Genomic DNA, 144,179 nt, shown 5'->3' on the forward strand with positions numbered 1-144,179 from the left:
GGCTGCTGGCTGATATTGTTAGGCTGGGGGGCTCCCCATAACGTCGGGATCCCCATCCTGAGAATACCAGCCTTGAGCCGTATGGCTTTATCTTGGCTGGTTTAAAAATGGGGGGGACCGCACACCGGTTTTTTTTAAATTATTTAATTATTTATTTTACTGCACAGTATATACCCGCCCACTGGCTACTGTGATTGGTTGCAGTGAGACAGCTGTCACTCAACGTGGGTGCGTGTCTCACTGCAACCAATCATAGGCGCCGGTGGGCAGGGAACGCAGGGAATACGAGATTGAATAATGAGCGGCCGGCTTTTTCAAAAGTGGAGAAGCCGCCAGATCAGTGTGAACGCCGTGCAGCGCCGCGCCGGTGATCGGGGATCGGTGAGTATGAGAGGGGGCGAGAGGGATAGACCGACATGGACAGAGAGAGAGAGACAGAGAGAGAGACCGACCGACCGACAGACCGGCAGAGAGATACCGACCGACAGAGAGAGAATAGAGCCTTTTAAAAAAAAAAAAAGATAGCTAATACAATAGTTAGCTAATGAAGAGATACATAGCTATATAGATCGATAGAGAGATAAATATAGATAGATAGATGCATAGAAATATATATATATATATATATATATATATTTAGAAAGTAAGCAAGATTATGGAAAGACATATATATGGATCGATAGCTAGATAGATCGATAGGTTGATTTTTAATTTAAATAATTAAAAAATAAAAAAAGGAAGTTTGATAGATTGCTATAGATAGATAAAGATAGATGAATATTGATAGATATAATGTAAAATATAAATATATTTAATTTACCTTTAAATTTCTATTTTGAAATATATATTTTTATTAATAAATATATAAATGTATATTATAGATTTTTTTGTATAAAGAATTTGAAGAATTTATAAAGATAACTATGTGCTTCAGACCATGTTTTCCACGGGAAAAAGGATCATTCCTGCCGCATACAACCGAAAGTGAGAAACCAGAATCCGGCGCCCATTGAAATACATTGCAGCTACTGCTGCAATGTACAGGATCTGGTGAGCTGCAGTTTTTGGCCGGAGGCAAAAAACGCTACATGTTGCGTTTTTGAAACAGGATAAAAAACTGCAACTCAGGATCCAGACACTGCCGCATGCAAACGGATGCAAACGCATGTTGCCGCTAGTCCATTGACTGCCGACCGGCAGAAAAACGCTGAATAAATTTTTTTTTGCAGTGTTTGTGTTTATTTACTTTCACTTACAGATTAATGATGGGGGTGTCATAGACGCCTGCCATCAGTAATCTAGGACAAAGTGGCAGCTATGGGCTGCTCTGAACTCCTTATTACCCCGATTACCACCACACCAGGAAATCGGGAAGGCAATCTAAAGGGCTATTTACACGCTGCGACATCGCTAACGGTATATCGTTGGGGTCACGTCATTAGTGACGCACATTCGGTGCCGTTAGCGACATCGCAGCGTGTTACACCAACGAGCGATGATCAACGATCGCAAAAACGTGAAAAATTGTTGATCGTTGAGACGTCGCTCCTTTACCAAATATCGGTGGTGGAACATGCCGCAGGTTGTTCCTCGTTTCTGCGGCATCACACATTGCTATGTGTGACACCGCAGGAACGACGGCCATCTCCTTACCTGCGTCCACCGGCAATGAGGAAGGAAGGAGGTGGGCGGCATGTTCCGGCCGCTCATCTCCGCTCCTCCTCTGCTATTAGTGACGCCGCAGTGACGTCGCTGTGACGCCGAACGCACCTCCCCCTTGAAGGAGGGATTGTTCGGCAGTCACAGCGACATCGCTGCACAGGTATGTGCATGTGACGCTGCCGTAGCGACAATGTTCGCTACGGCAGCAATCACCAAATGTCGTACGTATAGCGATGTTGCAGCGTGTAAAGCACCCTTAATGGATGCAGCAATTCCAGGCGGCTGCTGGCTGATATTTTCAGGCTGAGCGGCTCCCAATAACCATAGGCTTCCGTCGTCTGAGAATACCAGCACCCAGCTGTGGGGCTTTATCTTGGTTGGGTATCAAAATTGAAGGGACCGCATGCCGTTTTTTTTTTTAAATTATTTTTTTATTTTACTGTATGATAGCGCTTGCTCCTACCCCTTTGTATCGGATTCTGGTCCCCATGGACTTTATATGGGGACATGCAACAGGCCAGATAGTGTGAATCAATCCCCCGCACACCCCAAGTCAGCCGGGGATTGATCTGTCAGTCCTCCAAAACGCGGGAAAACACAGGTAAAAGGCGATAAAACGCGAAGAATTAGCTACCTACATTTTTTCATGACTTTATTGACGTCAATGGGTGATAAACGCAGGAATAATTGACATGCTGGTTATTTTTTCTGCACCCAAAACTGCAGGCAAAAAAGAAGCAACGTGTGCACAGCCTTTCTGAATTCTCATAGACTTTGCTGGGGAGGAAATGCATGCAGTTTAGGACAAGAAACTGCACCTAAAAACGAGGAAAAAATGCGGTAAAAAGCGCAGAGTACGCACAAGGCCTAAAAGACCAGGTTGTGAGGTAGCAACACATGAAAAATGGCAAGGGGGTGAATACTTTTGCAAGGCACTGTAGCTCAAATGGATTATTGAGAAACAGTGGAATAGCCGCAGAAAATCCATATAACTCTATACATGTGCAGACTCCTATAAACACACGGTCTTTAGCTGCGTTTTTGCACAAATACCGCTGCAGGCAGTTGTTTGCTGGGAGTCGCCCCGCGTTTATGACCCGCAACACACATCCGTTTAATTTGTACGTGTGCGGTACGTATTTGCACGTACCGGAGACACGTACACACGGAGACCCATGTTATTCCATGGTAGATGGCACACACACGTAAAATCGCACGGAACGTGTGTCCGTGAAGTAAGTACGTGTGTGCGCTTTTCTACATGGACAACATGTCCGTTTTTGGCCAGCAGCACCCAGGCACGGACCCGCTTTAGTCTATGGGTCCTTGCCTGCACGTTCCGCACACGGATTATGTCCGTGTTCAGCACGTTTCGTGCGTGTGCGTTTTTACACTAGCGATCTTATTTTTAATTTTTTTTAAATTAAATTCAGTATACTTAGCTTTTTTTCTGCTGTTCTCAGTCATACTTACATTGGGGCTCGGTTTTTTTCTTCCCCCGGCTCATACCGCTCCCCGATCACCAGCGCGGCGAGGAACAGCTGTGCAGAGAATACGCGGCAACAATTACTTTGAATTTGCCGGCCGCTCATTAAACAATCTCGTATTCCCTGCTTTCCCCACCCACAGACGCCTGTGATTGGTTGCAGTCAGACACGCCCCCCACCCTGAGTGACAGGTGTGTCACTGCACCCAATCACAGCAGCCGGTGGGCGTGTCTATACTGTGCAGTAAAATAAATAAATAAATTAAAAAAAACGGCGTTCGGTTCCCCCCAATTTTAATACCAGCCAGATAAAGCCATGTGGCTGAAGGCTGGTATTCTCAGGATGGGAAGCTCCACGTTATGGGGAGCCCCCCAGCCTAACAATATCAGTCAGCAGCCGCCCAGAATTGCCGCACACATTATATGCGACAGTTCTGGGACTCTACCCGGGTCTTCCCGATTTGCCCTGGTGCATTGGCATTCGGAGTAATAAGGAGTTATTGGCAGCCCATAAGTCCTAGATTAATCATGTCAGGCGTCTCTCCGAGATTCCTTCCATGATTAATCTGTAAATTACAGTAAATAAACACACACACCCGAACAATCCTTTATTGGAAAAAAAACACTAACAAATTGCCTTGTTCACCAATTTTATAAGCCCGAAAAAGCCCTCCATGTCCGGCGTACTCCAGGATGGTCCAGCGTCGCTTCCAGCTCTGCTGCATGAAGGTGAACGCAGCTGCAGAAGACACATCCGCTCCTGTCACCTCCACGCAGCTAATGAAGGGAATAGCGCGATCAGCTGAGCTGTCACTGAGGATACTCGCGGCCAGCATGACAATGAAGTCGGGTGAAGTTCACCCGAGTTCATTCTCATTGCGCAACTCTGTCTGCTGTCAGCCGACATCTATCAACGACATTGTGCAACACACAAACGGACATTCCACACGGACATTCCACGTACACATACACGGTCATTTTACACGTACACATGGCTCGCATACGCCATCACACGGGTGCCATACGTACCGGAGAAACGCCCCAAAAAAAGGGAACACGGACCCGAAAAACGGACCGTGCCACATGGACGTTTTTTATGCGGAAGTGTGTTTTAGGCCTATAATGGTGCTGCGCTATACGTATGGCGCTTTGCTCCACACGGACGGTCGTTGTTTTTACGGTCTGTAAAACCCATGTGTACGTGTATGGCATTTCTGGTTGTATCATTTTGTGGTGTATGTGAAATTATAAATCATGGAATAGTAATGAGAGTCCAGGGCTTCACCCGTCTATAGAAGATGCCACATATAATGGCTCTGAGCCTTGGTGCCAGTATAGTGGAGCCCAGCAGCACTTCCTGCAGCGAGCTACAGAAAAGGGGCAACAGCAGAAACTAGTGTCCTCTCCTGACACCACCATAATGGGCGGGGATTGATATCGAACCAATCACAGAACGTGATACACAACTGCTGAGTGACGATTCATCCTGTGTCCAATCAGAAGCCTCGGTACAGCTGTGACGGTGACGCTATGCCTGGTGTAAGTAGAAGCGGCAGGCAGCGGAGTCATGTGACTGAGAGCGCCCCGCATACAGCGAGGAGATGAGCGGTCACTCTCCGGCCAGACCGGCCGCTGCTGCCCCGCAGACACCGAGCCCCAAGCGGGACAGCGGCTACTCCGTGGGGCCCGCCACCCAGCTTATCGGCAGGGGTATGGCCGCTTGGTTTTTTTTGCTACAGAGATGGCGTTGCTGCATGTTAATAATTAGAAGTAGGGGCGCCGTTATTTCCAGACATAGCGCCTCTCCTGTCCTCGGGCTGTGCCGGGTATTACAGGCCGGCCCCATCACTGACTGCTGAGATCTGATTGTGTAGTGTCATTAGAAATCTCTCATTGTGGAAAGTCAGCCCCTGCACCTTCACAGCGCCCGACTGACCCCCGTGTACATACGGCCGCCCGACTGACCCCCGTGTACATACTGACCCCCGTGTACATACTGACCCCCGTGTACATACTGACCCCCGTGTACATACGGCCGCCCGACTGACCCCCGTGTACATACGGCCGCCCGACTGACCCCCGTGTACATACTGACCCCCGTGTACATACTGACCCCCGTGTACATACGGCCGCCCGACTGACCCCCGTGTACATACTGACCCCCGTGTACATACGGCCGCCCAACTGACCCCCGTGTACATACGGCCGCCCGACTGACCCCCGTGTACATACGGCCGCCCGACTGACCCCCGTGTACATACGGCCGCCCGACTGACCCCCGTGTACATACTGACCCCCGTGTACATACTGACCCCCGTGTACATACTGACCCCCGTGTACATACGGCCGCCCGACTGACCCCCGTGTACATACGGCCGCCCGACTGACCCCCGTGTACATACGGCCGCCCGACTGACCCCCGTGTACATACGGCCGCCCGACTGACCCCCGTGTACATACGGCCGCCCGACTGACCCCCGTGTACATACGGCGGCCGATGGACCCCCCCCCCTCCCCCGTATACATCCGGCCGCCCGATGGACCCCCCCGTATACATACATATATATTATTCTAATACTTTTGCTTTACAGCACTTACCATACTGGTTAATAATTGTTATCCATTGATAGATCAGAGTTTTACTGATGTAACAATCTTCATTTAGTCTTCCCAGGGGACTTTGGCCTGCAGAGGGTTCCCAATTGGACGCACCCCTGGGATCATGCTGCTGTCCAATATTGAACGCGTCATTTAAGTGGTTAAAACCCATTGATCAGAGCTGTCAGGATAAGGCTACTTTCACACTTGAGCTGGACGGCTTCCGTTGCTATCCGCAGCCTTGAGGAATTACGGTAACCGTTGCAGGAAACCGTTATATTCCTCATGGACTTCTATTAGCTACGGATAGCAACGGATGGTCTTACGTTGCATCCGCTCCACGACGCAGTGTCGTTATTTGACGCTGCGTCGGTCGGAGGGAACGCTGCATGTAACTTTTTTTGAGCAGCGCAATCCGTAGGATTTCGCTGTGCATGCTTTCTCTGGCTCCCTGCACACGTAACCAGGGTAAACATCGGGTTACTAAGCAATGCACTTTCCCAAGTTACCCAATATTTACCCTGGCTAGGGGTGCAAGGAGCCAGCGCTAAGCGGTGTACGCTGGTAACCAAGGTAAATATCGGGTAACCAAGCAAAGTGCTTTGCCTAGTTACCTGATATTTACCCTGGCTACGTGTGCAGGGAGCCCGACACTTTCCCAGTCTGCTCCGCCCCCTCCCGCACTTCACTCCACATGTACACACGCATGCACACACACACACTCACCTGTCCCCAGCCTTGCATTCCTCGCTGCACTGACGTCCTCAGTGCCATGGTCCTGCTCGGCTCCACAAACCCCGCACTCCGCCCGCCACACATTCTCGGCGGCCGAACGATCAGCTGATCACCCGGCGACCGGCTGCTGTGAGCGATCAGCTGATCGTTCACAATAGTCTGCCGCCAGTAAAACGAAAGAAGAAAAAAAAAAAAAGATTCCATTGTTTTGTACGATCCGTTGCATCTGTTGTGCCACTAAATGCAACACATCCATTGCATCCGTCACACAACGCAATGCAGCAGATACCGTTCAACACAAGTGTGAAACTAGCCTAAGGCCACGTGCACACGTTGAGTATTTGGTCAATTTTTACCTTGGTATTTGTAGCCAAAACCAGGAGTGGAACAATCAGAGGAACAGTATAATGGAAACACGGGCATCACTTCTCTATTATTTACTCACTCCTGGTTTTGGCTACAAACACTGAGGTAAAAAACTGACCAAATACTGAACGTGTGAACATGGTCTAAGACTTAAGGGGAACCAAACATCCGGATTTTCGTGTATAAGGTGCAGTCAGTGCAGTACTGGCACTATCAGGCACAGTGTGCACATACCATTAGGGGGCAGCTCGGGTGCTTAGTCAGTGAAATCTAACTTTATAAAGTTTGAAAATTCGTGCAATTTTTGATTGACGTGTGCACCTTTCTCCTAATGTCTGGGCGTGTTATGGACGTTTATCCCCGCCCCCCGCCGCCTGTTCCTCCCTTTCACTGGCCGTATGTAAATTTCTCTCTTCAGAAACATGGCGCCGGAGTTGGCACCTGCGCATAGCGCTTATCTCCGGCGCCATGTTTCTGAAGCCCGCTGTACTTAGTATTTTGCAGGAGAGGGCGGCGCATGTGCCCTCGCTTCTTCAGATCCCGTTGTGACCGCATAACAGCTGATGGGAGGACGCGATTAGCTGCAGGTAATCGCGTCCTCCCATCAGCTGTTCTGCAGTCCTGTTGTGACCACGCGCGCTCCCGCGGTCACAACGGGATCTGAAGAAGCTAGGCCGCATGCGCCGCCCTCTCCTGCAAAATACTAAGTACAACGGGCTTCAGAAACATAGTGCCGGAGATAAGCGCAATGCGCAGGTGCCAACTCCGGCGCTATGTTTCTGAAGAGAGAAATTTACATACGGCCAGTGAAAGGGAGGAACAGGTGGCGGGGGGGCGGGGATACACGTCCATAACACGCCCAGACATTAGGAGAGAAGTGCACGAATTTTCAAACTTTGTAAAGTTGGATTTCACTGACTAAGCACCCGTGCTGCCCCCTAATGGTATGTACAGTCTGTGCCTAATAGTGCCAGTACTGCACTGGCTGCAGCTTATACACGAAAATCCTGATGTTTGGTTCCCTTTAACTCTGACATAGTGGAGACCGGACTGTACTTAGATCCAGTCGTGGCTTATATGTAGTGCTGGGCGGACCGGGACTGTAAAAGTCTGGATTAGTGCGGTTTCAAAGATCCCGATCCGGCACTAAAGAAATTAAGGAAAAATAAAGAAAATAAGAAAGAAGCGAGCACTTCATACTTACCGAGGCTCCGTCGCAGCTGTACACAACACCTGTGGCCGCCCATTCACTTCCTAGGCCACTCATTATGATCATCCATATTAACTGCTTTCCCTGCCAGCCTGGCGTCTGTGATTGGTTGCAGTTAAACACGCCCCCAGCTTGTGTGACAGCGTCTGCCTGCAACCAATCACAAACGCTGTCTGCGGGTCAGTATCAGTTGTATAAAAATAAATAAAATACGGTATTTAGCGTAGGGTCCCCCAATATTATGATACCCAGCACAGATAAAGCCCACGGCTGCAGCCCCCAGTCATGCGCTTATCTTGGCTGTGTATGAAAATAAGAGGAACCGTATGCGGCTTTTTTCTTTTTTTAATTATTTAAATAAATAATTTAAATAACGGCGTGCGTCCCCCCCCAATTTTGATACCCAGCCAAGATAAAGCCCGACAGCTGGGGGCTGGTATTCTCAGAGTGGGAAGGTCTATGCTTATTGGACCACACACCCCTAGCCTAAAAATAGCGGCGTGCAGCCGCCCCGGTTTTGTTGCATCCGTTTAGATCTGACAGACCTGACTCTTTACCCGTCTCTTACAGATTGCCCTGGTGCAGTGGCAATCAAGGTGATAAGGGGTTAATAACAGCCCACAGCTGCCACTAAGCCCTAAATTAGCAATGGCAGGTGTCTGACATTACTAATCTGTAGGTGAAAATAAATAAATACAAACACCTAAAAAACCCCAAACCTTTATTTGAAATAAAATACAAAAACAATATACTTATTCACCACTTTTTTAACCCCCCAAAACTTCCCTGCAAGTCCGACGTAATCCACACGATGGTCTACGACGATTCAGGTCTGCTACGGCCATAAAGCATGACTGCTTGCTGTAACTGCAGGCAGAGAATGAGCCGCAATCAGGGGTGACGTCACGCAGGTAATTTGCGGTCACAGCTGGAGGTTCCCACCTGTGACTGCATGGCTGAAATGTACTAGAGTTCAGCACCAAATTTGCACCTACTAACAAACTTTTTTTTTTTTTTTTTGCATTTTTGGGCCAAAAGATGCATATTTTGTGATGCCATTTGTACACCACATTTATGCACCCAATCCTCACCTCCTGGCAAAAAACACGTTTTTTTTCCCGCAATTTTGATGCATTTTTTTGCTAGGTGTAAATTTGGTACATGAATATAGTGTGAAAATTTCAGCACTAAGGGCTCTTTTCCACTTTCGTACCGCTTCCCATGCGAGAGCATCGGAAGTAATATGCTAATAACTCTCTGCTGCGTGCGTCAGCCGAGAGTCATGCGACTGTGAAGCAATCTTGTGATCGTATCACAGCCTCAGAGAAGAGGGAGGGAGCGCTTTCTCCCCATCTCCTCCGCTGTCTATCTCTGCGTATATCGCACTGCAGTCGCATAACATGCGAGTGCAGTGCGATGTTTCACACACTCCCATAGGCTTGTATGGGGGTGCGTGAGCCGAGACTGGCTGCAAAACACAGCCTGCTGCGATTGCACCGAGAGCACAATTCGTGTCAAGAAATAAAAGGAAAGAGGACACTGCCTCATTGACTAACACTGTTTTATCGGATCGCACTCGCAGATGAAAATCGCAAATGGGAAAAAAAACCTATACTGAATTTCTTGGCAAAAAAAACATGGTTTTCTGCCAGGAGATGCAGGTCAGATCATCTGAGGTCAGGTTACCTGAAGTCAAAGATGGAGGACTGTGGGAACGTCCAGCTGTGACTGAAAATAACTTGAGTGATCACGGCTCAGTCATTCTCTGTCCTTAGTCACAACGAGCTATCATGGTGTATGGCTGTTCACTATGACTCAGATGTAGCAGAGCTGAATCGTCGTGGTACCTCTTGTGGATTGCGTCGGACTTGCAGAGGAGATTTGGGGATTAATAAAGTGGTGAAAGAGGGTGGTGTTTTGTTTTTTTTTATGTCAAATAAAGGTTTTTTTAGGTGTTTGTGATTTATTTACTTTCACTTACAGATTAGTGATTGGGGGTCTCATAGATACCTGCCATTACTAATCTACGGCTTAGTGGCAGCTGTGGACTGTCATTACCTCGGTTGCCACCACACCAGGGCAATCGGGAAGAGCCAGGTAAAGTGCCGGGTTTGTCACATCTAATGGGTGCAAGAATCCCGGGCGACTGCAGATTGCTATTTTTAGGCTGGGGAGGTCCAGTCTGAGAATACCAGCCCCCAGCTGTCGGGCCTTATCTTGGCTGGGTATCAAAATTGGGGGGACTGCATGCCGATTTTTTTTTTTACCGTATTTAAATAATTTAAAAAAAAAAATAAAGCCGCATGCATTCCTCTAATTTTGATACACAGCCAAGATAAGCACACGGCTGGGGGCTGCAGCTGTAACCGAAAGTTTTATCCGTGCTGGGTATCAGAATATGATGGGACCGCGCAAGAATTTTTGTATTTATTTACTATACTCTATATACCCGACGACCGATTCTTTGATTGGTCAGACACGCTGTCACACAGGCTGGGGGCACGTCTGACTGCAACCATCACAGAGGCCGGGGTGGGGAAAGCAGTGAATATACAATGAAGGTTACTTAACGCCTCTGGAAGTGAATGTGTGACCTGGAAGCAGTGTTCCGCCATGACATGAGGCTCGGTAAGTATAGTGCGCCCGCTCCTATCCCCCTATCTCTTCTACCAACATTTTTAATCTCCATATTCTGATCCCCATAGACTTAGGCGGGCTTTGCACGTTGCGACATCGCAAGCCGATGCAGCGATGTCGCACACGATAGTCCCCGCCCCCGTCGCATGTACGATATCTTGTGATAGCTGGCGTAGCGATAATTATCGCTACGCCAGCTTCACATGCACTCACCTGCCCTGCGACCGTCGCTCTGGCCGGTGACCCGCCTCCTTCCTAAGGGGGCGGGTCGTGCGGCGTCATAGCGACGTCACACGGCAGGCGGCCAATAGCGGCGGAGGGGCGGAGATGAGCAGGATGTAAACATCCTGCCCACCTCCTTCCTTCCGTATAGCCGCCGGCGGCAGGTAAGGAGATGTTCCTCGCTCCTGCGGCTTTACACTCAGCAATGTGTGCTGCCGCAGGAACGAGGAACAGCATCGTACCTGTCGCGGCAGCGTAATTATGAAAAAGTCGGAGCCTGCACCGATGATACGATAACGACACTTTTGCGCTCGTTAATCGTATCCTCTAGGATTTACACACAACGATGTCGAAAGTGACGCTGGATGTGCGTCACTTTCGATTTGACCCCACCGACATCGCACGTGCGATGTTGCAACTTGCAAAGCCGCCCTTACAGTACAGACCAAAAGTTTGGACACACCTCATTGAAAGAGTTTTCTTTATTTTCATGACTCTAAAAATTGTAGATTCACATTGAAGACATCAAAACTATGAATGAAAACATGTGGAATGAAATACTTAAATAAGTGTGAAACAACTGAAAATATGTCTTATATTCTAGTTTCTTCAAAGTAGCCACCTTTTGCTTAGATTACTGCTTTGCACACTCTTGGCATTCTCTTGATGAGCTTCAAGAGGTAGTCACCGGATATGGTCTTCCAACAGTCTTGAAGGAGTTCCCAGAGATGCTTAGCACTTGTTGGCCCTTTTGCCTTCACTCTGCGGTCCAGCTCACCCCAAACCATCTCAATTGGGTTCAGGTCTAGTGACTGGAGGCCAGATCATCTGGGGTAGCACCCCATCACTCTCCTTCTTAGTCAAATAGCCCTTACACAGCCTGGAGGTGTGTTTGGGGTCATTGTCCTATTGAAAAATAAATGATGGTCCAACTAAACGCAAATCGGATGGAATAGCACGCCGCTGCAAGATGCTGTAGTAGCCATGCTGGTTTAGTATGCCTTCAAATTTGAATAAATCCCCAACAGTGTCACCAGCAAAGCACCCCCACACCATCACACCTCCTCCTCCATGCTTCACGGTGGGAACCATGCATATAGAGTGCATCCGTTCACCTTTTTCTACAAAGACACGGTGGTTGGCTCCAAAGATCTCAAATTTGGACTCATCAGACCAAAGCACAGATTTCCACTGGTCTAATGTCCATTCCTTGTGTTCTTTAGCCCAAACAATTCTCTTCTGCCTGTTGCCTGTCCTTAGCAGTGGTTTCTTAGAAGCTATTTTACCATGAAGGCCCGCTGCACAAAGTCTCCTCTTGCTAGTTGTTCTACAGATGAGAAGGTGTGTCCAAACTTTTGGTCTGTACTGTATATGGGGACTGGATTCCGGACCAGAACCAGATTTTTTAAAAAAAAAAAAAAATATATAGAACAGACCCCCTCTGGTCCCGGTTATCTGCAAGTCTGCCCATCACTAATTATGTGTTAGTGATAGTTGCTAGTAAAAAAATGGCAGCATGTCCTGGTTCAATCCATTTTACAGATTAGACTGTCATGTGTAATAGCAGGGGGTTCCTCGTCTTATCTGCTATGAGGATGTGCACATGGAGGCAGTCAGGTATGTAAGCTGTATCTCGTAGAGGTGGGACTTTGCTCCATCACCCAGGTCAGTAGTCTCTGATGTTAGACGAGAGGCTTGAAAATCTTACCTTCTGGCATTCCCAACACGGCCATTGATTAGCAGAGGTGGCGCTAAGTTGTCTTTGCATCACGCCGCAATGATAATGTCACACCTGCCCTCGCTAGTCAAGAGCGTTGCCAGGCACACAGGAAAGTTACAAATTGGCAAGGCTGCCTTTAGTGGTCAGAGACTAATGATCTAACCGATGGGCTGGAGTCTGAGAATCAGTCTGTGTATCTCTAGTGACTGGTCATTACACAGGCTGGGAACACGTGTATATGATCTTACAACTGCTGACTGGTGTAAAAGACACTTATTATATTTCAAATAACTTTTCAGATATCGGAGAAATTCATTCTAGATTGTTGGATCATCGACCGATCATTCAGGGAGAAACCCGCTACTTCATCAAAGAGTTTGAGGTCAGTCACTCCACTTCTATTTTGTGAATGGTACAATCATACTTCTGTTATTAAGCTCTGTATGTTGCCCCTTTTAAAGGAGTTATTTCACAAATATTAAAATAAATGTATGATCGCTGGGTGTCTAACCCCTGTGATCTCTAGTACTGAGGTTGTATGGGTGGCCAACGTGATTTATAATGGGAACGATGAGTGCACACATGCATCCCTCTCCATTTACCACCCACGTTCTTGTCAACAATGAGAACTCCTTTAACACTAGAAGTCCCAGAGAGGGGTCATTTAACATTTCTGCCATTGAAACCCTATGGAGCTCGAAATTTCTGGGACTTCTGGTGTTAACAACGTGTGACATACTCCTCAGTATTTTATCACTTTCTATACAAATGTACCCATCATAACTATCTTACGGGCACTGCCACTGTACCCACAATGTCAGTAACAAAATTATAGCTGTTATAAGTCAGTAATCATAGCGAAACAAAACACAACCTCACACGTTTGTATACAATATGTTATAAAATTATACTTAGTTTAAAGGGAACCCGTCGTGAAAAACTTTATTAACCTGGATATATGGGGTTAATCTGCAATAGTGTTTTGAACCGCCACAGCAACTGCACTTAGAACCCCGCTGCCGGGAGAAAATGAATTCCTCCCGGCAGTGATCGGCTTTCAGTCATCAGGGTGGCACCGACACGGGTTCTGTCACTGCTCTGTGTATAGTGGGGGCAGCTGTAACCACGCCCCCTGCATGGACTGACAGCCGCCTCTAATGCAGATTAATCTCATATCTGCTGGTTAACAGCTTTTTTTTCCCCCTGATAGGTTCCTTTTAAGTCTGTGTCAACCCAACTGGGGTTAAAACAAAGTCAGAATTAACTTTCTATTCTTTTGTCCCAAGACAATGTTTAAAAGTCAATGTGTATGTAGCCTTAAAAAGAAGCTTGCACTAAATTTTTCATTTCAAACCGGATACAGGATGTAATGGCTGCAGAGCGGAATAAAAGTCCATGTGTATGTAGCCTTAAAAAGAAGCTTGCACTAAATTTTTCATTTCAAACCGGATACAGGATGTAATGGCTGCAGAGCGGAATAAAACTTCTTTTTTTTATTTGCTAATTTCTCCGCAAGCGAGAAGTGAAATTAAAATTAAAGTATTGATGCTCAACCCCTTCATGACATTGCCACCACCATGTTTCACTTGAGGTGTGAGGTATCTTACATAATTACGTTTTCCAGTTGAGCAGTATATATAGCTTGCCATCAGTACCTCTCTACCAAACAGATTGAACTTGAATTCATCTGAGAACAACACTTTACACTAATCTATCTCTTTCCATTGGTTATGTTCTTGGCAAAGTCGGACCTTCTGGTTCTTTGCAGAGATGAAAGCCTTCTTCTTGACTGGAACTTGTGCATTGAAGCCTCCAGCTCTTAGTTGTCGCACCAGTTTGGTGACTCACTTTCACACCATGTTCTTCATTCATTTCATGTGAAATTTGCCCAGCTCTTTTATGGACATCAGATACAGACTTTTACTTAAAAATGTGATGAACTTTGGAGGAAGTTTTCCGTGGTCGTCCATTTCTAGGTTTGTCCGCTTCCATAACCTTTTCCTTTCTTTATTATACGTGACACTTGACTCTGAGAACAGGGGAATTCCATAGTTACCTCTTTTTGGCTTTTGCCTGACCTCACTTTTAGAATAATAAGCTTCCTGACATCTGGTGATAAATTTTGATTTTGTCTTTGCCATGTTTAATCTGAAAAGCACAAAAAAAAATAATAATTAGGCAAAATTAGACTACCCACGACAAAATATGGAAAACATTTGGCCCAGCAAATGTGGAAAACTAACACATAAAACAATGTAAAACACAATTTTCATTCTTAAAGCTGACAACCATTCAACCATTTGCTTCTGGTTTACTAAAATCACCAGGAAAATGACATCACAACAACCAGACAGAAATAATCACACTTTAAAAAAAAAATTAAAAAAAATGCTAAACTTTTGGTCTCCACCGTATATATGCACCCTGAGCTTACTTTTTTTTTTCCCCAGATATAATTTTGGGGTAGATGCAATCTTTTCAGCACCTTTCAATGCAATGTTGCGGCAGCCATAGAAATATAATCTGGCGTTTTGATTTTTTTTTCTTTCTCGCTACACAGTTATCTAATTGGATTAATTTATTTTTTGATAGCTTGGACTTTTACGAACGCAGCGCTACCAAATGTGTAGAATTTTTTTTTTCTTATTCTTAATGTGGCAAAAGGTGTGTGATTTAAACTTGTGTTTTTATTTTGCTCATTTTTTTTTTTCACTCCTTACTGTATTTACTAGTCTTCTTAGGGGACTTAAAGCTACGATCATCCAAATGCTGTGGTACACAGTTAACAGTTAAAACCACATGTTTACATACACTATCTAAAAAAGACACATATGCATGTTTTTCTCACTATCTGACATTAAATCAGAGTAAACCTTTCCCGTTTTAGGTCAATTAGGAACCCAATTATTTATATTTACCAATTGCCAGAATAATGAGAGAGAGAATGTTTTAAAGGGAACCTGTCAGGTGCAATATGCACCTGGAACCACGAGCAGTTCTGGGTGCATATTGCTAATCCCTTCCGAACAGTCCCAGCCTATAGGAGCATACATAAAGAGATCTTTAGAAAAAGTATTTCTCAAGATCCTTTATGATATGCTAATGAGCGCAGGGACTAGTCACAAGGGCATTAGTTTCTGCGCTCATTCCGCCCTCTTAGCATGTTAGCATGTCCACTGCCAGCGTCCTCACCAGCTGTGACGCATGTACCTGTCCGTTACTACAGCCTCAGACGCCGGGCAGTGCGCATGATCAGAACATCCCCAGACTTCCGGTCATGTGCACTAGACCTCTCTGAAGCCGGGATGCATACGCCCGGCTTTATAGTATGCATGACCGGAAGTGTGGTCACCTGATCATGCGCAGTGCTTGGCGTCTGAGGCTGTAGCAACGGACAGGTACATGCGTCACAGTCAGTGAGGATGCTCGCAGTGGGCATGCTAACATGCTGGGAGGGCAGAATAAGCGCAGGAACTAACACTTTTGCGACTTGCGCATATCATATAGGATCTTGAGAAATGCTTTTTCTAAAGATACCTTTATATGTATGCTCCTCATGGCTGGGACAGTTATGCAGTGATTAGCAATATGTACCCAGAACTGCTTGTGGTTCTGGGTGATTATTGCACCTGACAGGTTCACTTTAAGGCATTTTTATTACTTTCTCCAAAGTGAAAAGTTAACATACATTTCATTAGTATTTGGTACCACTGCCCTTAAGCTGTATGACAGAACTGGTGTAACTGAGTCATGTTTGTAGGTCACCTTGCTCGCACCGGCCTTTTCAGCTTTTGCCCTTTAAAAATTTTCAGTAGGATTGAGATCAGGGTTTTGTGATGGCCACTCCAAAACATTGAGTTCATCATTAAGCCACTTTTTAATCAGTTTGGCAGTATGCTTCGGGTCATTGTCCATTTTGAAGACCCCATTCCGGGCCAACTTTAAGTTCCTGGCTGATGTCTTGAGATGTTGCTTCAGTATTGCCACATAATCTTCTTTCCTCATGATGCCATCTATTTTGTGACATGCACCAGTCCCTCCTGCAGCAAAACAACCGCACAACATGATGATACCACCCCAGTCTTTCACAGTTGGGATGATGTTCTTAGGCTTTAAAAGTTCTCAATTTTTCTACCAAATGTAACAACGACATTATGGCCAAACAGTTCAATTTTAGTTTTTTCGGACTACAGGACATGTCTCCAAAAATGAAGGTCTTTGTTCTTGTGTGCATTTGCAAACATTAATCTGGCTTGATACAGTACTCGTTTCACTGTGGATAATGACACAACCTTACAACCTTCCGCCAGCATCTTCACAAGGTCTTTACTTTTGTTCTTGGGTTGATATGTACATGTCTGACAAAAGCATGCTCATCTCTGGTGCACAGAACCCATCTCCTTCCTGAGCGTTATGATGGCTGGACATTTCCATCTTGTTTCCACTTGCATATATTTGTTTTTACAGATGAACGAGGCACCTTCAGTGAGAAAAACATGCAAGTGTCTTTTTAGACAGAGTATGTCAGCTTCTGGTTTCTGGCATGTGACAGGTTTAGGCTGCAGGCGGAGCTATGCTTCACCCATGGCTTTTAGGCCAAGTTCACATGTTCAGTAATTTGTCAGTATTTTACCCCAGTATTTGTTCCAGTACTGGTTTTAGTTTACAGTTAGGCTTTGGCAAACAAACACTGATGAAAAATACTGGCTTGTGAATGAGGCCTTACATCATGTGTCCAGCTCAACATGAAACATTTTGTGAAAGTTCTTCTGTGATGTTACATGCAAAATAATACAAATATAAGACCCTTTTACACCCTAATAGAAGAAAAATTGAGAAAGTTACCCATTCACTGGATGATCACGGCTACATTCTTTGCCTATAGGCCTGGTGAAGTTAGAGATAAAACAAAAAAAAATTGGTTTTGTCCTTAATCCCTTTCTGATGTGACCAATTTCCGTTCTGCGTTTTTGCCTCCTTTTTTTAGGGGGTGTGTGTCTATGTATATGTGTGCATGTATATGTATTTTCTTTTTATGTATAGAGATCGGACTTCTCACAGCAGAGAGGTTTTTTTTTTAGGGGTGTGTGTGTGGGGTTTTTTTTTTTAGCTATAATATCGTTAATGTTTTATCGTCGGGGTTACGTCGTTAGTGACGCACATCCGGCGTCATTAACGATATCACAGCGTGTAACACTTATGTGCAACCTAAAACTATCGCAAAAGCGGCCAAAATCGTTTGCCGCGGAGAGGTCGTCCTGAAACAAAAAGTAATTTACCTCTCATTAGCGATGTAGTTCGTTGTTCCTGCGGCATCGCACATCGCTATGTGTGATGCCGCAGGAGCGAGGAACATCTCCTTACCTGCCTCCATCAGCAATGAGGAAAGAAGAGGTGGGCGGGATGTTTACGTCCCGCTCATCTCCGCCCCTCCGCTTCTATTGGACGCCTGCCGTGTGACGCCGCACAATCTGCCTCCTTAGAAAGGAGGCGGATCGCCGGCCAGAGCGACGTTCGAGGGCAGGTAAGTCCGTGTGATGGGGAGCGCGATTTTGTGCGCGACGGGCAGCGATATGCTCGTGTCGCACAAACGATGGGGGCGGGTACGCAAGATAGCGATATTGGTACCGTGTAAAGCCCCCTTAAGAGTAGAGGGTTTGTTTTATTTTATTTTTGTTTGTTTTCCACTTTCCAGTATAATATCCCCTTTAGGGGACTTAGGCGGGCTTTGTACACTATGACATCGCAGGTGCGATGTCGGTGGGGCATCGCATGCGACATCGTAGTGTGTAAAGGCTCGATGATACGATTAACAAGCGCAAAATCGTCGTAATCGTATCATCGGTGCAGCGTCGGCGTAATCCATAATTACGCTGACGCGACGGTCCGATGTTGTTTCTCGTTCCTGCGGCAGCACACATCGCTGTGTGTGAAGTCGCAGGAGCGAGGAACATCTCCTTCCGGCGTCACTGCGGCTTCCGTAGGATATGCGGAAGGAAGGAGGTGGGCAGGATGTTTACATCCTGCTCATCTCCGCCCCTCCGCCGCTATTGGCCGCCTGCCGTGTGACGTCGCTATGACGCCGCACGACCCGCCCCCTTAGGAAGGAGGCGGTCTCGCCGGTCAGAGCGACGGTCGCAGGGCAGGTGAGTGCATGTGAAGCTGGCGTAGCAATAATTTTCGCTACGCCAGCTATCGCACGATATCGTACCTGCGACGGGGGCGGGGACTATCGCGTGCGACATCGCAGCATCGGCTTGCGATGTCGCAACGTGCAAAGCCGCCCTTACACCTGTGATTGTCCGATTGCTTGTGCTCCATACAGCAGTTCCACAGTATGAAAATCACGGTCCCATTTGAAGCCTCACTACATCCAGGGTTTTAAGGGAGTACTGTAATGACAAGTATGGGGGTCTTCAGGAGACCCCTGGCTATCATATCAACCCATGGGCACCTTGAGATCACGTCATGGGTGCGCTGATCAGCGCATAGAATGATACGCTGTGAGTGCCATTGTCAGAGTTTGACAGTGGCATTTAATAGGATAACAATCGCGAGCAGATCTGGGTGCCACCTGCAATTGTTAGAAGTGGGTACTGGGTCCTGCCGTGTCTGGGGTGAGCTCATCCTGGGACCCCACTCTATACACCCACTACAGACTTGCACCGTACTTGTACGTTAGATGTCAGTAAGGGGTTAAGGTAACCATGATGGATATATGTATGATGCTGATCAGCGGGTGTTGCGGTACAGCGTTTGCTCTAGGAGTCAGCGCTGTCCATCACAAGCTAGGACAGTCCTCTCCCCAAGATGCAGATTGAGGGGTGTTACTGTGCAGCCTGCTCATGTCCACACCATGGGTGCACCAAAGCCCCCTCATTTGCATATGTATTAAGTTATTTGTACAAACACTGTGTACGCAACAGGTAGTATGATTTTAATAGGGGATAAGTCCACAGTATCAGCTGTATTTAGTTTGAATGGCATTTGGCTTTGACAGGCTCCTTTTTAAGTAATGTAAGAGTAATAAAAAAAAAACAAAAAAAAAAAACGGTCTTCAAGGCACCTAATAGATGTCGTCATTTAAGGCCCGTTTCACACGTCAGTGAAAAACACAGACGTTTTTCACTGGCGTGTAAAACACGCACATGTCCCTGCGTGTGCCGTGAATCACTGCACACGTGGGTTGTCTAAGTGCATTCCGGGCTCCGTTCTCCATGGCCCGTGATTGCACTTAGAGATTAACTCACCTGTGCCCGCTCCCGCTCTCCATGGTGCTGATCGCTCCCGCGGTGCAGCATCCGTCCGGCGGTGACCCCTGCAGGAGCTGCTTCCGGGTCGGCTGTGTCGTGCATCATTAAGATGCGCGACAGTAATCAGCCGGCTTAGAAGCAGCAGGGAGGACGGGCTGCAGAGAGCGCGGCTGGTGCCGGGTGAGTTAAAATGTTTATTATTTTAAAAGCACGTTTTTTTTCTGGCACGTGTTTCACGGACCACACCACTGCGTGGTCCGTGGAACATCAGTGATGCCAGAAAAAAATGGACATGTCTCAGTGCGGCAATCACGCACACGCGGGTACGCTGCACGGAGACACGTGCAGTGACAAATCACTGATGTGTGAGCAGACCCATTCATTATAATGGGTCTGCGTATGTCAGTGATTCTGGTACGTTTAAAAAAAGCACAAACGTACCAGAATCACTGACGTGTGAAAGGGGCTTAAAGGGGAGGATATTTTGGAAAGAGAAGCAGGAATTTGTGTAAATAAATAAAATAAAAAAAATAATAATTGTATTCAAATGGCTGCATTCTTCCTGCCTTTGTTTCACTACCAGCTGTGTACATTAGGTGGCAGTAGAGCTCTACTGTAGTGCAGTACTGTAAGTATGCACCATTTCAATTGCAAGGGGCACAACAGTTACGCTTTATTTCATAAATGAATAGTACACATGAAAATAAGCAACTCTGTGATGCATCTTATCAGAAATCTGCTCCTTTCTCTGCCAGAACTGATCAGTCATTATCAAAAGTCTCAACTCTGCGGTAAAATCTGTATTCAGTGAAGACTTTCCCATTACTGAGATAGGAGATGGCAGCTGTTACTGATGAGAATATGATAATGACTAATCAATTCTGGCAAAAAATGAAGCCGATTTCTCTGATAAGATGTATTACAGAGTTATTTTCCTGTGTACTATTGATTTAAGAAATAAAAATGAGGATCATTCTTTTAAAGAGGTTGTCCAACATAAACTCAAACATTTTTTAAGCTAATCTGTTCTGTATTGTCATATAAAACACCCCTACGTTTTTGTTTGTTTTTGTTTTCTAACTTTTGTTCCTTTTGAATTATCCCTTTATTCTCTGCAGAAACTTTATTTACCTGCAGCTCAACTAAACATGAACTTCCTGTGCCAAACCTCACAGTCAGAGCTGACGGCCTCACTGTCCACTCATAGGCTGTCAGTATTCTGCCCAGCACTGACCTCTCATCACTACAGAATTGCAAGTAACAGCCACATAGGGCTCTTCACCCCCCCCCCAAACACACGGCACTCTGCACCCCCCTCAGCAACACGGCGCTCTGCACCCCCCTCAGCAACACGGCGCTCTGCACCCCCCTTAAACACACGGAGCTCTGCACTCCACACACACACACACACACACACACACACACACACACCGCTCTGCCCTCCCCCGACACACACGGCGCTCTGCACCCGCACCCCACACACGGCGCTCTGCACCCCCCCACACACACACACTGCACTCTGCACACACCCCCCCCCCCCCCCACACGCGGCACTCTGCACCCACCCCCCCACACGCGGCGCTCTGCACACACCCCACCCACACACGGCGCTCTGCACACACCCCACCCACACACGGCACTCTGCATCCCCACATGCAAGGCTCTACACCCCCCCACACACAGGCTCTGCAGCCCATTATAGCAATATACGCCCCCACCGTGTAGGGTATGAATACATACTCCCCTTTCCTCTGTGTCGGCCACTGCTCCTCGTTCGCTCGCTGTCCATATCAGCACAGTAGTGACGTCACCGCTGTACTGAACTGTCAGAGAGCACAGACGGCGGGACAATGCTGAGAAGCAGCGCAGCTCTGCCTGTCATCAATGCTTTGAAATGTATTGGCATCTGTGATGCCAATACATATGAACGAGCGATCCTGAGCAGGGGGCCCGGTGCTGGAGCTGACACCGCAAGCAGCTGCCAAGCCCCTCACCTCATCCCACGGGTCCCACAGCAGTGGCGTGGGAAGGTGCAGGGGAAGAGGGGCGGGGACTCCGGCGCACTGTACATGCCCAGCATGCTCCTGCCCCTGTTGACGTGACATCACAGGAAGCAGCAAAATCCCGGCAGGAGTGGTCACATGACCGCTCTGAGCCAGGTGAGAGGGGCTGACAGCAGGGTAGGTAGGTAGTTACTATCTACTTACCTGCCCCAATGTAGCCTAATAGTGCAATAAACAAAATAAGCCGGATAACCCCTTTAAAGACCGACCCACGGATCTCTGCAGTTTAATGTGCCTCAGATCCACGAATAGACTAGACCAGCTCAGTGGGGCTAATCCACGTACGACTTTATCACGCTTTTTTCACGTGGAATCTGTGTCAGTAAGTTAAATAATTGAGAGGCAAAGTCCATGTGAATTTTGGCACAGCATGAATTTTGTCAAATATTACTTTGTATTGCAGGGTTCAGGACTAGAGATGGGCGAGAACTAAAATGATCCACTGCTCATTCCTCGATTCGAGCTGGTCAGACGCTGGGATGAGAGTAAAGAGCATTATGGATGTCAATCATTACCCGAGCACCCCGATGCTCGAGCAAGTGCCTAGCACACTCGCCCATTACTATTCAGGACTTTTTTATTTACAAAGTACATTCACACAAACTATATGTGACATTTGCCAACTGTGTCCACAAAGCCTAGTGTAAGAAAGCCCATCTTGTGCTGATGTACTAGCATACATAGATTCCCGTTTCATAATTTCCATGCAATTGAGCTGGAATAGCTAGACTTATATACTCCATCATAAAAATCTGAATGAAAGATTAGAAAAGATTGTTACGTTTTGTTATCAAGACTCAAGTGTGATGTTCACATCTGAATTTGTGAGGTTTGTCAGTATTTTTTCTATCAGATTGGCAAAACATGACTCACCCCATTATAAGTCAGTGTGGTCTGTTGGGAGAAATTGATATGTTATGTAATATTTTTTTTAAAGTGTTGGCAGAGCTGATCTGGAATAGCTATGCTGGCAGACACCCGGCAATCATGTAGTCACTCAGCTAGAAGCTTCAGCAGTGTTGATGCATCTATTCACTGCATAGCTCTTACTGAGCTTTATGTAGCCAGAAAAGGAGAAGACAGAAGCGGTAGTAACCCACTTCTGTCTTCTCCCTAGGGTGTCTGACCTGCTCCTGCTAGATTGCAGGATCTTTAACCCCACTCTGTAAATTTACAGTTGCACGGTTAAAAGAAGTCCTGGTCCAAGAGCAGCATGGTTGTCATTGGGTTAATGTGCATTGTGACGATCACACTTTTTGTGAGTCACACAGATAGGAATTAGGAGCTGTACTGTGTATGTCTCATGGCCACTTATCTCTGTATTTAACATCCATGATCCGATTGATTTGATATATGTAGTATAAAGCCACTGGGAGTCCACTGAGAACTGGAGGAAGTTTAGTACCGAAAAGAAATCCTTTGGTGAGTAATATCTATGGAGTAGCCAAGATGGAGAAAAATGTTCTTCCCGCATACTTCATTTTATTTTGATGCATTCTCCCCAGAGAAGATGACATATAACCTCAGATCCGCCATATGGCCATACATAAAACCTGCGTCTGTCTGTCCGACCATGAATGATATTTCAACCTGAATGTTAAAAAGAAAAAGTGTATCTGTTGTCCGTGTTCCCAAAGGGGAGCAACTTCTTCAGGCCATTGGTTATAAGAAAGAGACAAAATGTCTTTCCTAAAATGACCGCTGTCCTCTGAAGTCAGAAGTGCAATCTAACGTCTCTTTGCTCTGGCTAATAGTCGGGTCAGGTCCTGAACAAAGGACTCCTTGAGAACAATGCTTGCAGTCTGACCGATTTATGGCTTTGTGATTTATGCTGCCGACAACACATGGCTAACCACAACCACCATTTTCACATTGAAAAGAACAGGAGCTGCGCTGCAGTACCGCTATACAGTACCGCTATACTTGGCATAGAGCCAACCCTTTCAAAGTGTTTACATCCATGATACATCAGTGGGGGCACCTTGTCGGACCCCTACCAATCTCCTATTGACCTATCTCTTCCGTTATCTAATACCTATGCCCAGACAACCCTTTTTAAAGGGACCCTGTCATGTGCAATATCCACCCAGAACCATGAACAGTTCTGGGTGTATATTGCTAATCCCTGCTTAACTAACTTTATAGGAATAATCCAGGAATTCCAAGTAAGGAGTTAACACAAAGCAAAATTCCTTAACACTAGAACTACTGGACTCGTGACACCTATATAGAAATACATGGTGCAAAGTAGTCAAAATGACTACCTCAGTAGTTCTAGTGTTACATGTCAATTTCCTAAATATGCATTAAAACTGTCATCGGGCAAATAAACAAAAACACTCCAATTAAAAGGTACCAGACACTAAGGACAGATTAGGGAACAGCAAGGTTAGGGAACATACAGGGCTGCCAGACCGGATCAATCTAATACTTCAATTGCCCTGCTAATGCCCCTAATAAACCGCCTTACCTGCCTGCAGTGGTCAGCACCCTAATAAGCACAAATGGCGCCCCCGCTCACCATGGACTAACCCTAAAGGTCCCTAAACCGTCCTTCTCTCACCATGTGAGTACCAAACCACCACTAGCCACGTATACAAAAAACATCTCTATATGTCTGGTCCCTACTGTACAAACGCGTCGAGGCTACGATATGACATCAAACTTCTAAAGGGAAGTAATTTATGCAAACATCTCTGTTACCATATACTGCATGTGAATTAGATTTTTATGCACAATAACACTCATTGAAGGGACTAATTGGTTGGTGCATTAACACTATTAGTGCAGTTACTGACTCCATGTTTGATGGACACAGAGATTCAATGTGAAGTAGTTATCAGTTCATCAAGGATAATACGTTGAGGTCAGGAGCCTGGTTGTACAGTGCTTTTTAATCCCTGCCTAACCATCCCAGCCTATAGTAGCATAGATAAAGAGATCTTTAGAAAAAGTATTTTTAAATATCCCGTATGATATGCTAATGAGGCCAGCGACTAGTCGCAAGTGTGTTATTTCCCTTGGCTAGTCGGCCCCTTTAGCATGTAAGTACGCCCTGTGCTAACATGCTAATGAATGTGCAGTGTAGAGCTATGGTCACACTCACCTCTCTGCTGCCATTGCGTCAGACTCCTGGATTTCTGCTCAGTGCACATGATCTTGGACTGTCGGTTATGCGCACTACACGGGTTTGAAGCCAGGACGCGTACACCCGCCTTCATAGTGCGCAAGACTGAAAGTCCAGAATCATGCACACTAAGACGAAATCCAGTGACGGGCGGAGAGGTAAGCGCGACTATCATCTGACACTGCACATTCATTAGCATAGGCACCGAGAAAATAGAACAAAAAATTGTAAAGAGAACCAATTTATTCAAAAAGTATAACAAATTTTATTTTTAAAAATGAATGCCAACTGGCAGAGAACCTAAAAAAGGGGGCATCACATGTATAAATATTGTAAAGGTAGGGACAGGTATCAATGCACAGGTATTGAGATGCTAGAGCTGGTGGTGGAAAAGTTTAAATTTACAATACCATATCAGATTAACACAGTTGTTTGCAGTAGTATCTATGGCATATATGCAGGAACTAACCCTCAGGTATCTTTTTAACCCCTTCAGCCCCGGGGCACTTTCCGTTTTTGTTTTTTGCTCCCCTTCTTCCGAGAGCCGTAACTTTTTTATTTTTCCATCAATCTTGCCATATGAGGGCTTGTTTTTTGCGGGACAAGTTGTACTTTTAAATGAAACCATAAGTTTTACCATATATTGTACTGGAAAACAGAAAAAAAAATTCCAAGTGTGGAAAAACTGCAAAAAGTGTGGTGGCACAATAGTTTTTGGGGTGTTTTATTCACGGTGTTCACTATATGGTAATACTGATGTGTGGGTGTGATGCCTGAGGTCGGTGCGAGTTTGCAGACACCAAACATGTATAGGTTTACTTGTATCTAAGGGGTTAAAAAAAAAATCACAAGCTTGTCCAATAAAAGTGGCGCACATTTTGCGCCATTTTCCAAAAACCGTAGAGTTCTAATTTTTTGGGATCTATGGTTCAGTGATGGCTTATTTTTTGCGTCTCGAGCTGTCGTTTCTAATGGTACCATTTCTGCGCATATGCTACGTTTTGATCACCTGTTATTGCATTTTGCGTAAATCTTGCGGTGACCAAAAACGTAAATTTGGCGTTTGGAATTTTTTTGCCACTACGCCGTTACCAATCAGATTAATTGATTTTATATTTTGAGAGATCGGGCATTTCTGAACGCGGTGATACCAAATATGTGTAGATTTATTTATTTTTTTAACCCTTTAAAATTTTCAATGGGGGGAAAGGGGGGTGATTTGAACTTTTAGGTTTTTTTTTTTACTTTTTTTTTTTTTGTTTTTTTTAATTTTACTAGTCCCCCTAGGGGGCTATAGCGATCAGCAATCCGATCGCTCTTATCTATCTGCTGATCACAGCTATACAGCTGTAAACAGCAGATTTAGTCACTTCCTGTTACTCTCTGCTACCGGCCGAGGGAAAACGAAAGTGAAACTTCATAGCTGCAGGCGTCATCACATGACCCTATGCTACGATGGCAACCACCAAAAGTCACGTGATCACTCATGTGACTTCCGGTGGGGGCGGCGGTAAGTGAAAATCTTCACCGCGCGTATATACATCTCCCTGCCAGACTTTGGCAGCGAGATGTAAGAGGTTAATGTTACAGGTGGAATGTGATTCCACTCGTAACATGTAGGCACACATGTCAGCTGTTGAAAACAGCTGATATGTGTGCCGATCCACGCCGCCTGCCCGCGGCAGGGGGCGGGGCTTAACGGGACACGCTCCATGACGGATATATCCGTCCATGGTCGTATACATACACAGCACAGAAAAACATTAGTATGGCCTGTTATACAAAGGTAACTGCAGCCCCTGGGGCTGGCGTCACAAGTGAGCACAGGTCCTCTCATGTCCAGGTAAAAATCCTCTCTTTGCTTAACTACCATACCCCCATTTAGGTGTTTCCATACATATCTGCTGCAGTTACCTTTGTATAACAGGCCATACTAATGTTTTTTTTGTGCTGTGTATGTATACCTTTACAACACCTATTTACATTGAATACCACAGCCACCATTATTGCACATGCTAATGTGGATACTATCAACTATGCATATGGTTCTGTTTTTAACATCTTCTATGGTTAGCAATATACGTGTCAACTATTATCCTCTTTTTTTATTAAAAAGATACCTGAGGGTTAGTTCCTGCATATATGCCATAGATACTACTGCAAACGACTGTGTTAATCTGATATGGTATTGTATATTTAAACTTTTCCACCACCAGCTCTAGCATCTCAATACCTGTGCATTGATACCTGTCCCTACCTTTACAATATTTATACATGTGATGCCCCTTTTTTAGGTTCTCTGCCAGTTGGCATTCATTTTTAATAATAAAATTTGTTATACTTTTTGAATAAATTGGTTCTCTTTAGAATTTTTTTGTTCTATTTTCTCGGTGCCTAGTCTTTGTTACCGTAGGTCAGCTACATCCACTTGACCCACACACTATTTCTCCGAACATGTATTAACTATCTTTACACCATATATTTTCTAGTGTTGTGCATGGTCATTTCTTCTCTGATCAATCTTTGTATGTACATTCATTAGCATGTTAGCACGCCCACTGGGGCATACTTACATGCTAAAGGGGCCTACTAGCCAAGGGAAGTAACGCCCTAGCGACTAGTCCCTGGCCTCCTTAGCATATAGTAAATGATCTTTAGAAATACATTTTCTAAAGATCTCTTGATCTATGCTAGTGTATACAGGGACTGTTAGACAGGGATTGGCAATACGCACCCAGAACTGCTCATGGTTTTGGGTGCATATTGCTCCTGACAGGGCCACTTTAAGCATTATAAAGTGATTCATTCTGGCAGCCTCATTAGAGTCAATCTCTTCTGCTGTATATGGAATACATTGTAAAGTGCTAGAGAAGACGTGGTTACTGCCTCCCAACCATGAGTGTAGCGCCTACTTCCAATTTGTTTACTTTGTGAATTACTGGTCTCGATGACGTTACACTTACTCAATTCTCAGTCTGCTCTGCATAAAAAAAAATATTCCTTGCCAAATAGATATATTATTGCTGTTAATTTTATAGGAAAACTCAGACAATGTGTCACCCCACTAGCAATAGTATGTCTCTGCTGTCAGAAGCAAAAATATAGCACCAGTTCATAGGTGTCCTGTATCGGATAAGGCTGGGGCGGACAATAGGAGACTGCAACACGTCATGTCTCCTCTGTTCTAGAATGGGGGGTGATGGCTTAAACTGAAGAGGTTTTTATTAGGTATTGAGTACCGCAGAGTGCTGTAATGTTAATATCCTGGTTATGGATGTATTTAAAGGTCAGGGTCTGATAGGGACTTTAGAGCATGGATACGCAATTCTCAGAATTGGGACATTTGTCAGATTTACTGAATGCAACATAGAAGTGCACCTCCACATCGGTCCATGCATGGTGCTAAGGGCCTCATACACTCCATGCCTGCTATCAATCCATCCCAGAAGACAGAAGGAGGATGATGTATGTGGAAGAGAGAACAGAAGATGGTTAGATTAGTGAGGTTATAGGCCAGGATAAAGAAGGGACTTAATTAGATCAATGTATGATTTGGGTTTGGTTTTTTTTATATGTGGGCCATGTTTTTCTCTATGGTCCATTGAGATCGAGCACACTCAGCCAAGCCTAGTGAGTAAATCTGTAGAGGGGAGGGGAAGAATAGCTTTCTACTCGTTCAGCCATATGTATGTCTGTCCTGCTAGTGTAAAGGACAGATCTATATTTGCGGTATGATGTAGGATTACCTGACATCTCCAGCGTTCCTTGTTTGTGCAGTTTCCAATCCTCTAATTGTCAGCTCTGACGTTGCATGGACCCAATGTCCCCACGAGGTGGCAGTAGACCCCTAGTTTTAATGTGCTGCTGACAGATTTACTGTGCTGCCATTATCTTGTTAGCATAGCTCTTTGTGTATGTGGCTTTTAATGTTCTTCACCTCAGAAAGGCGGGTCATGCAGAGCAGACACGACAAACACATGTTCCAAACAGATGTCCTTTGAGGCGTTTGTGTGAGGTGCCGTTGTGAGCTAATATCTTCCAGTGCTCCGCTGGGTCTGTGTTTCATTCCACTAAGGGTTTATTAAAACTCCCATATTCTTTGTAGTGGAGATTCTTTGAAGCATTTTCCAGGCCTGCAGAACTCATCTTCTGCTATGTGCTGAGAGCAATGTTTTTATGAATTTGTGCTGATGCTTTACCTTTATTTACAATGTGCCCAGATGTTCCTGATTCTTTATGTATCAAGGTACGTGGGGCACAGATCTTTCCCCCGAGACGAGGGTATGGAAAGATAAAGATCCCTTCATGTGCTCTAGTGATGAGCGAGCACTGCCATGCTCGGGTGCTCGGTACTCGTAATGAGCAGTTGGATGCTTGGATGGGCGCGATTCTAGTACCTGAGTATAATTGAAGTCAATGGGGGAAATCTTCCAGAAAAATGCTTGAGTTCCCCATTGACTTCCATTTTATACTCAGATATTCGAGTTGTGTCCATCCGTGCGTTAACCTGCTCTGTACAAGTATCGAGCACCCGAGTATGGTAGTGCTTGCTCATCACTAATGTTATCATCGATTACATTCAGTATATCCATTTGTATAACACAGTGATCCCAAATTTCACAGTCGAATACCATGTTTTTGGGGTACCATTACACTAGTCATAGTCTGACCTCCCATCTTCAACATCTAAAGATATTAATGTGCGGTCAAAGCGTGTTGGATCCCCGTGAAGTTTTCCACTGGGTTCCATCTGTAATAATATCCGGTTCGTGCACATGTAGCGTGGTTTTGATTTTTATGCATTATTTATTCATGTCAAAAAGTATTACAGTAAAAGCAAAATGAATACATTTTCTAAAATGCAATTAACATGCATTCATGATCGATGTGACCGTGCTTCTGGTTGCCTGACATTTCCGGCGCAGTATGAAGTCGGGTGTATGCGTCCCGGCTTCAGAGACGTCTACTGTGCATGCCTGGAAGTGGCGGGCATTCAGAAGAGCGGTCACAGCGGACACAGGTACGCGCGTCACCACCGGTGACGCTTCATTGAATAGCATGTTAGTACACCCGTGTGTGTACGAACATGCTAAGAGGATGGACTTGTCAGGGGATATAACACCCTTGGGACTAGTCGCCTCGCTCATTAGCATACGGTAAAAGTTCTTTAGAAATACTTTTTCTAAAGATCTCTTTATCTATGCTAGTGTATATAGGGATAGTTAGGCAGGGATTAGCAATAGGCACCCAGAACTGCTCGTGGTTCTTGGTGCATATTGCACCTGATAGGTTCCCTTTAAAGGGGTTATCCTCTGCAAAAACCTCTTACTTTATATACCCACAAGCCTTTGGTTAGCTAATATACTAAGCTGATATTCACCCTTCTTTGCTCTATCACTAATGCTCCTATGCTGCTTTAGTCTTTGTTAGGCTGCAGCAGTGATGTCACATAAACCGCATGCATGACTGCTGCAGCCAATCACTGGGCTCAGTATTGGTGACTTAGTATAGTCTTTCCCTGACTTGCGCTATGTGTCTGCATATTGCTGTTTAGTTTCCCAAGCTATTATGAATATTATGTAATTGTTTTGTTTCTTGACTTTCAAGGAAAAACGTGGACATAGAGAACTGAGAGTTCTAGAAAATGTGAAAACCAGCATCTCTGAAACTAGTGATCATGTTCTTCCAAGATGTACAGATGTAATGCAGGATCAGTTTGGACCTGTGCTGAAATTATGTAAGTCCTTTATTGCAAAACAACAAATAGTATTCTTGACTGCCCTACTTTTTTTCTTTTTTTTTTTTTCAGGACTTAACTTTACTTGTCTTAGATTTGAGGGAAAATCTGAAAATTGGTAGCTGCCTGTTAACGGTGCTTACCAATATTTCCTTTCGGTGACCACACTCTTGTTCCGTACTATAGGAGCATTGGTATTGAGTAGTTTCCACTTGAAAAAAAAAAAAAAACCTCCTCAAAAAGCAGAAGATGCTTCAGGAAACTCTGGCGTGTTTGGTGTTTTTATTTTTGGTTTTTCTGCTGAACGTTTGACTGTTTTGGGAAGAGGGTGTTTTTCATCGGGAGAACACTGCAAAAATACGCCGCTCCCAAAATTCTGGTCGTAGGCACAGATGCTGCGTTCTTCTGCGGAGAACACTCACAGCTCTGCAAAAGGAATGACGCTGCGTCTAGAATGTAGGGTGTTCCTGATCGTAGGAACATAGCCTTTTAATGACGTTTTCAAGTGTTGTGTTTTTTTTTTTTTGTTTTTTTTTTAACTCTATATAATGAAAACACTGCTGGCTGTTTTTTAAAGAAGTTATCCAGTTACCAAAACTGATTTTTTTTTTTTTTTCCCTCATAAATCTTGCTAATATGTGCCTCTCTACACATCTATTATGTTATTTCAGCAATGTTACCTTTTATCGTACTCTAGCAGCACATCCTTTATTTCTGGCTCCAGCTCTGATGGGGTTAATCTTTCTCCTGACTTCCTGGGTTCAGTTCCTACAACTCCCATAATTCTTTGCGCCTGTAGGACTGTATCTAACACACCCACTCAGCTGTCCACACAAAGACTCCTCCCTGCCTCTTCACTGTGTGGAAGCACTGAGATAAATCACAACAGAGACAGCAGAAGATCCCAGCTCTGCACAACCAGGGGAAGAAAGCATCTATCTTCTGCTTGTTCTCATATAGCTCATAGTGTGCGTGTGCGTGTGCGTGTGCGTGTGTGTGCGTGTGTGTGTGTGTGTGTGTGTGTGTGTGTGTAAATTATGATTAGGCTGCTTTCACACATCAGTTTTTTGGCATCAGGTACAATCCAGTGTAAAAACTGATGCAACGGATCAGGCGAAAAAAACGGATCAGTTGCATCAGTGTTTGCTATCAGTTCCTTCAATTTTTGGATGGATCCGTTGTGCTACTGAGCATGCTCCGTAGAAAAAAAAAACGGAATCAGTCGCTGTAATGCGTTGTATGCTACATTACAACGGATCCGGCACCTATAGGCTTTCATTGTACATGACGCTTGATCCGGCGCGGTCCGTTTTTTGTCCGCTGCCAAAAAACGTTGCATGCTGTGTCCTTTCCGGCAGCTGGGCACATAAATTTCGCCGGATCCGTGCACAACGGATGCAACGCAAGGGCATCAGGTACAATCCGGTGCTAATACAATTCAATGAGGAAAAAAAAAAACTGATGTATGAAAGCAGCCTTAGCCGGCGCAACATGTGAAAAAAATAAATATTTGGGGGAAAAAAAAATGATGGGGTCATGAGATTGCTTTTTCCTCTCTTGCCTAGTCCCTGTGTGTCGTCCGTATCATCCGTGTGGCATGCATTTTGCAGGCTACTTTCACATCAGCGTTTTTTGCCTGTAGGCAAAAAACCGCAAACCGCATAGGACCGGATCCTGTGGATTAAATGTGCAGCGCATGCAACCGCAATTGTTATTTTACCGAATCCTTCTGCAGCGGGACACAGAATTTATCGGCCAGCACTGGAGTCAGCTGACTCCTGATCTCACAGCCCGCACACGCTGCGATGGATACACGTTAACAGCAGTCACTACCTGCTGCAGATCATGTGTGACCGTGTGCAGGATGTGTGGTCAAGAGTTCAGCTGAGTTCAGATCAGCTGACTTCAGTGTCTGCCGATTACTTTTTCTGTGTCCCACTGCATCCATCATAGCGTGTGCGGGCTAGAGTTCAGCTGAGTTCATATCAGCTGACTCCAGTGCCAGACTGAACTCAACTGACCTCACAGCCCGCACACGCTGCGATGGATGCAGCGGAACACAGAACAAGTAATCAGCCGACACTGGAGTAATCTGATTACTTTTAAATTCATTAAAAAAAAAAAACCCAAACACATAACCCTAACCCTATTTTTTTTTATGCTAGCCAGGCACAGCAGGCAGGTGGGGGCTGCCCCCAACCCCCAGCTGCCTATTTGTACCTGGCCGGGAACCAAAAATATAGGGAAGCCCTTTTTTTTTTTTTTTTTTTTTTTTAATTATTTCATGAAATAATTAAAAAAAAAAAAAAATGACATGGGCTTCGCTTATTTTTTGTGTCCAGCCACCTACAGGTAGGCAGCTGGGGATTGGAATCCACAGCGCCAAGCTTTCTGCCCCCCCCCACCCCCCCCGCTGCGAATTTCAGTCCACAGTCGCCCCAAAAAATGGCGCTCTCATAGAAGCACCATATTCTGGCGCCGTAACCAACTCATCCAGTGGCCCTGGTGCCCGGTGGCACACTGGGTAATAAGGGGTTAATACCAGCTTTGTTGTACCAGCTGGTAAAAAGCCCGAGATTCTTAATGTCAGGCCAAGTTTGACCCGGTCATTAAGAATCTCCAATAAAGGGTTAAAAAAAAGACACCACACAGAGAAAAAATACTTTATTAGAAATAAATACACAGACACATTAGAGACTCCATCTTTATTACCACCTCTCACCCCTCCACGATAGAGAGATTTCTGTACTGACCATGCCAGGAGAGAGAGATGGAATAGAGAGCATAGAGGGAAAAGAGAGAGAATGAAGGGAAAAGAGAGAGGGAAGAGAGGTGCTCTGTCACATGCTGTGCTGCATGTCACCAACTTGCTCCACTCTGTTACTTGTTGTGCAGGTGACAGAGTGGAGACAGTTGGTCCTACACAGCACAAGTCACAGTGTGCAGTAACTTGGTGACATGCAGCACGAAAGGTGACAGAGCAAACCAAGTTGGTGACATGCTCTGCTCTGACACATAGTGTGCTACATGTCACCAACTTGCTCCACTCTGTGACTCGTGCAGGTAAGAGTGGAGAAAGTTGGTCCCATGCAGCATTAGTCACCTGTACTGCTGGTGGGAGCACATGATCACACCGCCCGTTCTCCTGACAGCTGAGCAGAGCGGGCGGGTGGATAGTGAGATCAGATACTTGCGTGACAGGGGGGGTTTCAGCTGAAGAAACCCTCCCTGCACTCCACACTGGCGCCCTGTACCTCACAAATCTGCTAAGCGCTCTTCAATGCTCCATACTGGCGTCCTCCGGATCTTCCCCTCGATGTGGGGCTGTGACGTGAGGTAATCACAACCCAGTCAATCAGCTTGAGTGGCGCCAGCATTCCCTGATGTAACGTCAAGTCTGAGAGCCCGGAACTTGACGTGACGTGACAGAGGATACTAGCGGCCACAGCACCAGGGGGTCATGTGACCGACACTGAGCGTGCAGGATAGCGCCGCTCAGAGCCAGAACTGCAAATAGAGGTCAATGAAGAAGACACCTAAAATTGTAAGTTGCACTGATATAGAAAATAAAAAAATGGGTGAACCACCCCTTTAAGCAAAAATGATGGCTAAAAGCTCCAAAGGACATACTGGCGTCTTCTGAGCTTTCCCTTTTGACTTGTATTGTAAAGTACAAAGCAACTTCCAAGTGGAAAATTGAAGAAGAATGGACACGGCTCTTTTTATCTGCTTTTTGTCATTTTCTGATACAGCAGTTTGGTTTTTTTTTAGGCAGAATGTGCCTGGAAAAGACATTGCGTGCACAAATCCTTAGGCTATGATCACACTGAGTGTTCAAAAACAGCGGATCATAACTCTCTGTAAACACAGCCTAAACAAGTGGGCAGAGGAGAGGAAGGATAGGGGCGTTTTCTCAACAGAAGTGTAAAGAAGCCTTGGCGCTAAAGGCCCAGTCACACACAACGACTTACCAGCGATCCCGAAAACGATGCAACCTGATAGAGATCGCAGGTAAGTCGCTGGGAGGTCGCAGGTGAGATGTCACACAGTCAGATCTTACCAGCGATGCAGGAACAATACAGGTCGCAGCAGCGACCTGTATAACGATCTCAGCAGTCACTATGACCGTGTCAAACACAGCGATGGGTCCTGCCCAGCAGGACATCGCCTTTGAAGAAAATGGCCTGGACCATTCTGCAACAACCGGCGATCTCACAGCAGGGGCCTAATCGCTGGTAGGTGTCACACATAACGAGATCGCTAACGGGATCGCTACTGCATCACGGAAACCGTGACTCAGCTCCGATCTCGCTAGCGATCTCGTTATGTGTGACGGTACCTTAACTGTTATCTAATGGGCTTACAAAGGCTTTACACAATGCCAGAGAAAAGGACAGAAAAACTGACCCTTTTACCCACCTGAAGGAATGTGTGAACATACCCTTAGGCTGCTATGAGCATGTCCTCAGTTCTCCCTTGCAGAATAAATCTCCGATCCCTATTTTCTCCCATAGATTTTATTGACTCAACATATTAAAGAATACTTATGTGGTCAGACTCTAAAAGAAAAAATGTAAACTAAAACTGGTTAAATCTCAGCCCGAGTGAGTGCCGTCCTCAGCCGCTCTGGAGTAATGACTGTTATGTTGCCTTGGCACTGCAAGTAATGGTGCTGACAACACTGGCATGGTTTCCATGGAGATGGGTAAGGTCAGTTTTCCACTTTTTGACTTAATTGACTGCAGTTGTCAGCGTCACGCTACCTTGGCACCCGGCGACTGAAAGAATGTGAGGCGTGCTTCTGCTCGGCATGTCAGCTGGCCGCTTTATTAAATGGCCAGAGTAAATCTACAACAACACAGACAGCAGCAGGTTGCCACTTGGTCCCGATCTTCCAGATTCCTTTTCTGCTGACAGTTCCCTTTGGAGGATCCGTTTCCTTGTATTGCCGCCAGCCTGGATTATGGGCCGTATAGCAGCCATCACTTGTACGCTTCTTCCTCACTAAACAAACAGTCTTCAAATCTTACATTAAATTTTAGAGAAATTAGCCTTAATTTTCTGCCTTCCTGTTATTGTTCTGCGGTAAAGTAACATAATCCATCCGTGGCTGAGATTGCACAACTGTCTTACTATTCAAGGATGTTTTATATATATCTCTTGATTTAAATATAATTAGATTGCATAAAGCTTTTTAAAAAGCTATTTTTTTTTAAAAAAGAGCATTTTCCCCTTTCTGTAGAGTAGGGTACACCATGCTGATTGCTGGGGTCCAGCTGCTGGCACTATGGAGCCTCAGTCTGAATGCAGCAGAGGTGTCCATGTTTGTCCTACCCTCTATAAATTGTCCATGGGACTGCCGAATGTAGTGCTCGACTATAACCGTCCCATAGAGAATGTATAAAGCAGAGATTTGCATGTTTGGCCTCCTCTTTATAAATTGTCCATGGGACTGCCAAATATAGCACGTGGCTATAACAGTCCCATTGAGAATTAATGGAGTGGAGGTGTGCATGTTCAAGCTACCCTCTATAAATTGTCTATGGGGCTGCTGAATATAGCGCTCAGCTATAACCGTTCTGTGGAGAATAAATAGAGCAGAGGTGTGCATGTTCAGCCTCCTATATACATTTTCCATGGGACTGCTGAATATAGCACTCGGCTATTTGTAACTGTCCCATGGAGAATGAATGGAGCATAGGTGTGCATGTTCGACCTCCTCGTTATAAATTGTCCCTAGGACTGCTTAATATAGCGCTCAGCTATAACAGTCCCATTAGAAAATGAATGGAGCAGAGGTGTGCATACAGCCTCCTCTTTATACACAGTCCATGGAACTGTTCAATATAGCGCTCATCTATACCAGTCCCATAGAGGATGAATGGAGCAGGTGTGCACATGTTCGGCCTCTTTTATACATTGTCCATGGGACTGCTGAATATAGCGCTTGGCTAGAACAGTCACATTGAAAATGAATGAAGCAGAGGTGTGCATGTTCAGCCTCCTTTACACATTGACCATGGAACTGTTGAATATAGTGCTCATCTATAACAGTCCCATAGAGAATTAATGGAGGAGGTGTCGAGCATGTACACTTCCAGCTAGATTCAAGACTGGGCTCCAGGGTCCCGATTAGAGATGAGCGAACCGGTCGCGGTTCGGCTCGAGGTCGATTCGCCGAACGGAGCTCCCGTTCGAGTTCGGTTCGTCGAACCGAACTCGAACTGCATAGGAAACAATGGCAGGCATTCACAAACACATAAAAACACCTAGAAAACACCCTCAAAGGTGTCCAAAAGGTGACAAACAACTCACAACACAACACAAACACATGGGAAAGTGACAAAGACATATACTCATGCGAAAACAAAAGAGCTGGACAAGGAAAAAGAGGAGGACACACAGATATGAGTATATGCAAGGAAACATCGATGCCATTACTGTGCAACTTGAACCCTGCTCATTTTAGGCTTCCAATCTGGATAAATTGCCTGAGATTGCCACGTACGCCTTGGGGATCTTGTCGTGTCCTGCAGTCAGCGTTCTCTCGGAACCTATCTTCAGTGCTGCTGGGGGTCTGCTGGCAGATAAGCACACGTGTCTGTCCACTGACAATGTGGACATGGCTCTCAGAGGACTTTTCTTCCCCTGGGTCAGCCAGGGGACGGGAAAGGCACGCGTATTTTGACAGTGCTCCATGCAAAGCATCTTTTTCATTTTGAAAAGGGGGGTTAAGTGATGCCAGTCAAGTGGGGTGTGTGTGGCCCAATTAGTGGCAACGAGGGAGACTGTGGTTGGAGTCCCCTCGCTGTGTTTCTAAAAGATCCAAGATGAACAAGTCATGGCTCTCAGAGGACTTTTCTTCCCCTGGGTCAGCAAGGGGAGGCGAAAGGCACGCGTATTTTTGAGAGTGCTTCATGCAAAGCATCTTTTTCATTTTGAAAAGGGGGATCAAGTGATGCCAGTCAAGTGGGGTGTGTGTGGCCCAATTAGTGGAAACGAGGGAGACTGTGGTTGGAGTCCCCTCGCTGTGTTTTACATGATTTTCGAAGGGCATGACATGCCTAAGAGGTTGAGTTTCATCATCTGCAACTTGTTGGCAACAGAAAGGCTGCCTTTACACCCTTTTCAGACCGAGGATTTTCGAGACCTTATGCCCATTGCAGTGCCCCAAGAGCCAATGGCCAGTCGTCACTCCTTCTCCAAGAAAGGCGTGCCCGCGCTACCACAGTAGGTCGCACACAACCTCACCGATTCCTTGAGAAACTCTGTGTGTGACAGGGTGCATTTCACCACAGATACTTGGACCAGTAAGCATGGACAGGGGAGTTACATGTTGCTGACTGGGCACTGGGTAACTATGGTGAGAGATGGAGAAGGGTTTGCTGTACAAGTCTTGCCGTCCCCACGACTTGTGTGTCAATCCTTCCTCTGTATGTACAAGTTCCTCCACTGCTTCTGCCTCCTCAACCTCGTGTGGGTCCTCCACCTCGGCCCAAACCCTGTGTGGTTAGTCCACCCTTCCTTGTAACTGCGCCCAAGGAATCCCACACACCTCCTTACTATGCTGGCAGCAGAGCTCAAGGCCATCAGGCGGTCAAATGTTTACTTTGAAATGTAGGGGAAATGTGAGACACCGCTGAGGAATTGTGGACGGTTAGCTCTGGAGAGTGAGATCGAGTTTCATCAATGGTTGTCTCCACTCAACCAGCAGCCAGAGAAGGTCGGGTGCGACAATGATGCAAACCAGTCTGCGACCCTTCTTCAGGGCAATGTGGCACACGTGCCTTGTATGGCTCACGTGTTGAATCTGATTCTCCAGCAATTTTTAAAATACCATCCCGGCCTACATGGCCTTGTGCAGCGAGCACGCTGCTGTGTGCTCACTTTCATCCTTCGCACCCAGCAGCTCAACAACTTTCATCGCTCCTGAAGTCTTAGGGTCTGGCGGTTAAACGCCGGAAATGCGATGTTCCGACACGCAGGAATTGGAATCTGCACATGTTGCAGCGTCTGTGGCAGCACCGCAGAGCCCTGCTGAAATACGGTATGATGTATACCCTGGGCTAACTTGATCCAGAGGTGGTGCAGATCACGCTGCTGGAGTGGTGTCAGATCAAGGACCTATGCACCCTTCTACACAGTTTACAAATGTCGACGAAGATGTTTAGCACTAGCGATGCCATTCTCAGCGTGACAATTCTGGTCATCTACAACAGGGGTGGGGAACCTTTTTACTGCAGGGGGCCATTTGGAAAATTCTACCAACCTTCGGGGGCCGCACAAAATTATCAACTTGAAAATGACCCGGCTATAATTAGTCAAACAATTAACTCTCCCCTACACCCCTACTGTGGCGGCCGTAGATGATTCTCTTTGCTGCGCTGTGATGTTTGCTTCTCACAACTGCTTTTCCAGGTTTGTCTTTGTTTGAAGCGCAGATTGGTAAATCATATATATCACACAGGAGACACTGTACATACACACACCGCTCTGACACACTGGCCGTATACTGCACACAGCCTTGACACAGGTTTCCTATTTTACACCACCCACAATACACACTGGCCATATATAGTACACATGCACAGGAGATACTGTATACTGCACACAGCACTCACACGCCGTATACAGCACACACACAAGCCATACACAGCACTCACACGCCGTATACAGCACACACACAAGCCATACACAGCACTCACACGCCGTATACAGCACACACACAAGCCATACACAGCACTCACACGCCGTATACAGCACACACACAAGCCATACACAGCACTCACACGCCGTATACAGCACACACACAAGCCATACACAGCACTCACACGCCGTATACAGCACACACACAAGCCATACACAGCACTCACACGCCGTATACAGCACACACACAAGCCATACACAGCACTCACACGCCGTATACAGCACACACACAAGCCATACACAGCACTCACACGCCGTATACAGCACACACACAAGCCATACACAGCACTCACACGCCGTATACAGCACACACACAAGCCATACACAGCACTCACACGCCGTATACAGCACACACACAAGCCATACACAGCACTCAACAAGCCATACACATCACTCACAAGCCGTATACACAGTACATAAGGAGAAGAAAAAAAGCTCTGCATGTAAACATATGCACACCAGGAATTAGATATACCAATAAACCTTACAATATGAAACTTTATTAAGTGCCAAACACAACAAACAGCGCGCGCGCGCGCACACACACACACACACACACACGCCGTATACAAAAGCACACACACGCCGTATACACAGCACACACATGCCGTATACACAGCACACACACGCCGTATACACAGCAGACACACGCCGTATACACAGCGCGCACACACAGCACACATGCCGCACACACAGCACACACGCCGTATACACAGCGCACACGCCGTATACACAGCGCACACGCCGTATACACAGCGCACACGCCGTATACACAGCACATACACAGCACACACGCCGTATACACAGCACATACACAGCACACACGCCGTATACACAGCACATACACAGCACATGCACAAGCCGTATACACAGCACACGCACATGTATACACAACAGACGCTGGACACTGAAGTCACAAATACATTTGATATATGGTGGTATATATTAGATATAAACACAATTAGCGCAGATATAAGTACCTGCTGCTTAGGTGCCCTGTAAGATCAGGTGCAGCACAAGTGATGGATGCAGCAGCTCAGCTCAAGGGCTGCCTTCATTCTCGTCTTTTCTCTCCAAGAAAAGACCTGCTAGCCATGAACAGCCGAGCACAGAACGGGAGTGTGAGAGGCAGAACGCACGGCACTATACAGCCTTCTATATCCCGTGCAGGCCCCTCCCCCATCACTCTGATTCTAGCTGCAATCTCACAGGGATCATGTAGGAGCCAGAGGGAGGAAGTCCCACCCCCAGTGCTGTCTGCCGGCAATAGACAAGATGAGCGGCTGCCCGAGCACCACAGCCACCGGGAATCTGCTCCAGTGCCCCGGGGGCCACAGAAAAGGTCATCGCGGGCTGCATACGGCCCGCGGGCCGGAGGTTCCCCACCCCTGATCTACAAGATGGAGCACACTGTAAGCAATATTCGGAGTCAGGTGTTGGTCCAAGAGGAAGGGGAGGAAGTACAGGAGGAGTCATATGCAGAAGGGATAATAAGATCTACAAGGTCCATACGGTGAGCGGCACCTAGGCGGCAGTCATGGGACGGTGGGGGATAGGGATTAACAAGGGCGCATAGTATCAGCAAAAAGTGTTGAGGAAGGTGCAGGAGCCCATGAAGAAATGGAGGACGAACTTGCGATGGGCATGGAAGACTCAGCAGATGAGTGAGAGCTTGCTCACATTTCGGTTGTGCGAGGTTGGGGGGGAGAGGAAGGAGGCACGATTCTCACCTCTCTGCCACCAACAAACCAAGGACTTGGTCCTCCTGGATGCACAAGACACATGAGCGTCTTCTTGCTGCACTACCTACAACATGACCCTCGGATTGTACGAATTCGAAGTAATGCTAACTACTGGGTTGCCACACTGTTAGATCCCCGGTACAAGACCAAATTTGGCGAAATAATTCCAGCCATAGAAAGGGACGCACGTATACAGGAGTATCTGCAGAAGGTGGTACGGATTCTTAGATCTGCTTTTCCAGTAAACACCAGTGCTGCACAGAGTGAATCTCAACGCTTTGTCATGGTTAGGAGGAAATGGGCTTTTACTTGTCCACATCTGAGGGACCGAGGGCTGGCTGCTGTGCTGAGATGGCATTGAGTACGGTGTCCCTGCAGAGTTGCACTTTTGGTCATATACCAAATGAGTTGAAAAAGGACAAATGCTGGTGGAAAGGGGAACAGGTATGTTGGAAAGGGGAAAAAAGTTTTTGTCCGTGGGTTTGGTGGTTAAGCAAAAGTAACATTTGATGAAGAAACACCATCTGTTACGGTGGGACTGGCAGATTTGGATAAGGTGGTATATACTATGTTACCGGTATATAACGAAAATTAATAAGAAAAGAAAGAGAAAGGTATATATCCCCATCAGCAGTCAATGTCCACCGTGCTCCCAGATGGAAAAGGAGAGGTTGGCAACTGGAAGGTTAGGTGGAAGATACAGATCTGTGTGGCTATGAAACTAATAGTTGCCTGAACCGAGTTAGACGCCACTCGGATCTTGAGACTGGGAGCCCTGTTAGCGTCACAGGGTCCACACGCCCACCCAGCCCAGGAACTCCCTGTTAACATCACAGGGGCCATTGAGTACGCTGACCGTGTGCATTGGGGCCACACCTGTGGACAGCAGGCGCATCAGCAGCAGCAGGCCTGTTAATGCCACTGGGCTGCACAAGCAGGACTTGTAGGACAGGAGCTGGTCTTAACCGTTCTGCGTTACAAACTGTGGTGGCGGCCTGCATCGACGCCCTATCCCTGCCTACCTCTGGCCTAAAGCCGCAATGGGTTCAACACATGGAGGTGTGCTCTTTCGGAGCATAATAGAAGACTGCGCACCTCCTTGTTGGCTCCAGCCCGTTTTATAACCTGGGTCCTCCCCAAACCAGGGTGGACCACAATGCACCTCCTGGAGACAAAAGCAGAGTGACACGTCATGAGTGGCATAACTAGCGTCCTATTTGGAACCGCAACTTCAATAATGACCTCATGGCTGCCACGACACAAACACCTCACCAGTCATCGTCTGACCATCAATAATGAGGTGACAAGTCATAGGGGCGGGCCTCTGCAAGCCATTTGGGAGTGGCCTGGCCACATCGTCAGGACAACTGATGCCCTGTGGTCTATATGGGCCCCCCCACATCAGGGGCAGGGCCAAAGAGTTCATTACCGGACCTAGTCTCTGATGCAGTAAGTGCATGAAATACAGTATCTGAAAAAAGACTATCAGCTTTAGCATGGTGTCTCGGCACAAAACAGGACTTAGACCCGGCACGGAATGCAAGTACCTGTGCAAAGAGGCTTTTCACACTAAGTGTGGGAGCATGCGCTGTATCCCGAAATGAAGACTTAGCGTCAGGAATGGCACAGTCAGGCTGAGCATACTCACTAGGCGAAACACTGTAGTTAGGCTGCAGCTGGGGTAAATCGGCACACTCATGCGCACTAGCTGCCTCTCCACACTTAGACGTGGAGGAGAAATTGCTCTTCGGGTGTGGACTTGGAGATGATGTCTATGAACAGAAGGAAAAGCTAAAGAAAGCCTCACTTTCTATCCCTCCAAATTATCAAATGCAGCAATGAATTCCCTGAGTTTGCTATAACATTAGCGTAGCAAAATGTGCATGAGGGTGTCCTGCACAGGTGCTAGAAATAGCTTGGCACCAGTGGGACACTAATGGAATACAACATCCACTAAATGGCAGTATTTTTTGCTATCATTATAGCTTATTAAAAACAGAGCAGGAGGGTGTCCTGCATAGGTGCTGCACATAGATTTGCACCAGTGGGCCACTAATGGAGTACAACAGCCACTTCTTGTATGCCACTAAGTTTACTCAATTTTTGGTATTCTGTCTTAGTAAGTAACAATGAGTTTGAGTGTGCAATGCAGGCAGACGTGCTGCAAATATCTGTGCACTAGTGGGACTATACAGAAGTCCAATAGCCACGTTTAGGATGCCACTAATTTCACTCAGTGTTTTGCTAGTATAATGGCTTAGTAACAATGAGTTGGAGTGTGCAAAGGGCAGGAGGGTACAGTGGCAGGGTTGTGGGTCTCTGGGTAGAGGAAAGGAAGCCTGCCTTTCTATCCCTCCTAATGGGGAAATGCAGCGAGGAAATCCCTGACCTTAGCTACACAGACGCTGTCATCTTGTGTAGCTGTTAAACTCTGTTTTCAGGACCTGTCACCTATGGCTCTGACCCTGCCGGTATGAGCCCTTAAAAGGACTGATAGAAAGTGCTATCCCTAAGCTGTCCAGCGCTGTGTATGGAGCGTATACAGCTGTATCGGAGATAGGAGCTGCGCCAGTGATGACTGACACCAAGGACGCAGAAGGCAGATAATGGCGTGCTGGAGGAAAATGTCCGTTTTTATAATGCAGGGACATGTGACATGGACATCCTATCACACATGCCGTTGCTTCTCTGGCTAAAAGTCCACTTCGCTGTGTGTGTGTCTGGGATTGGCTGACATGATGGCCCGCCCCACTACACGCGCGCGCTTAGGGAAGGAAGACAAGGAAAAAAAAAAAATGGCGATCGCCATTATCCATACAGCAGTGATCTGAATGCGCTGTTCCCGCACACTATATGCTGAAATTTCATAATAGTGTGAGTCACAGAGTGACTTACACTATTACAGCGGAAAGCCAGCTAGGAATTAGCTGTTTTTTTTTGCTGCTAGAACCGTTCTCGAACGTATCTAGAACTATCGAGCTTTTGCAAAAAGCTCGAGTTCTAGTTCGATCTAGAACAGCCCCCAAAATCACTCGAGCCGCGAACTGGAGAACCACGAACCACGCTCAACTCTAGTCCCGATCTCGGGATTGTGAGGGGTCCCCACAGTCCATCCCCCAGCAATCGGCATATTATCCTTTTATCCTATGGAATAATTCTTTTCAGTTCAGAGTAATTTTATCCTTAAGTTCTCAAGTGATATTGGCTGTAAGGCCATGTGCACACATTGAGTATTTGGTGAGTGTTTGTTTTTTTTTTTACCTCCGTATTTGTAAGGCCACGTGCACACGCTGAGTATTTGGGGCGTTTTTTACCTCACTATCTTTAAGGCCTCGTGCACACGTTGAGTATTTGGTGAGGTTTCTTTTTATCTCAGTATTTGTAGCAAAAACCAGGAGAGGAACAGACAGCGTAAAAGTATAATGGAAACACGGGCACCACGTCTGTATTATTTACCCACTCCTGGTTCTGGCTACAAAAACTGAGGTAAAAACACCCCAAATACTGATGGTGTGCACGTCACACATTACATATAGATGCGACTTCTCTAGCTACAAGTTCTTATTACAGTAGCAATGTTGTGGATTGCTGCTGGAGTGTTTCAAGAGCCACCACACACAGACGTATCCAGGACATGGGCTACAACTGTCACATTCCTTGTGTCAAGCCACTCATGACCAATAGACAACACCAGAAGCGTCCTACCTGGGCCAAGGAGAGAAAACTGGACTGTTGCTCAGTGGTTCAAGGTGTTTTTTTCAGATGAAAGTAAATTTTGCATTTCATTTGGAAATCAAGATCCCAGAGTCTGGAGGAAGAGTGGAGAGGCCACAATCCAAGCTGCTTGAGTTTTACTGTGACGTTTCCTCAATCAGTGATGGTTTGGGGAGCTATGTCATCTGCTGGTGTAGGTCCACTGTGTTTTATCAAGAGCAAAGGCAACGCAGCCATATATCAGGAAATTTTAGAGCACTTCATGCTTCCCTCTGCCAACAAGCTTTTTGAAGATGGAGATTTCATTTGCCAGCAGGACTTGGCACTTGTCCACACTGCCAAGAGTACCAATACCTGGTTTAATATCCACAGTATCACTGTGCTCGATTGGCCAGCAATCTCGCCTGACCTTAACCTCATCGAGAATCTATGGGGTATTGTCAAGAGGAAGATGAGACACCAGACCCAACAATGCAGACAAGCTGAAGACTGCTAACCAAGCAACCTGGGCTTCCATAACACCTCAGCAGTGCCACAGGCTGATCGCCTCAATGCCACACCGCATTAATGCAGTAATTCATGCAAAAGGAGCCTCGACCAAGTATTGAGTGCATTTACTGTACAGACTTTTCAGTAGGACAAAATTTCAGAGTTTTAAATTTTTTTCAGTTGGTCTTATATAATATTCTAATTTTCTGAGACAATGACTTTTGGGTATTGATTGGCTGTAAGCCATAATCATCAACATTAACAGAAATAAACACTTGAAATAGATCACTCTATGTGTAACGACTCTATATAATATGTGTTTCCCTTTTTGTATTGAATTACTGAAATTAACATTTTTAGTATATTCTAATTTGAGATACACTTGTATTCAGTCTATCAGTTGTGGTCAGTCTCCTTGTTAAGGGTCACAGTGTTTCCAAGCCCTGCTCTGAAGTTGGCCAGCTGCACTGCCCCTGTGATCTTCGATGTTGTGGGGGTAAAGCGGACTTTGCTTGCAGCATGAGAGAGTGCATAATTTAGGTCATTGGAGCACTGCACTCCTGAAGTGCTATGTGAAGAATAAGGCTAGTTTCACACTTGCGTTCAGCGCATTCCGTCACTATGGAGAATAGCGCAGTCCGTTAACGCACTGCGCTATTCTCCATAGACTTGTATTGACGATGCACTGTAACGCAAGTGTCTGCGTTGCATCCGCTGGACAACGTAGCGTCGTTATTTTGACGCTGCGTCGGGCGGATGGAACGCAGCATGTAACATTTTTCTGCGCTTGGCGGAGTGTCAAAAAAAACGCAACCTGCAGGAATCCATTAGGCGTCCGTTGTTTTTATAATGGACGCCTATGGTGGTGGATTCCGTTAGAATGCGTCATTTGACGGATTCCGTTAACGCAGCTGATTTTACACAACTGCGCATGCTCAGATGTGTAAAGTCAAGGAAAAAAACTATAACGGATTGCGTTATTTTGTACGATTTGTAGCATGCGTTGTGCCACTATATGCAACGCATCCGTTACATGCGTCACACAACGCAATGCTACGGATCCCGTCCAACGCAGGTGTGAAACTAGCCTAACCCTTTTAAAGGGGTTGTCCACTAATTTTACATTGATGGCCTATCCGTAGGATATGTCATCAGTGTGTGATCGGCCGTGGTCCGACATCTGTCACCCCCACTGATCAGCTGTTTTCGGTGCCAGCAGTGGCAGAAGGTGTCCAGAAATGCTCAGTTCCGGAGCTGCCCCATCAGTTGATAGCGCCGGGTGCTGCACATCTGCTTCCTATTGTTTTGAATGGGAGACAGATGTGCAGTACCTGGCCACTATCAATTGATGGGGCAGCTCTGGAACTGAGCATTTCTGGCCACCTGCTGCCAGCACAGAGAACAGCTGATCAGGGTGGGTATCAGGCACCAGCCGATCAGACATTGATGGCCTATATGCTAAGGATAGGCCTTACATCACAGATCATAAAAAATGATATCTTTTGCCACAACATTTGGAAGCTGAGGTAAGGGTACAGTTTTTTGGAGGTTAGGGGTTTTCATGAGAATCTGTGCCTTGAGGCCTTCCATAGTGTAGAGCGGAGTATGCTTGGTCTGCCTTGTTCACCACAGCCTTATTCCAACATGCTGTAAAGTATTAATTGTTTCTGCATAGGCTTGCATTCCTGGGATCAACCAAAATATACTGCATATGTCAAAAGGGATGAGAAGAAAAAGTGCTTGTGTGCCTTTAGCTGTTGCCAAAAAAAGAAGAAAGTGACACGAGCTGGCGAAATATCCCTGAGCTATGTAAAATTCGGTCCTGTTGTGGTTTTCAGTCTGGCACCTGGCAAAGTTTTCACACTTGGGAAGTAGCTGGGAAAGTTTCTGATTTTGATGCTTAACCAGAAAAATGTGGGTCTAAAAAATAAAATAAAATTCTCCTCCTATATAGTTAAAAAAAAAATAAAAAAAATCACCTGCAGACAGTAGAATAGCAGACATGGATGTGACCTGCTGGTGACCCGGATGTGAGGGGCCGATGCCACTAGTTCAGTATTCCTGTGCTGGGAACGTGCCGCTGCATGTGTGCCATATTGTGTATATGATTTGTAGGATAAAATGACCCTGTCGTGCCAGGAAGGTGGCATTCCCCACCACAATGTCGTTAAGGGTCTGATTGCGGGTCTCTGCGATGGCTAATAGACAGCATAGGGCATGTGGAAGGGAATGTGATGGAGCTCCGCAGGGAGTCGCCTCGTCACATGTAGTTTTTATTGTGTGCGGCTGACATAATTCATATGTTTCTGGAGTTTCAGGGAAAAGAACAGTTTTTTATAGAAATCACGCAGCTGTAGTGAGGTGCCACAGCTCCTTGTCCGACATCTATATTTCCACACCGGCATCCCGTGAAGGGGCACTGTTACCCTCATTATCATATCGGCTGATGGTATGTAAAGGATGGGTGACATCACTGGGACCCCCTTACTCCTCAAAAAATATATAGAATAGAGTATGTATTTGACTAGCAGTCCCTTTATTGTCGGTGGTCCCTAATAATCACGACCGCTACCATAGACCCATAGGCAGTGTTCACACACAGCATTCAAAATCAGGCTGATAAACATTTTTGCACTGGGGTTTAATTTAATATTTCTGTTGTTTGGCTTATATACCTACACATTAAACTTTGATATAATCTGTGGTCATAAATCAGAGGAGAGGCGCTCAGAAAAACACAGGTAAGAGTTACAACCTCTCCTACCAGAACAAGCTCACTGACACATTCTCAGTCAGTGCAGTCAGAATTACAATGACTACAGAAGTAGATGGTATAAACTTTGAATGAAACTCTATTGTAAAACTGATTTTATTTAAGTTAATACAAAAAAAAACTAGCCGAAGGTGTGCAACCTCTTAAAGGGAATCTGTCACCAGGTGTATGCCACCTAATCTGAGAGCAGCATAATGTAGGGGCAGAGATCCTTATTCCAGCAATGTGTCACTTATTGGGCTGCTCAGTGTAGTTTTGATTGAACCACTGTATAATCTGCAGTACATTATCATTACAGGACTACTTGGTCCAGCATATTGGTAGTCCAGCGTATTCATGAGCTCTGTCTACCGTATTTTTCGGACCATAAGACGCACTTTTTTCCCCCCAAATGTTGGGGGAAAGTTGGAGGTGCGTCTTATGGCCTGACTATAGGGCTGCGGCCGGGAATGAGGGTGCTGCGTGCTGCGGTGGAGCGGGTCATCGGGGGCACGAGCAGGCTGTAGCAGCCTGCTGTGACCACGTGGGCCCGCTCATTACATATGCACGCCCATCCTCCCGCCCATTTCTCAGCGCAGAAGCCGGCACTGACAGGTGGGCGGGAGGACGAGCGGGGACGCGCGCATAGTAAAGAGCCGGTCCGCATGATCACCCCTGGCAATTACAGCCTGGAGTGATCATGTGCGGCTGTATTCACTGCTTCCCGCGCGTCATCATCAGCGTGGGGTGCAGTGAATCAGTGTACTCACCTGTCCCCGTGTGTGAGGCGGCCCCCTGCAGCACGCGATGTCTTCCTGTCTGTGCCGGTCAGCTGATCTGTGCTGATCAGCTGATCGGCACAGACAGGAAGACATCACGATGCTGCAGGGGAACGGCTCCACATACACAGGTCAGCGGCGCAGAGAGGAAGATGATCGGTGCTTCAGGGAGTGAGGAAAAGGTGAGTATAAACGTTTATTTTTTTTTCTCTGTGCTATAGGATACAGGCCATATACCAAGATGGTCTATGAGCACGATGGGGGCATATAGCAGGATGGGAGTATATGAGCAGGATGGATGGGGGTATATGAACAGGATGGGGGTATATGAACAGGATGGGGGTATATGAACAGGATGGGTGTATATGAACAGGATGGGTGTATATGAACAGGATGGGTGTATATGAACAGGATGGGTGTATATGAACAGGATGGGAGTATATGAGCAGGATGGGGATTATATGAGCAGGATGGATGGGGGAATATGAACAGGATGGGGGTATATGAACAGGATGGATGGGGGAATATGAGCAGGATGGAAGGGGGGTATATCAATAGGATGGGGGTATATGAGCAGGATGCTGGTATATGAGCAGGATGGGGGTTTATAGCAGGATCATATACAAGGCAGGAGGATCATTACCAGGATGGGGTACCTTAGTAGAGAATTTGGGGACATTACCCCCATAACAGTGTCAGCAGTAGATCCTCGCCCCATAAGTGTGTCATGACCACATTTTTTTGCTTAAAGTTTTATTTCTTTGTCGCTCCATTGGGAGACCCAGACAATTGGGTGTATAGCTTCTGCCTCCGGAGGCCATACAAAGTATTACACTTTAAAAAGTGTAACCCCTCCCCTCTGCCTATACACCCTCCCGTGCATCACGGGCTCCTCAGTTTTATGCTTTGTGTGGAAGGAGGCACACATCCACTCATGCATTCTCATTTTAGTTATATCGGTTGGAAGAAAAGTGGGCCCCCACGGGGCCCCCGGCATGTTCCCTTCTCACCCCACTATGTCGGCGGTGCTGTTAAGGTTGAGGTACCCATTGCGGGTACAAAGGCCGGAGCCTCATGCCGTTTTCCTTCACCATCCCTTAGCGGCTCTGGGAGAAGTGGGATCCTGACCGGTCATCCATTTACTGGGACCGTGCTCCCTCCGCAGCCCCTGTGGGAATCTGCCGGACAGGAGTCTATTCATCCTCAGGGACCGGGCCCTGCATCTCTAAGGTACTCTGTGTCCCCATGGGGGCTGTGCATGGAGCGCCTTCATCCCGGACGCTGCAGCAGCTGCTGATTTGTGAAGACCGGCGGACTTCCGCGCCGACCGCGCCTGCTTGTCGGCCGCGGTCTTAAATTTAGTCCCCGGCTTCATTGCGGCTTAGTAGCAAAACTCCCGCCCCCGGGCCTGTCTGTCAGGGGTAAGGGCGGGACTGCCGACCTGACGTCGGATGTGAGGGCCGGAGCATCCTGTATGTTTCCTCCCCCCTCACTGATCACTGTGGGGACCCCAGATTCCCGTACTTTTCTAGCGCCGCCCACGGCTCCACTGCTCCCCAGAGAGCTCCGGCAGCCATTTTTTTGGCATTCTGCCGGTGGAGGATTTCCAGGAAAGAGCTCTGCAACTCTGGGAGACCTAAGGCAGGGAATCTGGAGGACACACGCTCCGCTTTTTAGCGGTCGGTAAGCCACACCGGTCACCCGGTGCTGGTCCCCTTAGGGTGCCGGAATAGATACTATATATATATATATATATATATATTTCTGTTCGGTCGGGCTATATACCTTTTCCCATATACCCTCAGTGATCACTCTCCTCGGAGACAACAGCATGTCGTCCACAAGGAGCAAGGGTGCCAAGGCACAGGGTTATTTTGCGACCTGTACCTCTTGTGCGGCTATGTTACCTGCGGGTTCCACCTACCCTCACTGTGAGCAATGCTCGACCCCTGTTTTGCTTGCTCAGCCGGAGCCTCGGTCACTAGTGGGCCCCTCGGCTCAGGTAGACCCCCCTGCTCCCCCTGTCCAGGCGGCAGGGACAGAGTTTGCCGTTTTTGCTGAGAAACTCTGAGTCACTTTCACAATCCATGGCTCAGTCTATGGACAAATGGTCTGCCAAGCTGCTTAAAGCTTTGCAGTCTAGACCGGTCCTTACACAGGCCCCGGGCCCTGTTGGATCGTCGCCTCCAGGCCCCTCTCTGTCCGCGCCGCAGCGCGCTCCCAGGGGGGGCCCTAGGTCTCACGTGGAGGACTCCTGCCCGGACCACAGTCCCAGACCGGCTAAGCGGGCTCGCTGGGAATCTTCCCCGACTTCTTCACGCTGCTCGGGTTCCCAGCTTGAGGACTCTCTGGAGGACGAGGCGGACGTCGCAGCTCAGGGCTCTGACCCTGACGTTGCTCTCAATCTTGATGCACCTGAAGGGGACGCCATAGTAAATGACCTTATATCGTCCATCAACCAGGTGTTAGATCTATCTCCCCCGCCGCCACCTGTAGAGGAGTCGACTTCTCAGCAGGAGAAACACCAGTTTGTGAGCACCAGACGGTTTCGGATGGAATCTCTCCGCTCGGTCATCGCATCGATGTCACAAGGAGACTTCCTAGCATCGATCGACATCAAGGATGCTAATCTCCATGTGCCGATCGCACCCGAACATCAACGCTTTTTGCGTTTCGCCATCGGGGACGAACACCTTCAGTTCGTGGCATTGCCTTTCGGCCTGGCGACAGCCCCACGGGTGTTCACCAAGGTCATGGCATCTGTTGTGGCGGTCCTACACTCTCAGGGCCACTCGGTGATTCCCTACTTAGACGATCTTCTGGTCAGGGCACCCTCTCAGATGGCGTGTCAAAACAGCCTTTCCGTCGCTCTGGCGACTCTCCAGCAGTTCGGGTGGATCATCAACTTCCCAAAATCCAAGTTGACACCGACCCAATCACTGACTTACCTCGGGATGGAGTTTCATACTCAGTCAGCGGTAGTCATGCTACCGCTGGACAAACAGCTTTCTCTGCAGGCAGGGGTGCAATCTCTTCTTCGGGGTCAGTCACACCCCTTGAGGCGTCTCATGCACTTCCTGGGGAAGATGGTGGCAGCGATGGAGGCAGTGCCATTCGCGCAATTCCATCTGCGGCCACTCCAGTGGGACATTCTCCGCAAATGGGACAGGAGGTCGACTTCCCTCGACAGGAACGTCTCTCTTTCCCTTGCAACCAAGACGTCACTTCAGTGGTGGCTCCTGCCCAACTCTCTGTCGCGGGGAAAATCCTTCCTACCCCCAACCTGGGCTGTGGTCACCACGGACGCGAGCCTGTCAGGGTGGGGGGCGGTTTTTCTCCACCACAGGGCTCAGGGAACCTGGACTCCGATAGAGTCTTCCCTTCAGATCAATATTCTGGAGATAAGGGCAGTGTATCTAGCCCTATTGGCTTTTCATCGGTGGCTGGAGGGCAGGCAGATCCGTATCCAGTCGGACAACGCCACTGCCGTCGCATACATCAACCACCAAGGCGGCACTCGCAGTCGTCAAGCCTTCCAGGAGGTCCGACGGATTCTGCAGTGGGTGGAAGCCACAGCTTCCACCATCTCCGCAGTTCACATCCCGGGCGTAGAAAACTGGGAAGCAGATTTTCTCAGTCTTCAGGGCATGGACGCGGGGGAATGGTCTCTTCACCCAGACGTGTTTCGAGAGATCTGTCGCCGCTGGGGAACGCCGGACGTCGATCTCATGGCGTCACGGCACAACAACAAAGTCCCGGCATTCATGGCCCGGTCTCAAGATCACAGAGCTCTGGCGGCGGACGCATTAGTTCAGGATTGGTCGCAGTTTCGACTGCCTTATGTATTTCCTCCTCTGGCGATGCTGCCCAGAGTGCTGCGCAAAATCAGGTCCGACTGTCGTCGCGCCATTCTCGTCGCCCCAGATTGGCCGAGGCGGTTGTGGTACCCGGATCTGTGGCATCTCACGGTGGGTCAACCGTGGGCGCTCCCAGACCGCCCAGACTTGCTGTCACAAGGGCCGTTTTTCCATCAGAATTCTGCGGCCCTCAACCTGACTGTGTGGCCATTGAGTCCTGGCTCCTAGCGTCCTCAGGGTTATCTCAAGATGTCATTGCCACCATGAGACAGGCCAGGAAACCAACGTCCGCCAAGATCTATCACAGGTCTTGGAGGATCTTCTTATCCTGGTGCTTTGATAATGGTTTTACTCCCTGGCCCTTTGCCTTACCCACTTTTCTTTCATTCCTTCAATCCGGAATGGACAAGGGTTTGTCTCTCGGCTCTCTCAAGGGACAAGTATCGGCGCTATCCGTATTTTTTCAAAAGCGTCTAGCCAGGTTTCCGCAGGTCCGCACGTTCCTGCAGGGAGTTTGCCACATAGTCCCACCTTATAAGCGTCCGCTGGAACCCTGGGACCTTAACAGGGTGCTAACGGCTCTTCAGAAACCACCTTTCAAGCCGCTGCGGGATGTCTCTTTATCACGTCTTTCGCAGAAGGTGGAATTTCTAGTGGCAGTTACATCGCTCCGTAGAGTGTCGGAGCTGGCAGCGCTGTCATGCAAAGCCCCCTTCCTGGTGTTTCACCAGGATAAGGTGGTTCTGCGTCCTGTTCCGGAATTTCTCCCTAAGGTGGTATCTCCTTTTCATCTCAATCAGGATATCTCCTTACCTTCATTTTGCCCTAATCCAATTCACCAATGTGAAAAGGATTTGCACTCATTAGATCTGGTGAGAGCACTCCGGCTCTACGTGTCTCGCACGGCGCCCCTGCGCCGTTCAGATGCGCTCTTTGTCCTTGTCGCTGGCCAGCGTAAGGGTTCGCAGGCTTCCAAGTCAACCTTGGCTCGGTGGATCAAGGAACCGATTCATGAAGCCTACCGTTCTTCTGGGCTTCCGCTTCCTTTGGGGCTGAAATCCCATTCTACCAGAGCCGTGGGTGCGTCCTGGGCATTGCGGCACCGGGCTACGGCTCAGCAGGTGTGTCAGGCAGCTACCTGGTCTAGTCTGCACACTTTCACGAAACACTATCAGGTGCATACCTATGCTTCGGCAGACGCCAGTCTAGGTAGGCGAGTCCTTCAGGCGGCGGTTGCCCACCTGTAAGAGGGGGTCGTTTTCGGCTCTTTTTATCGAGGTATTCTTTTACCCACCCAGGGACTGCTTTTGGACGTCCCAATTGTCTGGGTCTCCCAATGGAGCGACAAAGAAGAAGGGAATTTTGTTTACTTACCGTAAATTCCTTTTCTTCTAGCTCCTATTGGGAGACCCAGCACCCGCCCCTGTTCCCTTCGGGCTGTTTTGTTCTTTTGTGTACACATGTTGTTCATGTTGAATTGTTCTTTTGGTTCATGGTTTTCAGTTCTCCGAACATCCTTCGGATTGAATTTACCTTAGACCAATTTATAAGTTTCCTCCTTCCTGCTTTTGCACCAAAACTGAGGAGCCCGTGATGCACGGGAGGGTGTATAGGCAGAGGGGAGGGGTTACACTTTTTAAAGTGTAATACTTTGTGTGGCCTCCGGAGGCAGAAGCTATACACCCAAATGTCTGGGTCTCCCAATAGGAGCTAGAAGAAAAGGAATTTATGGTAAGTAAACAAAATTCCCTTCTTTCCTATTTTCCTCCTCTAAAACCAGGGTGCGTCTTATAGACCGAAAAATACGGCAACTGCTAGATCTGCAGCAGAGAAAACATTTATTTTATCAAAATGACAGCAAACAGCTCAGTAAGTGACACATCACTGGAATCAGGGTCTCTGTCTCTACATTATGCTACTCTCAGATGGTGGAGCAAAACTTTTTTCTCTATGCTGCTTTTGACTTGTCTGGAACAATTCTTCATTCACATGACTGTGGCTTAGTTGCAGTTTATTGCACAGTTTCTTGCCTGAGCTATTTCTCATCTATCTTGAGGGTTGTTGAGAGTCTTAGGCTATGTGCGCACTGGGAAATGGAATTTTCTTGAGAAAATTCCGCATGCTCTCAAGGATTACCGCACCCGCGGTAAAAAACCGTGGGAAACCGCACCCGAAAACCGCATGCGGTTTGCCGCGGTTTGCTGCGGTTTTACCGCGGTATTATTCGCGGTATTGCCGCGGTTTTGCCGCGTGCGGGTTGGGATGTGCTTTATTGCATTCAATGCAATAAAGCACATTGAAGAAAAAAAAAAAAAAAGTCATTTAATTCTGAGATAGTAGATAGACAGAAGAATAGATAGAGAGATAGACAGACAGAGGGATAGATAGAGGACAGATCGCTGCATTTCCCACGGTCGGCAGTGAGTTCACATTACCGGCCGTGGGAAATGACCGGTAATTACCTCTGCTGTTTGCTGCTTTCATTCAGCGCTGTGTCTGTGACAGTCGCGGCTGGATGTCAGCAGCGCAGGACCTGTGGATTACGCCGGAGCGGTGGATTACGCCGGAGCTTTGGTGCGGGAGGGGTTAATAAAATGGTGAACGAGGCTTGTTTGTTTTATTTAAAATAAAGGATTTTTCGGTGTCTGTGTTTTTTTTCACTTTACTTACGGGTTGATCATGTCAGCTGTCACATAGACGCTGCCATGATCAAGCCTGGAGTTAATGGCGGTGGTCCCCCACCACCATTAACCCCTTGTATTACCTTGCTGCCACTGCTACACGGCGGCAAGAAGAGCCGAGGACACGCCGGTGCTGCCGCATAATGTATGCGACAGTGCCGGGGCAGCTGCGGCTGATATTCTCGGCTGCGGGAGGTGGGAGGGAAGCGGGGGACATTAACCCTGCCCCTCGCCCTCCCCAGCCTGAGAATACCGGGCCGCCACTGTGTGCTTACCTCGGCTGGAAGGTAAATATGCAGCGGAGCCCACGTTCTTTGTTTTCTATATTTCCGTTTTCTTTCTATGTGTGTTCTATGTGTCTGTGTTCTATGTCTGTGATCTGTGTGTGTTTACTCTCTGCACGGCTTCCTCTTCCTGTAATGACATCACTTCCCTGCAAAACCGCAAGCAAGCGATGTACATTACCAGAGGTAAACCGCAAAATACCGCAGGGAATAACGCAGGAAAACGCAGTGAACCGCACAGAACTTGCTGCCTGCGTTATTCCCTGCGGGATTTCATGATTAACATTGGAGTCAATGGAGTGAAATCCCGCAGCGATGTGCGGAAAAGAAGTGACATGCACTTGTTTTTGCTGCGGGATTCCCGCAGCAAAACATGCAGCTGTCAAATTCCGCCTAGTGCGCACAGGATTTTTTTTCTCCATAGGATTTGCTGGTGATTCACTGCAGAGATGTTATGAACATTTTCTGCAGCGAAACATGCAGCAAATCCGCGGAAAATCCGCGGCAAAATCCGGTAAGTGCGCACATAGCCTTAGAGATTTTTCTTGTATTGCATGGTAGTAGGTACTATATGATGCTTTGGTGGGAGACCTTAAAGGGAACCTGTCATCAGAAATTTTGCTTTAAACCTAAAAGTTTCCCCCTCTGCAGCTCCTGGGCTGCATTCTAGCAAGGTTCCTGTACTTTTTGTGGCCCCTTTTAAACCAAATTAAATACTTTATAAACTTGTACCTTTTGCTATGTAAATTTTGTAAATCGTCCATGGGGGCGGGCTCTCTGCTGACCGTTGCTGTTCCTCCAGCAGATTTACGCCGCCCCCCCAACGCTGAATTTCATCTCTCAGGACGCCGCCCGAGGTCCCGTGCATGCGCTGTGCGACTGTAGCGGGACTGTGCACCTGTGACTGCTGGTAACGTTTTGCGCAGGCACGAGGTTATGGGCGGCGCTGTGAGTGTCATCAGCAAGTGCCGCCCATAACCTCGTGACCGCACTTTCCCCTCTTCCTCCAGCGTTCTGCGCAAGTGCTTGCTGGCCAGATGACCAGTCGTCACCTCTTTCCCATCTTGCCCTGCTGCAGGGTAAGATGGGAAGGAGGTGACGTCAGGTCATTTGGCCGGCGAGCGCTTGCGCAGAACGCTGGAGGCAGTGGGGGAAAGCGCGTCCACGAGATTATGGGCGGGCACTTGCGATGCAATCACAGCGCCGCCCATAATCTCGTGCTTGTGACACACGTCACCAGCGATCATGGCGTGAGCGGCACCTCGGGCGCAGTGGGCGGCGTCCTGATGGATGAAATGGAGCGTGGGGGGACGGCGTCAATGTGCTGGAGGAACAGCAACGGTCAGCAGAGAGCCCGCCCCCATGGACTATTTACAACATTTACATAGCAAAAGGTACAAGTTTATAAAGTGTTTAATTTGGTTTAAAAGGGGCCACAAAAAGTACAGGAACCTTGCTAGAATGCAGCCCAGGAGCTGCAGAGGGGGAAACTTTTAGGTTTAAAGCAAAATTTCTGATGACAGGTTCCCTTTAATGTGGAAACATATCATTAAAGATGTATTCCAATCTCCAAAATGCTATCCCAACATGTAGTAGGTGTAATAATATTAGCATAAATCTCCGATTTGAGGTGTAGTGTCGTTTCTCTGATTAGCTATGTTGCTTACCTCATTTCACAGGGCATTGCAGTTGCTTAGGTATCTCTGGTTATAACCACTAGCAACTAACTGTTGCTATATGAGTGATCGTAACCATGGATACCTAAGCCACTGCAATAACTGGCACATGAGGTACGCAACCTAGCTAATCAAGAGAACTATACTACATTTCTAATTGGAGGGATTTACAAACATTATTAATATTACACCTGCTACATCTTGGGATTGGTTCTTGGAGATGGCAATATCCCCTTAAAGCAAGAATACAACTGGTCCATGATTAGGGTTTTGCAGGCCCCAGGTCCGACATCGGTACATCGGATCTATGGTAGCCGGACCAAGGCACGGAAAACTTCCTCGCCTGGCATTTGAAGTCCAGCAATAGTACCAAGAATGGGGATTAGATAAAAAGGCAGAGATGCCAGTTGCAGTCGTCCTTCCGCTCTCCTATTGGATTGGTCTGGGACTAGCATTTAAACCCTTGGTGAATGTTTACACAGTGTATTCACATTTTTTCTCTATGTTTCTGTTTTTTTCTTTCCATGATTTTCCAAAATTGCATTAAAAACGCATCAAATATACTGTGATTTCTGAACGTTGTCGCAAATAAAGCATCATGAATACATGGTGTGAACATGGCCTTGGGTGGAAAGACGTTATTTTTTCACTTGCATTGCTTACCATGTTGTTATATGAAGGGAGCAGTATTTTTTTTTTCTTTTGCTGTGCCACTTGTTCATTATTTATCTGGAAGTAATTTTTTTCTGACGGTGGCCAGAGTTTGGATTAGGCATAGAACAAGTGAAATCCTTACATGCTTGTCGGAGCCTTCTAGAACATGTAAATAAAGGAAGTATTTGAGTCTTCGCTCCATCTGTTAACAATCTGTGACTTGTCAAGCCTTTCCTTCCATATGCGCAGTGAGCTCCAAATTCCCATTGCTTGTCAGCAGTATAAAGTGATGGGGCCTTAATATCCTTTCCTGCTTTGGTTTCTCGAAAGCAACGGGGTGCAGTGCACTGAACCAGGGCTTCGCAGTTCTCACCCATGGGCACTTCCTGAACATACTGCTAAAATGTTTTACTACGATGAGTCTGCAGTCTACCGCACACTGATGTGGACACAGTTTCCTCGCGAGGACAGGACAGCTGATTAATCCATTCATATCTGTTTCTTTCAGTGGAAACTGCCAATCACACCATCCATAGGCTCCAGCAGCGAGACCAGGAGAATGAGAAGGTAAATATGGCTCTCAGCACGTTTGTCACCAAACTCCGAGATTCCCAAAACGGCCAGGAAACCTGTCGAGAAGCTGAAATACCCTGTGAAAAGCTTTTTCTTTTCTTTGTATGCTTGATATAGGCAAAGATTACTATAAAGAAGAAACCCAAGTATAGCAAATCTGGCTAGATATGCAGACACATGTATGTACTAAGGACCACCAAACACATAGAAAGATGGAGACTGACCATGATTGAGGTGTATGACTGCTCGTTATAGATCACACAAACTCTACAATATACATTTTGTAACAACATGACATAAGCGAATGCACGTTTTGTGATTGGCAATAATTTCGCTGTACAGAAAATACGCTAAGTTCTTAATCTGCATTTATTTTCTAGTAATTATTGTTTATTGGATTATGCCACTACCTTCTAGGTCCATCTGGCATCCCCTGCCTAGTTCTGCCCATTCCACCATTTTTCATTGTTATCTTGTGGTGTCACAACTATTATCCACAGCGCTTGAGCAATTATACTAGGAAAATGGTTGTGGATTAGTGTTGAGCGGACCCGAACTGTAAAAGTCCGGATCCGCGCGGTTTCAGCGTCCGATTCGGATCCGACCTGGACCCGGGAATCCGGCTGCACGGTCCGGGTTCGGGATTTTTTTTTTTCTCTCTCTCTTTCTCTCTTTCTCTTTTTCTCCCTTTTTTTTCGCCTTTTTTTTTCGCCTCCTTTTTTTCGCCTCCTTTTTTTTTCGCCTCCTTTTTTTCCTAGTCCCGGATCCACTCCCCATTGACTTACATTGGTCCGGATCGGATCCGGACTTCTGTGACAACCCGCGACGGGTCCACCGGACCTGGATTATTATTAGCAATCCGCTCAACTCTATTGTGGATACAATTGTCCAATAGTTCTGACACGAGCTCTGTATTACTGAAATGAAATGCTGAAACCAAAAATGGACACAACTGGGCAGTAGCCAAATAGTAGATTTTGTCATGTAAAAAATCAAATCTTATCACTTTAGAATTTTCTCCATCTTAAAGGAGTTGTAGCACCAAAAAAGTACATTTTAATCAATAGATCTTGGAATAAGAAAACGTTCCTGTGATGAGATAATCTTATATATGTGTCCCTGCTATGTACTGTGTAATGGCTGTGTCTGACCGTACAGGGACACGCTCTGAGCACACCACATCTTCTGGCAAGGTTATAATTAAAGATCTCAGCACAGGAACAATTTTTAACGCATCCAATTTGCAAATTGTTTGTATTCTGAGATCTACTGACTAAAATGAACTTTGTTCATGGCAACCCCTTTAATGTCACCTGTTAGCTGTACAATTCAATTGAGAACAATCTGAAATGTGTTCATATGCACAGCCTTCATCCAATACTTTGTTCAAGTACTTCTGGAATATATGACAGCATTCAGTTTTTTAGTAAAAGCCTAAGCATGGCACATCTAGAATTGGCAATCTTTGTCCACTCTTAGGGGTACTTTTACACGCTGCGACATTGCTAGCATCGGCTAGTGATGTCCAGCAAGATAGTACCCGCCCCCGTTGCACATGCAATATGTGTTGATTGCTGCCGTAGCGAACATTACCACTATGGCAGCGTTACACGCGCATACCTGGTCGGCGACGTCGCTGTGACTGCCGAACAATCCCTCCTTCAAGGGGGAGGTGCGTTCAGCGTTACAGCGACGTCACCGCGACATCCCTAATCGGCCGGCCAATAGAAGCAGAGGGGCGGAGATGAGCGGGACATAACATACCACCCACCTTCTCCCTTCCGCATTGCCGTCGGGACACAGGTAAGGAGATGTTTGTCGCTCCTGCGGGTTTACACACAGCGATGTGTGGTGCCGCAGGAGTGACAAACAACATCGTACCTGTGGTCGATCCGACATTATGGAAATGAACGACGTTACACAGATCAGCGAGATTGTACGCTTCTATGCTCGTTCATTGTTCCATCTAGGATTTACACGTTGCAATGTCGCTACCGGCGTCGGATGTGCGTCACTAACGACGTGACCCAGACGATATAGTGGTAGCGATGTCGCAACGTGTAAAGTACCCCTTACTTGCAGTAGCACTCCAGATCTGTCAGAATTCGGGGGCATCTCATTTGTAAAGCCCTAATCAGGACTGTGAAATTCCAAAACGCTCCTCTTCTGGGGAAGCCATTCTTTTATTATGTTGTAGGTATGCTTATGGTCATCATGCTGAACGTTGAAATTTATCTTCAGCTGTTTAGCAGAGGCCTGAAGGTTTTGATGCAAAATTGACTGATATTTGAAAATGTTCATAATTGACTACACCTTGGACTAAAACCCCAGTTCCAGCTGCTGAAAACAACCCCAAAGCATAATGCTGCCTACAACATGCTTGACTGTGGGTATGGTGTTCCTTTGGTGATGTGCAGTGTTGGCTTTGCATAAAACATCCCTTTTGGAATTACGGCCAAAAAGTTCATCTTGGTCTCGTCAGCCCATAACATTACTCCCCACATGCTTTAGGAAGACTTGATGAAAGTTTTGGTAAAAACATATCTAAGCTTAGACATATTTTTTTTTATTTTTTTTTTTTAAGGAAAGGCCTCATCTTACCACCTTATCCCACAGGCCAAACATAAGAAGAATGCAGAAGATTATCTCTTGCAATACACAACCAGTACTTGTCATGATTTGAGATCCCTTTGCTGTATTGCAAGCTGTTTAACGGACTATGGTTTGTCCTGTAAAATGCAACTAAGGATATGTCAGAAACATTTAACTAAAATTGCAAAACTTTAAATGCGGTTAATCACAATCACTATAAATGATGGCAGTTGAGCATTGACTACTGTTTAAATTTAATTGGCTAATTCTGAGCACAACCACATCCCAACCATAAGGCCTCATTCACATAGCCCTATTTTTGATCCGTATTTTTCATCAGTATTTGTATGCCATAATAAAGCATAGATGTCAATCTTTCAATTAGTTTTTTTTTCTGTAAGTTACACTCCTGGCATACAAACGCTGATGCTCACACTTATGTAACCACATTATTTTAGTTTTATTATTATTCCCACCTCAAAATTATCTGTTTTTCTCAATGGATTAGTCATGCTAGGTATGGGGAAATACCGAGCGAATGGCAAAAAAGGAGGGAAGAGGGTAAACTCTGTGTCTAGGGAAGGAGGAAATGGCGACCCCTTGATAAAACGTTCTGCGCCAAGCAGTATACCTGGCCCTGGCTGACCCTGAACTGGGCTCTAGTTAATGAATGGGCAGGATGAGTGCTAGTCAATAGAAAACCTAGGGAAAACAAACAGGGGAGAGCAAACAAACAACTAGTCCCAAAGATGATTGGGTCAGAGGAATGGCAACATACAAAAACTTTTTCTTTAGATGATTACAAGCCGACTGCTTGCAATCAGGATCGTATAAGAACCTAACTCTATCACCAGCAACATACCATGGGGAAATGCAAGTATATAAAGACAGGGTGAGGGATAACAGCTGAAAGGAAAAGATCTCTGCAGGGTCCTAATGGCGAAAGGGCAAACCCTAAAACAGAAGACACACAATTCCATTCACACCACAGAGTAAAGATGTAATATCAAGGAGCAGTTTGTGCAGCCAAAAGTAGTGACCTGCTGTAGCCAGACACCACAGGGTTGTCTGTCAACCATGACACACCCGTGATAGAATTTGTTCAGATTATGGTTGACATTAGAGATAGAAAAAGGTCTGAAATTCTTCTTCTTTCAAAAAAAAAGTTTAACATGACAAAAACTGGCATTTTAAAAAGTGTGCTGACTTTATATCCAATTTAGATAGTCCTCCAAACTTTATACATTACAAAATAGATCTTGGGCTTAATAAACATGCTGTATTTAGTTTCAAAATATGGCAGAGAGGCTGCATAATCCTTTATGAAAGTTTAATGCAATCTCTGCCCACTTAGCCTCTGTGCTCCTCTTCACACTGCTGAGGACTCGTGAGTTATTTCATTCTATAACTGGGCTTCAAAAATGCTCATCTTTATTATGAGGATTACACAAGTATTGTTATTCTAGCCCCTTCCATAATGTAAATAAGGAGAATATATATCCGTATATTATAACCGTATATCCATATATCCGTATATCTTTGAAATAGGATAGAAAAATTCCTTAAACCTGGGTAGCAAGGTCAGGATTTCTGAACAGGACCTGCTGGCATATTGTATTGATATGTTACAACATTTTGTAATCAGAAGACCCACCAGGGCAGAATATATTAACTTTATATGGCATAATATAGAATTGTTTGATAGAATACAGCTTATGCGGACGCACCGCCTTGTTCCACTCCACACAACGCTGGTTGACCATTGTATTAGCCTGTATACGGCAGTGACCATCAATTGGTGCAGTAGATGACCGCAATCACCGTGAATATAGACACTCGCACTGCAGTCTGCGAAGTTCTTTGTAATTATCACATTTAGTCTTAGGGGTACTTTGCACGCTGCGACATCGCTAGCCGATTGTAGCGATGTTAAGCGCGATAGTCCCCACCCCCCTCGCAGATGCGATATCTCGTGATAGCTGCCGTAGCGAACATTATCGCTACGGCAGCTTCACATGTACTTACCTGGCCGGCAACCCGCCTCTTTCCTAAGGGGGCGGGTCGTGCGGCGTCACAGCGACGTCACACGGCAGGCGGCCAATAGAAGCGGAGGGGCTGAGAAGAGCGGGGCGTAAACATCCCGCCCACCTTCTTCCTTCCTCATTGCAGCCGGGACGCAGGTAAGGAGATGTTCCTCGCTCCTGCGGCTTCACACACAGCGATGTGTGCTGCTGCAGGAACGAGGAACAACATCGTACCTGTCGCTGCAGCGAAATTATGGAAATGACAGACACTGCACAAATCACCGATTTACAACGCTTTTGCTATTGTTTATCGGTGCTTCTAGGCTTTACACCTTGCGACGTCGTTACTTGCACCTGATGTGCGTCACTTTCGATTTGACCCCGACGATATTGCAGTAGCGATGTTGCAGCGTGCAAAGTTCCCCTTAGTGTTATGTATTCCATAGGATTGCAAATTTATGTAAGAAAAGTATTATAAATAAAGAATAGTACACCATAATAGGCACAAAAAGGGCTGTTTTCATGAATGCTTTTTATTTTTATACCCTCATGTCCAAAAAAGATTGCACTGCAGTATAATGTGACATCATATCCCTCTATATTCACTGCATTTTAGACCATTAATCTTTCTCCTGTGCACAATAGTAATTTCTTCATTCTCTTTGGATCTCTAGACAGCCCAGTGATTCCATCCCTTCATATACTGGTACAAGTGGATTTTTTGCATTTGTTCATCTAAGATATTCTACACATGCCATGTTTTAGGCCTGACGAAGGGTACAGTACTCGAAACATTGCTACGTTTTACTCTGCTGTGCAATCTATTTTTTGGGATAGGAGTAGAAAAATAAAAAGCATTCATGAGCACATCCCTTTTTGTGCCTATTATTGGAGTGCTGTTGCTTTATGTATAATAATCTGATGAAGTGGGGAGTAATGTGGCCTGCTGCATTGGAGTAAGCACCCAATTTCGTCTTTGCAACATTAATTGGAGCTTGATCAACCCACGTTTCTGTCTAATGCATATTATATACTCTTCTTTGGATACAAATAACTCCATAAAGATACAGAAAAGAGTAACTTAACCCTTCTGTAAAATATGTATGTGTCCTCTGAATGTCAGACTCTTCATGGACCTATGAGATTTGTCACTTACCTTAGCTCTTATCACATAAATTACATTTATTTTGCTATTCTCTTTATATATATATTTCACGTAAGCCATTGGCCTTTTCCAGCAGGGGGCATCATCGGTACACAGCACACATGCTCCTTACATTCCATGTTAACCCATGCTGCTCTTTTGTGGCTTAATTTTTCCACATGTTCCATTTCTTGTTTATATTTAATGGATTTCTTCACTTGTTGAGTGTGTTGTAGAAGACCATAGTGGAAAGGTAAAGCTTCCAGCTATTAGACTTTATGCAGCACCCGTGGTAATAGGGGAGTACATGAATCACTTAAGTGTCCTGTTTGACTGCTTGTTTGACTTGGGATTGAGCAAACTTGCTTGTATGAACATATATATCATGGGGCCCCTTAGCAGAAATTTGTGACCTCCAGCACTTTTACCAATAATTTTTTTGCATTTAAACCCTTAATAACTGGTATGTTTAAAATCCAGAACGTGCAGGTTTTTTGTTTGTTAAAAAGTATATTTTATGTAGTATTTCACAATTTCTCCTGAAACTTCCTAGCTTAAGCCTGCTTTACACGTTACGATTAAGCATACGATATCGTATGCGATCGTACCCGCCCCCATCATATGTGCGGCACGTTCAATTTGTTGAACGTGTTGCACAAACGATTAATTGCTGTCACGTACTTACCCTTCCATACGACCTCGATGTGGGCGGCGAACATCCACTTCCTGGAGTGGGAGGGACGTAAACATCCCGCCCACCTCCCTCCTTCCGCATTGCCGGCGGGAGCCGCGGGTCGCAGGTAAGATCTGTTCATTGTTCCCGGGGTGTCACACACAGCGATGTGTGCTACCCCGGGAACATTGAACAACCTCACGTTCAATTTTTAGCAATTGAACGATGTGTATGCGATGAACGTTTTAACGTTCAATCGCAATCGCACGTACCTCTCACACACTGCAATGTAACTTACAATGCCGGATGTGCGTCACTTACTACGTGACCCCGCCGACATATCGTAAGATATATTGTAGCGTGTAAAGCCCGCTTTAAGCACAGCGTGCAATGTGGCATTGAGGGAATGCACAGCTTTTATGCTGACTTTCTAGAGCCCAGAATAACAAGTGTATATACACTTAACGTTGAAATTGCAACCCAAAGATTAATAAGTTGTTTAATTATGAAAATCACAGGATCAATAGACATGTTAAGGCTATGTGCGCACGTTGCGTAGTGTCCATGCAGAAAATTGTGTAGCAATTTGGCAGTGCATGTGCTCTTCAAATCGCTGCAGAAACACTGCGTAATGGATGCAGTGTATGTGCAGAATAGATGCCGATTTCATGCGCTCTGGATGCTTTCTCAACCATAGACAGAGTGGGAGCTGCATCCAAAGCGCACAAAATAAGTGACATGTTGCATTTTTGAGCGCAGCGATTTGGATCAAAATTTCAGCATGCAATCGCTGCGCTCTCAAACGCAACGTGCAGATGGATTATGCACAATCTTCATAGATTGTGCAGGGGACGCAGGATGCATGCAGTAACGCTGCAGTGCAATACACAGCGTAACTGCACGCAAATACGCAACGTGCACACATAGCCAAAGAATATGCAAATTCAGAAAAAAAAACTTTTTAAAATATTTTCATTTATTTAGTATCGAGTATACACACCTTGGCATCATATCAGTGAGATTATAAATGATTTTCTGAGTAATATGATGCCATTCTGAATGCACGTGCGCATGCATATTGTCAAGATCTGCTGCTGGCAGCTCCCTTTGCCATTGCTGACCAATGATGTCCCAGATGGACTCGATGGCAGACCAGTCTTGAGATGATACAGCAAATGGTATCTTGTTTAGGCTATGCAGGCTGCTTACAGTAACACGAGTAACAGTGGCACGTTAAAATACAGCTCCTTTTATACTTTAGAGTAACGTGGGAGTTATGTTCCAGAGACCCCAGCGATAGGTGAAAATCCACAAAGTAGCGAAGTTATATTTACTTTATTATTTACCTGTATTTTTCGGATTATAAAACGCTTTTTTCCTCCCAAAAATTTGGGAGGAAAATAAGGGTTGTGTCTTATAAGCCGAATGTAGCTTACCGTGGGGTGGTGGAGAATGGTCACAGGAGGCAGGGGCAATTCTGTGGGCTGTGCGCTGTGGTGAGGCAGGGGCCATCCTGACAATGTTGGTGGTGTGGGCTTCAAATAATGGCGCCCGGAGTCGGCGCATTTGCAGATTGAGCTCTCTGCTCAAGATCTCACCTGCGCACGCTCCACCTTCGGCCCATTCATCTCGCAGAAGCGGACTTAAGGAACATGGCGCCCAGAGGTGGTGCGTCCGCAGATGAGATCTCGACTTGTCATTGATCCGATAGCTAAATCTGTGCCTGCGCTGACTGCAGGCTTCGTTTCTTTTAAGCCCGCACCACTGACAGTTTTCTGGATGTTCCTGCCTCACAACTCTTCTATCTGAAAGGTATAAATCAGGGTCAGGTCTAGTGCAAGTACTAGATGGTTTTGAGGCGTAGTTTTACATCTTGCCTGGTTTGTCCATCCCCATGAGCATTCGGGTTCAATCGTAACAGCACCTCAACAGCTGTTTTTATGTTGTTCATAGATTTCTTTCATGTAGGATTCATAACCAACTGGAATTGAAGGCAGCACATTGACATTATGCAGCTCGACATCTTTTAGGCTTATTTTGGACGAATCAACGAAGAGTCTAAATTCCTCTGGATTATGACTTTTCTTCAGAGCTTCCATTAAACTGTTGATGTTGCATGTCACAAGATCGACCTCCATGAAGAAGTATTGGACAAGATCTTTATCACGGTTGCAAAACACAGTAATCCGGACATCGCCCGCTAGGAGGTTACACTGCTGGAACCTAAGAGCTCAGCCTTATTTTTGGGGAGATCCAAATCTCTAACAAGATTGTTAATTTCTCTTTGTGGTATAAGTTGAGGTTTCTGACAGTCTGGGTTGTGAGAGGAAGATGCTTCATGACTCCAAACTCCCTTTTCTTCCTCGCTTGACTTGACTGAAAATGTATCTGGTGCTTTAGGAATCGGTAGTTCCTCTGTATATGGTACTGTGCATGTTGCAGATGGAATGTTTAGATACTGAGAAGTCCACTTCTTGCTTGAAACTCCTTTCCTAATGGGGGCACTGTGCAGAAATAGCAATTGGTAGTCTGATCCGCTGGCTCTCTCCAGATCATTGGGACTGCAAAAGACATAGATTGCTTTTTCCCATGCGACCACTGGGTAAGATGTGATGTACATCTTATTGCATAATATTTGTCAAGCCTAAGGGGTACTTTGCATGTTGCGATATCGTCGGGGTCAAATCAAAAGCGACGTACATCCGGCGCAGGTAACGACGCCGCAACGCGTAAAGCGTAGGAGAGAAGATGAACGAGCGTAAAACAGTCAAAAATCGGTGATCTGTGTCACGTAGTTCATTTTCATAATGTCGGTGCGTCCGCAGGTACGATGTTGTTTGTCGTTCCTGCAGCTCCACACATCGCTGTGTGTGAAGCCGCAGGAGCGACAAACATCTCCTTACCTGCCCCCGCCGTCCACCGGCAATGCGGAAGGGAGAAAGTGGGCGGGATGTTTACATCCCGCTCATCTCCGCCCCTCCGCTTCTATTGGCTGGCCGATTAGTGACGTCGCTGTGACGCCAAATGCACCGCCTCCTTGAAGGAGGGATTCTTCGGCAGTCACAGCGACGTCGCTGACCAGGTAAGCGCGTGTGAAGCTGCCATAGCGATAATGTTTGCTACAGCAGCTATCACAAGATATCGCATGTACGACGGGGGCAGGTACTATCGCGCTCGGCATCGCTATCATCGGCTAGCGATGTCTCAGCATGCAAAGTACCCCTAACTCTTGACCTGATTTCCTATTCTGCAGCTAAAATACAAATTGTAGGCTTTCCTTATCATGGTAGTCAAGTTTTGCCTTTGTAACACAAAACTGACTTCTCTTCTTCATATGTATCAAAACTATCTACTTTGTTTATGCAATAATAAGGCATAAAGGAAAAAACATAAGCTAAGAAATCCTAAAACTGTATACCTTACATAGAGAGCATTTAGAGACCCAAACTTGTAGAAAGAATTCTACGAAAAGCCGATAAGGTCAAAGAACAAAATATTTATTGGTTAAAAAAGACCGCCACAATGGCAGTTTGAACCAGAGGAAGAGGGCATCACATGTAGCGTGATGTGCAGTAAAACAGAAAAAGGAAAAGGGGGGACCCCCTAACGAAGGTGACACCGAAACGTGGGTGGGTGTCACATCTGCGGGCAGGCCTTCCATGCCAGATCTCCTATGATCAGGTATCTATTTTCCTTTCATTTTTTGGCCGCACAAGTTCTATCAGATTTACAAACTGTCGTCACTTTGGGTGTGTGCATCATGTTGTGCTGAAGCCACAAGTGCTTTATTCCCTTTGGCACACCATTGTTTGCACATACGACATGTGGTGTCCTCTTTTCCTGATTATATTTACCTTTTACTAGGCTGACTGTTGCATTTATAACACGCCATCTGGTCTCCCAGTCCTGCAAATTTTCACTTTTATTAACATGTGATACACACGTTATATTGCAAAACTGTGTGTCTTATTTTTTTCTGTTCATATAGTTTCTTTATTTACAAACTAATTTGTCACATTTTCTGCCATATATTGTCCCTGGACTGTTTTACTGCATATCATGGAGTATCTGCCTCCATCCATTTTACTACATGTGATGCCCTCTTCCTCTGGTTCAAACTACATTGTGGCGGTCTTTTTTAACCAATAAATATTTTGTTCTTTGACCTTATCGGCTTGTCGTAGAATTCTTTCTACAATTTTGTGTCTCTAATGTAATTTCCCGTAGGTCTCGCTCTATCCCTACAGCCCATACACCTCTTCATTATGCAATTGCGACATATGTACTTACAGTTAGGTCCAGAAATATTTGGACAGTGACACAATTTTCGCGAGTTGGGCTCTGCATGCCACCACATTGGATTTGAAATGAAACCTCTACAACAGAATTCAAGTGCAGATTGTATCGTTTAATTTGAAGGTTTGAACAAAAATATCTGATAGAAATTGTAGGAATTGTACACATTTCTTTACAAACACTCCACATTTTAGGAGGTCAAAAGTAATTGGACAAATAAACCAAACCCAAACAAAATATTTTTATTTTCAATATTTTGTTGCGAATCCTTTGGAGGCAATCACTGCCTTAAGTCTGGAACCCATGGACATCACCAAACGCTGGGTTTCCTCCTTCTTAATGCTTTGCCAGGCCTTTACAGCCACAGCCTTCAGGTCTTGCTTGTTTGTGGGTCTTTCCGTCTTAAGTCTGGATTTGAGCAAGTGAAATGCATGCTCAATTGGGTTAAGATCTGGTGATTGACTTGGCCATTGCAGAATGTTCCACTTTTTTGCACTCATGAACTCCTGGGTAGCTTTGGCTGTATGCTCGGGGTCATTGTCCATCTGTACTATGAAGCGCCGTCCGATCAACTTTGCGGCATTTGGCTGAATCTAGGCTGAAAGTATATCCCGGTACACTTCAGAATTCATCCGGCTACTCTTGTCTGCTGTTATGTCATCAATAAACACAAGTGACCCAGTGCCATTGAAAGCCATGCATGCCCATGCCATCACGTTGCCTCCACCATGTTTTACAGAGGATGTGGTGTGCCTTGGATCATGTGCCGTTCCCTTTCTTCTCCAAACTTTTTTCTTCCCATCATTCTGGTACAGGTTGATCTTTGTCTCATCTGTCCATAGAATACTTTTCCAGAACTGAGCTGGCTTCATGAGGTGTTTTTCAGCAAATTTAACTCTGGCCTGTCTATTTTTGGAATTGATGAATGGTTTGCATCTAGATGTGAACCCTTTTGTATTTACTTTCATGGAGTCTTCTCTTTACTGTTAACTTAGAGACAGATACACCTACTTCACTGAGAGTGTTCTGGACTTCAGTTGATGTTGTGAACGGGTTCTTCTTCACCAAAGAAAGTATGCGACGATCATCCACCACTGTTGTCATCCGTGGACGCCCAGGCCTTTTTGAGTTCCCAAGCTCACCAGTCAATTCCTTTTTTCTCAGAATGTACCCGACTGTTGATTTTGCTACTCCAAGCATGTCTGCTATCTCTCTGATGGATTTTTTTCTTTTTTTTCAGCCTCAGGATGTTCTGCTTCACCTCAATTGAGAGTTCCTTAGACCGCATGTTGTCTGGTCACAGCAACAACTTCCAAATGCAAAACCACACACCTATAATCAACCCCAGACCTTTTAACTACTTCATTGATTACAGGTTTAATGAGGGAGACGCCTTCAGAGTTAATTGCAGCCCTTAGAGTCCCTTGTCCAATTACTTTTGGTCCCTTTAAAAAGAGGAGGCTATGCATTACAGAGCTATGATTCCTAAACCCTTTCTCCGATTTGGATGTGAAAACTCTCATATTGCAGCTGGGAGTGTGCACTTTCAGCCCATATTATATATATAATTGTATTTCTGAACATGTTTTTGTAAACAGCTAAAATAACAAAACTTGTGTCACTGTCCAAATATTTCTGGACCTAACTGTATTTATGTTGGTGTTATGTACGGTTGTCTTTTTTTGATCTATCTCGGTATTCATAGAGAGCATTTATAAAAGTAGGTGGTGCAAGTGTAATTGGGATTGTCATCTGACATGAGTTGGCGTTTTTTGATTGGTCATTCTAAGATGATAGTATACTGAATTCGCAATAGACTAAATAGATGATGTAATAGACTAGCTACTAACAATGCAATAATGATGATGAAATCATAAGACGTAATTTTTCTGTAAGCCTGCATGAAAGGTGTCATAGATAATTACAACCTCTTCTTCTGGATCTTAAAAATTAGAGCCAATCAGCAAATGTAAGCATCATATTTGTTTTCAGCACCACAAAGTTAAGTTCAACTGTTTCGTCTCCTAAACAAATTTTGCTGTAGAACAGTGTTATCAGTGCATCCAAGACAAAATGAAGACTCATCCCTGAGGATTGCCATTTTGTTCTGCATCTAATAGCCTTTGACTGTGGTGATGTGATGTCAATGGAACATCTGTAGCCGGGCATCAGGCTGTTAGCTCTAATGTCATACGAAAACCGTCTGATGGTTTGTGTAGACACGGATTGAGGCTTTAAGCTTTGTATGTGACTTTCAATTTCACTTGCAGTATGGAATGGATCAATTGTAGAACCAATAGTATGACCATTTCTTCAAATTGTTGCAGGAGGCATTTTTCATCTCAATAAGGCCAAGCCTCTTGTTGCTCAGGTTACCATAAGCAGCCTGTGTGGCCTAAACCTGTTGCCATGGCCTGCATCGTCTCGACTTTTCTCCTATTGAGAACATATAGAACATTATTGATCAACAATTGCAAAGTGATCTGCCAGCAGCAGCTCTTGATGAATTGTCATGCCCAAATGCATCCCTGAGGAGGATAGACCTCCAGTGCCCTTTTGCTCTGCACCGTGATCGTCTTTGAGGGGCGTGAGGTAAATAGAAACGCGTTTAGTTGGACATCCAGCTCATAGACCGTTGTCTGATGGATTGTGTAGATCATGGTTATATGATCTACAAAACGCAGCTCAGTAAATGGGCCGCATATAGAGAAAATGTTAGTTGAAGGCCACATCCTTTTCGAGACAAGATGACTTTTTCAGTGATACCAGTGTTTTTTGTTTTTTTTTTTGTTTTTTTTTAAATCTGTAAACGACTTTTGATCAGTTTTTATTTATTTTTTGTCAGTATTGACAGTGGTATCTAAGGGGTTAAAGGGCTGTGATCTATTCAGTTATCCAACATGGCCGCTGCAGTTAAGTGTCAGCTGTTAATCGGCTGACTCCCTGCTGCTCAAGGTGCCATGTCTGCTTGCGTGCTAGCATCATCATTGCGCCGTACGTTTATGGTAGATCTCGTGAAGGGGTTAAAAAAAATCTCCTCTTCATATTCACCTACCACTAGCGATTCAGCACCACAGGAAAGACACCTCTGCTTCGTCACGTAACGCTCTGACACACTGCACTTTGTCATGAAGCTCTTATGGGGTGCCACGTTGGTCCAGCTGCCTTGAAGATAAGTTTGGTGCCCTATGGGCCACAGATCACAGCCAAAGGGGCCACATGCATTTCCAGGGTTGTGTGTTTGAGACCCCTGGTGTAGACAGTGTTTGATAATTTAAACTTTGGTATATAATTAATACATCTATCAATCCTCTAATTTTCATAACTTCGACTTCCTTCTTGGTGTTGCAATATCAATGTTGAGATGGGCATATACTGCAAAACTTTATTATTGCAGTATATCGTACTACTGGTGGTCTGCTATGAAGCCAAGATAGCCGTGCACAGAGCCTTTTGCAGCCCCCTCTTCCTCATCTGCAGTGTCATACCATCCATCGTGCGTGAACAGAATTCAGATCAGTCAAACCTGAGACGCCTGCAAAAGTGAGAGACCGATATGTAGGACGTTTACATTCCGCATATGTCTTTTCAAGGAGTCTTGAAAAATTTGTTTGAGCTCACACCAACCAAACCAGTTTGTATTTTTTGTGGAACTAGTCTGACATGTCATTGATATATATATATATATATAATATATATATATATATATATATATATATATCTCTATATATATATATAATATATTATATACACACATACTTGCTGTGGTACCCGGGGGTTGCCTGGGATAGTAACGGTCTCTCTCCAAGTCTCTGTCTGTGTGTCGCTGTCTGTCAGTCTCGCTCTCTGTCTCTTTCCTTGTCTCTGTTTCTATTTCTCTGTCTGTATTTGCATCAGTCTATCTGTCTCAATCTCTCTCTCACTCTCTCTTTGCCCGGTCTGTCTCTTTGCCCGGCTGTCTCTGTCTGTGTCTCTGTCTCTCTTTATCCGTCTCACCACCGACATCTTCATACCTCACACATAAGCTTATTATACTGTTTATTTTGTTCCTATAGCAACCACTGACAGTTGCTATTTATAGCCTGCAGCTCCATTCAGTTTAATGGCTGCAGGATTTTTGTAGAGTAACTGGAAAGCACGGGGTTAAATTTTCCCGCCCAAACATAGTCTATGACGTTCAAACATAAATCACCAAAAAAAAGATTAACCGAACAAGAGATCATAAAAACAGTTTTTATTAATGTCTATTAAAATATTACATATGTGTTTTAAAAGGCATACTGTGACTGAAAAAGGGGGCGTCACAAAATTGCATAATATCACATAATATCATATAATATCATACAGTGGTGTAGGTGAACTAGCAGGAGATAATGCAATCGTATAGTGTATATAATGTAAATACAAATATGCACATATAAATCATATCACACATACACATATGCATAAGAATAAATGCAAGGAGCACTAAATTGCAGCTAGAAACAAGCCACAGGAGCACAAATACCTATCTCCGTAGTAGCCAGTGCAGTTCACCTAGACCACCGCAAAAGATTACATTTAATGCAGGAGGCAGTACTGAATGGAGGAAAACCCCTCAAAATGTCCAAGTATAAATTAGGGTACACATAATAGTGAAATATTTACCCAAATGATGATGTAATGCTGCCTCCTGGTAAGAAAAAGAACGGCCACACCCCGACGCGCGCACATTTCTCTGAAGAAGACGGCAACGAAACGTGCGCGCGTCGGGGTGTGGGCGTCCTTTTTCTTACCAGGAGGCAGCATTACATCATCATTTGGGTAAATATTTCACTATTATGTGTACCCTAATTTATACTTGGACATTTTGAGGGGTTTTCCTCCATTCAGTACTGCCTCCTGCATTAAATGTAATCTTTTGCGGTGGTCTAGGTGAACTGCACTGGCTACTACGGAGATAGGTATTTGTGCTCCTGTGGCTTGTTTCTAGCTGCAATTTAGTGCTCCCTGCATTTATTCTTATGCATATGTGTATGTGTGATATGATTTATATGTGCATATTTGTATTTACATTATATACACTATACGATTGCATTATCTCCTGCTAGTTCACCTACACCACTGTATGATATTATATGATATTATGTGATATTATGCAATTTTGTGACGCCCCCTTTTTCAGTCACAGTATGCATTTTAAAACACATATGTAATATTTTAACAGACATTAATAAAAACTGTTTTTATGACCTCTTGTTCGGTTAATCTTTTTTGGTGATTTATATTGAATTCGAATGGTCCTATTGGTCCAATATACCCTCACATATATTATGATCTTTATACAAGACTTTTGAAATATTAATTATTTTGTGATGTGATATGGGTATCTTTCTCTAACTATTGGTGTTTATTGACGTTCAAACATAGTCTATGACGTTCCCTGGGTCACATGGGGCGTCTGTGCAAAATTACGTGATTGTAAAAGCAACGGTGCAAATTCCTTTAGCGGACATACACACACACACACACACACACACACACACATTTATATATTAGATATATTTTATATAAAAAAAAAACTACCTACTTTTATATATACTTGACATTTTGGAAAAACCTTGACACTCAACATTTACTCTAAAATTGTTCTGCTTTTTTTTCTGCTCGATAAATTTATTTTGTGACTTTTTTTAGGGTCATTATGGAACTGCCAAAGCTGCTTTTCTTAAATGCCGGGTATATTTTAATTCTTTAAACTAAGACGATTAAACCTTATTTGTTTGTATTAACATCAAGAGTGGGAAACCACTATGACCTATACACTCCCACGAAAATATCAACAGTGGTCTTCAGTCTGTGGCCAAGACTAGAGTGGTGAAAGCCCACAGGATCTGATCATACAGTGCCCCCTCTGTTTACTGAAAAAGGGGAAAATGCTTACAAAGGTCACTGTAGAAAATACCTTTGGAAAAGGACTGTGTACCTTATAGCCTCTGCAGTTTTAGAAACTGTGACCATCCTTTTGAAGATTCAACTATGCTAAAGTTAGAAAAAAAAAGCCGTTCTGTGCTACACCAATGTTAGAAAAAAACCCGATTCTAATGACGTAGCATATTTTACATTTAGGAAAATGTAAAATATTCCAAATTTTGTGTTTGTAGATTTGCTGCTTTTTACATGCATGTAGATATATTTAAGAGTTCTATCTAACATACTGCACAGTATACAAATGCTATACATTTTATTGTAGGTTCTATGTTCGTGATGTGGAGTTGGTGGAGATGCATCAACTCACTATGTATATATATATATATATATATATATATATATATATATATATATATGTATGTATGTAAGTGTATGTGTGTGTATATATATATATATATATATATATATATATATATATATATATATATGTATATATATATATATATGTATATATATATATGTATATGTAATTAAACACCGTATTTTTTGGATTATAAGACGTACTTTTCCTCCCAAATATTTGGGAGGAAAATGGGGGGTGCGTCTTAAAATCCGAATATAGCTTTACCCTAGGGTCCTGTCTGTGCGGCGATCGGGTGCCTGTGGCTGCGTGCAAGCGGCCAGGTACCTATGCTTGCATGCGGGTGGCAGTCGGGTGCCTGTGCCTGTGCGCAGGCGGCAGTCGGGTGCCTGTGTGCGGGAGGCAGCCGGCACCGACAGGCACCCGGCTGCCTCCCGCACACAGGCACCCAGCTGCCGCCCTCATACAGCCACAGGTACCCGGCTGCCACCCGCACACACGCAAGCACAGGTACCCAGCCGCTTGCACGCAGGGTGTGCGGGCAGCCTGCTGGCTGCCACTCTGCGCGTGCGGGGCGGGCGGCTGTGCAGCAGGTTACCCAGTTTGTCCACTGTCCCAGTTTCAAATGATGGCGCCGGGAGTGGGCGCATGCGCAGATGGAGCTCTTGGATGAGAGCTCCATCTGCGCACGCGCCATTCCGGGAGTCAGTATGTGCGCAGATGGAGCCCTTGGATGAGAGCTCCATCTGCGCATGCGCTGCACCAGACGCCATCATTTGAACAGGGACCGCGGATACTGGGACACTCACTGCACCGGCCTGCTGCACGACTCACCTGCGGCTCCTGCCACCACGGAATCCTGCGGCACCTGCCACCATGGATGCCACCGCACCTGCCACCACGGACGCCACCGCACCTGCCACCATGGACCCCGCTGCCACTGACCCGCCGCGCCTGCAGCACAACCTCTGCCTCCTGTGACCCCGCTTCACCACCACTGCTGCCCTCCTCCGGTAAGAGAACACCGAATTATAAGACTGACCCCATTTTTCTGTTTTTTACCTTTTTTATGTCTAAATTTGTGGTGCGTCTTATAAAGCGAAAAATACGGTGTGTGTGTGTGTGTATATATGTATGTATGTATGTATGTATGTATGTATATATATATATGTATGTGTATATATATATATATATATATATATATATATATATATATATATAATAAAATATATGTGTATATATATATATATATATATATATATATATATATATGTGTATATATGTGTATGTGTGTGTATATATATATATATATATATATATATATATATATATATATATATACCCACATATACAGGGCGGCATAGTGGCTCAGTGGTTAGCACTGCAGTCTGGGTTCAAGTCCCACCAAGGACACCATCTGCAAGGAGTTTGTATGTTCTCCCCGTGTTTATGTGGGTTTCCTCCCACACTCCAAAGACATACAGATAGGGACTCTAGATTGTGAGCCCCAATGGGGACAGTGTTGCCAATGTATGTAAAGCGCTGTGGAATTAATAGCGCTATATAAATGAATAAAATTATTATATATATAATGCCTTGCAAAAGTATTCGGCCCCTTTGAATTTTTCAACCTTTTAACAGATTTCAAGCTTCAAATATAAAGATATAAAATTTAAATTTTATGATGAAGAATCAACAAGTGGGACACAATTGTGAAGGTGAATGAAATTTATTGCTTATTTTAAACTTTTATAAAAAATAACTGTAAATTGGGGCGTGCAATATTATTCGGCCCCTTTAAGGTAATACTTTGTAGCACCACCTTTTGCTGCGATTAAAGCTGCAAGTCTCTTGGGGTACGTGTCTATCAGTTTTTCACATCGAGAGACTGAAATTCTTGCCCATTCTTCCTTTGCAAATAGCTCGAGGTGAGTGAAGGTGGATGGAGAGCGTTTGTGAACAACAGTTTTCAGCTCTTTCCACAGATTCTCGATTGGATTCAGGTCTGGACTCTCACTTGGCCATTCTAACACCTGGATACGTTTATTTGTGCACTATTCCATTGTAGATTATGCTTTATGTTTGGGATCATTGTCTTACTGAAAGACAATTCTGCGTCCCAGTCTCAGGTCTTTTGCAGACTCCAACAGGTTTTCTTCAGAATGGTCCTGTATTTGGCTAAATCCATCCTCCCATCAATTTTAACCATCTTCCCTGTCCCTGCTGAAGAAAAGCAGGCCCAAACCATGATGCTGCCACTGAGCACACACACACTGAGCACACACACATAGCAGACAGACACACATACACACACACATGGATACACCGAGCACAAACACACATGGCGCACATGCATGTATACACACACACACACACAGCACATATACACACATAGCAGACACATATGGATACACCGGCGCATACACACACAGCGCACATGCATGTACACACACACACACACACTGAGCACATATACACACTGAGCACACACACACTGAGCTGACACACACACACACTGAGCACACATAGCAGACAGACACACACACATAGCAGACACACATGGATACACCGAGCGCATACACACACACACACACACACACTGAGCACACATAGCAGACATAGCAGACACACATGGATACACCACGCGCATACACACAGCGCACATACATGTATACACACACACACTGAGCACATATACACACATAGCAGACACACATGAATACACCGAGCACATACACACATAGCGCACATACATGTATACACACACACACAGAGCACATATACGCACATAGCAGACGCACATGGATACACCAAGCGCATGCACATGCATGTACACACACACTCTGCTGTATACTCACCCAGTGATGCTGTCCCCGGCACTGAAGTCCCCAGCGCTGTTTCCGCTTCCAGCTCCACAGGGCACTGAATATTCAGTGAGTTTAATGAGCGACGATAAGGAGCGGGAGGCAGCAGAGCCGGAGACAGCATCGCTGGAGAGAAGTAAATATAGAAAATATTTTTATTAAAAAGACCCATATTTTCTCCGGTATGTTTTACACTGATGTCACACGGATCACATCAGTGTGCGATCCGTGTGACATCCGTGCTGCCAGAGATGCCTGCGTGTGTGCGTGCAGGGTCATGAAAAGTCACACGGTCCGTGTGCAAACACGGACGTGTGAGGAACATCATAGAATAACATGGGTATGTGTGACATCCGTGTTAAAAACTGATGTCACACGTACCTAAAACACGGACATCTGAAACCAGCCTACGGCAGCGCGCCGGATCCGATAAAGTGCAGAAAAGCCGGATGTGTGAAACCACTAGCTTATCCTGGCTCCCGGAGCCGGCGTAGGCTGGTAACCATGGTACATATCGGGTAACTATAGAAACCACTTTTCTTAGTTACCCAATGTGTAACATGGTTACTAGCTTACCCCGGCTCTCGGCACACGTGTGCCGGAGCCGGCGTACGTTGTTAACCAGCGTACACATTGGGTAACTATGGAAATCACTTTGCATAGTTATCCGATGTGTACCATGGTTACTAGCTTACCCCGGCTCCCTGCCCATTCAGATAGTTGGTCTCCCACTGTCAAACACGCTGATGCGTGCTGTACAGCAGGAGACCAACGAGCAAAAAATGAACCATCATTATTCAAGACTTACTGATTATATTATTATTCAATATGCTAATTTACATACACATTCTAGACTACCCGATGCGTTAGAATCGGGCCACCTTCTAGTGTGTGTGTGTGTGTGTGTGTGTGTGTGTGTGTGTATATATATATTTTATATATATATATATATATATATATATATATATATATATATATATATATATAATGAGATGTGAGTGGAGCTTTAAAGGGAACCTGTCACCAGATTTGGCCCCTATAAACTGCAGCCAACACCTGTAAGCCTTTGTATACAGCATTCTAGAATACTGTATATAAGTGCCCGGGCCGTTCTATATTACATAAAAAACTGCTTTTCTTATACTCACCTGCGGGGTGTTTGGGTCCCATAGGAGGTGCCAGATTGAGACCAGCGGCGCCGATCTTCTTGCAATAGCCGTCCTACTTCCCAGCTCCGTCTCCATTTGTGCTCCTGCGCACGTGTACTTCTCTATGCCCAACGTATTGTAGTGCACATGCGTGGGCAGTCTGTGATCTTTCCCCGCGCCTGCGTATTATAGTACTTTGCTCTGCCCTTAGCAGGGTAAAGAAAAGTGTGTGTGTGTGGATGACGTAGGACACGTTACCCCTACGGAGCTGGGAAGGAGGATACATCACCCCCACGGAGCTGGGAAGGAGAATACATCATTCACACAGGGCTGGGAAGGAGGATGATGGAAGGAAGAGAGGAGGCATCTGACAAAGACCAGCGACGCTCATCAAACCGGACCACTCCACAAGTGATTATAATGAAAAATGTTTTTTGTTATATTAATTGGCCTGGGCACTTATATACAATATTCTAGAATGCTGTATAAAAGAACTCACTGGTGGTGGCTGCAGTATATAGGGGGTCACATCTGGGGTTAGTTTCCCTTTAAGTACGACTCTGGATGAGTAGTGCACCAGATGCAGAGGACACCTGTGTCTGAACATAAAATTAAACAGAGTGCACACTGCAGGGTGTATAATAAGCTCCAAATATCATCGCCCTACTTTTACTAACTTGCCATTAAAATATGTGGACAGAGCAAAAATACTTGCACTCGATGTCCCAAATCAAACAGCAAACATCCTCAAATACTTGTTGGCAATGTCACTATGAAACTGGCAGATTCTATCATGGGGTCATATTTTGAAGAGTGTGATATCCTGTATACCTCTGAAAAAGCACTAAAACCTTAAAAAAAAAACAATGTTTATATTAATGTTTGTTTTCTGTTACAGGAAAAATATATCTTTGTGCTAGTAGATGGAAAAATAATGAAAAGTGAGAGCCCTCAGTGGTTGATATCTTCTCTGTTAGCCATTAAAAAGGAACAAAAAGCAAGCTTTAGAGACTACTCTGATCTTTTAATCAAGCATAGTATAAGACAATATCAGAAGAGTCACATTTACTCTGGACATGGGAATAGTGAAGTAAGACAAGTGATGTGAAGCAGAACTATCAGTATTCGAAGGGGAAAAACAGTTGTGGCAGTATATATTTTCCCTAGTCTCTCAGAAGTCCTGTGATCCAGGTTTTGTACATAATGAGTATTGTAGGTATAGAATTAGATTTGTAAGCCTGAGTTCTTTTGGGAATCAGTTTTGTGGTACATTGTAATATCCTCATTTTTTTTTTTGGGGTTACAGGAAAAATCGGAGCTGCACCAGTATTTATAGTCACAGCTGTTTTCTCCCTTTCCCCTATTGATCGTTTTGAGATGGAGGGATACTAGGTCTGACCTACAGTTATAGCAGCAGCTACTTATAATAAAGTCTGCCTTTCCCGTTGACCTGGTGCGGTGCCAATCGGGGTAATAAGAGGTTAACAGCAGCGCACAGCTGCTACTAAGCCCTAGGTTTGTGATGGCACAGGCGTCTATGAGATACCTGCATCACCCTAACCTGTAAGTGAATGTAAATAGTCACACACAGAAAAATCCTTTATTTGGAATAAAGTACAAAATGCACCCTCCTTCACCACTTTATTAAGCCCAAACACTCTGCAGCTCCATCGTAATCCACACGAGGTCCCACGATGACACATTCAGCTCTGCTACATAACAGAGCGAGCAGCCATAGAGAAGAGCTCTGAGTGTAGCCTGTGACTGAGCCGCGATGACTGTCACAGGCTGGGGGGTGCGTCAGCCTGCAACCAATCACAGATGAGAGAACGGCTGGTGGGCGGGGAAAACACGGAAAACTGTGTGTATGTGATGCACAGTACAGTAAGTGAATGCGCGACCCGGAAGCAGTGTGCCACCATGATACCGAGTCTCGTTAAGTATGAAAATCTCACTTATGTCTTCTTTTGTTTATTTTTACTTTAATTGCCAAATCCGGATCGTGCACCCGGAATCCCAGGTCCGGCACCCAGAGAGCATTGAAACCGTGTGGATCCAGACTTTTACAGTCCTAGTCACTATACAATGTACACAGAACACTATAAGTGGGCTTATACACAGCTCAACAACTGAGCTCTGTTCAATCTGCGGCAGAGAAAACTGTGATTCTAAGTGATACATCGCTGGAGTCAGTGTCTTTCTCTCCACCTCGTGCTGCTCTGTTTACTTGTCAAGTCAATCTTTCAGCAGGTTTTTGCTGTTTGTAGTTTTAGGGGTACTTTGCACACTACGACATCGCAGCCGATTGCTGCGATGCCGAGCGCGATAGTCCCCACCCCCGTCGCATCTTGTGATAGCTGCCGTAGCGAACATTATCGCTACGGCAGCTTCACATGCACTTACCTGCCCTGCAACGTCGCTCTGGGCGGCGAACCGCCTCCTTCCTAAGGGGGCGGGTTGTGCGGCGTCACAGTGACGTGTGCACACGGCAGGCGGCCAATAGAAGCAGAGAGGTGGAGATGAGCGGGACGTAAACATCCCACCCACCTCCTTCCTTCCTCATTGCAGCCGGGACGCAGGTAAGGTGATGTTCCTCGCTCCTGCGGCTTCACACACAGCGATGTGTGCTGCCGCAGGAACGAGGAACAACATCGTAACATCGGTCCTTCCAAAATTATGGAAATGACCGACGCTACACCGATGATACGATTTCACCGCTTTTGCGCTCGTTAATCGTATAAAAAACGATCTACACACTCCGATGTCGACAGCGACGCCGGATGTGCGTCACTTTCGATTTGACCCCACCGACATCGCACCTGCGATATCGTAGTGTGCATAGTACCCCTTAGTGTTCTATAGGGCCCTTTTTGCTTTTTTGAAATAAGTGATTGCTAGACATCAGATACTTTACCAATGTGATATTCTCATGCTTGCATGTGACATAATAAAAGAACATTTTGGCTGGATTTCCTTAGAGATTGTCCACTACTTTTAGGGGTACTTTGCACAATACGACATTGCAGGTGCGATGTCGGTGGGGTCAAATTGAAAGTGATGCACATCCGGCATCGCAGGCGACATCGTAGTGTGTAAAGCCTAGATGATACGATTAACAAGCGCAAAAGCGTCGTAATCGCATCATCGGTGTAGCGTCGGCGAAATCCATAATTACGCTGACGCGATGGTCCGATGTTGTTCCTCGCTCCAGCAGCAGCACACATCGCTGTGTGTGAAGCCGCAGGAGCGAGGAACATCTCCTACCGGCGTCACCGCGGCTCCCGTAGGATATGCAGAAGGGAGAAGGTGGGCGGGATGTTTACATCCCGCTCATCTCCGCCCCTCCGCTCCTATTGGCCGCCTGCCGTGTGACGTCGCAGTGACGCCGTACGACCCGCCCCCTTAATAAGGAGGTGGGTCGCCGGCCAGAGCGACGTCCCAGGACACGTGAGTCCATGTGAAGCTGCCGTAGCGATGATGTTCGCTACGGCAGCTATCACAAGGATATCGCAGCTGCGACGGGGGCAGGGACTATCGCGCTCGGCATCGCAGCATCAGCTTGCGATGTCGCAGCGTGCAAAGTACCCCTTACACTGATGATCTATCTTTTAGGATAGGTCATAAACGTCTCTTCGACCAGAGTCCAACACCCAGCACCCATTCAAATCAATAGGAGGTGTACCCAGCCATGGCCACTATCAGAAGACTGGGCAACTCCGGAACCTAGCATTTCCAGCCACATAATGCTGCTGAGAACAGCTGATCGGCGGGTGTACCGGGTGTCGATCAGATATTGATGGCCTATCTGAACAACTGCCTGTGTTTTTGCCAGTCTGGTTGTTTACTAGTCTGTTTGCATGGACCAGCCCCACTTCAGATGCACATTGAACTTTCAGTAATAGATCATTCAGTGCACATAGGCTGCTATTGTTCTCGGCAGAGCAGGTCCTGTTTGTGCAAACCAATTTGCTGGCAAGCTGTTTATTCTGCATTCTTATTTTATTTTAACGGCCTTCTGTTCTTGAGCTATGGTGAATTGATGGACAAACGCTCTGTAGCAAGATAGATCTTGTGCAAGCCAGGGTGTACCATGGTCTTCTCCACCGTTTTATTGATTAAGTCCTCAGGTTGCATCTTCTTCGCCTTGTTCCTTCTATTCTTCCCACCATTATGTCCTTCTCCAGTTATTGTTCACTTCATATGATGTGTCCAATGTAGGCAAGTAATAGCTTGATGATCCTTGCTTCAAGTGAAATATCTACAGTGGTTCCCTGATGTTTTGGGGTTGCTTTGCTGCCTCTGGCACTGGACTGCTTGACAGTGTGCATGGCATTATGAAGTCTGAAGACTACCAACAAATTTTGCAGCATAATGTAGGGCCCAGTGTGAGAAAGCTGGGTCTTCCTCAGAGGTCATGGGTCTTCCAGCAGAACAATGACCCGAAACACACTTCAAAAAGCACTAGAAAATGGTTTGATAGAAAGCACTGGAGACTACTAAAGTGGCCAGCAATGAGTCCAGACCTGAATCCCATAGAACACCTGTGGAGAGATCTCAAAATGGCAGTTTGGAGAAGGCACCCTTCAAATCTCAGGGACCTGGAGCAGTTTGCTAAAGAAGAATGGTCTAAAATTCCAGCAGAGCATTGTAAGAAACTCATTGATGGTTACCGGAAGCGGTTGTTCGTAATTATTTTGGCTAAAGGTTGTGCAACCAAGTATTAGGCTAAGGCGGGCTTTGCACGCTGCGACATCGGTAACAATGTGTTACCGATGCTGCAGCGATAGTCCCGCCCCCGTCGCACGTGCAATATCTAGTGAAAGCTGCCGTAGCGATTATTATCGCTACGGCAGTTTCACACGCACATACCTGCCGTGCGACGTCCCTCTGGCCGGCGACCCGCCTCCTTCACACGGCAGGCGGCCAATTGAAGTGGAGGGGCGGAGATGAGCAGGATGTAAACATCCCGCCCACCTCCGTCCTTCTCATTGCAGCCGGCGGCAGGTAAGGTGAAGTTCCTCGCTCCTGCGGCTTTACACACAGCGATGTGTGCTGCCGCAGGAGCGAGGAACAACATCGTACCTGTCGCTGCACCGGCATTATGGAAATGTCGGAGGCTGCAGCGATGATACGATAACGACGCTTTTGCGCTCGTTCATCGTATCAAAAAGGATTTGCACGTTGCGATATCGACTGCGACGCCGGATGTGCGTCACTTTCGATTTGACCCCATCGACATCGCACGTGCAATGTCGCAACGTGCAAAGCTGCCCGAAGGGTGCCAATACTTTTGTCTGGCCCATTTTTGGAATTTTGTGTGAAATGATCAATGATTTGATTTTTGTTTCATTCTCTTTTGTGTTTTTTCATTGCAAGCAAAATAAATGAAGATAATAATACCAAAGAATTTGTGATTGCAATCATTTTCAAGAAGAAACTGAGTATTCTCTGACAGAATTGCTGGGGTGCCAATACTTTTGACAGCACTGTAGCTTGATTTGTTCAAAAATTGATTTCTTTGTTGTTCTTGCCATAAATGGTATTGATAATGTCCTTCTCCAGCACCACATTTGCTTTTTTTTCTTCTCGTTGATTCTTCTGTCTTGTTCCCTTACCGTCTTGATTTCACTTCCATATATTACTACAGAAAAGACCAGACTATGTACAAGCCGTGTATTTGTCACCAGTGAAATGTTCATAGTTGAGTAACTTCATTGTTGATTTCCCCATAGCTATTCTCCAATTGACTTCCGTTGTTGTCGCTGCATCTTGATTGATCATTGATTCGAGTAGGTTAAAGTCATTTATAACGTCCAGTTCTCTGCTGTCCATCTCAAATATGTCCCAGTCATACCTGGCAGTGGTCAATATCTTGGTCTTCGGTGTATTGAATAGGAGTCCAATGTTCAAGCTTTCAATCTTAACACTCCGTAATAAGTCTTTCATTCCATCTACGCTTCTTGCCATCAATGTTGCATTGTCTGCTTTTGTAACCCTTAAAGGGAACCAATCATCATGATTTTCGTATATAAGCTAAAGCTAGTGCTATACTGGCGCTATCAGGCTGCTTATCTAAATCCCATTAGTGGTCAGCTCGGCTTTCAAATCCAAGAAAGTAAACTTCAGAGCAGATAATCTCTGGGTGGGTATTCATATGGATTCCCGCCCCCTGCCTGTTGATCCTCCCTCTCTCTGTTCTCTATGCTAATGTTACTATTCATCTTTTTCGTCACTAAGATGGCATCAGAGTTGGCGTCTGCACATAGCGCTCATCTCCAGCGCCATCTTTTTTGAAGATCCTGGTGTCCTGTGGTGGCACGGTGTTCAATTATCCTGGGGCGGCCCGGTGTCCTGGTGCAGCACGGTCTCCTGGGGTGTCCTGAGGCGGCACGGTGTCCTCTTCTGCAGCTAATCTCTACGATCAGCTGTTCTCCACGTGCGCGCTCTCGCGGCCACAACGGGAGCTGAAGAAGCGAGGGCACATGCGCTGCCCTCCCAGTCACAAGACTAGAATAACAGGGGGTAACACAATCTTCACAAAGATGGTGCCGGAGATAAGCGCTATGCGCATGCGCCAACTTCGATGGCATCTTAGCGACGAAAAAGATTAATAGTAACATCTAATGTTAGCACTTACAGTGGAACCTTGGATTACGAGCATAATTGGTTCCGGGAGTGTGCTCTTAAACCAAGTTACTCTTATATCAAAGCGAATTTTCCCATAGGAAGTAATTGAAAGACAGATAATCCGTTCCACAACCCAAAAATATTTACTGTATTTATACAAACGTATTACAGTAATGCAAAATGATGTACTGTATTCATTTAAAATTATTACAGTACACTAATACAAAATACTGTACAGCACAGTAAAAAGCATATAAAGCAAATTAAACTGCGCTTTAGCTTACAATAGAATTGTTAGTGAGTTTGCGAGAGGTACAGTACAAGCAATGTGCTGTACTGGTTAGCAGAACGTTCAATACTATATCCATAAGTACAAATTAATAAACATGCTATATAGTATATACTGTACTGTGCAATGGTATACTGTATACAGTACATATGTACAGAAAGTTACCTCCAGAGCGTGGCGAAAGGACAGAACCAGAAGTGTGCACGGTGAATATTTGCTCTTCTTGCAAAGCATTGCTCTTAAACCAAGTTACAAATTTCTAAAAAGCTTTGCTTGTCTTGCAAAACGCTCTCAAACCAAATTAGTCTTAATCCAAGGTTCCACTGTACATCTCTTCTTCCTCTGCCATTTCTTAATCCTACTTGTTCCTCTGGCAGCTCTTTGTCAAAGCAAAGGCCATGTCTCACTAAGCAACATCGCTAGCGACATCGCTGCTGGGTCACAGTTTTCGTGACGCAACAGCGATCTCGTTATGTGCGACATCAGGCAACGACCTGGCTCCTGCTGTGAGGTCGCCGGTCGTTGCTGAATGTCCTGGATCATTTTCTTCAAAGGCGATGTCCTGCTGGGCAGGACGCATCGCTATGTTTGACACTGTGTGACAGGGTCCCAAAGAAAGCAGAGATCGTTATACAGGTCGCTACTGCGACCTGTATTGTTACTAAGTCGTTGGTAAGGTCTGACTGTGTGACATCTCACCAGCGACTTACCAGCGATCCTTATCAGTTCGCATCGTTTTCGGGATCGCTGGTAAGTCGCTAAATGTGATGGGGGCTTAAGACTGTAGCCATCGTTGTAGGACCTTCAGTAGTATATTTCTGGCATGAGCTATGAGAATAATAGTACGATAGTTTCCACAGTCTATAGCATCTTCATTATTTGTAATAGGAATAAATACTCATATTGTCCAGACCTTGGGCCATTTACCAGTTGTCCATATCTGTTGACATAGACATGTGATGACATCAACTGCTTCTTCAGAAGACTTTTTAGCTCTAGTGGAATGTTGTCACATCCAAGTGCTTTGTTTTTTGACAAACGTTTTATTGCTGCAACGACTGCATCCTTCAAGATGTTTGGTTTGTTATTCTTCCAGTCTCTGTTTCTTCCCATATCACTGACTCATTATTATACTCTTTCCATCTTTCCTTGATGTGTTCTGGCTCAGTTTGTTTTTGTTGGCGTCCTTCAACTTTCCCACTCTTGGTTGAAAATGTTGTTGTCTCTTTTGATCTTTTGGTATACCTCCCTGGTCTTGCCATTCAGATGTTCATTTTTTATATCTGTACATATTTTTTGTTTGACTGGCTCTCTTTAGTCTTTCACTGATGTTTTCAGCGTCCTGCTTGTTACCTTTTTGCTTTTGCCATTCATCTTTCTTCCTTGATTGTTCAAGTCTTTTCTGTTAACCATGGCTGCAGGGGTCTCTTCTGCCTCTTGTTTATTGTCGTTCTGGCTTCTTCTGTAATAACAATCTTTATATGTGTCCATAATTCCTTAGGCTTTCTTTAATCTCTGTCCAGTGATATAAATCGGTTGTGCAAACCATTTCATAAAACTTCTAGTATCTTGGTCAGATAAAAATTACCTGTGGTCTAGTTTGTACAACTTGACTAAAATGTTTGCTTTCAAAAGTTTGGATAATTTCCATAGTCAGCTCCTGGCCTTGTTTTCATGGTAATGATCGACAACCCCCATCTTTGTTGAATACTGATGTAGTAAATCTGATTTTTCTAGGCCCCATTTGACTATGTCCATGTGTAGAGTATCTATTTGTGATTTTGGACAAAGGTGTTCATGTTGGACAGCTGATTTGTTGTAGAAAAGTCAGTGATTCTTCCTCAAGCCTAGTTTTGTTCACCAAGTCCAAAGTTTCCAATAGCAGTTCCGTGTTTTACATGGCCCACTTTGGCATTTAAGTGTCCCATGATAATGAGTAAGTCTTATTTTGACGTTTTGTCAATTTTTTCTTGAACTTGATCATAGAATATTTCAACATCCTTTTCTACGGCATCTGTTGTTGGTGAGTAGACTTTTCTAACTGTGACATAGATTGGTGCTATTTGTAGTCATATGGCGATGACTCTCACTGACTGCATTATACGTCAGGACAGTGCTGGCCTATTTTCGGTTGGGAATAAAAGTGACACTGTTTCTTTTTCTGCTGTTATTACCAGAATCGTAGATCCAACGTTCGTGTAATTGGAAATGTCATAATTGAGTCCATCTTAGTTAGCTAATTTCAAGTAAATAGAGTCCTGTTCTGGCTATTTCAGCTTTGATGATGTTGAGTTTGCCTTGGTTCATGGTTTGTACATTCCAAGTTGTGAACTTTGATATCTCTGCAGCTTTTGATCTTCCCTTTCAATCAAGCAATATCAACAAAAAGACGTCCTTGCGGCTTTAGTCCTTTCACTTCATGAGTATAAATAAGTGAACACGAACATTTAAAAAAAAAAAAAAAAAATCTGTGTTCGGGAATTAGGTGCTTTTATTACTTTTATTTGGACTACCTATTGCTAATCTCCATTGCTCCAGATTCTTCACTATTGCCATAGTTTGTCATGAAGGAAGTCTTCACTGGAAATGGCTGGTCAGTTGTCCGGTTACTTCTGACCCTTTAAAAAAGATGGAGGGACTACATAAAACACGCAGTGATTTTTAAACCATTGTTGCTAAATGTTTATAAAACCAATTGAATCAATGCAGATAGTCTACATTACAGTTACATCTGGATGACTTGATGGTTTCAAAACATTATGGCATTGTTTAGAGGCTACATTTTTAACTGTTTCGCTGTTTTTTGATTATACTGTACCTTGAAGAAATCATTCACTGAACTCTTGGTCTAACTGTGGCTGATGTAACCGCATTTATGTCTTGGATTTCCATTATAATATTTGTTTCAATAATACAAAAAAGCATGAAAACCTAGTACCGTTATTGCTCATTTATCTTTGTTCACAAGATGCAGTAAATCAGTGATTGAATTAAATATAGGTAAGAAAAAGTCCCAAAGGATCAGCTTTTATTTTTATACTGAATAACAAAGAAATGTAAAAGAAATAAACAGAAAAGAAAAATTGCATTAGGTTTCCTGCAAGTTGGCCAGCGCTTCAGCAAGGGCTGTACCTGAGGACTCAGTAATGGGCAAGTCAAACAACTTTCCCCATACTTTTTTTTTTTTTTTTTACATTTTTGAGAGTAACATATATTTTATCTACTATATTTCCATATGAAACTACAGTATTTACTAGATTTTAAGGAATGCGCTCTCTCCTTCATCCAGCGCATATCAATAGCTTCTGAACCATGAAGGGAAAATTGTTATCATGATGAAACCATAGTTCTTAATCTAAGATTAATAAAACAGAAAACAAACATATCAGCTGTGTATTTAGGAGTTTCCACCACTTCAGATAAAATGTTTCAACGTCCAACGTGTTTGAACTTCCATGTAAGATGCCAGAAATCAGCATGGGGAGTATGACACCTATGGTGTATGGTGGTGGTCGTGTGGCACTCTGCCCATCCTATGTAGCCTGGAAGGACTTAAGTAGCTCTGATGTATAATATATTTATAATACATTTTGTATTTTTATTTTCTTTTTAGAGTGTCACAGAAGAAAAAGTTAGACGTGAGAAACTTCGCGTACAGTGGGAGGCATTCATGAAGGAACAGGAGCAAAGACGCCTGGCGATAGACGAGGAGCACAATAAAGCTGTAATGCGTCTAAAGGAACAGTATACACAGATGAACAAAGAGCTCTCCAAAATGGCCTCTCTTTAAAACGACTATGCATTTCAAAAAATATGCCTGTGATCCATAGATGCCTGCTTGCCATTCAGTCACCTGTTAGAAGAGAGTGTTGGTAAGCTTCCATTACCTCATATATCAAGTGCCTGAAGAAGATGAAGATCTAGAACAAGAGGGGCAGTTCTGGAGATTTGTAGATGCGTAGTATGCTTTTCAATGTATGTTGCGGATAGTCATCGTGGACGTTGTCCTGTCGGTCCTGTGTTTGTGCTTGCCCCTGGTTAGTGTCGCTTTTAGTCAACCTTTGTATTACTTCTGTTTATTGCAAACCATTTTGTACACTGTATTGTACAGACATCACTGTGGTTCTGAGCATTCTCTCTATCTGTAATACTTCAGCAATAAAATAACGAGGTACAGCAAGAAAAGAGAAATTTAGATATTAAAGTAAGTTTAAAACCTTTTTGGCAAGTACTGTTAACATGAAGCACATTGCCTTTTTCATAAAGCCTCCAGACAGGACATATTGCTTTACTGCAGGTCTACCTTGACATAAATCTAAAGTTACAACTGGACACTTAGTTGGGTTTTTTTTTATTGTTTTGTTTGTTTGTTTGTTTTTCCTGCTATACGGTAAGTCTTTAGTTTCATCTAGCGTAGGGGTGCACATCTCCAGTCCTCAAGAGCCACCAACACTGCATGTTTTCAGGATTTCCTTAGTATTGGAATCATCACCAGTGCAATGCTAAGGAAATCCTGAAAACATGCAGTGCTGGTGGCTCTTGAGGACTTTAGATGTGCACCCCTGCCCTAGGGTAGTCCATGAACAAAGACGTGGCTACTAATCTGTAGTCACTCATCAATTAAATGCATGGCAGTAAAATTAGAGAAGGTTTTTGTAACTTCTGGTGATTGACCACACATCCACCCTTCATTGCTAGTTGGTAGTAGTTTGTCTTTGAAACAGAGCGCTTATGTCCTGGGCCTCCACTTATCAGATGCTTAGAACCTGTCACAGAGGTGCATTTGTAAACAATCTGTTCACCATTGAGGCAAACTAATAAAGAAATATGATTGCAATTAAATTTGACATAAATAATGCATGACATCTTGTTTGATAGGAGATCCAGAATTTAAAATCTGAAACCATTTCTTTACTTAGCAAGATGTGCAAGATTTATATTGGGAGATGTGAACCCAAAACACCAGCATGTATAGGAAACAAAGTTATCTTTGAGTGAAGAATTGCACAAGCAATTTACTGAGGTCAACACTGTATGGGTAGAATAAACCCCTTAACTACTTCTGGACTGCCTATAGATTATAAATGTCTGAGCAAAGCACACTTTACTTTGTAGTGATGATCTAAAATTTCACTGCAAAGTAAGCAGCTTGCAGAAGATGGGGGAGCTGTCTATCACAGTTTACCTTCTCCATTATCTTCCCCATTACTCTGTACACTATGCTGAGAAAACCTTTTGTATACAGATTATGAAGTACGGACAGTGCTTTCTCCTCCGGACCCAGGGGTCATTTTATCACTAAAGGGTACTTTACACGCTGCGATATCGGTAACGATATCGCTAGCGAGCGTACCCGCCCCCATCGGTTGTGCGTCACGGGCAAATCGCTGCCCGTGGCGCACATTGCTTACACCCGGCACACAGACTTGCCTTCCCTGCGACGTCGTTCTGGTCGGCGATCCGCCTCATTTCTAAGGGGCGGTTCGTGCGGCATCACAGCGACGCCACACGCAGCCGTCCAATAGCAGAGGAGGGGCGGAGATGAGCTGCCGGAACATGCCGTCCACCTCCTTCCTTCCTCATTGCCGGTGGAGGCAGGTAAGGAGATGTTCGTCGTTCCTGCGGTGTCACACATAGCGATGTGTGCTGCTGCAGGAATGTCGAACAACATCGTACCTGCAGCAGCAACGATATTTTGAAAAGGAGCGACGTGTCAACGAGCAATGATTTGTGACATTTTTGCGCTCGTTGATCGTCGCTCCTTGGTGTCATACGCTGCGATGTCGCTAACGGCACCGACGTATGTATATGTATACTAACGACGTGACCCCGCCGATATATCGTTAGCGATGTCCCAGCGTGTAAAGCATCCTTTAGTGCAGGTAGGGAGCAAGAGATGCTGGGTTTTAGGAGGCTCAATCTGGAACTTAAATCCCTCCTTAAAGGCTATGTGCGCACAGTGCGTTTTTCGCGGCATTTTTGCTCGTTTTTCGGGTGCATTTTTTGGGCTCAAAACTGCATGACTTTGCTTTCCCAGCATAGTCTATGAGTTTTCATTTTTGCTGTCCGCACACAACTTTTTTTTAAGCTGCGTTTTTGAGCTTAAAAAAAAAAAAAAAAATTGACATGTCAATTCTTTCTTGCGTTTTTCCCCCATGCAATGCATTGGAAAAATGCAGAAAAACGCAGTGATCAAAATCTCAGCAAAACGCAGCCAAAAACGCACCCAAATGCGGTAAAAACGCATGCGTTTTTACTGCTGCGTTTTTTGCGTGTTTTTGCAGCGGGTGCGGTTTTGAGTTTTTGTGCGCTTTTAGCGGCCAAAAACGCAGCGTCAAAAAAACGCAGCGTGCACACATACCCTAACTCTGTCCAATATACCAACCCGAGATACTATGGAACTCCACAATAAAAATAAATAATTTATAAAATACAGTGGGTACGGAAACTATTCAGACCCCTTTAAATTTTTCACTTTGTTTCATTGCAGCCATTTGGTAAAGTCAAAAAAGTTGTTTTTTTTTTCTCATTAATTTACACTCTGCACCCCATCTTAACAGAAATGTAGAAATTTTTGCAAATTTATTAAACAAGAAAAACTGAAATATCACATGGCCATAAGTATTCAGACTCTTTGCTCAGACACTCATATTTAAGCCACATGCTGTCCATTTCCTTGTGATCCTCCTTGAGATGGTTCTACTCCTTCATTGGAGTCCAACTGTGTTTAATTAAACTGATAGGACTTGATTTGGAAAGGCACACACCTGTCTATATAAGACCTCACAGTGCATGTCAGACCAAATGAGATTCATGAGATCAAAGGAACTGCCGAAGGAGCTCAGAGACAAAATTGTGGCAAGGTACAAAGCTGTCCAAGGTTACAAAAGAGAATTTCTGCAGTATTCAAGGTTCCTAAGAGCACAGTGGCCTCCATAATCCTTAAATCGAAGACGTTTGGGACCACCAGAACTCTTCCTAGACCTGGCCGTCCAGCCAAACTGAGCAATCGTGGGAGAAGAGCCTTGGTGAGAGAGGTAAAGAAGAACCCCAAGATCACTGTGGCTGAGCTCCAGAGATGCAATAGGGAGATAAAAGAAAGTTCCACAAAGTCAACGATCACTGCAACCCTCCACCAGTTGGGCCTTTATGGCAGAGTGGCCAGATGGAAGCCTCTCCTCAGTGCAAGACATTTGAAAGCATACATAGAGTTTGCAAAAAAACACATGAAGGACTCCCAAACTATGAGAAATAAAATTCTCTGGTCTGATGGGATGAAGATAGAACTTTTTGGTGATAATTCTAAGCGGTATGTGTGGAGACAACAAGGCACTGCTTATCACCTGCTCAATACAATCCCAACAGTAAAACATGGTGGTGGCAGTATCCTGCTATAGGGGTGTTTTTCAGCTGCAGGGACAGGACAACTGGTTGCAATTGAAGGAAAGATGAACGCGGCCAAGTATGAAGATATCCTGAAAGAAAACCTTCTGGACCTCAGACTTTGACAAAGGTTCACCTTCCAACAAGACAATGACCCTAAGCACACAGCTAAAATAACAAAGGAGTGGCTTCAGAACAATCTGTGACCATTCTTGACTGGTCCAGCCAGAGCCCTGACCTAAACCCAATTGAGCATCTCTGGAGAGACCTGAAAATGGTTGTCCACCAACGTTCACCATCCAACCTGACGGAACTGGAGAGGATCTGCAAGGAAGAATGGCAGAGGATCCCCAAATCCAGGTGTGAAAAACTTGTTGCATGATTCCCAAGAAGACTCATGGCTGTACTAGCTCAAAAGGGTGCATATACTCAATACTAAGCAATGGGTCTGAATACTTTTTTTTTTACATTTCTCTTTTGGGATTTTTTTTAATCAAGATGAGGGGTGCATAGTGTACATTAACCCCTTCACGACCTTGGACGGATCTATCCGTCCAGGATCGTGTCCCGTTAAGCCCCGCCCCCTGCCGCGGGCAGGCGGCGTGGATCGGCACACATATCAGCTGTTTTCAACAGCTGACATGTGTGCCTGCTAGCCGCGGGTGGAATCGCTTCCACCCGCGGCCATTAACCCCTTAAATCTTGCTGCCAAAGTCTGGCAGCAAGATTTAAATGCGCGCGGCCATGTTTGTTACTTACCGCCGCCCCCACCGGAAGTCACGTGTGTTATCACGTGACTATCGGTGGTTGCCATCGTAGCACAGGGTCATGTGATGACGCCTGCTGCTACGATGTTTCACTTTCGTTTTCCCTCGGCCGAGAGCAGAGGGAAAACCAAAGTGACTGAATCTGCTGATTACAGCGGTATTGCTGTGATCAGCAGATAGCGATCAGCGATCGGATTGCTGATTGCTATAGCCCCCTAGGGGGACTAGTAAAATAAAAAAAAGTAAAAAAAAAACAAAAAACCTAAAAGTTCAAATCACCCCCCTTTCCCCCCATTGAAAATTAAAGGGTTAAAAAAGAAATAAATATACACACATTTGGTATCGCCGCGTTCAGAAATGCCCGATCTATCAAAATATAAAATCAATTAATCTGATTGGAATTTTTTTGCCACTACGCCGTTTACCAAACGCCAAAATTACGTTTTTTGGTCGCCGCAAGTTTTACGCAAAATGCAATAACAGGCGATCAAAACGTAGCATCTGCGCAAAAATGGTACCATTATAAACGTTAGCTCGAGACGCAAAAAATAAGCCATCACTGAGCCATAGATCCTTAAAAATAAGAACGCTACGTGTTTCGGAAAATGGCCCAAAACGTGCGCCACTTTTATTGGACAAACTTGTGAATTTTTTTTAACCCCTTAGATACAAGTAAACCTATACATGTTTGGTGTCTACAAACTCGCACCGACCTGAGGCATCACATAGATACATCAGTTTTACCATATAGTGAACACGGTGAATAAAACATCCCAAAAACCTGTGCGATGACACTTTTTTTGCAGTTTTTCCACACTTTGAATTTTTTTGCTGTTTTCCAGTACAATATATGGTAAAACCTATGGTTTCATTTAAAAGTACAACTCGTCCCGCAAAAAACAAGCCCTCATATGGCAAGATTGACAGAATAATAAAAAAGTTACGGCTCTCTGAAGAAAAGGAGCAAAAAACAAAAACGCAAAAACGGAAAGTGCCCGGGGGCTGAAGGGGTTAATGAGAAAAAAATGATTTATTTTTTTTTTAATTTACCAAGTGGCTACAATGAAACAAAGTGTGAAAAAGTTAAAGGGGTTTGAATACTTTCCATAACCACTGTATGTTCAGATGCCCCACAAAATTCTTTTTAAGACCTTACAAGAAATTTTAACAGCCCTTTAAGACTGAAACCGCTCCAGCATATCCCTATGACTACAAGCCTGAGGCTGCCAGGAGAATAAAGTTAATTTCCTCCTGGCAGAGGGGGTTTCAGCACAGTGGCTGCACGGCATCAGAGCCCTTTTTAACCCGGTTTAAGATGATAGTAACACCATATCTACAGGTTAATAGCATTTTGTTTTTTTATCACATGATAAATTCCCTTTAAGTACTGTGTGTCACAGAAAAAAAAAGCCAAAATGATTAGGATATTGGAACGAGAAAAAAAAATATCCGAGCTGTTAAAAAGCAATAAAGCCAAATATATGCCTGGTCAGGAAGGGGAAAAATGAGCCAGGCAGGAACTAGTTAATGGCTAATTTTGGCCTAATTATTGACTTTGCCGTGTGAGGTCTTGTGTGGGTTTTTTTGTTTTTTCAGCTGTCTACTTCTGTGACAGTCACTCCTGTTTCCACGAAAGATTCTTCTGGGCGCACCCATTTTCCAGCACACTGAATGGTAAACTTTGGTTTAGTTACATTGTTTAAATTTACAAAAACTATTACAATGTGTTCACGTGAAGCTGTTGCCTTGCATTCAAGTTCCTATCACAAGATAGGATTTAGATTTACTTATTGTTTCCATTACTACTACAGAACTTAACTATAAAGTAAATCCTAATGTTAATCTTTACTAAATACGACACTATTGTCACATTATGGATCGGTGCTTTGATTCTACAGTAAAAGTGTTTTTTAGTTTATTTATCTGCTTTTTGCATAAAAAGTGGTGCAGAAAAGACATTGGCCATATCTATATAAAAAAGGTTGTCTCCTAAAAACAACTCCCCCCCACCCCCGCCCCCTTTTTAACAATTTAACCTCTTTGGCTATCACCTGATCCATGGATGTCTGTCTCCTGGCAATTGACTGACTGAGCATGGCAGAATTTTTTTTTTTCTGGAAAATGTTTTTTTCCCAGATTATCTGTTAAAGAAGAAATTCAGTATTGCGTGGCAGCTACCCTCTGTCTTCTAAGGGCTCATGCGCACGTTACGGGTTTTTTTTGCGTCTCTGCAGTGTTTTAAGCTGAAGTGTCACATTGTCAAAATGCATGCGTTCTGTTTCCCCAGCAGAGTCTGAGAATCATGCAAAATCGGTGCGCACGATGCTTTTTTTAAACGCAGCGTTTTGATTGTCAAAAATTTGACAAATTCTCTGCGTTTAAAAAAGCAGCATGTCAATTATTTTGAGCATTTTGGCAGCGTTCTACACCCATGGAAATCAATGAGTTGTAGAAAAACGCTACCAAAATGCCAAGCGGTGCATTTGCACTGCATTTTTGTTGCGATCCGCATGTTTGGTTTTTTTTTTAACATAAACGCAGGTCTTTTGGTCTCTCTCTCTCTCTGTCCATGTCGGTCTCTACCTCCCACCCCTCTCTCATACTCACCGATCACCGGCGCAGTGCTGCACGGCGTTCACACTGTGACGGCTTCTCCTCTTTTGAAAATGTCGACCGCTCATTAATCCATCTCGTATTCCCTGCTTCCCCCGCCCACCGGCGCCTATGATTGGTTGCAGTCAGACACGCCCCCACGCTGAGTGACAGCTGTCTCACTGCAACCAATCACAGCCGCCGGTGGGCGTGTCTATATCGAGCAGTAAAAACAATAAATAAATTAAAAAAAACGATGCGCAGTCCCCCCCAATTTGGATACCAGCCAGGGTAAAGCCACACGGCTGAAGGCTGGTATTCTTAGGATGGGGAGCTCCACGTTATTGAGAGCCCCCCAGCCTAACAATATCAGCCAGCAGCCGCCCGGAATTACCGCATCAATTAGATGCGACAGTCCCAGGACTCTACCCGGCTCATCCCGAATTGCCCTGGTGCAGTGGCAAATGGGGTAATAAGGAGTTAATGGCAACAGCCCATAGCTGCCACGAAGTCCTTATTTTAATCATGGCAGGTGTCTCCCCTAGATACCTTCCATGATTAACCTGTAAGTTAAAGAAAATACACATCCAAAAAATCCTTTATTTGGAATGAAAGACAAACAAACACCCCCTTTCACCACTTTTATTAACCCCTCAAAATCACTTCCAGGTCCGACGTAATCCATGCAAGGTCCCACGACGCTTTCAGCTCTGCTACATCGGAAGCTGACCGGAGCGGCAGTAGAACACCGCCGCTCCTGTGAGCTTCATGCAGCAACTGAAGTGAGTTGCGCGATCAGCTGTGCTGTCACTGAGGTTACTCGCGGCCACCACTCTCAGGTGGAGGACTGCACCTGTGACCGAGTAACCTGAGTGAAAGCACAGCTGATCACGCGGCTTACTGCATTCACTCGGGATTTGCAATCACAGGTGAGTCCTTCATGTGTGACTGCAAATCAGGCTGCGACACAGAGAGAGAGAGAACCGCGCGATGTCACTGAAATCGGGTGAAGCTCTGATGTCACTGCTGCGGACTCCTGTGTCCTAGCACTGACCTCGGAGGTTCATCTGAGTTCATGACAGCACACAGAGACAGAGCCGCGGGATGACAATGACGTTGTGTGAATTTCATCTGAGTTCATTCTCATCGCCCGGCTCTGTTTGTGTCTGCTGTCAGCGGGCATGTAGCAGAGCTGGGGGACTGCACTGACAAAAATGCATCCAAAACACATGTAAAATGCATCCAAAATACATGCGTTTTGGATGTATTCTTTTTGTCAACACGCAGCGTCAAGTCTGCCAGAGAGGGCATTCATTTCTGCACTGGCCATGACGCAACGTGGGCATGAGTCCTAAAGGACAGTCACAAATAAGAGAGTTCCTCTTATACTGTTTATACAAAACTTATCTTAAAGGGTGCTTTCTTGTTCAGAAAACCCATTTTTATACAGAATAGCACAAAAGTGAGTGCATCCCTCACATTTTTGCAAATATTTTATCCTTTCATGGAACAATGCTAAAGATATGTCACCTTGATACAATATAAAGTTGTAAGTATACAGCTTGTATAACAGTGTAAATGTGGTGTGCCCTCTAACTGAACACACAGCCATTAATGTCTAAACCACTGGCAACAAAAGTGTGTACGTTCCTAAGTGAAAATGACCAAATTGTGTCCAAAGTGTTTATACTTTGTGTGGCCACCATTATTTTCAAGCACTGCCTTAACTCTTTTGGACATGGAGTTCACAGCAATATTCTTCCACTCCTCCATGAAGACATCACAGAGCTGGTGGATGTTAGAGACCTTACGCTCCTGCTCCTTCTGTTTGAATATGCTCCACAGATGCTCAATGGGGTTTAGGTCTGGATATATGCTCGGCCAGTCCAGCACCTTTACCCTCAGCTTCCTTAGCAATGCACTGGTCATCTTGGAGGTGAGTTTGGAGTCATTATCATGTTGAAATACTGCCCTAAAGTCCAGTTTCTGAAGCGAGGGTATCATGCTCTGCTTCAGTATGTCACAGTACATGTTGGCATTCACTGTTACTCAGTGATCATAGCTCCCCACAGCTGGCAGCACTCATTCAGCCTCAAACAATGACACACTCCTCACCATGCTAGGCGAGACACACTTGTGTTTGTACTTCTCATCTGGTTGCTGCCAAACACGCTTGACACCATCTGAACTAAATAAATTTATTTTGGTCTCATCAGATCACATAACATGGTTCCGGTAATCCATGTCCTTAATCTACTAGTCTTCAGCAAACTGCGGCTTTCTTATACATCATCTTTGAAGAGGCTTCCTTCTGAGACGACAGCCATGTAGACCAACTTGATGCAGTGTGCGGCGTATGCTCTGAGCACTGAAAGGCTCAATCCCCACCCCTTTAACCTTTGCAGCAATGCTGGCAGCACTCATACGTCTATTTTGAGAAGACAATCTATGGATATCTTGTGGCTGAACATCTGCACTCAACCCATTTGGTTAACCATAGCGATGCCTGCTTTGAAAGGAACCTGTCTTCTTAAACTGCAGTAAAGTCTTGACCACCGTGCTGCAGCTCAGCTTCAGGGTGTTGGCAATCTTCTTATAGTCTAGACCATATTCATGCAGATTCTCAGAGAATCGATTGCCATGTGGTGCCATGTTGAACTTTGACCAGTATAAGAGTATGTGGGCGATAACCCCAAATTTAACACACCTGCTCCCCATTCACATCTGAGACCTTGATTAATGGGTCACATGACAGCGGGGAGGGAAAATGGCTGATTTTGCCAATTTTCACTTGGGGCTTTACTCACTTTTGTTGCCAGCAGTTTAGACATTAATGGCTGTGTGTTGAGTTATTTAGAGGGCACACCAAATTTACAATGTTATTTGACTGTACCCTGACTACATTGTATCAAAGTGTCATATATTCAGTGTTGTTCTATGAAAAATAAAAAATATTTACAAAAATGTGAGAGGTGTACTCGCTTTTGTGATATACTGTATATTCTGATCTAATCCTCTGTTCAAGATCCTGATTATTTTTTTCTATTTTATTTTATTTTTTTTTTTAGAAAATTGACGTTCTTTCCCATGTGATTTGTTCGGAAGTCAAATTAAACACTTGCTGCCAAAAATCCCCACAGATTACAGATGATTGCTAACAAAGCAGGGGGTCACTGTGATGAACTTATGAAGTTGACATTATTACAATCTGGCAACTTTACCGTATCCAACTGTACTTTCCTTGACAATGTACCACAGCCGTCTTCTACTACATTCTATTTTATGTGTGCATAATTTTAATTTCATCCCCCAAATCTGTATTCCAGCTCTAGACTTGTAATGTCCGCCTTAACTATGGTTCCATGTGTATGTCAGTCACTGGAAACCATATTAAGCAATGTCTTTGAAATAAACAAATTAAATGCATTAATGAAAGGAAGTTTTTATGACTTTTGCATTTAAAATGACATTTTAGTCATCCCACTTCAGGTAGGAAAATATGCAATTGCAATCATTTGAAATAATATTAAAATTTTATAAGTGCAACAATGGTAGCCTGTGTCAGTTTATGGCTTTATGTCAAAGCTCCCTTCCTGGCAACATGGTGAAAATGTGATTACAGTGAGTGCAGGAGATGGAATAAATATTTGAGATTTCTTACAATAACACTGAACTGCAGCCAAGCTTCCCTATCCGCTACTGTCGGTCTGAGGTATCATCAATCATCGCAGGGTAACTGGCCTAAAGAAGGAGTTCGCCATCACTAGAACGTGTTGGAATGCAGATCACTGCAACTGAGCGTTTTATACCTGATGCATGGAAAAGAAAGTGGCTATGACTATAACAGATCATCCCCAAAGATGTGTTACTTGTTGGAAGCTGTACACTGAGCCTTTCACAGGGTGACTGGACTCCATGTCTTCTGCATTAGGGGCATTAAAGATGAAGTGAAGCTTCTTCCAGCACTAATACCTAGTTTTATTTTTACACAAACGTAATAAAGTAGATTTGCCTGCCATACTTTTTAAAGGGAACCTGTCACCAGGATTTTCCCTTATGAGCTGCAGCCACCATCAGTGAGCCCTTATATACAGTATTCTGAAATGTTGTATATAAGAGCCCAGGCCGCTCTGTATAACCTAAAAAAGACCTTTAAAATACTCACCTAGGGGGCGGTCAGGTCCAATGGGCGCCGCTGCTCTCGATCCTGCGCCTTTTCCATTTTGTACAGTCTCCATCCTCCTTCCTAGCACAATGTGCATGACGCGTCTTACGTCAGCCACACAGAAGCCGCCATTGTGCTCCTGCACACGCTTACTTAGATCTGCCCAGCTGAGGGCAGATTGAAGTATTGTAGTGCGCATGCACTTGTGGTCTTTGATCTTTCCTCGCACCTGCGCATTACCTTACTTTGCTCTGCCCTCAGCAGGGCAGATCAAAATGTGCAGGAGCTCAATGGCGGCCTCTGTGTGGATGATGTAGGATGCGTCATCCACGCAGGGCTAGAAAGGAGGATGCAACTGCACAAGATGGAAGAGGCACCGGGTCGAGAGCAGCAACACCCATCGGACCGGACCGCCCCCTAGGTCAGTATAATAGAGGTCTATTTTATGTTCTACAGAGCGGCCCGGGCTCTTATACAGTATTCTAGAATACTGTATAAGGGTTTACTGGTGGTAGCCACAGCTCATAAGGGAAAAAACTGGTGACAGGTTCCCTTTAAATAGGTTCTTCAGCATCATTTTCTTTGCTGATTTGGGTATATTCATCTGAATCTTAAGATTCAAATGTAAAAACTTTTAGAGTGCACTTTTTTCATAGTATTTCTATATAACATTGAGAAATCTAAAAAAAAACTTTGAATTCTACACTATTGTAGTGTACAGTCCTGGACAACATTTTTGAAACTGACACAAATTTTGGTTTTCACAAAGCTCGCTACTTCCATTTTTCTGATGGCAATTTGCATTATCTCTAGATTGTTATGAAAAGTGATCAGATGAACTGCAGTCATTCCTTGTCATGAAAATTAACTTACATCACAAAAGTCCCATTCCTACTGAATGTCAGCCCTGCCGCAAAATAATGCTGTTTACATCAGTGTTCCCCAACTCTATTGCTCAAGGCCCACCAACAGATCGTGTTTCCAGGATTTCCTTGGTATTGATCACCTGTGCAATACTAAGGAAATCCTGGAACCATGATCAGTGGGCCTTGAGCAACAGAGTTGGGAAACAATGGCTTACACCATTTTAGTAATCTTGTTAGCTCATAAGTGTTAATTATAATAAGGCAGCTGATAGTCTACCATACTGATTGAAATAGAAGCGCACACTAATTGCTACGAAAATGTAAATAACAAGAAAAAAAGGGCGCTAATGCGTGCAATAGGAATAATTTATTTCAATGTAAAAAATAGTGAAAAGGACAAAAAAAAGCAAAGGATGGAGAATAAACACAAGTATCCCATGAACCACAAGATAAATAGCAGCATAGACAATACATGGATCAATTCTAAAGTGCCTGGGTGCTGGGTATACAGTTAGATGTAGAAAATACTGCATAAAAACATTTTTTTGCATACATAGGAAAAAATATATATATATATCACTGAGGTAAACAGACATATATAGAAAGTATCATTAAATATATAGATACTAGAATCAAAAAGTACAACCATGCATGAAAAGCAATCAGGATGAAATGAACAATGTCGATACTATACAGTGTGTCCACCCATATCCTGTCCACCACCATTAACTTGAGAACGGCGGCAGCTATAGGCATAGAAGTGGTGTCTAGGTATAGCAAAGTAGCCATGTGCTACGCAATGAAACCACCTATAGCACCACCTGGTGGAAAATAACTGAGTCAGCATTTTTATCTCGAAAATAGAACGAGATAGAGAAAAAAAGTGAATTAAAAAATTGTAGGGCATCATCAATTCAATACGAATCGACACCTTGCATACAGAAATGCTATGATATGAAACCCATGACCCCCCCCCCCCCCCCAAAAAAACATTGAATGCTGGTCATGCATATGGCGCTCATTTAACTTTGATGCTCAAAGTGGCCACCGTCAGCTGCAATGCACATCTGGACTCTGGACAGCATACTGTATCTTGCTGCACGTTGTGCAATATGGTAGGTGACACGTTTGCACAAGTATCTGTGATACGTCGTCGTAGGTCCTGCAATGTTGGTGGAGGGGTCGCATACACCTGTTGTTTGATTTGACCTCACAGAAAGAAGAGCAATGGGGTCAGGTCAGGTGAGTGTGGAGGCCACTCCACGCAGCCACCATACCCAATAACTTGTAGGAAGGTCTCCATGAGGTATAGCTTCACGTCCGCAGCCTTGTTAGTTTTACATTTTCTAATCATAGCATTTCTGTATGCAAGGTGTCGATTCGTATTGAATTGATGATGCCCTACAACTTTGTAATTCACTTTTTTTCTCCATCTCGTTCCGTTTTCAAGATAAAAATGCTAATTCCGTGGTTTTCCACCAGGTGGCGCTATAGCTGGTTTCATTGAGTAGCGTATGGCTACTTTACAATACCAAGACACCACTTCTATGCCTATAGCTGCCGCCATTCTCAAGTTAATGGCGGTGGACAGGATATGGGTGGACACACTATATAGTCAAAGATTTATAAATCAAGGTGATAAAAATAACCCAAAGCACAAAAATGGTTCAGGGGAAATAAGACCCATAGGGGTCTCTCAGGGGTCCCATGACCCTAAGGGTGAATAGCAGCAAAAAATAAGGTCTCAAATGTCCATTTAAGGCTACTTTCACACATCCGGTTTGAGCAGTGCGGCTCAATCCGGCTGTGAAACCTATGCAATGGATGCGGCGAAAACACCGCATCCTTTGCATAAGTTTTTACATGCGGCTCGTCCGTTTTTTTCCGGTTGCGGCACGCTACTGAGCATGCGCAGTGGAAGAAACCGCATGCGGCGGCCGGATGCGGTTTTTGCCGCATCGCGCCTCATCCGGCGTCCATAGGCATGCATTGAAAAATGCGCCGCGGGGCGATGCGTTTTTTTTGACGGAGCAAAAAACGTTGCAGGCGTTCCATCCGGCCGCGGCATCGGCTAAATCTGCCGCATGCGGCAAAAACCAGACCGAACGCAAGCCCATGCGGCACAATACGGCACTAATGTAAGTCTATGCAAAAAAAAACGCAACCGGCAGCAAATAAAACGGTTGCGGTTTTTCTGCACAGTGCCGTATTGTGCCGCAGAGCAAAAACCGGATGTGTGAAAGTAGCCTAAATATAATGAATGGTGAAAATATACATAAGCGTTGTAAAGGGACGGAGGGAAGCTCATTCAGCATGTATCGGTGAAATGGCAAACAAAATTACAGAAAGCCATATATATATTTAGTAGATACCATATTCAAACAGCAAGGGAGGATGCACGATAGCAGTGAAGGGGCAGGGTATAGCTGCCAATGGCCAAATGACCATACAGCATTGTGGAGGACGAGTTGATGATGAATGTGCCTTAACAAAATAGTTAACCCCACAACACTAGCAACAGAGAACGGCGAGACAAGATGGAGAGAGGAAAAGAAAAAAATAAGGAATCACATAGCCCCTTCCACAGCACCTCGGCAATCAATGAACCCCTTCCCTATTCAGCTTGTGGGCCTCAGAACAAGCAAAATGCTCATTCATTAGGTGAATTATTTTTTTCTTTGCACAAAAGATCATTCTTTGCAGCACACTGTTCTGTGTAACCAGGACTGATGCCACATAGAACAATAGTATGTTATGTGCACTGAAGGTTATATTACAGATCATTCATAGGGCATTGTTAAAGAAAACCTGTCATTAGGATTGTATACCTCTAACTAATGGCATATATGTAAAGGTGCTTTAATGCTGAGATCTAATACTTTTCACTGATGAGGGCAATCACCCCGAAACACTATGTCTGCAAAGTGAGGTTCTGATCTGGCATAAATCTTAAATCATATGACAAGGCTCGTTAAAGGGTCAATTTTGACTTTTTGGATGGCTACCTCCAATAACTGTCTAGGAACAATGTCAATGTCGAACTATTACTGCGCTGCTGAAGATATGACACAAATCCAGGAAAGGTTTAATGCAAGGTGGTTTAATTCTACGCATTTTGAAGTGTTACCCCACTTCTTCATCAGGAAATCCACCAATATCATTTATTGTTCATCCTGGGCAATGATTATCATGCTTATTTAGAATATAATAATTACAAAAATTGCTTAGTGAAAATGGAATTTCAGAAACTGAGTAAAAAACAATTTCAGCGTTGTCATTATTGTCTAACATTTGCCTGCTCAATAAATGCAATGTGCTGATGAAATTAGTGGTGCCACATATCCATTTCCTTTCCATAAGAAGATTGATATGTTTGGCTTCATATGGCGGCTTTCACATCAGCGTTTTTTTGATGGACGTCAAAAAAAACGCAAAGCGCATGTGACTGGATCCTGTTGATTCAGTGTTGAACGCACGCAAATGCAAGTGTTATTTACAGGATCCTTTCACTTGCAGGTTATGGGCGGGCATTGGAGTCATGTGATTGGGAGTCAGTGGAACTCGACCTGACAGCCTGTAAAAAACGAGAGAGAGAGAGCGAATCACAATCACTTCAGGTGGTTTCTGGGCATGATCACTAGACCAAACAGGATCCGTTCTATCAGCATACCACCGTTCACATGCGGTTGCATGCAGTACCATCAGGATCCAGTGACATGCAGTATTTGGACGCAGGTAAAAAATGCTACAAGTAGCGTTTTTAAAATAAGGTAAAAAAAACCGCAAAATAGCGGATCCGGTATATGCTGCATGCAAACGCATCTTAACGCAAGTCCATTGAAAATGCATTGCAATGACAACGCATTTGTCAAGGATCCGGTCACATGCGTTTTGCAGGGTTTTTTTACATCCTTCAAAAAAAACGCTGATGTGAAAGCAGTATATCTAACCTGTATACGGTGTATTAATCACATGGAGAACACAGATAGCATTGAATTACTCAGGCAATAACAGTTTTTACTAATCAACAGTTATATTTCTGATGCTCTTACCCAGAAAGTTTCTTACGGAATGTCTATAGGTTGGGTATATTTAAAAAAAAAAGTAGCACAATTCCACTGCCTAGATCAGCAACCAGGAAGACTAACCTCATAGATGATACTAAGGAAAAAGGTTACATAGAGATTTTTGTGAATTGAATAAACCATCTTATTAAAAAAAATATTTTTTACTGTTGTACATTGTGTACACTCAGTTTAGGGATTCGATCCGGTGACCTTTTGTTTTGTGGTCTGTTCATTTGTCTGCTAGGCTTTTGACTTTTTCTTCCCTGTCCAAATCCTGATGGTTTCTATTGTCTTTGTCTGTTTCCCTTCTCGGTTTGCTCCTCAGCAGGTGCCTCTCATTTCCCCATTGTGGTTTGCCCTATCATATACTGGATTGGATTATATATGTTCACCTCTCACCTCACTTCCTTGCTGACTATATCTCTGTGTGGATTTATCTCTGGGAGTTCCAGCCCTTCAACTCAGGGTGTTTGCCTTTGAGTAAACACTAAGTGCCTGCTGTGTGTTGGTTTTGTTTTCTTTCCCAGCTCCTCTTCCTTGTATCTTATTTCAGTGTCTCATTCTTGGTTTGTGTTTGTTTCTGCACACCTTCCTTTCCCCTTGTTGGCAGTGTGTGATGGCCTCCTCTCAGGTCTGTCTGGAAGCACAAGAAAACTAAGGAGGAGCCAGGTACAAAGTGGTACTTTTAGTTGTGCAGCTAAGGCTAGGTTCGCACACTGCGTCTTTTTGACGCTGCGTTTTTGTGCGTTTTTGGCCGCTAAAAACGCACAAAAACGCACCTAAGTCGAAAAAACGCATCAAAAAACGCATGCGGTTTTGCTGCGTTTTTGGCTGCGTTTTGCTGCGTTTTTGATCTCTGCGTTTTGCTGCGTTTTTCCAATGCATTGCATGGGGGGGAAAACGCAGAAAAACGCAGGAAAGAAATGACATGTCCATTTTTTTTTTTTTAACTCAAAAACGCAGGTAAAAAAAACAGATGTGTGCAGACAGCAAAAAGGTGAATATACCTGATGAAGCCTGTTAGTAATCACAGGCAAATCGATAATGAGTAGATCAATGAGAATCAAGAGGCAAGGTCACTGGAAAATGCACTAAAACAATACATAGTGAATTAGCTCAAAATATAGTGGCTAATGGGGATTGTAACTAATGAGAGTAAAGGGTGCTTTACACGCTGTGACATCGCTAGCAATTGCTAGCAATGTCGTGCGCGATAGCACCTGCCCCCATCGTTGGTGCGATATGCGGCGATCGCTGTCGTAGCGAATAATATCGCTACGGCAGCGTCACACGCACATACCTGCTTAGCGACGTCACTGTTTCTGCCGAACAATCCCTCCTTCCTTAAGGGAGAGGTGCGTTCGGCGTCAGAGCGACGTCACAGCGACGTCACTAAGCGGCCGCCCAATAGCAGAGGAGGGGTGGAGATGAGCGGTCGAAACATGCCACCCACCTCCTTCCTTTCTCATTGCCAGTGGACGTAGGTAAGGAGCTGTTAGTCATTCCTGTGATGTCACACATAGCGATGTGTGATGCTCCAGGAACGACGAACAACCAGCGGCATGCACCACCAACGATATGAAAAGGAGCGACGTATCAACGATCAACTTTTTTTGACGTTTTTGCGATCGTTGATCGTCGCTCCTAGGTGTCACACGCTGCGATGTCGCTAACCACGCCGAATGTGTGTTACTAACGACGTGACCCCGATGATATATCGTTAGCGATGTCGCAGCGTGTAAAGCACCCTTAAGACCCAGTATGGCTCACCAAAGAATAAGAAGTTTGTGAATATCAAGTATTCAAAGAGAAAGCGCACAATAAGGGCCCTCAGTAAATCTGATTATAGAATATGAAATATGAATCTTCAAAATGTAGCTATGATACATAGATAAATTCTGGAGTGACATGGAAAAAAATTGGGTATCACCTATGAGGTATCATCAAAAGGTATAAAACGAGTTAATTAATTATCAATCTTTTAGAATAAAATAAAAGAATAGCAAATAAATCTATCACTAACATGAGTGAATGGTTGAAAAACAGGAAAATGTGGATCTCACCTCTGGATTATAAAGACAAAGAAGATGTGCAAGGTATGTAAATGAGTTCACAACCTGATGAACCTACTTGTTCTGTGTCTCGCTGCATCCATCGCAGAGTGCGCGGGCTGTGAGGTCAGCTGAGTCCAGTACCAGCCGAACTCCGCTGACCTCACAGCCCGCACACGCTGCGATGGATGTGTGCCGCCCCCGTGCCAGCAGCCGGTCGCTGCTCAGATCTGGGCCTTTAGGGGTGATGGCTCGAGGGTCTCCGGATCCGGGGGTCTCGCGGACACGCAGAATAAATGGGGGGACGTATATGTATGGGCTGGGCTGTATTAAGTTTGTGACGCCACCCACGGTGTGTGGTGAGGTGGGACACCACCGCTGCTGTTATGGGGCACCCAGGAGAGATGTTGTGCAGCAAGATGTTAACCCCTCCGTGGGCAGGGATGATGGCCCCGGGACCCGGTTGGCGCGTGCAGGGGATGGCGACCGCAGGGGTGCCGATGTACTCACAGTTAGAAAAACACACAAGTCTCTGGTAAACCAAGGTGATGGTGGCCGGTGCCACGGCCGGTTGCGTTCTGGTCCCGCACCCGGCTGGTGGTCTCTATCGTTTTCCTGCACTGCTGTATGTAAGATGGACTTTCCTAGTGTGAAACTCAGGAGTCCGCTCCCGGCTGGATGTGGCCTAAGGAGCTGTGCCCGCAGACGCTGGCCCGTGGGATCTATGGGCCCTAGCGGTGACCTCTTATCCCTAATCGGTGGGCTGTTGTCTTCTATGAGGGACTTTGGGTGGGACAGGACCTCTAGTCCTGGCCTGAATCGGTTAATTTTATTAAGGAATAACGTTTGGAACTCCATTCTATGTCTGAACTGGGTGCAAAAAACCTAAAAAACATCACTATGGGGAGATAAGGTATGCACACCAGTGACTATGGAAGGGGAATACATGGAATAGCAGAAACTGCTGTGTGAATACTGACATGAAAAATTCAATAGCTATTTGTAAGAATGAAATGTGAAAAATGGAACCTGCATTACTGCCATGAATATATGAATAAAGAGAAATTTAGCTACTGAATTGATCAATGCAGAAGAGCCCCAACACTACGCCAAAGTATTTCTCTACGTTGGGGTCCCTAGCTTGTGTGTGTCCTCTCATGCAGTTAAAAAACTTACCGTGTATGGGACGCTGAGACCCAGGCTATATATGCGTATAATGTGGATTGGCAATAGGTGTGTATGGGGAGGGTTCACAAACGAAAAACTACTAACATTAAGGAATAACGTTTGGAACTCCATTCTATGTCTGAACTGGGTGCAAAAAACCTAAAAAACATCACTATGGGGAGATAAGGTATGCACACCAGTGACTATGGAAGGGGAATACATGGAATAGCAGAAACTGCTGTGTGAATACTGACATGAAAAATTCAATAGCTATTTGTAAGAATGAAATGTGAAAAATGGAACCTGCATTACTGCCATGAATATATGAATAAAGAGAAATTTAGCTACTGAATTGATCAATGCAGAAGAGCCCCAACACTACGCCAAAGTATTTCTCTACGTTGGGGTCCCTAGCTTGTGTGTGTCCTCTCATGCAGTTAAAAAACTTACCGTGTATGGGACGCTGAGACCCAGGCTATATATGCGTATAATGTGGATTGGCAATAGGTGTGTATGGGGAGGGTTCACAAACGAAAAACTACTAACATTAAGGAATAACGTTTGGAACTCCATTCTATGTCTGAACTGGGTGCAAAAAACCTAAAAAACATCACTATGGGGAGATAAGGTATGCACACCAGTGACTATGGAAGGGGAATACATGGAATAGCAGAAACTGCTGTGTGAATACTGACATGAAAAATTCAATAGCTATTTGTAAGAATGAAATGTGAAAAATGGAACCTGCATTACTGCCATGAATATATGAATAAAGAGAAATTTAGCTACTGAATTGATCAATGCAGAAGAGCCCCAACACTACGCCAAAGTATTTCTCTACGTTGGGGTCCCTAGCTTGTGTGTGTCCTCTCATGCAGTTAAAAAACTTACCGTGTATGGGACGCTGAGACCCAGGCTATATATGCGTATAATGTGGATTGGCAATAGGTGTGTATGGGGAGGGTTCACAAACGAAAAACTACTAACATTAAGGAATAACGTTTGGAACTCCATTCTATGTCTGAACTGGGTGCAAAAAACCTAAAAAACATCACTATGGGGAGATAAGGTATGCACACCAGTGACTATGGAAGGGGAATACATGGAATAGCAGAAACTGCTGTGTGAATACTGACATGAAAAATTCAATAGCTATTTGTAAGAATGAAATGTGAAAAATGGAACCTGCATTACTGCCATGAATATATGAATAAAGAGAAATTTAGCTACTGAATTGATCAATGCAGAAGAGCCCCAACACTACGCCAAAGTATTTCTCTACGTTGGGGTCCCTAGCTTGTGTGTGTCCTCTCATGCAGTTAAAAAACTTACCGTGTATGGGACGCTGAGACCCAGGCTATATATGCGTATAATGTGGATTGGCAATAGGTGTGTATGGGGAGGGTTCACAAACGAAAAACTACTAACATTAAGGAATAACGTTTGGAACTCCATTCTATGTCTGAACTGGGTGCAAAAAACCTAAAAAACATCACTATGGGGAGATAAGGTATGCACACCAGTGACTATGGAAGGGGAATACATGGAATAGCAGAAACTGCTGTGTGAATACTGACATGAAAAATTCAATAGCTATTTGTAAGAATGAAATGTGAAAAATGGAACCTGCATTACTGCCATGAATATATGAATAAAGAGAAATTTAGCTACTGAATTGATCAATGCAGAAGAGCCCCAACACTACGCCAAAGTATTTCTCTACGTTGGGGTCCCTAGCTTGTGTGTGTCCTCTCATGCAGTTAAAAAACTTACCGTGTATGGGACGCTGAGACCCAGGCTATATATGCGTATAATGTGGATTGGCAATAGGTGTGTATGGGGAGGGTTCACAAACGAAAAACTACTAACATTAAGGAATAACGTTTGGAACTCCATTCTATGTCTGAACTGGGTGCAAAAAACCTAAAAAACATCACTATGGGGAGATAAGGTATGCACACCAGTGACTATGGAAGGGGAATACATGGAATAGCAGAAACTGCTGTGTGAATACTGACATGAAAAATTCAATAGCTATTTGTAAGAATGAAATGTGAAAAATGGAACCTGCATTACTGCCATGAATATATGAATAAAGAGAAATTTAGCTACTGAATTGATCAATGCAGAAGAGCCCCAACACTACGCCAAAGTATTTCTCACCTATTGCCAATCCACATTATACGCATATATAGCCTGGGTCTCAGCGTCCCATACACGGTAAGTTTTTTAACTGCATGAGAGGACACACACAAGCTAGGGACCCCAACGTAGAGAAATACTTTGGCGTAGTGTTGGGGCTCTTCTGCATTGATCAATTCAGTAGCTAAATTTCTCTTTATTCATATATTCATGGCAGTAATGCAGGTTCCATTTTTCACATTTCATTCTTCCAAATAGCTATTGAATTTTTCATGTCAGTATTCACACAGCAGTTTCTGCTATTCCATGTATTCCCCTTCCATAGTCACTGGTGTGCATACCTTATCTCCCCATAGTGATGTTTTTTAGGTTTTTTGCACCCAGTTCAGACATAGAATGGAGTTCCAAACGTTATTCCTTAATGTTAGTAGTTTTTCGTTTGTGAACCCTCCCCATACACACCTATTGCCAATCCACATTATACGCATATATAGCCTGGGTCTCAGCGTCCCATACACGGTAAGTTTTTTAACTGCATGAGAGGACACACACAAGCTAGGGACCCCAACGTAGAGAAATACTTTGGCGTAGTGTTGGGGCTCTTCTGCATTGATCAATTCAGTAGCTAAATTTCTCTTTATTCATATATTCATGGCAGTAATGCAGGTTCCATTTTTCACATTTCATTCTTACAAATAGCTATTGAATTTTTCATGTCAGTATTCACACAGCAGTTTCTGCTATTCCATGTATTCCCCTTCCATAGTCACTGGTGTGCATACCTTATCTCCCCATAGTGATGTTTTTTAGGTTTTTTGCACCCAGTTCAGACATAGAATGGAGTTCCAAACGTTATTCCTTAATGTTAGTAGTTTTTCGTTTGTGAACCCTCCCCATACACACCTATTGCCAATCCACATTATACGCATATATAGCCTGGGTCTCAGCGTCCCATACACGGTAAGTTTTTTAACTGCATGAGAGGACACACACAAGCTAGGGACCCCAACGTAGAGAAATACTTTGGCGTAGTGTTGGGGCTCTTCTGCATTGATCAATTCAGTAGCTAAATTTCTCTTTATTCATATATTCATGGCAGTAATGCAGGTTCCATTTTTCACATTTCATTCTTACAAATAGCTATTGAATTTTTCATGTCAGTATTCACACAGCAGTTTCTGCTATTCCATGTATTCCCCTTCCATAGTCACTGGTGTGCATACCTTATCTCCCCATAGTGATGTTTTTTAGGTTTTTTGCACCCAGTTCAGACATAGAATGGAGTTCCAAACGTTATTCCTTAATGTTAGTAGTTTTTCGTTTGTGAACCCTCCCCATACACACCTATTGCCAATCCACATTATACGCATATATAGCCTGGGTCTCAGCGTCCCATACACGGTAAGTTTTTTAACTGCATGAGAGGACACACACAAGCTAGGGACCCCAACGTAGAGAAATACTTTGGCGTAGTGTTGGGGCTCTTCTGCATTGATCAATTCAGTAGCTAAATTTCTCTTTATTCATATATTCATGGCAGTAATGCAGGTTCCATTTTTCACATTTCATTCTTACAAATAGCTATTGAATTTTTCATGTCAGTATTCACACAGCAGTTTCTGCTATTCCATGTATTCCCCTTCCATAGTCACTGGTGTGCATACCTTATCTCCCCATAGTGATGTTTTTTAGGTTTTTTGCACCCAGTTCAGACATAGAATGGAGTTCCAAACGTTATTCCTTAATGTTAGTAGTTTTTCGTTTGTGAACCCTCCCCATACACACCTATTGCCAATCCACATTATACGCATATATAGCCTGGGTCTCAGCGTCCCATACACGGTAAGTTTTTTAACTGCATGAGAGGACACACACAAGCTAGGGACCCCAACGTAGAGAAATACTTTGGCGTAGTGTTGGGGCTCTTCTGCATTGATCAATTCAGTAGCTAAATTTCTCTTTATTCATATATTCATGGCAGTAATGCAGGTTCCATTTTTCACATTTCATTCTTACAAATAGCTATTGAATTTTTCATGTCAGTATTCACACAGCAGTTTCTGCTATTCCATGTATTCCCCTTCCATAGTCACTGGTGTGCATACCTTATCTCCCCATAGTGATGTTTTTTAGGTTTTTTGCACCCAGTTCAGACATAGAATGGAGTTCCAAACGTTATTCCTTAATGTTAGTAGTTTTTCGTTTGTGAACCCTCCCCATACACACCTATTGCCAATCCACATTATACACATATATAGCCTGGGTCTCAGCGTCCCATACACGGTAAGTTTTTTAACTGCATGAGAGGACACACACAAGCTAGGGACCCCAACGTAGAGAAATACTTTGGCGTAGTGTTGGGGCTCTTCTGCATTGATCAATTCAGTAGCTAAATTTCTCTTTATTCATATATTCATGGCAGTAATGCAGGTTCCATTTTTCACATTTCATTCTTACAAATAGCTATTGAATTTTTCATGTCAGTATTCACACAGCAGTTTCTGCTATTCCATGTATTCCCCTTCCATAGTCACTGGTGTGCATACCTTATCTCCCCATAGTGATGTTTTTTAGGTTTTTTGCACCCAGTTCAGACATAGAATGGAGTTCCAAACGTTATTCCTTAATGTTAGTAGTTTTTCGTTTGTGAACCCTCCCCATACACACCTATTGCCAATCCACATTATACGCATATATAGCCTGGGTCTCAGCGTCCCATACACGGTAAGTTTTTTAACTGCATGAGAGGACACACACAAGCTAGGGACCCCAACGTAGAGAAATACTTTGGCGTAGTGTTGGGGCTCTTCTGCATTGATCAATTCAGTAGCTAAATTTCTCTTTATTCATATATTCATGGCAGTAATGCAGGTTCCATTTTTCACATTTCATTCTTACAAATAGCTATTGAATTTTTCATGTCAGTATTCACACAGCAGTTTCTGCTATTCCATGTATTCCCCTTCCATAGTCACTGGTGTGCATACCTTATCTCCCCATAGTGAATCGGTTAATTAACCAGCTCCAGTTGGTTCTGGTCCTGACTTCAGGGTCCGAGTACCCCCCTTTGTGCTACGGTTTCCGGGTCGGTTCCCCGTGTCGGTACCGGCGGGCTACAACCCTGTCCCAGTCCACCTCGGTTCCACCGAGCAGTCTTCCCGTCTCCTGCTGATGGAGACCACCGTCTGCCTCCTAGCCAGTGGCACCAGGGCTCCTACCCTGGTACCGTTCAACTTGGACTTCACTGCTGGAGCTACCCCTAGCTCCAGCCCACACTCCTCTCCAAACTGAACTTCAGACTACACTGACTGTTTTCCCACCCCGGGCTGTCTGGACCCCTGGGTGGGTGTGTCCCAACCGCCTGGTCACGCCCACTGGTGTGTCTATCTTTCCCTAAGGGGGGGTGACTAGGGTTTTCTGGTTGGCTGTGTGTTTCCTAGTGAGGGAAGGTGCCAGGCCTATTTGTGACTACGTAGTTTTTCCAGGGTGTCACAGATGCAGGTTAACAGCAGTCACTGGCTGCTGCCGATCACATGTGACTGTGTGTGGGCTGTGTGGTCAGGAGTTCAGCTGAGTTCCCTAACTAGACTTAAAAATTGTATTTATCGATTGGAATTAATATAATAGAATATGAGTTCACAAAATTAAGTCTCTGGACTAACGAGAGGGTATCTGGAGAACATTATGACATAACTATGGGCTTATTGGCAAAAATAAGTGAAAGAAAATTCTCCAGCATGTCCTGAAAAGTCAGTATTATACCTCGAGTTAGTATGATGGTCATCATACCCGGCATACCCCCTATTCACTATGAGGGCCACACAGCTCCCAATCAGTATGATGGCCCCCACAGACTCTCACACAGTATAAAGGCCCCACAATTCCCCAGTCAGTATGATGGCCCTCACAGCCATCACAAGGGCTACCACAGTCTTTCAGAAAGTATGAGGGCCACCACAGCCCACTACACAGAATGAGGATCCTCACACTAATTCCCCATGAAGTATAATGCCTCATTCAGTATGAGGGCCCCACCTGCTCTGCACTCAGTATAAGGGCCCCCACAATTACTAACAAACCCCCCCCAGTACTCACTTCACCCCGTTCTACTAGCTTCACTAGTCTTTGCATTGGGAGTACTAGGCTCCACACTACAGAAGTGATGTAGTGATGTTATCGTGCCTGTAATGCACAGTCTGAGGCACAGGCTGAATGTTGGATCACAATGCTTTTGGTTCCATCATCTGACTTTCTACTCTACGTTATCCACGTCGCAGGGATACGGATACTGCTGAAATTATGATAATGGTGGAAAAAAAAAGGGGCCCAGTGCCGAGCCACATCAAGCCTTGATGACTCAACTGTATAGGTTGCCATTAAGGACAGTACACACCTTCCTACAACAGGTCAACAGGTGAAAAAGGAGGGGAGGTGTGGGGGTAGGGTACTTAATTTTGTTCTACTACCTTTTATTTTTCAAGTTTTCCAGTAATATTTATTCTAGATTGTTTATGTACTCTTCACATTGGTCATTAAGGTAAAAATTAAACCACCACTCCATTGTTTATTTTTTTTGTTTTCACCACTCGAGTGGTGCTTTAAATCTACATCTCCTGCTCCCTGTCTTATACTCACCTTGCTGGCTTTTTAACTTTTTTTGGCGTAACTCCAGTTCCGTGGCGCTATCTTATGCCCTTAACTTCTGACTGGCCAGAAGTCAGAAGTTATGTCACAAGTGCTCAATACAAGTCTATAAGAGCTAGAATGAGAGTTGTATTCATTTATGACCTCCAGCGTGCTACATGAAACACTGGAGCTGCTGTTAGGTCACAAAGTGCTGGATACCTACTGGACCAACACTGATAACAGATGAAGATGCAGGAATGTAAGTATTAGAGGAGGGGCAGGGGAATTAAGGTCCAGTCACACTAAGCAACTTACCAGCGATCCCAACAACGATAGGGATCGCTGGTAAGTTGCTAGGAAGTTGCTGGTGAGATGTCACACTGCGACGCTCCAGTGATCCCACCAGCAACCTGACCTGGCAGGGATCGCTGGAGCGTCGCTACACGAGTTGCTGGTGAGCTCACCAGCAACCAGTGACCAGCCCCCAGCGCCGCGTGGAAGATGCTGCGCTTGGTAACTAAGGTAAATATCGGGTAACCAACCCGATATTTACCTTGGTTACCAGTGCACGGAGCTACAGAACAGAGCAGAGAACAGGGAGCAGCGCACACTGAGCGCTGGCTCCCTGCTCTCCTAGTTACAGCACACATCGGGTTAATTACCCGATGTGTACTGCAGCTAAATGTGCACAGAGCAGGGAGCAGCGCACACTGCTTAGCGCTGGCTCCCTGCTCTCCTAGCTACAGCACACATCGGGTTAATTAACCCGATGTGTCCTGCAGCTACATGTGCACAGAGCAGGAGCCGGCACTGACAGTGAGAGCGGCGGAGGCTGGTAACAAAGGTAAATATCGGGTAACCAAGGACAGGGCTTCTTGGTTACCCGATGTTTACATTGGTTACCAGCCTCTGCAGAAGCCGGCTCCTGCTGCCTGCACATTTAGTTGTTGCTGTCTCGCTGTCACACACAGCGATCTGTGCTTCACAGCAGGACAGCAACAACTAAAAAATGGCCCAGGACATTCAGCAACAACCAACGACCTCACAGCAGGGGCCAGGTTGTTGCTGGATGTCACACACAGCAACATCGCTAGCAACGTCACAAAAGTTGTTCGTTAGCAGCGATGTTGCTAGCGATGTTGCTTAGTGTGACGGGGCCTTTAGACCAAGTTTTTGCCACCTAATCTAAGAGCAGCATAATGTAAGGGCAGAAATCCTGATTCTAGCACTGTGTCACTTACTTGGCTGCTCAGTGTAGTTTTAATAAAATCACTGTTTAATCAGCAGTAGATTATCATTAGAGGACTACTTGGCCTGCTGCTCTATATAGTTTTGCGACGCCCCTGGACTAGTCAGGTTGTCACAGGGTTCTGCACGCTCTTTATGTCCCAGTGAAGGACTCAAACCCCCATGGTTCTGGGTTCCCAACTTGCAGTACTGTCCCTAAAAATCCTAATCACACTTCGCACCACACCCTGTCAGGCACACTAGTGGGCTGCTAAGCTGGAATAGGGTCGCCCACCTAGGGGTCAGGCAGGGAGGTGGGAGATGAAAAGTCAGTTGAGTGGTAGCCCTCGAGCAGTGAGGAGTTCGAGGAAGTTGGGAGTTGGAGCTCCCAGGGTAGAAGCAGATTGGGTTGCAGATGGTGGTCTGGGCCCGGAGGAGTCGGGGACCCGGTCGCGGGATATTGGAACTGGGTTGGAACTGGGTGCTGGCTTAGTCGAGGCGGACGGTCGGCAGCTGCAGCCCAATAGCCGGTCTGGGGCCGAAAGCACGTTGAGGTACTGGACCCTAGGTCGGGGAGAGGCTTCAAGCAACCCAGCAATTTACCTGCGGAGGACAGGGCCTTTATGGACTGTTCCCATGAAGCTCAGAGATTGGGGCACTATCCCAACAAGAGGGATAGGGCTTTCCAAGCAAAGTAGCCCACTGAAATCCCAAGCATGAGAGAACGCTCCTCTGCTACCCATAGTAAGGAGCGGGGCCCGGAAAGCTCCAAGCTTACGGGCCACCTGGACACTCTAAAATTCTGTGCACGGAGGAAACCACAGACCACCAGGCAGTGCTACAGGGGACGGAACCCGGATCCGAGCGGTTCGACTGCTTCTGGAGTGGGACTCGTCCGAAACAGTTTCTAGATCTGCAGCAGAGAAAAGAGTGATTTTATCAAAATGACAGCAAACAGCTCAGTAAGTGACACATCGGTCTCTGTCTCTACGTTATACTGCTCTCAGATGAGGTAGCAAAAGCCTGGTGACAGATTCCCTTTAAAGCCCCACTCCAGTGGTGAAATAATAAAATAGATGCTGGAGTGGTGCTTTAGATAAAATGTACTTTAATTATTTTTTTTTAAATTAATTCTCCAATAATTCATTACTTTGAGTAGGTATCTTGCAGTTATATCACAGTTCACATTATATAAGACCAGATGTGCACAAACTGTAATAATAGCACACAGCAATCACTGAACACTGGGTAGTATTAAATGCAGAGAAAAGAATACAAATATTTCATCATTCTGCTTCAGTTTGAAGAAGCATATACAGTTCACACACGGCACTTGGGAGGAAACATTTCTGTGCCTGTAATCCATATTGTGAAATAAGGACATTTTACATCCTGATTCAACAGCTTGAAATCTATATCTCAATCTGCAAAGGGCAACATAGCGACATCATTTTCTCCAGTGGGGAAGTGGCTATCGCTTCCAATTTCTATGTAATTTACTCCTTGCCAGAAATCTGTCTAGACGTTGCAGCCAATACTTAAATTCTTATTTCATTTCTTTTCCTACAATACATATGCATGTTTCATTCTAACCCTGCGGCTGCTGTCTCAATCATCTAACAATGACATGTTCACATCATTTCCTGAATAATTGGATTTGGAAAGTCATAATCTGCCCAGTAAATGTGTTGGAAATCAGTTCCTGGTATTCTTCTTAAATTCTGCAGACTTCCCAAGAATCCGGAAAAAACAATCGACATGAGGTGTTTTGAATGAAGGTAAGACATTAGAACTTCCTGTAATGTGCACCAGACGTCCAGCTTTCATATCACCATGTACGTTGCACTTTGCAGGCCTATTTTGGCAAGGTGCCTCTTAGATTGCTCATCATCTAAGTATGACCTGCACAAGTGATTACAACCTTCAATTCCTGGACATTTAGCCAGAAAAATAACTGATTCCTTATTATTGGAATTCCATACTAGTGCAAACTATGGTGCCTACAACAAGGGGTATAAGTTTGAGTACCAACAAAATAAGTGTTACTATACTATTCATTACATCAAACCAGTGACAATACCAACATTTCAGGATTAGAAATAGTGTTGGGCGGACTCTGAGATAACTGGGACTGGTGGATCTCACTGGATTAAAAAAAATCCGGTTCTGGGCCAGACACCGATACCAGAATCCAGCAATTAAAGATAGTGGTAGAAATGATACAGAGATAGGAGCCAGCAGGCTATACTTACCAAGGCTCCTGATCGGCTGTAACTGCTTCCTGGCCACTCAGAGTGCTTCATTAAACTCAGTCACCTGAGGTCAGGTTACCTGCGGCCACAGGTGGAGGACTCTGGGACCTCCAGCTGTGGCCGCAACTTACTTGAGTGATGTCATCACTGATCGCTGGGGCTCAGTCTCTGCCTGAAATCTACAGCGGGCAGTCATGTTCCATGATCGCGTTCTGTGACTTCAGAGGTAGCAGAGCTGACTTTGTCGTGGGACCTCGTGTGGATTACGTCAGCCCTGCAGGGGTGTTTTGGGGATAATGAAGTAGTGAAAGATTGTTTTTTTGTACTTTATTTGAAATAAAGGATTTTTCGGTGTTTGTGTTTATTTTCTTTGACTTACAAATTTTATTTAAGACACTGCAGTGAAGACTGTGTGTGTGCAAAGCAGCATACGTAGATGTAAAAAATAATAAATCTGCACACGCACCGATGCCTCTGGAGCAAGAAAGGAAAAAATTCCAATTTGCTGTGTTTTTGTACTTTCTCATTGCTTTTAATGGTGAAAAAAAACATTTACCCTTAAATGTAATTTTAACATTTTACTACCTTATCCGGGCATGTGATGTGTGTGACATAGTTAAACATATCCTGATTAATTTATGAAGGAGGGACTCTAAAACTCACAAAGGCAATGCTGACAATGCAAATGGTAAAAATTAGACCAAAGAAGCGCTCTGATACACCATGTATTAGACTTAGGGGTACTTTACACGCTGCGACATCCCTAGCGTCGGCTAGCGATGCTGAGCGCGATAGTACCCGCCCCCGTCGCACATGCGATATGTGGTGATTGCTGCCGTAGCGAACATTATCGCTACGGCAGTTTCACACGCACATACCTGCTCGGCAACGTCGCTGTGACCGCCGAACAATCCCTCCTTCAAGGGGGAGGTGCGTTCGGCGTAACAGCGGCGTCACCGCGACGTCACTAATCGGCCGGCCAAAAGAAGAGGGGCGGAGATGAGCGGGACATAACATCCCGCCCACCTTCTCCCTTCCACATTGCCGTCGGGGCACAGGTAAGGAGATGTTTGTCGCTCCTGCGGGTTTACACACAGCGATGTGTGCTGCCGCAGGAGCGACAAACAACATCGTAGCTGCGGTCGACCCGACATTATGAAAATGAACGACGCTACACAGATTACCAATTTTCGATGCATTTGCGATCGTTTATTGGCGTCTCTAGGATTTACACGTTGCGATGTCATTACCGGCGCCGGATGTGCATCACTAATGACGTGACCCCCGATGATATTTCGGAAGCGATGTCGCAACGTGTAAAGCCCCCCATAAGGGAGGGCATCATACATATGCTGTAAAAAAATTTAGGTACGAGGAGAGGTTGCAATACAGTCAGAAAGAGATGTAGAGGAGAGACTCTGATTCAATGTTGGTACAATTTAAAAACATTCTCAGTTCCAAACTGTGAAAGCCTATGCAATCAGTGCAAGGTCTAGCTAAAATTACAAGGAGGTGTGACGCCCTGGCAAAACCAGGTAGTCACAGATAGGACCCCCGCATAACACCTTCCCTCACCTAGGTAACACAGAGCCGACCTGAAACCCTAGTCACCCCCCCTTAGGGAAAGATAGGTACACCAGTGGGCGAGACCAGGCGGTTGGACACGCCCGGGGAGAGCCCGAGGCAGGAAAACAAGAAGTTAAGCTTTAGATAAGTTTGGTAATTCAAGGTGAGAGGAGTGGAAGCTGGGGCTAGGTGTAGCTCCAGCTGGAGGAGAAGCGCACATTGAACGGTGCCAGGGTTGGAACCCTGGTGCCTTTGGCTAGGTGGCAGACAGTGGTCTCCGTCAGCAGGAGATGGGAAGATGGCTCAGCAGATCCGAGGTGGACCGGGACAGGGTTGTAGCCCGCCGGTACCGACACGGAGAACTGATCCGGAAACCATAGCACAGAGGGGGTACTCGGACCCTGATGCAGGACCGAAACCAGCGGCCTAGCTAATTAACCGATTGAGGGCAGGTTTATAGGTCCTGTCCCACCCAAAGTCCCTAAAAAAGACAACAGCCCACCGATAGGGATAAGGCCACTACCAGGTCCCAAAGAGCCCACGGGCCAGCATCTGCAGGCACAGTTCCTTAGGCCACAGCCAGCCGGGAGCGGACTCCTGAGTTTCAGACCAGGCAGTCCACCGTACACAAAACAAGTGCAAAGCTAAAAGGACAGCGACCACCAGCCCGGGTGGGGGACCTGAATGCAACTGGCTGCGGCGGCCGCCATCAGCACCTTGGCTTACCAAAAGACTTGTGTGATTCATTTACTGTGAGTAACCAAACATCCCCCTGCTTGTTCGGGCGCGCCGACCCTTGCCATCGCTATACCCTGCACAAAGACACTGGGTCCCGGTGCAACCATCCCTACGCACGGAGGGGTTAACATCCAGCTGCCACTACATCTCCCCCGGGTGCCCCACAACAGCAGCGGTGGTGTCCCACCTCACCACACACCGTGGGTGGCGTCACAAACTTAATACGGCCTAGTCCGTTCATCTACGTCCTTCCTTTTTATTCGGCGTGTCCGCGTGACCTCTGGGTCTGGAGGATCCCTCGAGCCACAGACATAAACAATTGGTCCGGACCCAAGCAGCGGCGGCTGCTGGCACGGGGGCAGCACAGAGGCATTGCAGTATACCCTGGAAGAGATGTAGAGGGGGGACTGTGATTCAATTCTGGTACAATTTTAAAAACATTCTGACTCCGAAACTGAGAAAGCCTATGCATGCAGTGCAAAGCCTAGTTATAATCACAAGAAAGCATTGCAGTACACCCTGGAAGAGACATGGAGGAAGGCCTCACAAAACAGACTTTTTATTTTATAGATACTGATCTTGGCTATTTCATGCGTAAATTTCACTTGCAGCTATTCAGCATATGATTAGTTATGCAGATTCTTGACATGTTACTGCATTCTTACTGTTTTGCTCCTGGTGTTTGAAAAAAAATAAAATATATTCCTGTATACTACAAATTACCTCCTGTTCTCACATTCCCTAATACCTCAGTATTTTATTAGGTTGATTCCAAAGTGAAAGGTCACTGTTTCGAATCAAGGAACAGCCATGAAGAAGATTTCCAAAGAAAAGAGAAACAGCATCATCCAGCTCATCGATAGCGGTCTCTTGGCCAAGGAAATTGACAAACTGCATCATGTGAGTGACATTTTGAAGAATATAAAATAAAGTCTGTCCATCCATTCAAAAGCCAAGCTGTGGACATCCAGGCAAAATACTGGAGTCCATCAGTCCAGTCATCACCAAGTCTTTAATTTCTGGCGTGACAAACACGCAGTGGAGGTGGCTGGTATGCTTTGTAATAGTGAGATCACAGACATCCATGCAAGTACCGTGTGAAGCACTTTAAAAAGTCTGGAATGGTGACCTTAAAAAAAGGTGAAGAAGCCTCAACATCAGTATCAACATGAGAAACGTTAGCTCCAGTTTGCAAAAAATTATGAAAGGAGGACAGTAGAAAATTGGAAACTAAAGGCTACTTTACACGCTGCGATATCGGTCCCGATATCGCTAGCGTGGGTACCCGCCCCCATCTGTTGTGCGACATGGGCAAATTGCTGCCCATGCCGCACAACATTGCGCAGATCCGTCACACATACTTACCTGCCCGGCGACGTCGCTGTGACCGGCGAACCACCTCCTTTCTAAGGGGGCGGTCCGTGCGGCGTCACAGCGACGTCACTGAGCGGCCGCCCAATAGAAGCGGGTGGGCGGATGAGTGACCGGAACATCCCGCCCACCTCCTTCCTTCCTCATAGCGGCCGGGAGGCAGGTAAGGAGACGTTCCTCGTTCCTGCGGCGTCACACATAGTGATGTGTGCTGCCGCAGGAGCGACGAACTACATCGTTACTGCTGCAGTAACGATAATCGAGAATGGACCCCCATGTCACCGATGAGCGATTTTGCACGTTTTTGCAACGATGCAAAATCGCTTATCGGTGTCACACGCAGCAACATCGCTAATGCGGCCGGATGTGCGTCACAAATTCCGTGACCCCAACGACTCCGCATTAGCGATGTCGCAGCGTGTAAAGCCCCCTTAAGGATTTGGAGTGAGAAGAAGAAAGTAAATAGACTAGGCGCTGATAGGTGCAAATGGGTCTGGAAGAAACCAGGGGAAAATGGGCTAACACATCAAGAAATTGTAGCAACTGTCAAGTTCAGTGGAGAAAGCCTTATTAAATGGGGTTGTTTAAAAGCCAAAGGCATTGGATACTTGACTAGGATCGATAATGTTCTCAATGCTATACTATATGTGAGTATCCCACAAGACGCGTTACTTCATACACTTGAGAACTAACACTCGTGGGTAGAGTTGAAGAAAAAGCTGTATATATATATATATATATATATATATATATATATATAGATAGATAGATAGATAGATAGATAGATAGATACAGCTTTTTCTTCAAATATATATATATATATATATATATATATATATATATATATCTACACCCAATTGAGTCGCCCGTTATGCACCAACATTGGGATATGTAGAAGAGACCTGGGATTTTCAGTCGAGACATGCTTGAATCTGATCAAGAATATGCCCAGAGGGATTCAGGCAGTGTTGAAAGCCAAGGGTGGGTTTACAAAATACTAACAAAATGATACAACTTTAAATTTAGATTTTTAGGAGCAAAACAGTAACAGTGCATTGACATGACAAGAATCTGTATAACTAATAATATGTTAATTAATTGCAAGTCAAGAGATTATGTGAGGTAGGCATTTTAAAATTATGTATTAGGTAGGGCATCATACAAACCCTTCAAAAATTAAGAGAGAGGGTTGCATGATGACCCCGTTGATATGGTGGAGAAGGAGGACACAAAAAAGAAAATGATGACTGTATTCCCTTGTTTTGGTAAGAAGCGTTGCATAGGAATACACTGCAATAAAAGGGACATTACAATTACTTTTAGGTTTGGCTGCTGTCATCAGATGTGGTTGGGAAGTGTGGGATAGTCCATGCTTTGCTCATTTTGGTTAGGATTAGGCCACACTGGGATTTGTGCGAGTGCTCACATAACACTCAACACACACTCACAGCACAGCGGGAGCCGAGTGTCATGCGAGTGCCATGCAACTGTGGTCCGATCGTGTGATCAGAGCACAGCTACGGAGGGGAGCGCTGGTGCTGCGAAGTAGAGGGAGGGATTTATCTCCCTATCTCCTCCGTTGCCGGCTGATGCGAGAATCGCACTGATGCGATGTTTCTCTCGCCCCATAGACATGCATGGGTGCGAATGGAACAGGACCGCATTCCACTCGCAGCACGCTGCGACTGTTTTCTCTTCTGACTAGGGCTGAGAAAATAATCACTCATTGGAGCTGCCCCGTTGAGTAATATTGGTCCGAGTGGAATGCAATTTTTTATCGCATTCCAGTCGCACCGTTTTTCTCGCCGTGTGTCTTAGGCCTAAGAGTCAGCCTGTCAGTATTTTCAGTTGACAGACTTCTGCAGCACTAAAAACTCACTGAGACAAAATGCTAGTGGCAGGGCAGGCCAGCAACTCCAAGGTGTAGGGGGACAGTTCATGCCACGTGTTCAGCTTGAATACCCAATAGCTGTACGACATAGAGGAATCCCGGAGGAAAGTGGTACGGTCAGCTAAGCTATCCTTCACCATCCTCATAAACATTTCCCTCCCTGTCAGAATACTCGAGCATCAAGGCCTGGTTACTGTGAGGGTCTAATGAAACTTTCTGAGACCTTTGATAGTGGTCCCCTGCGTCTGTTGGTCCTGCTGTGAGTCTCTCTCCTCTCTACTCCTTGACTGTCTAAAGAAATCTTACCTCTGCTGCCATCATTGTCAGATGGGAATTTTTTGAACAATTCTTCAACTATGGCCTTCTGGTAGTGCACCATTTTAGTAGCCCTCTCCGCTGCAGGAAGGAGAGATGAAAACTTTGCTTTGTAATGTAGGCCAAGACGGGTGCAAAACCAGTTTGCCAAAATGCTTATAAAGTGAGGATCAGGAGAAATGCAGCCGGACAGAAAGTCTGCTATGTGTGCCAGATATACATAGTGTGGCCAGGTGCAGTATATCAAAAGTGGTAGAAGTCCAATCTCAAGAAAAAAGGGGGGGAAGGAGAGCAGCAATCCAGCAGCAGAGTACTGTGAAAATGTATATAAAACATATAAGGATTACTGAGCGCAAAAAATGAAAATACAAACTACTAGTACAACAAGGCTAAGCATGGCTTGTGAAAAAGAGAAAGGGAAAGCACAGTAATAATAAAAAATGGTTAAAAACAGTAGAATATAAAACCACACACAAACCCTGAGAAATAAAAATCGATCCAGTGATGATAAAATGAAAAATCATACATGTCAAAGGAACGGGGCAAAACTCATTGTCTCATTGAGTCCCTTTGGGACCAATGTGTCCAGGCGGTGGATCCAACGTGCCTCACATTGGGCAAGAATCTTTTTAAGGTTACCACCCCTGGACCCACTGTTCACCATATCAATGCCCCGCACCTCCAACAATGCAGAATTACAGTCATGATGGGTCTTGAAGTGCCGAGGTATCGTTTTAAGTAAGGTGATGTCCGTAACAGATTTAGCTGCTTCAATATCACGGACATGCTCCCTGACCCTAATGCGGAGCTCACGGGAGGTGAGCCCCACATAGATCAGGGAGCATGGGCACACGGCAAAATATACCACGTGTGTGGAGCCACACGTAATATATTTTCTAATTTGGAAAGTCTGAGCCCCATCGGATGAGAAGAACGTGGTACTGCGAACTATGTTTCTGCAGGCCATACAGTGGCCACACTTGTGGCAGCCCACAATAGGGCCCCTAGAGGCAAATGGATTACGGGCAGGGGGGACGTAGTGGCTGGTCACCAGAATGTCCTGCAGATTTTTGGCACGGCGTGCTGCAACCAATGGAGTCCGTGGAAGGAAACCCGAGAGCACCGGATCCGACAAAAGCACCGGCCAGTGCTTACTCAGGATCCCTCTCACAGTGCTCCACTCGTGGTTGTAAGTACCAATAAAGCGCAGTTCGGGCTCTGAAGGACCTCTTTTGGACTTGTACGAGAGCAACTGAGGTCTAGGGGTGTTCCTAGCACGAAGATAACCCTTTTTGATGGCCCGGTTGCTGTAACCTTGATCTCGGAAACGGCGCTGGAGATCGGCAGACTGTTGTACGAAGGTAATGTCTGATGAGCAGATCCGCCTCATCCTGAGGAACTGGCCAGTCGGTACGGCCCGGATGGTGGAGGGGGTATGAGCAGAAGATGTGACACATGCGGAAGTGAATATGCGCTTCATATATATAAACCCCTAGGCTACAACGAGCATGACGCTGCCTTCTCCCTCCCTGAGGAAGTCGAACCTGAGCACGTTGCTCAACTAGGCGAAACGTACGTTGGTGGGACATGGGGGAGCCTTTCTCTTGCATACTCAGTATCATGCACTGGCCACTTTGATATGCACTGGCCACTTTAATTTGAACATGCTGCTTTTTCCATATGTTTGTATCAGACTTTAACTCTTGCATTGGGGGCGGCTGAGCAGGCTATTATATGTATTTATGCACTTGCATTTTATATGTACTACCTTTATAATATCTGCCCTGATCTTTTCCCCTGTATTCGCTATTTATACATACTATTTTGTCTGATGGTCCTGACTATGTATTCTCACACCCCTTTGTGATTTTAACCTCTCTTTTTGCTGGTTGCACGTTCATGATTGTATTATAATAAAAAATATATTCACTTTTTTGGCACTTTTGGAATCCCGTTCTCCTATGTATATATGCTAGTCCGAGTCTATGCTATGGTCTCACTGACCAATCTGGGCTAGTAGTTGCCCAGCATGTGTTTTCCTACTGCTGTATGGGAGTCCCTATATTTAACATGTGTGCCAGACTCCCAACAGGCAAGACTTCCCTTTCCCCACCAGAAAAATGACTTTTCATCTCTGCTTCCTCCTGCACCTCATCCTGTTCCTTCTTTTCAGGCCATCCTTTCTGAACAGACAAGAAGCTGGTGTTGGTTGCACCCTCTGTAGCACAGGCAAACATCTCCTGTTCCTCCTCCTAAGCCTCCTCCTTCTCTTTATCACCCAATCCACACTGAGAAGATGAGATGAAGCTGGGCTGGGTAGTATCACCCTCTGTACTTTCTTCCTCATCTTCACCTGGTCTGCATACAAAGCTTTCTTTTTAATAGTGAGCAGCAAGCTTTTGCGTAGACAAAGAAGCAGGTTTGTTACATTGATTATGGCGTCATTGGCGTCATTGGCGTCACTCCATTATGGATGATTCCTCAAAGTTTTGGAGAATCACACAGATGTTAGACATTCATGGCCACTCGTCAGTGTCAGTTCTTATAAGCGGAGGCTGACCAAAATACCAATGGGACTGTTGTAACAGTTATTAAACTAAGTCCCTCTGCTGCTCAGAAAGCCTTGCCAACATATGTAATGTTGAGTTCCAGAACATGGTCAGTTCACAAACCAATCAGTGAGCTGGCATTTGCAAGCACTGATACAGCACTGCCACACCGGCAGTAGCTGTAAGTGACTTGCAGAATTGGGCACACATGTGGCCCACTTTGACAGGTAGTTCAGGCAAATCGGGTAGGTTTTCAGAAAACGCTGAACCACTAAGTTGAGCACGTGGGCCAGCAATTGTACGTGTAGCATCTTCGGGTACAGTTCAGCCAGCCACTCACAGTAATGCCAGTAGCCAACATGGAAGTACTGTCAATCAGATCTCCTGCTCATCGGGTGATTGGCAGCCTGTTCATACTGCAAAAAATGCATAAATATAACTAAAATAAAATATATATTTTTTTGTACGGGGTGTGCACAAATATAAGCCAGCTTACATCATAATTCGTCACTCTTCTTCCAGTCAAGTTGCTACAGTCGCATTCAGTGCATTATCCAATAAACCCAGCAGCATGCAGGGGAATGCTGCTAAAACTCGCATGCTATCACTGTAGCTGTTACAAATTGGCGCCGCCAAAGCCGCAAGCAACCTGCTGCGGTTCCAGTTACGCCCAGGCGCCGGCAGCCATTTTTGGCCGTGCCTCGGGTCGTCCAGCTGGCTACTTCCTCCTCCACGTCTAAGTGTGGAGAGGTGGCTAGTGCACATGCGTGTGCCGAATTACTCCAGCCAGAGCCTAAGGGGGGCTTTACACGTTGCGAAATCGCTTCTGAAATATCGTCGGGGTCACGTCGTTAGTGACACACATCCGGCGCCAGTAACGACATCGCAACGTGTAAATCCTAGATGCGCAATAAACGATCGCAAAAGCGTCAAGGCAATGCGAAAGGAAGGAGGTGGGCGGGATGTTATATCCCACTCATCTCCGCCCCTCTGCTTCTATTGGCCGGCCGATAAGTGATGTCGCGGTGACTGCCGAACTATCCCTCCTTCAAGGGGGAGGTGCGTGCGGCGTCACAGCGACGTCGCCGAGCAGGTATGTGTGTGTGAAGCTGCCGTAGCGATAATGTTCGCTACGGCAGCAATCATCACATATCGCATGTGCGACGGGGGCAGGTACTATCGCGCTCGGCATAGCTAGCCGATGCTAGCGATGTCGCAACGTGTAAAGTACCCCTTAGTCCAGTGTTTTGCCTAGTGAGGATGCTCAGCCTGATTGTGCCATTTCTGAGGCTAAAGGCCGCTTTACACGCGGCGATTTATCGTGCGATCGCATGTGCAATCGCACCCGCTCCCATCGTTTGTGCAACACAGGCAATTTGTTGCCCGTGTCACACAAAGTCGGTAACCCCTGTCACACGTACTTACCTTCCAAACGAAGTCACTGTGGGCAGCGAACATCCTCTTCCTGAAGGGGGAGGGATGTTCGGTGTCACAGCGACGTCACTCAGCGGCCACCCAATAGAAGCAGAGGGGCGGAGATGAGCGGGACGTAACATCCCGCCCACCTCCTTCCTTCCGCATTGCCTGCGGGACGCAGGCAAACTGCAGTTCATCGTTCCCGGGGTGTCACACGGAGAGATGTGTGCTGCCTCGGGAACAATGAACAACCAGCATGCAGAAGGACGTTCGATTTTTTGAAAATGAGCGACGTGTCAACGAGCAACGGTAAGGTGAGTATTTTTGCTCGATCACAGTCGCTCATAGCTGTCACACGCTATGATATATCAAACGATGTCGAATGTGCGTCACTAACGATGTGACCCCGACGACATATCGTTAGATATAATGTAGCGTGTAATGGGCCCTTAAGTCCTCGGTTCAGGCTTCTGAGCATGCTCCCACACTTAGTACGAAAGCCTCTTTGCACAGGTACTTGGACTTCGTGCCGTGTCTAAGTCCTGAGTTGTGCATACTAAGCATGGTCAGGCTGATAGTCTGATTTCTGAGACAGTTGTTCAGGCTACTGAGCATGCTCAGGCACTTAGTGCATCAGAGGCTAGGTCCATTAAGGACCTTACTGGGCATGTCCGTGAGGTGCAGGCCCTGATATGCCGGCACGCATCAGATGTCCTGATGATGTGTCCACTCCCGACTGGCTCGCAGAGGCCCGCCCCTATGACTTGGCACCTCATCATTGGTCATCAGACGATGACTGGTGAGGTGTGTTGGGCGTGGCTTCCATGAGGTCATCAGTGACGTGGTGGTTACGGATAGGCCGCTGGTGATGTCACTGATGACATGGCACTCTGCTATTGGCTCCTGGAGGTGCTATTGTGGTTCACCCTGGGTTTGGGGGGGACCCAGGTTATAAAACGGGCTGGAGACAACATGGAGACGCGCAGTCTTCACATTTGCTTAGACAGAACACACCTCCATGTTAGAGCCTCGTTTCGGCATAAGCCATAGAGTGGAAGTGGTAGGCAGGGTTAGGTGTCCGGTGCTTGTCACGCCAAGACACCTGTGGCTCAGCACGTTAGGGTCAGGTGCCGGGCTTCCACCTCCTACCATCCAGTCCTGCTAGTGCAGCCCAGTAGAGTCAACTGGGCTGCGGCTGCTGCACCACCTGCCCTCGGTGTGCCCCCTACCCAGTAGGATTTGAAGCAGTAGGACAGAGCTTAATCAGGGTTAGGCGCCAGTGCCAGGTACTCATCTGTGCACACCCGTACCTTGGTACGGTGAGGGACGGACTATGTCCTACCAGTCCTGCTCCTCGGTGTGCCCCCTATGCACACGGGCAGCGTACCCCAGGACCTTTGTGAGGTTAACAGAGTGTTCCTGGGCTGGATGTGTGGATCCTGTGATGCCAACAGGGTTCACAGTCTCCTGATCCGAGTGACGTTTAACTCAGTCAGGCTCCTATTAGTTTCAAAGCCACCCAGCTCTGTACCCTCCGCCTAACCTTCGGGTTGCCAGCAGCTCCTTTGTCACCTGGAGCACAGTGGACCCCGACTGGCAATTGGGATATATACCACCTTATCCTAATCCGCCAGTCCCACCGTAACAGTAGCTTACAGCTTTAACTGAAAAGAGCGCTGTATATTGCAGTTATCAAGATTTATAGATAGCTAGCAAGAGCTCACTATTTGCTTAGAAAGCGAACAATACTTTCATCATTTGTGTATGCCAAATAAAGTGGCTGAGCTCTGCGCTTTAATTGAAATCTTGGATTTTTATTGTTTTAAGTTAACAAGTTACATCATTGAATACCGTATATGTTTTAGAAGGACATCTTAACTGCACAACCAATATTGCTTGTCCTGTAAACATCTATCTGTACGCTAGCAGTAGCTGGCATGGTGCAAATCTTTTGCCGAGTCATTGAGTTTACTATTACCAAGTTAGTTTTACAAGGCCAGCTGCCAAGTGCACTTAGCTTGACCGCTTAGGCCATTGTTATTTTTGGCTATCATATATGTTTTTCCTGCATACCCTTCTGTTCCTATGCCCCACCAAATATGGATACTTCAACCTGTTCTTTCTAGAAATGTTTTAAAAAAGTACATTTTATTTTCCTAACAAATTGTACAATTCTGAAATTCTTTAATGTTCCATTTTTCAAGCAGTCCATTTGAAATTTGGGCAAATACGCATACTTGTGTGATCTTGTGCTGCATCAGAGACACATCTTAGCTGCTATGTGGCACTCTACTCTAAATCTAGTCATTGTATCACAACAAAGAATATTTAAATATATATATTTTTTTTTTGCTTAAGCATAAATTGTAACCCCATGGTATGTCCACCTCTGCATTTTCACGTTTACATATTTGCATTTGTTAAAAAATTAACCCCTTCATGACATCTGACATACCTATCTATACGCCATGGTCGGAAAGGGGTACACGACTGACAACGTATAGGTGCGTCATGGCAATCACAAAGGGCACAGAAGCTATCTCATAGAAGCAGTACCTGCCCTGCTCCAAACTGTTGAACCCCCTAAATGTTGCAATCAATATCGATTGCAACATTTAGGTGCCTGAGAGAGGGACATCCCCGAGATTCTGTGTCTACTCAAACTCTTGCTGCTTACAATTAAAGAAGTTGTGCATGTGGACAAGGTGGAGATGGAGCAAGAAAGTACACAGATGCTACCTGCTGCTTGTATATCCTAGCTGCTTGCTCTGTAAGTGTTGCAGTTTAGGCATGTGGATACTGAGGCTTTCCGCAACCTAACGATGGTTGTCCTTAGGTACTCGACTTAGGGGTACTTTGCACGCTGCGACATCGCTAGCATCGGCTAGCGATGCCGAGCGGGATAGTACCTGCCCCTGTCGCACACGCGATATCTTGTGATCTCTGCCGTAGCGAACATTATCGCTACGGCAGCTTCACACGCACTTACCTGCCCTGCGACGTTGCTCTGGCCGACGACCCGCCTCCTTCCTAAGGGGACGGGTCGTGCGGCGTCACAGCGACGTCACACGGCAAGTGGCCAATAGAAGCGGAGGGGTGGAGATGAGCGGGACGTAAACATCCCGCCCACCTCCTTCCTTCCGCATTGGCAGTGGAGGCAGGTAAGGAGATGTTCCTCACTCCTACGGCTTTACACACAGCGATGTGTGCTGTCGCAGGAACGAGGAACAATATCGTATCTCCTATTGGTGCGACATTATGAAAATGTCTGACGCTACATAGATCACCAATTTACGACGCTTTTGCGATCGTTTATTGGCGCATCTAGGCTTTACATGTTGCGACGTCGTTACCGGTGCCGGATGTACGTCACTTTCGATTTGACCCCGACGATATCGCTGTAGCGATGTCGCAACGTGCAAAGTACCCCTTAGTCCTCAGCCGTTAATATATTTCTCTGTGTTCTGTCCCTACCTTACACCAGCACGTGTCCCATAAAATCACCCATGCCTTGACCAACGCAGTTAGGTTGCAGCAGCAGTATACCTATAGAAAGACTGTATACCCTGCCTACATGCCTCTAATCAAAAACTATCCCTCCTCCCCACACTAAATGCAGCTAGCTTTATTAACAGGGAATATAATAGATTTAGGCCTGAAAAGGACTTTTGGTTTAGGTTACAGGAGCAAAGACTGTAAGGCTATAATCCCTGACTACATGCCTCTAATACACTCTTCTCCACTAGCTCTCCCTACACTAATTACAGCTAAGAGTGGTATTATTAAAAAAATAGAATAGATTTGAATAAACCCTGAAAATAAGTCACGTTGTTGGGGATAAGAATTAAATAACCAAAAATACTTAATTCAGCCATTTCATAGACTCAGGTATATAGTTTAGTAGATGTAAACTAGCACACATATTTATGCATGCTTTTGTTTCTTACTAATATATATATATATATATATATATAAATATAAATATATATATATATATATATATACATACATTGCATATTCAGTGTTTTTTCCTTAATACAATATATAAGCATATGTAACTTGAAGATGGCTGCCACATCCTGTCTACACCCAAGATGATGAGCAAAGGAGAATTCCTAAAGTTTGGACTGACCAATCCAGCAGAGACTATGCGAATTCCTATACGTCTTGAAACCCCGACCTGCGATACTTGATTGGACTATACTTTTGTATACACCCTTACTATAAAGCCTTGTCTGAGAAGAATAAAGTTTCAGTTGGAGTGGCTTGCCAGTCGTGAGAGAGAGAGAGTCATAATTGATTCAACTAATTGTTATTCTTTCTTGCTGTGCACACATGACAATATAATTTGGAACAGCAGTCAGATCCCGAGAGACCGCTTGAGTCTCGTACTCAACAGCTGGCGCCCAAAAATCGGGGGGCTACCGTAAGAAATATTGGCTGAATTTCTCTCTCGGATCTAGGAGGCTGTTTCCCAGTACCCGAGGGTCCCCCGACAATGAGAACTCTCAAAAATCACAGGTAAGCTTCATATACATTGTATGTGTCGATTTGCTTGTGAGTTGGGGGGTTTTCGGTGAAAAGTTTGGTCTTTGATCTGGGAGGGAGATAGACGCTGCTGACCTACAGCGTATGTGTGCCTATTTTTCGCCGGTAGTCTAGAACAAAGGAAGGACTCAGACTCCCTGAGAACTGGGTCTAGGTTATTGTATGGGATCTGGCTGTCTGCTGCTAGAAGCCCCACAGTGAGAGGGCTTGTAATTTCTTCGCTCTGACTTAGTTTTCAAAGAGTTAATTACTTGCAGCTGTTGGAATCAGCAGTAGCAAGAAGGGGGGGGGTCAGTTACCCCTGGCTACTTGATTTAGGCAGAGAGAGGGGGTCAGACGCAGGGACACTGCTGCAGCCTTTTACTGAGAGCAAGGATGAAGGGGGGGTTGACAATTACCCACGGCTGCTTGAGAGAGCGAGGAGAAGGGGGGGTCATTGGGCTAGCATAGAGGATGCAGGAAGAAGGAGGGGGGGTCAATTACCCACTACTGCAGTCTTTACATAGAGAGCAAGGAGTGGGTTTATACGTTTTCAGTTTTCAGTATTTTGCAATTTTAGCTGCTCTCATTACTCTATTTGCAGCTAAAAGTGATATTATTATAACATAGAATAGATTTGAATTAGCTGTGAAAAGGACTTTTGGATTAAAGTAGTATCAGCAAGGTCTGTGAGGCTACAGTCCCTGCCTATTTGACTATAATACATTGTCTCTTTTCCTGCATTGCTCCCCTGCAGTCTCTAATACACTATATCTTCTACATCATCTCTCCCTACACTAATTGCAGCTAAGAGCGGTATTACTAGAAAATAGAATAGATTTAGCCCTGAAAATGACTTTTGGGGTAACATAGCAGCAGCAAGGTCTGTAAGGCTATAATCCTTACCTGCATGCCTCTTATACATTATCCCTTCTTCTCCATCAGCTCTCCTTACACTAATTGCAGCTAAGAGCAGTATTATTAAAAAATAGAATAGATATGATTTAGCCATGAAAAGGACTTTTGGGTTAATGTAGCAGCAGCAAGGACTGTAAGGCTAGAATCCATTGACTACATGCCTCTAATACACTATTCCTTTTCCAGCAGCTTGCCCTACACTAATTTCAGCTAAGAACAGTATAAGAAGATAGAATTGATTTCAATTAAAGAAAAGAACTTTTGGGTTAAATGGGTTAAATGTAGCAGCAGTAAGGTCTATAAGGCTAGAATCCCTACCTATGTGCCTCTAATAAACTATCCCTTCTCCAGCAGATGGCTCTACACTAAATGCCGCTCAGAGCTGTAATATTAGAAAATAGAATACATTTGAATACCAGGTTATTTGATCGATTACCACGCTTCTCGAGCACAAGCATGCTTGATTGAATACTGAGCAGTGATGAGCATGCTTGCCCATCATTATTCAAAAGTACTTTTCAATCAGATATGGGGTATTGCCAACCTCGCGAGAAATTCTGTAACAAATTTTATGGTCCATTTTCTCTTATTACACTGTCACAAGCGTGTCACCACCTGATGTCGTCTGAGGGGGATCTGGGAGCAGAAGGTCACAGCTTTTTGTTGATACCAGGTCAGCTTTAGTGCCTACTTATCATTTACCCTGAGTTGGAGCGTATTTACTGCCTTTTGGTACTTACAGAAATTGATCAAAGAAACACGACCGTACACAACACGATAAAAATTGCAACATTAAATGACAAGTGCATATATCGAAGCAGTGTGTGGGTCATATGGATGTAATAGACCTACGGGAATGATAGAAGGCACCAAATACCGATTTTAAATGTTAAGGTAGACACTACTCATCAAATACCAAAAACTCACATTACCTTAAAATTATTAACTTTAATCAACAAATATGCCAGAAACAATGTACATACATATATTTTACTAATTTAGTGCTAAAGGGAAAGAAAGGTGGGAATTTGTGTGCACCCTACTCTCTCCCTTCCTATCATATGGGGGTCGGCGTCCTAATTGGTCATGATGCCCCCGTTCCTCGTCGGCTAGGTTCTACACTGACCCTCCACTATCTCTATATACCCAGTGATCCTATATATTAGTGGGTAAGGTGTATCACCAAAGGATAGACCCACAGGGATAGTTGTGCAATGGAGAGTACATCCGTCAGTACCTGTCTGTTATAATCTACTGGGAATGGTCCTAACTTAGTCGACTACCAGTAATAACAAATTATACATTAAAAAATGTTTTGACTCGTGCTGTATTTTTTGTGTCCAAGAATTTCCCTACACGTTTCACCCCCTATATCAACAGATGGGATTCATCAGGGGCACATTAACATAGATCCTTGAATTTCGGGTCACAGCTTACAATCTACAATAGACAGAAATTAGGACCATTATTACCATCACTGGAGACCTATTCTTGGTCAGGTCCCCTAAATTGCTGTATACTGACCTACATCCATTTTCCTGTTACACTACTGGAGACCACCAGATAACGGGGACCCTCTTGTAAGATCATTCATGATTCACTTGATGCTATACTGCATCTATCTGACAAATCAATAAGTAACAGTAACTTATTTCAACATCTACAGAAGATGGCGCCTAAAATGAGTATATATTGTAGTGATATAAAGCTGGCTAATAATGTTATTGGGGGCCGGAACTATGTATGTTGCTAATAATACTTGTGTTAGTATATATAGCAACTGTAGCTGTAGTACATAGTATTAATATGCTAATGAATGTAGCTGTGAAGAAAAGATATGGTATAATTTCAGCATAGGGTATCACAGATAGTGTTATTCACTAATGTCAAGAGCAAGTATATGGGGGGCCTCCCAAGTATAAACATGATAAATAAGGGGTATTTACTTGTGCAGAAAAGGACCTGTATGCACATGTACTCCAGCCCCGATGCGCACCTTTCGGTGTCACCTTTGTCAGACCCTTAACATGAAGTTTACAGCCAGCCATCTCATCTCAAAATAAGAAAGAGGTAATCCAACTCTTCAAGTTGAGGTAGTGTTATTTGTAGAAAAATAACAATTTACATGGTAGAAAAGAAGCTTCAGCCAAAACGCGTTTTTTTTAAACTTTTCTACCATGAACCATGTTAATTGTTATTTTTCTACAAATAAAACTACCTCAACTTGAAGAGCTGGATTACCTCTTTCTTAACTTGTATCTGAACATGGGACCACATGATTTTTTCCCCTGCTCTCAGCAATGCTATTAAGCCTCATTGAAGCAACCTCAGGTGAGCTAGTAAAAATTCTTTTTATCTCATCTCAAAGTCTGCATTTGTTTACCTGAGTGTAACCCTCGTATCGTTATTATTAGTGGGTTTGAGCAGTGTGTGAGCTGTGGTCCGACTCCACCCTCTTCTGCGATTAGCAGCTTCTGTCTATGGAAATGTACACTGAAAGCCTGCTGTGGGCAGGGTCAGCTACCAGAGCTCTGCTACATACAAAAAAATAAACTCTTTCACTGTGTCAGGACTGCTGCAGCCACTAATCTAAAGCACCCAGTGATATCGCTATCGATATCACTAGCGAGCATACCCGCCCCCATCGGTTGTGCGTCACGGGCAAATCGCTGCCCGTGGCGCACAACATCGCTTACACCCGTCACACATACTTACCTGCCTAGCGACGTCACTGTGGCCGGCTAACTGCCTGCTTTCTAAGGGGGTGGTTTGTGCGTCGTCACAGCGGCGTCACTAAGCGGCCGCCCAATAGAAGCGGAGGGGCGGAGATGAGCGGGACAAACATCCCGCAAACATCCCGCACACCTGCTTCCTTTCTCATTGCAGACGGCCGCAGGTAAGGTGATGTTCCTCGTTCGTGCAGTGTCACACGTAGCGATGTGTGCTGCCGCAGGAACGACGAACAACCTGCGTCCTGCAACAGCAACGATAATCGGGAAAGGAATGACGCATCAACGATCAACAATTAGGTAAGTAATTTTGATCGTTAACGGTCGTTCGTGCGTTTCACACGCAACGACGTCGCTAACGAGGCCGGATGTGCGTCACGAATTCCGTGACCCCAACGACATCTCGTTAGCGATGTCATTGCGTGTAAAGAGGCCTTTAGTGATGCATTGTTAGATTCATAATATTTTTGCCTACATCATGCTGCTCTTAGATGAGGTAGAAAAAAACAGCTGACAGGTTTTATTATTTTGTGTGAAATAACTATCTTGTTTAAGGGCATAAAAATTAAAAAATGTTTAAAAATTGCTAAATTTTCAATTTTTTTTTGCCAAAGATGCAACTTTTTCAGAAATAAACACAAATCATATCAACTAAAATTTACCACTAACATGAACTACAGTGTGTCACAAAAAAAACATCTCCAAATCACTGATCTGTTCAAGTGTTCCAGAGTTATTATGTTCTAAAGTCGCACTGGTCAAAATTGTAAAGTTTGGCCTAGTCAAGAAGATGAAAACAGGTTCAGGTTAACGTTGTTAAATTCAAGATATGTAGATACATTTATGCACATGATTTCAAATCTTCAAAGTTTGTTCTTAATATATTAGACATCAACCCCTTCTGGACTGTACAAATTTTTGTTTTTATTGATTTCTGTAGCACCATTCCCTGCAGGGACATCAACTTACCACCCCAGCCGGATTATGTCCTCTCCCGAACTCCCCTGGCTGCCAACGTGTGGTGATGCCTCCTTACCCTCCCAGGGCCTGTGCACACAGCAAAGCTATCCCAGGAGTGTGCTTAGGGCACGTGAGCACTGGCTCTCCTTTTAAATGGCCAGTGCTCTATTTCAAGGAAATGCATCTCAGCCTATGGGATGTCCTGATTTCCTGTCCTGTTATCCCTGTGTCCATCACCTGTACCTGCCTTCCCATACCTATCTATCCCTGCCATGCCCACCAAATTTGTCTGTACCCACCTGCCTGTCAGCCTCAGTCATTCTGACTGTACCTGCTGTCACTTGTGCCTGTACCTGAATCTGTCACCTGCCCTAGGTGTCCGCCTTACGATAGGTGCAAAGTTAAGCCCCTCCCACTAAAGGGTAAGCCCGGGTCCCCCCTGTAGTCCAGGGGGTCCACTAACCCCGCTCACTGTGCAAGCCATGGACTCCGACGACTCTGCTACCCTCTCACTGCCGGCACTGTACTAGGAGATGTCACAGATGCGGGAACAGCAAGAACAAATTCTGTCCTGAAATTCTGTCCAAGAAACAAATTTCTGTGGACTGTCAACACCCGTCTGAATGACCTGGGTGCGGCTGGTCCTTCGGTACCCATCCAGCCTGCAGTTCCAGCACCGGCAGAATTCTGTACCTGTTTGTCTGCTCCACCACGTTTTGATGGCGATCCCAAGCAATGGCGAGAATTCATTAATGAGTGCTCCTTGCACTTTGAATTTTTGCCACATCAGTTCCCTTCGTAGTGGGCCAAAGTGGCATATCTGATGTTGAACCTCAGTGAGGAGGCTCTCGCTTGGCTCAATCCCCTGTGGAAAATGAGAGATCCGGTCACCTCCAAAGTCCTAGACTTTCTGGAAGCCTTTCGGAAACTTTTTGACGAACCAGGTCGTGCCACTGAGCTGCGTCTTCTGTCCTGCAGTTACATCAGGGTGCACAGACTGTTGGCCAATATGCGGTGCAGTTCCACACCCTCTACTCAGAGCTAGGCTGGAATAATCAGGAGCTAGTGGCCGCCTTTTGGGAAGGCTTATCCAGAAAAATTAAAGATGAACTGTCTGGCCATGATATTTCCTTTTCTCTGGATGAGCTGATTTCCTTGGCTACCCGGGTCAACCTTAGGGTCCAAGAGAGATCTATGGAGGTGAAACATGATAGGGGATCTATACATCTGGGTCCATCCCTCTAGAGGTGGCCAATGTCCCAGTTTCCAGTTACCACTCCTGCTCCTGAACCTATGTGTGGCGCCCCTGAGGCTTCAGTCGCCACAGGGTACTGCATCTCCCTTAAAATGTAGTACTCATCCTGGGTAAGGAGAGGTTAATCGCTGGTGTTTCTCACATTCACACACCACAAACAGTTAGGTGCTTTCCCGCCGGTGGGATGGCCATCAAGAAGCATGGGACTTTCCTGGTCACTAGGACAGCCACCTGGGGGGCAGGCACCACTTGGGGAAAAGGGAAGGAGCATCTTCACATATAGTCAGTTAGTCCTGAGCACAGCTTGGGGTGAGACACACACGTGGGATCTCGGTCCAATTTTCTTTTGCCTCACACTTCTGGGAGCGCCATAGGACCTGTGGCTTGGAGCATACAGCTCAGCCCGGGTTCTCTACAGCTACATGGGATTCCAGGGTCGGCGGAGAGTGCAGGGAACACCTGCAGCCTGTTCTATATTCCACATACACTGGGATTGGAGGGACCCTGACCAGAAAGGACTCACAGTGAGAACACCGGCGGTGACCTCGAATTGCTCGAGATCAGCTGGGGCCTATCACAGCGGTGACCGGCATCTTCCAGGTAAAACCAGAACGGTAAGTAAAGAAAACCTTGAACCCGCAAAGACTTTGTCCGCCTGTCCTTACCGGCACCGCCGCCCTACGCTTTGGAGTCCGCCATTACTACTACCCTCATCATCCTCCGTGGGGCCCGCTCCACCTGTGGGGAACAGAAACATCTTAGCTGCTTCTACCATCAGCCCTGTAGGACAGCGACAGCAGCAGCAGCTATTCCCTGGCTGCATACCGCAGGTGGCATCACGAAAACAAACCTCCATTACCACCCCCTCCTTTATTGTACACCTCGAGGCCACAAAACTGGGTGAAAGGGCCACCCCGTGACATCCCCAGACCTGACATCACCAGGAGCAGCGACGACTAATTTAACCCTTGTCCCGTGGGTGCTACATATGCAGATCGACCATGTCAGGATGTTGGACCAACCGTTAAAACTACCGTCGAGTCATGGGACTGTGTTTTTATTTCGGAGCTGCAGAACACTTAATCCATGCATGTCCTGTGAGGCTGGAAAGATGTTTGGTTCCTGAAGCTCCTGTGAGGCCTACCCTGGAAGTCGGTGTGGCCTTCTTTTCAGGACCCAGGAAGAAGCCCCTCAAGCAGCAGCCATCTAGTTCTCCTCGTCCACTGGCCATGTCCTCCCCTGCACTCCCCCGGCCGTCTACATGTGCTGCTGCTTAGTTCTCCTCCCGGGGTTTGTGCGCACAGCCCAGGTCTCCCGGGAGTGTGCTTAGGGCACGCATGCTTGCACCGGCCCTCTTAAATGGTTGGTGCTCTATTTCCAGGAAATTCCTCTCAGTCTATGGCTGAGAGGCACTATGCATTAAAGGCACCCTCCCATTAGGAGAGGTGCCTGCCCACTGCCTTTAATTAGTCAGTCCTCAGTCTGTTAGCTAGTTAGTTGTCAGGTCCTGACCTCCTGTCTCGTTATCGCTGTGTCCATCACCTGTACCTGCCTTCCCATTCCTTCTATCCCTGCCGTGCCTACCATATCTGTCTGTATCTGCCTACCTGTCTGCCTCAGTCATCCTGACTGTACCTGCTGTCACTTGTGCCCATACCTGAGTCCATCACCTGCCCTGGGAGTCAGCTGCCACAGTCCCGGTCACTGCCATGGGAGTAGTACCTGGTGTCCGCCTCACAGTAGGCACCTAATTAAGCCCCTCCCACTAAAAGGTAAGCACGGGTCCCCCTTGTGGTCCAGTGGGTCCACTAAGCCCGCTCGTTGCCTCTACACTGGCTGTAAGCGTTAGGGTGCGTACCCACGATCATGGTTAGCAGCGTTTTAGATGCAGCCTGCTTCAGCTGCATCCAAAACGCTGCGGTGTACAGTACAAGCATAGTGGATGGGATTTCTAGAAATCCCGTGCCCACTGTACTTATTTTTTCCGCAGCAAACACTGACCTGCGGAGTATCTTTCCAGACTGCAGCATATCAATTGTTTGCTGTGGAATTGCATGCATCCTCCATAGGGAGAACACAAGCAGCAGACGGCTGCGCACTTAACCCTAATCATGGGTAAAAGCAGCTGTGGTCTCCTGCGTTCTCCTGCGGGGAGACGCGTGGACCCGCAGGTCAGGACCTGCTTGTGTCAAGGACGCAGCAAGTCCTGATCGTGGGCACATACCCTTGCAGTTTCATTCTTTACTCTCTTTCCAAGAGCTATAACTTTTTCATTTTTCTGTCAATATAGTTGAATGCATATTTTTTTTTGCAGGACGTCTACAGAAAAACAGGATAAAAGTTCAAAGTGGTGTGAAATTGTTCAAAAAGTGCAATTCTGCCATTGTTTATACGGTTTTGTTTTTACACCATTTACTATGTTGTCAAAATGACCTTACCATATGATTACCCAGGTTAGTATGATTATGGTGATACCAAACTTATATAGTTGCTTGATAATTTAGTACTGAAAATATGTTCTGAATTTTGTAAAAAAAAATAATTTTGTTTGTGTCACCATTTTCTGAGACCTGTATTTTTCCTGCCAATGGAAGCATATGAGAACTTATTTTTTGTGTGCCAAAATAATATTTTTATACTATTTTGGTGTAGATAGAACATAATTATTTACAGGATACAATGGGCGCAGTGATTACGCTATATAAATGTCTGTCAGAGATTGGCAGTTGCATTTAAATAGTTAAACAGTGATCATGGATAATACCAATAGCTGCTGTTACAGGCAGATATTGGCTATGTATTACAGCTGATATCTGCCCTGTATACATGGGTATCCTGACAGTGACGTAAAATTGCCCCAGGGAATACAAAGGGATTAAAACACAAAAAAATTACATTATTGTAAAGGCAGAAAATAGAAATGCTGACTTCAAAAATAAATCATTTTCTTAATTATTATAAACAGAAGTTTAAGCTTTGGGAAAATTGTATCGCTTATTTCTTTTTGGTACATATGAAATTTTTGTGCCAATTTTTGGGAGTCAAAGACAGAAGTGGATTCAAAGGGAATGGAAAGATTTATGTTTCTCCTTTCTGCTGAATCTACTTCTGGCCTTAGCCCAAATAATTGCCTCAAAAACTGCATTAGCTTTATTTCTCAAAAAGACTCTGTGTGAAACCAATATTAAGGTTTTTTTTCGTGTTTGGCATTTATCACATATTCACAGGACTCGGTTCAGGTGCTGTCTGACTAGGTAGTTGCCAAGTTTGCCCGAACACTACAAACTGTTATTTTTCCCCTGGTAGAGATTATCTCCTGATTGTGTCTTGCTGAAGTTTTCATTTTGATGCCAGCTTCCAAACTTTTTCAGACTTCTGTTACTGTGCAGTTTGGTTAAATAATCATCCACTTCTGAAGCTGTAATGAGGAATTATCAAGTATTGCATTTCATGCTGTACAATTTTATTATCTGTAACCTCAGACTTTTTGTTCCTTCTGGCAGTTGCATTAGGCACCGACCTGTTTTACGACCTGTAAATTAAGATTATTTGCTGTTCCTGGCTGTTTCTTTATGTTATTTTTTTTCTTTTGCGTAGATGAGATTTGCAATAGTCAGACCATTTTGCAGTTTTCCATTAGCCAACTTGAATTTATTTTAGCAAAACAAAATGACTCTTATGTGGGCGTCACACAGTACGATCTATCGTGCAATTGCACGAGCGATCGTACCCGCCCCTGTCTTTTGTGCGTCACGGGCAAATCGCTGCCCGTGTCGCACAAAGTTGTTAAACCGCCATCACACGTACTTACTTGCTGAGCGACCTTGCTGTGGGAGGCGAACACCGTCTTCCTGAAGAGGGAGGGACGTTTGGTGTCACAGCGACGTCACACAGCCGCCGGCCAATAGAAGCAGAGGGGCGGAGATGAGCGGGACGTAAACATCCTGCCCACCTTCCTTCCGCATAGCCGGCGGGTGCCGCGGGACGT

The 144,179-nt window shown here is 45.1% G+C and overlaps 1 protein-coding gene across 1 annotated transcript; it reads left to right on the forward strand.

Moving 5' to 3' along the window:
- Positions 1 to 4,667: 4,667 nt before the first annotated feature.
- BLOC1S5 (biogenesis of lysosomal organelles complex 1 subunit 5) lies at positions 4,668 to 90,983 on the forward strand. Its single transcript, XM_075316457.1, has 5 exons — positions 4,668 to 4,858; positions 12,936 to 13,018; positions 30,687 to 30,816; positions 58,659 to 58,717; positions 90,265 to 90,983. The coding sequence occupies exons 1-5, from the start codon at positions 4,750 to 4,752 to the stop codon at positions 90,439 to 90,441; spliced, it is 558 nt and encodes a 185-aa protein (XP_075172572.1). The 5' UTR covers positions 4,668 to 4,749; the 3' UTR covers positions 90,442 to 90,983.
- The last annotated feature ends 53,196 nt before the right edge of the window (positions 90,984 to 144,179 follow it).

The sequence above is a fragment of the Anomaloglossus baeobatrachus genome, chromosome 6 (assembly GCF_048569485.1).
Source record: "Anomaloglossus baeobatrachus isolate aAnoBae1 chromosome 6, aAnoBae1.hap1, whole genome shotgun sequence".
In the NCBI taxonomy this organism is placed as follows: Eukaryota; Metazoa; Chordata; class Amphibia; order Anura; family Aromobatidae; genus Anomaloglossus; species Anomaloglossus baeobatrachus.

Excerpts from the sequence above, each read along its gene's own strand:
- BLOC1S5 (XM_075316457.1), top strand. The coding sequence starts at position 4,750 with ATGAGCGGTCACTCTCCGGCCAGACCGGCCGCTGCTGCCCCGCAGACA. Across the intron at positions 30,817-58,658 it reads TGGACCTGTGCTGAAATTAT|TGGAAACTGCCAATCACACC; the intron begins GTAAGTCCTTTA and ends TGTTTCTTTCAG. Across the intron at positions 58,718-90,264 it reads GAGACCAGGAGAATGAGAAG|AGTGTCACAGAAGAAAAAGT; the intron begins GTAAATATGGCT and ends TTTTCTTTTTAG.